Below are 144179 nucleotides of genomic sequence, written 5' to 3'. Positions count from 1 at the left end.
TAGATAATGTATAAGCCTTGGGTATTAAAGGACAGGATTCCATTATTTTTAAAGCTCATTACACTTGTTGGAGACTTCCAGTCATCTCTACAGACTTTACCTGTAAACTAAACAGAATGCCAATCATGTGTGGTCCATAACCTGTACAGTAATCCTTTAAGCAATGTATCTTGAGCTTGTTTCTTGTTTGCTTTTCATTTTTTACTTTTATCATGTTTTCCCCATGAAACAAGTTGTCAGGCAGCAGGTCTTTTTTGGATAAGAAACATTTTTACAAGTGGGGGCATCACATATATTTCTACTTTCAGCATGTTACTTGGTACTTTAATAAAGCTGAATATGTTATAATTAGAACTGCAGTGCAAGGAGAAGTGGTTTGAGTTGAGTGCTTCTGGTTTTTCTTATACTTGATTTTGACTGGCATTCCAGTAATGTATTTAAAAAGTAATTTATTTTTTCATGCCTCACAACCTTTTGTTTCCATCTAGATATTAAGTAAGCTGTCATGCAGCCAATGCATTGAAATATCTTTATTCTTCTACACTTATTTTTGTCTTGATTGGACTTTCATAATGATGGTTTGCTACCCAGGGCAGCATATGTAATTAAAGTTATTTTTTTGCGGTTTTGTGCATAGCTCCTCCCCTTTATGGTTGACCACACCCCTTCCCCTTGACCCCACCCATTCAGCTGTCTCCTGCAGCCCCCCTGTGATTTGAAGTCATAAGCCGCCACTGGATAGAACAGGAACCTGACCTGTGTGCAAAGCCAAAATAATACAGAGTTTGTTTTGAAGCCAAGTAAATAACTTATTGAAGTCATCCTGTAAGGATTTCTGAATTTCTTTTGGACATTTATCTCTCTTTAGGCAAGGTCATTTTTATTTGGCTGTAGGTATAGCTAATAATAAATGTGCAACCATGTGACTTCACTAGAGATAATACCCATTTCCTTTACAAATCTAAATGAGATTTAGTCTTCTCCAGGACAGAAAAGAACAAATTAAAATGTACACTCCATGCTTAGACTTAGACTTAGGGCCAGATTCACAAAGCCTCTGTGTAAGAGTTATAACTCTTACACGGAGGCTGCAGTTAAATGGTGTGATGTCAGCATGTCATGCATATGCATGAGGTGCATGAGGCATGCTGAATCACACTGTAACTCTTACACGGTCCGTGTAAGAGAGTAGGGGGTGTGTCCGTAGGCTAAGCCCTGCATGCGGACACGCCCCCGGAAGTGTAGAATGGCGGAAAGTAAACAGCCATGAGAGAGGCCATGGAAATGTAAATAAACACACTACACAACACATTCCCCCACAGACCATCAGTGTACAAAGTGAACAGAGGCTATAAAATGAAAATAAAAACTGTTTTATTTTTTTTTAAACCCCGTAAATGTGTGCTACTGTGTGCTTCGTGTCTTGCGGGTGTGCTAGTAGCGCAACTACAGTTAGCAATCAGTGGAAAAGGATATGAGAACTAAATATGCAAAGTAAGCCAAGAAGAAATAGCTTAGCGGTAGAGTTGCCGGCTTAAGAGTAGGCAGGCAGGGTTCAAGCCCACACAACAACCTTTTTTTTTTTTTTTGTAAATAAGCACTAAAAAAGCCCCTGACAGTATTGTACAAATGTAAAAGTATACCCTTTTGTAAAATGGAATGAAATGGAGCATATATATTGAAGTAACACAATAATAAAAATAATTAGAAATGTACTGATAGCTAAGCTGCTGTGAGACAGAGTGCCCGTAGCTGCGTAGTGTTTAAAAAGCTGCAAACTGTATGCCCCTTGCTAAGCACCGGTTTAACAGGCTGAAACTGTTTGCAACTAGCTGTGCTTAGCTTAACATGTGTATCACTAGCCAATTAAGGTATATCCTAGCGCACACTGTTTGCGCGCCGCTCCCACAAGCTAACTGGCAGTGCGCATGCGTGAGCTCCGTGCAAACGAGCGCAGACCTGGTTTTAAGTGCTTAAAAGTGCCTTTATGGCACTTTGATTGACAGGTCCTGTACTCATTTTGAAAGTCTGGAAAGAAAAATAAATTCCCACTGCCAGTCTCGAACCCAGGACCTTGGTAACATTATTCTGTATGACCTACCACTAAGCCATGACTGTCATACAAGAACATAGTGCTAAAATAAATATAACATGTAATAGTAGGAATCATTATAAAGGCAATATAAGAGGTGTACTACCCAATGCATTTCAGGTAGAGTTTTAATGGCCGAATTACTGGATTCCCACACTAGTTCAGTGTTAACAGAAACAGCCCTACTAATTGTTCGCTTGTACATAATAATGTAAGGTAATGTACACATAAGAAGGTATGTATATGTACACATACATATATATAAATATATAGTAATACATATGAAATATAGTCGTAGGTGTCAGTATCCATACACACTCACTACAGGAGACAGTGAAGATAAATGCAGCAGCCAGAATCTGCAACACAGCCTGACCCCTCTGAGACCCACTAACCCTTTTAACTGCTTAAAGGTGGCTTCAGTACTTTGATTGACAGGTCCTGTACTCATTTTGAAGGTTTGGAAAGAAAAATAAATTCCCACTGCCAGTCTCAAACCCAGGACCTTGGTAACATTAGTCTGTATGACCTACCACTAAGCCATGACTGCCACATGAGAACATCGTGCTAAAATAAATATAACATGTAATAGTAGGAATCAATATAAAGGCAATATAGGAGGTGTACTACCCAAAGCATTTCAGGTAGAGTTTTAATGGCCGAATTACTGGATTCCCACACTAGTTCAGTGTTAACAGAAACAGCCCTGCTAATTGTCAGCTTGTACATAATAATGTAAGGTAATGCACATATATGAAGGTATGTATATGTACACATACATACATATAAATATACATTAATACATATGAAATATAGTTGTAGGTGTCAGTATCCATACACACTCACTACAGGAAACAGTGAAGATAAATGCAGCAGCCAGAATCTGCAACACAGCCTGACTCCTGTGAGACCTACTAACCCCTTAACTGCTGGAAGGTGCCTCCAGCACTTTGATTGATAGACTCTGTACTCAATTTGAAAGCAAAATACAAGCATACTAGTAGGCCCTACCACAAGACCATTGTAACACTAGTCTGTATGACCTACCAGCAAGACATGACTCTCATACAGGAATATAGTGCTAAATAAGTGGAACATGTAATAGTAGGAATGAAGATAAAGGCAATATAGTATGTGTACTACCCTAAGCATGTCAGACAGACCTTCACTGTCCCAATTACTGGATTCCCATACTAGTGTGTGTTAACAAAAACAGCCCTGAAAATTGTTAGCTTGTACCCAATATTGTCAGCTAATGTACATATATGACAGTATGTATATGTACACATATGTATATATAGCAATACATAATAAATATAGTTGTGGGTGTCAGTATGCATACACACTCACTACAGGGAACAGGTGGGAGAAATGCAGCAACCTGAATTCACAACACAGCATGAAGCATGAGAGATGTACTAACCTTCACACTCACAGAACATTTTCCAACAGCATACCAGCATGGTCCACGCCCTTACAATCTGAAAGGGCAACGCCTATCTCACATACCTTTTTATAGCACTGTCCTGAAATCACAGTGAGACATGCAATCAGTACACAACTGGCTGTATGCAATTAGCCAATGCTGCCTTACAATTGGTGCAGAGGCCATCACATGGACCTATGCAGATACCTACAAAAGCATTCAGTACCCACACTCCACACATGCAATACAGTCATTGCACACACCTAATGAGAAAGAGAGAGAGAGAGAGACAGAAATAAGAAGATATACAGACTGCCAGCAGCAAAACCAGCAGCAGCAGCAGCAGAAAACAGCAAGCAGCAAGCAGCACCACTGACACAGCAACAGCTGCCACAAACACAGGTAATGCAAAGTAGCAGGTTAATACTGTGTTTACTGTGACACCTCCAAATGTATCATAGTTCACTATCTATAGGTATGTCCATGAGATAGGTTGTGTGTACATAGTCATGAAATATATACATATGTAATATTGCTGTACATGTTGCCCATACTTAAAACTTCCATAGCTTAGAACACAAGACCAGTTGTGCATATGATGCAGTAGTTACCAGGGCCAGTAGAAGTTACTCCTCATTGGTGTGGGACCACTGTGTATGTATGGCACTGTTCAGGTACATATCCTGTAGTATGGCCAGGGATTAATATCAGTCTGTCATGTGGTGCTATGTCCTCCAGGGGTGAACGTAGCACACATCCAGGGATACCATTTCGTAACAGTGATGCTATGTGTTCTGCAATGTTGAGGGTGGCCCTCACCTGGACATGTGAGAGGATAGGGAGATTACAGTCATCTGGGATAACTAATACCACATGTGTAGGAGAATGGGGGGGGTACCTGCACCTAAACTGTCTGCAACAATGTTGCCAATATCTGTGCATTTGGTGAATGTGAAGCATCTTAATATTGCTGACCACAGATGCCTTGCCTTCATGTGAATCTGCCCTGTGCTGCAGTAGCCTCCTGCTATTGTTATACAATGTGCCTGTATCTGTAGTCCACTGGACAGGATTAATAAGTGGTGTGCAGATGTTCTGGGTTAGATATGTGTGTGCACAGTACATGCAGTATGTGGGATGTCTGTGGTAAGCATATGCAAAGGGGCTGGCAGTGCGTGTTGTGGCTTCCACTGGCCCAATGGGCTGCATGGATAGCATCACAGTCATAACTAGTGAATAACTGTGTAATTACATGCATACATAGCAAGGTAGTGTACTGTGCTTGTGGTGTTGTTGGGATATGTATATCCAGGCTGAGTAATGTGTGTCCACATCACAGGGTTGGATGGCAACACACATCCAGTATGTAGGGATGAACACCCAGAGTGTGTCAGACGTGTCGCCTGTTCAGAAATATCTGGCCATTACCTGTGCATCCCCCACAACACACACACATGCAACATATGGCAGAAGTACTATAGCAGTACACACATGTTCATAGGTTCATACTAGGCTATTTGCCCTAGGGCATTGATAACCCTAGTAGAATGTGTTTGTCTTTCGCCACCCAATTGCAAGTTATGCTGCTATGCCCTTGTCTGACGTTAGTATACTGTGCCTCTGTCTAACAGTGACATAGAAGTGATACCTGGGGTACAACTATGATCTCCATCCACTCATCCAGATTCCTATGGAAGAGAGTCAATGAGGGACTCTGCCTAACCTGTAGTGTGAGCTCATTACAGAGTGAAGAGAGCCTCTTGGTTAGGAATATGCCCCTCCAGCATGTCCATGTATGTCAGTGCTGAGGTTCAGGTCTCCTGAGCATGTGGCTGTATGGGACTCTGATTACCTGAGGTGCAGCATGTTCATTACTGCTGGGTAGGACATGGCTGTATATGGCACGCACAGATTGCCTCTGAACAGGCAGTATGCCACTGAGTCCAGCTGGATTTCCTTTACCTGGGCAGCATATGACATCTGTTTGAGCCATTGCATCCTCTTGATGAGGTACTGTTGTCCTGTACCAGTTGCTGTAGGTGTCTGGTTAGGTACATCCCAAAAGGTGCATTGTACTCAATTATAGGCCTGATGATGGATGAGTAAAGAGGCACAATGACCTCCCCTGCCATACATGTGAATCCCTCATGATTAGCTGGGCTATATAACATGTCTTTCAATCCACGTTGGCCATGTGGTTGACAAATGACAGACTGCTATCATGTTTCTTCCCCACGTCCCCAACTACGTCTTCTGTACTCAATGGCCTAACACCTATGTTGTACTTTGCCACCAATGTGGAGGCGTGGGAATCTGCATTGAATATTGATACTCCCCCTCCCTTGTTCAAGTGTTGGGGCTGACAAGAATGGTAACAGCTATAACTTGGTAGTGCTGGTGTGCTCCTGTGAAACCTGAAACAGGTTTATGTTACTGCACAGATATCGATGTCCATAATGCTAAGTAGGGTTTTGAGTGCGTGCATCCTGTCAAATATGTGTTGAGACTGTAATCTGTGTTCCCTGTTTTTCTCCTGTAGGTTCTGGTGCTGCTCTGGTGACCTGCAGCAGGGAACCTGAATCTTGTGCCCCAGGTACTGATGATGATGAAATGTCTGTAATGGTGCAGGAAGGTGTGTCTGGGTCCACCATTGGTCAGCCAATTGACAGTACACAGCTGTCAACCCCGTCAATGCGCACAGTCATCCTGCCGTTACATCCTTTGTCACCATTGTCCCTAGGTGACGGACAGTCTGCAGTGGGCATAGATCAGGGTAATGTGGTACCTGTGGTACATGCATCACCACAAGGCAGCCATGAGCAGGGTCCTCCAATGGTACCACGCAGACAGTCGCCCATGGGTTCTCGTGGGGGCATCCGTGGCCGTACTGCCTCTGGCCGACGTGCCCAAGGAGGTATGTCAACCTCCACTATGTTTCGAACTGTCACGCAGGCACAGGCATGTATGGAAAGGTACACCAGACAGGGTCTGAGGGAGCTGAGAGCATGTCGCACAGCCATGACAGACGGCATGCGTGACGTTGCGAATGCTATCCGTAACTTCACAGATGTCGTTGACAGATGCTATGGGGGCATAGAACAGCTGCTCCACAACCAGATGTCCATGGGCCAGGGCGATGGTGTGCATTTGCGACGTCGACATGGCCATATGCCAGCAACAGCACCAGCTGGCAGTGGCCGCGGACGACAACAGGCCCACTCACGCACCTCAAGTGCCAGCACCAGCCCCAGCAATGCTGGGTCTGTGCTGTCATCAAGACGCCCCAGGAGACCACGTGCACGTGGCTCTGGACAGTCCCAACAGGGAACTGTGTCCAGTCAACACACCCCTGCTTCTGACGACAGTACCCAGTCTGGGTTAGTACCGGATACGGCCCGTAGCACCGCTGCCAGGCACAGGTACCGTGTCCATGCCCACAGACACTGATCTGGATGACCTGACAGGTGCAGTCTGTGGCTGTCCACAAAACCCTGTACATGGCAGCCATTATGTGGGACTGTGTGCATGCTTACACACATGCAGAAACCTAACACCTAGGGCAAACACATGCACACACACACTGCACCAACACTGGTCCACCCTGTACTGCTGCCCCTCACAAACACACATACACACACATGTCAATTGGTGTTACCAGTGGCTGGCTTGGGCATACCTAACCCACACCCTGTGCATATGAAAACACTGTGCCACCTCCTGCATACTACAACATTGGTGCAGGAAAAGGTAAACACATTGCTGATGCACAGGGTGACTACATAGATGTGTATAAGTAGTAACATGTTGGTAACTGTTCACTGTTCCACTATGATTGTGTGTATATCCCAGCAGTCCTGCTGCAGTAACTGTATGAATGTCCTCAATTGTTATCTGCACCCATACTACTTACCAAAGTGTACCAGCTGCACACCATCACATGCTAACATTGACTATGGGAATACGCATCATGTGCTGTTATGTAGATTCAGCTATATGTATCTGTTCTGTCACACATGCATTTATACACACCCTGCTACCCACACACATGCACACGCTCACCTGCCATTCCCATTATTTATTACCCTACATGAGTAGCTGTCGATACATGACAGGTACACATTTGAGAAGTGCACTATGTTGTTTACTACCAACTTCCTCTTCTCTACCTGTACTCACAGGGTGCAGGCAACCTCATCAGTTCAAAGGTGTAATGTGCATCAGGTACTGTGGTACCCTGATTGCCACATCAAACATGTTTCCCATACGGAAATGCACACACAGACACATCCCACATCCACACACTTGCCACATTCAGGCTTCAAAACACTATCTAGGTATATTCTGGTACATGTGCGTGTTACAGTAGCATGTAACACTATACTGAGTACTGGCAGTTGTCATGTTGTTTATATAGAATAAAAGAATTGTTTGATTATCCTACTTCGTTTTGTGGACATTACTTGAAGAAGTGTTACCTTACATGTGTTATTGGTACCACCACCTTCTCTTTTGTAGTTTTGTTTGTATAGGGTGCTGTCAACATCACTGCTTGTTAAGGGTAATGTGCACCCTGCAGTGCATAGCCCCATGTGGCAAAAGCCACATCCCACCCCATCATTGTGCACACACACTAACCCCACCCACAGTAAAACACATACTTTCCATTTGCAAGATTCAAACCCATACCTAACTGTGTTATGACAGTAGAAGCAGACACATTAGCAGAGTGTGCTATTTGCAGTAGTTGGAGAAATCCTTTCTAATGCTGTACTTAGAGGGTGCTGACATCATCTGTGTGTAGGAGGAGGGATGTGCACCCTGTAGTGTGTTCTCCCAGTTGGCAAAAGGCACTTATCCCTCCCAGCATAATGCACACACATAAACCCCACTCATACTAACACACATACATTCCCTTTGCAGAATTCAAACCCCTACCTAACTATGTTATGACATTGGAGAAAGACGCATTAGCAGAGTGCGCTGTACGAATTACTGGAGGACTGTAATACAGGTAATATAGTTATAGAGTCCTGACATCATCACTGTTTCAAAAGGAGGATCTGCATCCTGTACTGTACTGTCACAGTTGCTAATAGGGACATTTCCCACACACACATCGATGTGTTTGAGGTTTGCATATGTGGGGGATCCAGTACTCCAGTGTGATTAGTATATGGTTTGATTGCAACAATGAGGGATATACTCCCAGTGGTGAGCATTTTGTACTCATGTTTGTGATGATCAGGTCTAGTATATCTGCCCCTCTTGTGGGAAGGTTGATTACCTGTTCCATAGCTAAAAAATGTCTGATCTATGGGAACCCTAGAGCTTGGGTATTGTGGCTTGTGTAATGTTCACAGTCTATGTTTGGGTAGCTGATGTCACCCAGTATGATGGTGTTTGCAGAGCAATCTATACTCTCCTGTGTGAGCATGAAGGCTGTGTGGGAGTCCCGAGTTTGAGAGGGTGCTGTAAGAGCTCCTCTGTGTCTCTTTCCATGTGGTCCATGGAGGTACGTTTCAGGTTGTTTGCACCAGCATGGACAATGACTGCCTCATAGTTGTACTTGCTGTGGAGTGACCTGTGTGCCTGTGTTATGTGGCACATTCTATCACCCGACAGGTAGCTAAATGTGACCCTCACCTTGCTCAGTCTGGAGGGTGGCACGTCTGTCAACAGCTCATGTCAAGCAAGTTCACACCCCTCATAAATGATGTGGAAACCTTCAAAGGCCCCAGGCCTGTTGAAAATATGGACCAGACTGCAGATACCTGTATAAAGGCATTCTATGGACACATTCAGGAATGCATGGATCATGAAACCACATATGAAAGCATGACCCAATTCTCCAAAGGCAGACGTCCTGTGTGCCGGACACCAGCCATAAACACACTATGCAATAGAAGGATGACGCCACTACATGATACAACAAACTCCCAAAATGTGAAGGCATCACTGATGAGTATTGGAAGACAACTACAGGCACCCATACGATTGTCTAAGGCCATCTTTGAGAGAAGATTCCACAAGCCACTGAGGATAATCACAAGACTTTCTGTAGTTATGTTAGGAACCTGGGTGGTACTACCCAGATATGCTCAGAGGTAATCCAAGATGTCACACGAAATACAAAACACACAGACATTGCCATCATCCTAGTGGACAGGTTCACTGCTGCCTTCTCCCCCCCACCACACCAAAAGGGCAAATATGTCTCGCGGCAGAGTGCTTCCCCCCCTGACATCACAGATGCTCAGGTAAGAGATGCCCATCCCAAAGCAATAAACACTGCATCAATGGGACCAGACAGTGTCCCAGGCTGTGTCCTACATGAACCACAAGAAGAGCTACACCCAGACATAACACTACTGTTCAATCCCAGCCTTACTACACGATATGTGGCCAAAGAGTGGCGTACAGCAACAGTGGTCCCTCTACATTCAGCTGGTGCCTTCACGGATCCTGGACACTATTCGCCCCATATGTCTGACTAGCTTTGTCTGCAAAGCTATGGCAAGGATCATCATGAACCTCACATATCTAGATATTGTGGACCTACAGACATGTCACCAAACACAGTTTGGCTTTGTTAATGGCCGATCCTGCCTCTCAAACCTGTTTGATTTCTTTGAAACAGTCACCAAGGCCACTGTCAAGGGGAAGGAGGTCTACACAGCCTATCTGGACCTTGCATAAGCCTTTGATACAATACCCCACTTGTGCATTGTAGGGAAGCTCACCAGTGTACATATTAACCCCTATGTCACTATGGTTATTGCACAGTGGCTCAAGGGCAGAACACACATGGCTAGAATTGCTGGAGCCATGTCAGCCTCCAACCTGGTACAAGTGGTGTCCCACAAGGCTCAGCCCTGGGAGCTGTCATGTTCATTGTATATTTATCATAGGTACAGGCCAACATGGAAGTACTGTGGCTGAGCAAGTCGCAGGTGACTGCAAACCGGATGCCATAATCAACTCTCCAGCTAACACACGCATCCTCCAAAAGGGCCTCTTGCAAACACACGACTTGTGCCACAGCCATGGCCTCAAGGTGAATGACAGAAAGCGTATAGTCATCCCCTGTGTCAAACACAAAGTGACCACAAAGTACCGCATATGTGTTAATCCATTAAGTGCAGACGAAGGAATTATGGACCTTGGGGTACACAGGTAGATAGCATTCTACCATTTGACAACAACATGGACAAAGTGGTTAGGAAAACATGTTATATGGGCCACATCATCATGATGGGATCCACATGTAGATCATGGGAGGACATTGTGCCCCTTTACTCATCCCTCATCATGCCCATAATTGACTATGATGAACCTGTCGGCATGCACCTTACCAGACACCTGCAGCAACTGGAAATACCACATACGTACCTCAACAAGAGGATCAAAGGGCTCAAACAGATGCCACATACTGACTGGTTAAAGAAACAGCAGCTCTACTCAGTGGCATACTGCCTCTTCATAGGCAATCTGTGCCTGACATATAAAGCCATGTCAAACCCTCACTTAATGGCCATGCTGCACCTCAGAATATCCAGATCCCATCAGGATACACGCTGGAAAGACTTGAACCTCAGGAGTGATATACATAGGACATGCTGGAGGGGCACATTCACAACTCAGAGGCTCACTTCATTCTTGAATATTATCCCAATAGAGGTTAGGCAGAGTTACTCAGTGACTATCTTCAAGAGTGATATTAATGACTGGATGTGACATTGTAGGGCTACCCTGGGTATCACTTATGTGTCACTGTGAGACAGAGGCACAGTATACTAACCTTGGAAAAGGGCATAGCAAGACAGATTTACAATGCATGTTGAAAGCCACACACATTCTGGCTAGGTGGATACATGCCCTGGGCAGACATCCCTGTATGAAGCTATGGACCTATGTATCCTGTTCACCATTGGTCCTATGTGCTGTTAATCACCAATGCAATCTCAATACTATGGTAGCATGTGCAAAGGTCAGTTGTCAGTCACCTCTATGGTACAGTTGTGGAATATGTGTATCATGTAGTAATGTCACAGCTGCCACATGTACACAGTCAACCTTATCCCCTACCCATGGATGTACAGCACATGTATGAGATGGAAACACATGGCCAAACTGTGGACTAAGCACTCTGAACCCAGTACTGGCATAACCTGTCGGGTGGCATGAAATACTACAGTGACAGCAATACCAATCTGATGTGGACCTACACGGACAGCAATACAAGCATGGAAACACACCGAGCCAGTTGTGGAGCCTAAGGATAGCATCCTGCATGACTGGCAGACATCTCTGCAGCTGGTACACAGGCATACATTAGGCCTGCACACAGCACGTACAACACATAGCACACAAATCCTGTGTGCCAAACAAGCACAGTCTGTACAGCTATACAACACTACTGCCGCAGTTGTGTTAGGTACTTTTATTGTCCAGTACAGTGAGAACATGCTCACCAGGCTGGACAAGGTGTAGGTCACAGTGATATGCTCATGGGGCACTGTGGTCCACCACATAACACAAGCATACAGGTCAGTCAGATGCATGGACACATATGACTTAACCATTGTCCATGCCACCACAGCTGATGTGGGATGTCCCTCACTGGGATACATGATAGGGAACATGGAAGGGATCACTGAGCAAGTGACACAGGCTGGTAGAACTCTGACCTTGGTTGGCATCAGACCCTCACCAGGGATTCTGACATATTACTGAATGCTAATGAATTAGTGTAGCTACAACACCCTAACTGAACGGTTCTTAGCATGCAGTCACTGCATTGCTATGGAATAACGTCTTACCACTCCCACAACAGGTGGAAACATGCAGCACCTGTACATCAACAACAGGTAGACTATATGCCCCAGACCAGGTGTGTATCCCTTACTACTAGGCTGATAGCATCTACATCTCACACTGTATATACACATCCCACATGCAGCACCTGCACAGAAGACCACAGTCATAATGTTACCCTGTGCAAATACCATGTATTCACATGTGGCAGGCATCACACATGGTAACTATTGAAGGTCACAGGTACATATGTGTATTTGGCACACACATACATCATGTGTGCATTGCCATAACTGGTTTGATCAATGTCATGCATTATTGTGAGGGACAACCTGCACACATGGGCATTCTGTGTGGGCAAAACACACGTGGCATGTCTGTAATCAAAAGCCATACATAATTGTGATATCGTTTAGAAAGGGGTATGTGCATCCTGTAGTGTGTTTTCCCAGTTGCCAAAAGGGATATTTCACTCATACACACTTACCCCCCCTTTACACACACTTGCCACTTGCTGGATTCAAACCCCTACCTAACTATGTTATGACACTAGAGACAGACGCATTAGCAGAGCGCTATTCGCATTACTGGGAGATTTCCTTTCCCCTGATATACTTATAGGGTGCTGACATCATCATAGTTTGGAAAGTGGAATGAGCATCCTGTGGTGTGTTTTCCCAGTTGCCAAAAGGGATGTTCCTTCTATACACGCACACTTACCCCCCTTCACACACACTTGCCAGATTCAAACCCCTACCTAACTATGTTATGACACTAGAGACGGACGCATTAGCAGAGCGCGCTATTCGCATTACTGGGAGATTTCCTTTCTCCTGATATACTTATAGGGTGCTGACATCATCATAGTTTGGAAAGTGGAATGAGCATCCTGTGGTGTGTTTTCCCAGTTGCCAAAAGGGATGTTCCTTTCATACACACTTACACACACACTTACCCCCCTTCACACACACTTGCCACTTGCTGGATTCAAACCCCTACCTAACTATGTTATGACACTACAGACGGACGCATTAGCAGAGCGCGCTATTCAGATTACTGGGAGATTCCTTTTCTCCTGATATACTTATAGGGTGCTTACATGATCAGTGTCTAGAAAGGGGAATGAGCATCCTCTGGTGTGTTTTCACAGTTGCTAGGAGTAACATTTGGACTAAGTGTGTGAGCATGCCCAGTTCAGCCTTCCCATGGCATGTTGTGTGAAAGATGTCTCATTTATCTAAGTGTGTGAGCATGCCCAGTGTGGGCTTTCCATATGTTGAACTCTGCAGCTCATCACATTTGTGGATGAGTGTGACCTTCAACAAATACCTCCAGTTTATGGTTGTGTGTTCTGTGCCATGTTGTGTAGTTACTGTCCAAATGCTTTTGTGTGAACACAACAGGAAGTATACTGTGCCTGCAGGTTTTGCATGGGATACTTTGCACACAATTGTCAACATCCGTTCATACTGACCTAACACTGTAGTACTGTATAGTGTAGTGGTTCAGTACTTTCACTGTGGTGGTCAGTATCCTGGGCTTTAGTCCTATCACTGCTTTACATTTCCATAGTGTGCACAACAGCCTGGTTAGGGTCCAGTTGTGCACATCTGCACAAAGGCGTTGCCTCTACGGACCCTGGTAATTACTGCCCCATAAGCTTAACAAGTCTAGTCTGCAAAGCTATGGAGAGGATCATAATTGAGCTCATAAACAAAGATATAGGGGACATGCAGACATTGTACCCGTCCCAGTTTGGCTTGGTCAAGGGCAGATCATGCCTTTTGTACTCGGTTGACATCTTCAAAACGGTCACTTAGGCCATTGTTGAGGGAAAGGCAGTCCATACAGCCAACCTTGGCCTTGCAAACACTTTCAACACAATACCCCACTCAGGTATTGTGGAAAACCCTACCAACTGAAATGTAAACCCATATGTCACAAGATGGGTTGCAAACTGGCTTAAGGATGGGACCCACAGGGTTAGAGTTGCTGGCACTATGTTAGACTCTAGGCTGGTCACAGGTGGTGTCACACAGGGCTCAGTCCTTGGCCCCCTATTGTTTGTCATGTACTTCTCAGAAGTACAGGCCAACATGGGAGGACTTTGGCTGACAACGTTTGCAGATGACTGAACACTGGGCGCCATAGTGGACAGTGCATCAGACACGGATATCCTTCAGAAGGGACTCACGGTAACTGATAGCTGGTGCCAGAGCCATGGCCTGAAGTCAAAGTGCACAACATGTGTAGACATACCCTTCGGGAAAAGCAAGGTAACCCCAAGCTACCATATAGGTGGCAATCCTCTAAGCACAGAGGAGGTTATCATGGATCTGGGGACCCAGGTTGACAGTCGCCATTCTTCTGACACTCATGTTGCTAAAGTGGCTAGAAAGACCTTCTACATTGCCCACCTGATCAGGATGGGATTCACATCCAGATCTAGTGAGTCATTGTTCCCCTGTACTCTTCACTTATCAGACCGGTGATCGAGTAGAATGCCCTATTCTGGATGTATCTCACCCAACATCTGCAGCAATTGGAGACACCCTGAATGTCCCCCACCTAAAGGATCAAGGAACCCCAACATCTGTCATATGCTGCCAGATTGAAGACACTCCCGCTCTATTCACTCACATACCTTCTGCTTAGAGGTGACATGTGCCTGACATGCAAGGCCATGTCCAAACAGGGATTAATGGACATGCTCCACCTCAGAATCGGCAGATCCACCTGAACCACTAGTGCAAGTGACTTACACCTTAGCATGGATGTACGTTGGACATGTTGGAGGGATGGAGTTATCACTCGGAGACTCCCTATGCTGTTGAATACAATCCCAGTCCATGTGAGGCAGAGCACCTTGCTGGCTGTGTTCAAGAGGTATCTTGACCTGTGGATGGAAGGTCATACGTTTAACCCGGGGATCGTCGCTGTGTCACTGCTGGAGAGTGGCACGACAAAATAATGGGCACAGTACTGTTTCCATATAAGGGGTGGTGTACGCCAACAAACTCTGGGCTAGGCTTATACCTGCCTTAGGGAAGATAGCCTAGTATAAACCTATGTACCTATGAACCTATCTGACCATGTTGCATTATGTTCACATGTGAACTACTTACAACAGCCTCATCCAACATCAGTAGTGTATTCCACAACATGGGTGTACATTGGCAAACACTACCAATGCGCCCTAGGCCATTTCTAATGCTAGTCGGAGAGTGTGTTTGTCCGTCAACACATTGTAAGTGTAGTTTGCCATGACATATGTCTTGTTTAGTATACTGTGCCTCTGTCTACCTGTGACATAACATTGATACCCAGGGTAAACCTACCATCTCCCATCCACTCATTAGGATTCCTGTTGAGGGGAATCAACGAGTGACTCTACGGATAACCTGTACTGGTAGTTTACCCATGTGTGGGGGTGGCTTCTGTGTTATGGATAATGCAGTACAGCCTGTCCTATGTATGTCAGTGCTGGGGTTCAGGTCCCTCATGTGCATAGCTCCCTGCCATTCAGATTGTACAAGGTGCAGCATGTGCATTGATTCCAGCTTGGACATGGCTTTCTACATCAGGCACAGCTTGCATCTGGGTGGACAGCATGGCAGTGTGTGGAGCTGCACTCTGTTTAATCAGGCGACACATTACATGTGTTCCAGCTCTTTCATACTCCTGGTGAGGTACTGTTGTGGACTTTACAGTTGCTGGATGTGTCTGCATGAGGTACACCCCACAGGGGCTGTTGTGGTCATTTCTAATGCTGATGAAAGATAACTGCAGAACCACAATGACCTCCCCTTAGCTAGATGTCAGAAAGCATGGACCATGCAATCACAAATAAAAACAGGACCCTCTCCACAAAGGGAAAGTGACCTGTCTGGTGGAACCCAGCCATAAACAAACTGTATGACAGATGAGGGATACTAATGCAAGACAGAGCTACATCTCCAAAAGGGAAGACAGCTGTGATCGGCACTAGTAGAAAGCTACATTATCTCATAAAGACATGCAAGGTCAACTTGGGGACATAAATCAACAAAGACAATGAAAGTAACCACACTGCTTTCTTCAGTTATGTCAGACACCTGGTTGGAAACCCTCAGATATGCTCAGAGTTGGTACACAACAACATATATTCCAGTGACCTGACAGATATTGGCAACATTCCGGCGGACAGCTTCAGTGCGATTTACCCCCTCCCTCACCCCCAAAAGAAGATAGTTATCACAGCTGTATGTAACCTCACTGTCATCTTGGATGTCCATGTGAGAGCCGCACTCAGCAAAGACAAGTACACAGCATCAATGGGACCTGCTGGTATCCCCAGTTGCATGCTATGTGAACTCCAGAAGGAGCTGGACCCGTATATACGAATGCTATTTAACCTTAGCCTTGCTACAGGATATGTACCTGAACACTGGTGTACGGCAACAGTTGTCCCACTCCACAAATGAGATGCCTCCACAGACCATGGCAACTACCACCACACAAGCTTAACCAGCCTTGTCTGCAAAGCTATGGAAAGAGTCATTATGGAGCTCTTACACAGAGACATTGCTGACATACGGACCCTTGTTCCCACCCAGTTCAGCTTTGTACAGGGCAGATCCTGCCTTTTGCACCTAGTTGACTACTATGAAACTGTCAGTAGGGCCATTGATGAGGGCTACGTAGTCCACACAGCCTACCTGCACTTGGCTAAGGCCTGTGATACAATACCCCACTCAGGCATCATAGCCAAGTTCAACAGCTGACATATAACAGCATATGTCACAGGATAGGTTGCAAAATGGCTAAGAAACAGAACCCATAAAGTCAACATTGCAGGTGCCTTGTCAGATTCGAAGCCGGTCACAGGTGGTGTCCCACAAGGATGTGTCCTGGGACCCCTCTTAATTGGTATTTACTTTTCCGATGTGAAAGCAAACATAGGAGGGTTGTGGCTGACAAAGTTTGCAGATGACTGCAACCTAGGCACCATAGTGAATACATCAGCCGGCACACACATCCTACAGAATGCCGTCACAAAGGCGGATAGCTGGTACCAGACGCATGGCCTGAAACTGAATGCAACTGATGTGTATTTATCCCCTTTGGGAGGAACAAAGTACCCACAGATCAATACATAGACAGCAACCCACTGAGCACAGAAAACAAATCAGACACCTGGGGACACATGTAGATAGTGACATCTCGTTTGACACCCATGTTGCCAAAGTGGTTAGGAAGACTTTCTATCTTGCCCACCTTATTATGGAGGGTTTTCCATCCAGATCATAGGAGGTCATTGTACCACTATCCTTCTCCCTTATCAGGCCCATGATTGAATACAAAGCCCCATATGGTATGTACCTCACCCAGCACTTGCAACAGCTGGAGAGACCCCAAAAGTACCTTACCATGAAGATCAGGGGTCTTCAACACATGTCATATGCTTCCAGAATAGAGGAAATCCAGCTTTATTCAGTGTCATACCACATACTTACAGGTGACCTATGCCTGACATACAAGACCATGTCCAATCAGGATTTGGTGGACATGCTCCACTGCAAGCAATCCAAATCCACCAGAACCATGAGAGCTGAGGATTTGAACCTCAGCACATACATGTATAGGACATGCTGGAGGGACAGAGTCATAACTCAGAGGCATCTCACACTCTAGCAGAGTATCCCAGTTCATGTTAGACAGAGTCCCTCACTGACTCTCTTCAGGAGACATCTGGACAACTGCATATGAGACAGAGGCACAGACTAGTCAGAGGCACAGTCATGTTATTCAATTACGTGAGGGGGTCATAATGTGTCACTACTAAGTCAGAGGCACAATATTCGGAATCTATTCTGTACACTTATTACCACTATAAGGGGTGGCAATAGCCACATCACTATGGCTAGGCTTATACATGCACTAGGGCAGATAGCCTAGTAGTAAACTATGACACTATGAAACAATGGTGTATGTGTAGGTATTGTCAGTCAAGCACTATGATGTGGTTTGGGGGGCTTGATATCTCCCTGTATTCCAACATTGTTTTGTCTATTCCTTCTAGCATGTCTAGGGATCAGTTGCTAGTGTCCTCTCCTGCTCAGCTGGTGGACCTGGGAATATTGAGGCAATGTTACAATTGCCTCATGTACACTGACAACCCTCTCCTTCTGCCATAAAACACACATACATGTGAGAGATGCAACTATATAGCCAAAGTGGAGGCTGAGCTCTCTCAACATAGGACTAGCAAGACCAGAGAGAAGGTGAAGGTAACCACACACATCACAAACCCAGTCTCACATAGCACTATCACAACTTAAAATCATACACATAGACACACAAAGACATACTCGGAGGCTCTGATCAGAATTCTACCAAAACAGCAGTGGCCACCACAGCAGACACCCACACAACTGCCTCCACAGGGCACAGCACATGCAACACATAGACCACAGAGTCAGTGTGCCAAACAGTCACAGCCCTTAAGGCCAAACACAATGCCAGACACACTTGTCATAGGTGACTCCATAGTCAGACACACTGACGTCCCGCTCACCAGATTGAGTATGGAGGAGGTCACAGTAAGCTGCCTATCGGGCACTGGAATCCACCACATAATGCAAGCACTCAGGTCACTCAACTGCAAGTACAAGTCTGACCCAGTCATTATCCATGCTGGTGTGAACGACCTGAGATGTACCTCCCTGGTCTACATGGAAAGAGACATAGAGGATCCCTCTGATTATGTAGGCCAGGCAGGTATGACCCTGACCTTGAGCAGTATCCTACCTTCACCAAGTATGATGCCACATAAACAGAGACAAGATGATCAGCTGTAATAATTTGCTTAAACTATGGTGTCATTCAAAGGGGGTCCAATGTCTGTCTGCCTGGGATGACATGCTGGACAGGCCACACTGATTTGCAAGGGACGGCTTGCACCTGTCACCCCTGGGCTTCCGGATTTCGGCTGATGCTCTTGCCACCCCCATTGTGCCTTTTTTATGCAAGAATCAGATTCTACACCTACCACCCTAGAACACAGAAAAGGAAAGACAATAAGGGTAATGCTGCTCAATGCCAGAGGTCTTAACCTCAAGCTGCACACACTCGATGCCCTTCTCAGTATGTAGCACATTGATGTCTGTGCTGTGCCTGAAACCTGGTTCACGGCTTCTGACAGCACCCCGGCACTATCGGGTGTTACCTCATATCATGCGTTCCGGCACCAAAATCCGGACAACACCAAGAAAGGAGGGTGGGTGTCCATATTCATCAAGGACACCCTCACCTCAAGGTTGGTGGCAACACACGATGCATCGGAGACCATCCAGGTGTCAGTAACCGTAGGCAAGACTGCTCTGCAGTTTGTAGCATGTTACATGCCACCCTCTCAAACTCAGGTACCTCACACAGCTGTCCTGAAAACACTGGAGGGGATAAATGTATCTCCAAACACCATCATACTGGGTGATTCCAACTATCCAAATATAGACTGGGATCACTAATCAAGCCACAACACTCTAACCCAAAGGTTCCAAGAGTTCATACACTCAAATGCCATGGAACAACTGGTCACCATCCCCACAAGTGGAGACAACATACTAGAACTCATCATCATGAACATGGGGTCACACTGTTCAACACCAGAAGTATACAGGGACAGGGGTTGGAGGGAAGAGGTGTGAACTGGTCACATCTCCCAGGAGTGGGATGGGTTCACGTGCATACAGGAGCACACTAGATGGTGCAGTCTTACTACTAGAGCCCAGAACATAAAGATAAAAAAAAAAAAGGGCAACAAGCAGCAGTCTTCAATATAGGCAAGGAATGGACAGTGAACCATACAGATTACAGGTATCAGTGTTTCAAAATTACTGCAATAAGTGGAAACACTGCAGTAAACCAAAAAAAGCAATTTAATAGGCTGAAGAATGATGGAAACACAAAGAGGCACCCAAGTTAATATAAATCTGGCACAGAAATCAAAGATCACTGCAGCAAATCCATAATAGAAATAAGTCAGTGGAAGATAAGCAGATGTCGGATTCCTGGAGTGCAGAATGGAAGACATATATGAAACAATAACATTTAATAGTGGCACAGCAGATAGCACTGTCACCTCACAGCAAGAGGTTTCCTGGTTCGATTCTCGGCTGGGGTACCTTTTGTGTGGAGTCTGCATGTCTTCCCTGTGTTCACGTGGGTTTCCACCAGCTGCTCAGGTTTCCTCCCACATTCCAAAGACATGCAGTAAGTGAATCTGACACTCTAAATTGGCCATAGCTGCGAGTGTATGATGCGGGAGAACTACTACAGCTAGTGTAAACTTTGGCTCTAGATGATTGTCACTGGTGAAGTGACACCCCAACCCCATGTACAAAAATAGGAAAAAGGGGTTGTGGATGGATGGATAGATTACGAAGGCCTAAGCTAAAAGGTCACGCAGACCACAACAGTTCTATTATGTAGAAACACTATAGGAGGCCAGAGAAATAATGTAAATGGTTGGTCAAAGTCGGATACAATAACAGGTGGCCAAAAACTCAAAAATCTTAACAGCAAATCCATAATGAAAACATAAATTAGTAACCACCATAAAAAAAATAAAGCATTTAAAGTCCAGAAGCAACACACAATTCATGTTAAACTGACCAAAGAGATACAAGTGGTATAAATCTCCCCTGAAAAAATAATGAAACTAAGTAATGTTAGCTGAGCTTTGTGTGTAAAATTGTTCATCATTTAATCATGTTACTAAGTAGAGTTGAACTGTGATTTATGTTAATTGACATAACTTTCTGTGTATGTTCTGTTAAAAGGGTTACTATGGACAAAACATTAAATAAAAATATACATCTTTTAGCTTGTATTGAAGTTTTACACAAATAAAACATGTCTATCAGAGACGTAGCAAGGGCAGAGCAAGCTGGGCAGCTGTTAGGGGATTATCAGTCCTTGCAAGCAGTCTGTCTAATCAGTTAAACAGCTTTAATCTCAGTGATCCTATAAGCATGCTGCTAGGAGTTTTCTAATTATACCTACATTTAAAATCTAAAAATCTTGACATATGCAAGTTAGTGCTTAATGCTTGAATATGTATTTGTTATTCCCCATTTGTTTTGAATTGTACATCAGTTAAACAAGTGATAACATAAGAACTTAGTGTTTTGATATTATCTTTTTTTTTTGCCTAGAAACACTGCAGCTAGATATAAACAGTTACATCCTGAGGAAGGGTGAGGGAAATCTGCATACCTTCCATAAAAATGTAGCACAGAACTTCCTTGTTGAACCAGTCTTCTCTGTTCTTTCTCTACCATCAGTGAAGTCTTGTAACACTAGCTGTGCAGAAGCAGGTTTGGTCCTTTTCCTTCTTACAGGTCTCACCCCAGTGCATTAAAGGCCAAACACCGCCTTTGAGGTGACCAAGGACATTTGTGGTAGCATGGTTTGCAACTGTGTCACTGAGTTTGAGGATCAGTAATGGCAGTTGTGCTTAGGGGCTAAACTAAGGTTGTTGGTAACAATAAGTGTTGGGCATACACTGGACTGTGAAGTTGTAACCAGAGAAATAAAATATAAATACCTAATTTAAATTAACAATGTCAAACACATTGTGACACACCTTCTTTGGACCAATGATCAAGGAGCCTCAATCCTTACCACTGACATTGGTCGAGGAATGTTCACTTTATAAAAAATAGTCACACACAGTATTTTCAGATGTAGCTCTCTGCACCAAGCACAATTTCCCTTAAGTGCACACAGGGAATGCACTCCAGTCCTGGGGGTGGACGTTCTCTCTCTCCAGGTCCCAAATAAGAATCCACAATGACCACTAAGGAGCTCTGTGTCCCTGTTCCAAGCATCTGACACACACACTCTTTGAGATTTGATTTTAACACACACATAAACACACACACACACACACACACACACACACACACACACACACACACACACACACACACTTGGGAAAGGCTGGCACAGATTACCCAATCTACCACCTCTACCCAGGCTATAAGGTAGTTCCACTGCCACCAGCCAGCTACTCTAAGGCTGTTAACAGGGTATACAATTATACAGACTGAAATTAATACTACTACCAATGGTAATGTACACCGAACAGCAAGACTTTCAGGAGTGTGATGTCACAGCATCACTAAATAAATATAAGTACTCTTAAAGGTTAAATATTTCCTAAAAAGACCAGCCACAATGAAAAGTTTAAATATGTTTAATAACAAATAATAAAAGAACATGAAAATACTGAATATCTATTTGTAATAATCTCAAGAAATATTAAAAATAACAGAGATGGAAAGATTCACACAGATACAGAAAAACAATACTTAACTAATCTCACAATATTTTCCTGACTGATCTAAATAATTATTGCTTCCTACTTACTTAATAGAGTGAGGCAAGATAATGTGGGTGAGTGGTCTTTCTTGTCAGGTTTCACAAACCGACTGCCCTGAGACTTCTGTCTCATCTGCTATTAAAGCATCATTTCAGTGCTGGATTACAGAATGACATAACATCTAGTCACCTGACTCTGTGGTTCCCACTCTACCCCCTTTAATAGAAGCTATACCAGGATCTTACACATGTGTGTCACAATACACACAGAGAGAGCTTTGCTAAGATGTGTTACAGCATCTGGAAGCTATAAAACCATTTCAACACTTCCACCCTTCCAGGGTAGCAATTAGTTCGCCACTAAGGATAATACAGCAGGTTTCTTAATCCTTGTTTTCACAGATGTTGTGCCTCTTGCTGCATTCAAACCTGTGAAATACAATCTTTATGTCTTATACCAAATAATTTAATTTCAAACAATTTTTTCTAAGGTAAGCTGGGGTGAGCTTAACCCCTTCCCTTCCAGCATCCTCTGTTAAGATATATAATTTCAGCAGTTACCACAATACAGCCTGATATACATGTATATTTCTTTTCTGTCCAGCAGGACCCACTGTTGATACAGTCTTTAACACAAGCAGCTGTACAAATACATTCTTAACACAAGCATCTGTACAAATAAGTTTGACATACAAATGACATAAAATTGTTTACAAATCTACAGCTAGTTATGCTGCCATATGTTATACATGCACTGCCCTACTCTCTCTGGTATAGCTGGCAAAACCTTACATCATCACACACATTTGCACAAGTGACTTTTTCCAGAACTAACAAAAGCATTTAAAAATCTGTCGAACAACAGCTTGCAGAATGCCCCATCCCATCCTCATTTTATATTTTCCACTGTAATAATACGTTTTGAACTTAATCCTCATATCCTTTTCATTTGTAAACACTGGTCTATAGCATGAATATGTTTTGTTATGGTTTGATGATGCAGTTTATACTAAGTAGTACTACAAATCATTTTTTTCTATGCTCCAGTTTCCTTTCATTTCCAAAAGACACAGTGAAATATGCATGTAGTTTACATTGACAAGATGGCGAAGTTTATCTCTAGAATAGTACGTCATTTTAAAATCTGTGAATACATGTCAGACATAAAGTAGTCACTAACAGAACTGTTTAAACTTGAAAATAAGGACCACAGCTAGGAGATCTGAATCATTTAGATTAAAACTTTTTCAGTGATCAATAACAGCCACGTAAATGCATTTGGTTATGTAAAATATTACATAAAGTAATACTATCCTATTAGTAATAAACTGACAGTACTATAAAAATATTTTAACAATTGTCTGTGCATTTTTGACATTTTAGGAGGATTCAATGTGTTAGCATAGGAGATGATGGTTAACTGTCCTGGCTACTTTGTCAAAGGTGGCCTGCACCTCTCTCCTGAAGGATTATTTATATTGGCTAGGAAATTTTCTAGTCCAATAGTGTCTTTTTATGGACTATTCTTCCTTCCAACTTAGAATACTTTAATTTAGCTTGTGTCATCTTAGCACTGCTTATCAATAGGAATCAGTCCTTGAGGCTTTTCTGGCCATTAAAGACATACATCTTGTACAATTACTAAAACCTGGTTTCAGTGTAATGAGAACACTCACTGTTTATACTGGTTTAATGCCTGTCATTCATCAGATCCTCTGGTGTAGACGAGGACATATCCACATTTATCCACAGTCGTTATTACTTTACACATTCTGTGTAACAATAGTCTTGAACTCTTGAATATATTAGCATTAATAAACAAGTCCAGTTACCTTATTAGTACCAGCTATAGAGCCCCTTCTATGTCTCCCCAAATGCCACCTACCTCAACCAACTGCAATCCCTACCCTATTGATCCTAAGACAATATCCAAGGTGAACTTGACTACCTGACTATTAACTGGTAACACAACTAATAACAAATATGCACAACAGTGCATTGCTATTAATCCCAACCCCCTTGACCAAACTGAACCTTTTCCTACCAGAGGTTCTGATCTCCTTTACGTTGTTCATACAAATAAACCCTCTGCCTGCTCCAAGCCTAAAGTCTCTTTGTACATCCTTTATGAACTCAGCCCACCACTCTCTCAAGCTCAAATGAATTCAGAGGTTTCTCTAAGGCCAACCTTCTAGCACTATCTGATGACCTAATAAAATTAAAAGTTCCCCAGGGGCAATACAAGAAAAGCAGCAGCTTATAGCACTGACCTTTACTCCCACCTTAATTCTTGTACTGAAGTGTCTGTCCCTTTCCATCATAACTATGTTTGGAAATTTTAGAATAAGCCGCAGTGTTAGAATGCTATTTCAACAAATTTTGCAATTAAAGGATAACAACTTTGACACTATGGAATACGGTGAAATGCCCTCATGATAAAGTAACTTCAAACTGGTTTGAGAGAGCTCTGGCAAAAGATCAAAAGATGCATATCCAAATATGAAATGAATATTGCCATTTCTATAAAGGATAATCCAAAGGCTTGTTAGGAATTTCATAAATAATAGCTAATACTTCACAGCACTTTCCTGAAACAGCACAATCTAACGTGAACTAGAGGATATCAGTAGTACACTTCTGGACAAATTTAGCTGCAGTTTTTACCCACTTGTAACCTACGTTTCTCCCCATTCTACATGCCCCACTTCCTTATATAATTATTCACGAGCAGATCCAAAATGGTCTCCCTAAAGCCAAAACCACTACCTGTATTGGTCCTGTCAACATGCCAGGTTGTATCTGAGTCAACACTAAACATATTCTCATCAAATTTCCTTCTAAACATCTTCAGTCTCAGCCTTTCCATTGAGTACATACCCAAACGTTTAGAGAACAGCCATTGGGACGCCCCTTAACAAGGGTAACCCTGTCACTGACCCTGGGCACTACAGACTATGTAATTGTACCAGTATTATTTTTAAAGTTCCGGAGTATATTACAACAGAACTACTAAACAATGAGATCAGTGTTCGGCACTCCGCTGACTCAAGCACTTCAGTCTTGTAAAGGGGAGGTCCTGTCTACTGGCTTGGCTTGCTATAAAAGAGACCCTGAGGCAAACTTTAGATAAATTTGCAAACAACTGCAGATAGTTATTATTCTAGTTTATATATGTAGATTATTATCAAATCTTGCATCTAAGTCCCGAACATCTCACTGAAGAAATGCAGGATAAGCTCTCTCCTAACTATTATCTGATTATTTAAATAAAGAGTGCATTTCTTGCATTATACTTTAGTTTTATAGACACCCATTTACTACAGTTGTACCTGCATCATTTTAAGCCAATTCTTTAAAAAGATGACATGCATTCCTGATGGCAGTGAAGCAACCATGTGCAGTATATTTACTATTAGGTTATAAAGCCTTTCTACATAAATAGTCATTAAATTCAAGGCGCTATGTGTGGTAGCTAAACCCGTATCTGCCCTTCTTGTGTTTGTTCACTGCTTCTTAGTTTCAAACCTAATCCTTGACAAAAACACACTAAAGTGATTCACTGCTTGGGTGTTTTACTGCCTTAATTTAGTAATATATCTTCAGTTTTCTCATTATCATTTGTTTGATATGTACAATAATAATAAGGCCATTTGAAAGAGAATATAGCTTAACATACCTAAAAAAAAAACCTTTATTTTAAAAATTAACAATAAAAACTTTAACAATAAAAGTACCTCTTGGTTACTGAAGGGAAGGCAAGAAAAAAACAACGTAGCAAGATAAACATGCCACACCACCAGGGCTGTTCAGCTCATTTTAAAACAAATACGTCTTTAATCCAATAAGACAAATAAAACAGCAGTAAAAAAGTGTATAAAGCTCCAAAAACTATAGCAAACGATAAGCGCTTTCGGAAAATCCTTCTTCAGATCGTATATTTGGTTGGAGTTTTCTTTTTCTTTTAAATATGGAAAACACCAATAGGAGTCATAAAATCGGGCCACTACCCTCTTCTAGTTTCAATCAAAATCTTCCAGGAACAGGACACGCCTCTGTCCTCATTAATCATTAATCAAAACCTAGCTATGTTCCAAACCGATAGGTCAAGGCCACACTATGCTGTCCAATGGGCAATTAACCCTAAGATTTCCTATTTTAACTGTCAAATAAGTGTTCCTGTACACATGACACACCTTCCTGTGGTCCAATCTGGACTCTTCTATTCTTTAATACATAAGTGAGCTCCTGAAGATACACAAAAATTTATATGACCCTCCCCACTTTAATAAACCATTCAAACACCAAAAGACCTATGACGACCTTTATTGTTTAACATAATAAATGATAAATACATGAAACTTTATTATACATAACACAACTTTAATTCCTTGGAAGAGAAAACAGAATAGCTATCCATAAGGGCAGCATAACCACTCACCCTTGGAATAAGCAGTGTCCCCATTTGCTCGCTTAATCACCACTCACCTTCAACATTTCTTCACCAATCCAAAACACCTCCACCATCAATCTTTCGCCACATCAAACTCCTTCCACCAATTATCCGCCAGAGGGGGAACAGAAGAGGGGCAAGCCTGTCCCTCTTCTCTGCCCAAAATGCAATACCTAAATGGGACAGGCTGGGAGGGCAACAAGATCACACCAAATGTGACACCCAACAAACAATTCCAGGTCAAAAGCCTTCAAGACCCACCCCCCACCTTACCTCACTTACTTCGTTAGTGTCCAAACTGCTTAACCCTTTTATGCCTACTCCCTTCAAAACTTTCTTAACTACTCACCTTACCAACTTCTTCCCCTTAATTCCCAGCTCCCCCCTGCATTAAAGATATCCCGTGACAACTTTGTCTGTTCCAAACTTCATTTATGCCAAAGAGCGATTGTGCTGTACTTTAACAAATCAGTTAATGACCAGCAAAACATTAAAAGAGAAAAGCACAATGCCAGAAGACATCTGTATAGAAAAAAAGTTGGTAATGTTTGGCTGTAAAATTACAGAACAGCAAAGTAAGGAGAAAAAGAACACGACATTAGTTATAAAACAAATGCAACTAATAAAGATTTGCCTGCAATATTCAGCCCCCCCCCAAAAAAAAATCTTCCCACTTCAGGGACTGGCAAATAGAATAATGTACCAGTCTTTTAATTTCACTGTGGCATTATGAAGGAGTCAAGTTTGTATCAGAGTGATTTTCCTGTACTTTAACATATCACTGTATGAGCAGAATGACAATATAAGAAAGAAAATATAATGCTACAAGGCATCTGCACCTCAGAAAAAAATAGTTATGCAAAGATAAGGAATAGTAAGTTGGTCATATTTTGTTGACCTTGTTAAAGGGAAAAAAGAACATGACATTAGTTATAAAATAAATGAAAATAAAGCATTTTCTACAACAATCAGGTAAATAAATAAATAAAAATAAAATATTTCCACTGCAGGCACTAGGGAGCTGACTTATTCTCAAATCCCTTCTTTTCCATTAGCATCTGTGACACATGAAACTGCAAGGATCTCTAAGTGCAGTGACGGTTTTGACACCTCAGAAACAATGTGGAGGGAGGGGTATGTCAGTTCATCTTTGGCTATAAAAGTATACTCTGAACAAAGACCTGCAATTTAGTTACTTATTTAGGTGCAGCAGTATAACTCCTTAGTATAGTGCAAAATGGGCTCTGAGACAAATATGAATGAGGATCATTCCTCAAAAAAAAAAAATGCAGCAGTCCTGTTACAGAAGGTATAGAAGAAGATGACAGTGACCTACACTAATCCCATTATATGTCAATGGCTTGGGAATACATTATTTCCTTATGTGTAACAAGACTCATATAAAGAAGATCTGAAATGGATTATGGGAAAGAGAAAGTGTTGAAAAAAAGCTAAATCACATTGATTTGTTAAGCCCCATTGGCAGCCATTTGTGGAAAACATTAAAATTGTATAAGAAGTACTCAAAGTGATTTTGAGATGTTAAACTAGTTTAAAAAACAAAGATAGGGTGAAAAAATATATATTTTTACTTCTATGGTGGAGTTTTTTTTCCTACATTTGAGAGACAAAGCATGGCTTTCTTGGAACGTACTTTCTACCACCATAAATAGACAAAGCTACACTCAGTTATGCAGCCTCACTGCCAAGCAAGCAATACAACATCATCAAAGTCACTTAATTAAATCATACCAAACCTCACTAATAAAACCACTGAAAAACTTCTGGAAAGAGGTCAATCAGCTTACAGGAGGAAACAACCTTCCCTGCATGAATTTCATAACCTCTCGTCTTTCTGCCTCTGGTTTTCTTTCTCGCTTCAGCAACCTTCACATCCCTTTCTCTATCCAATTCCAAACTGCCTTTGATAATCCCAACTTTCCCCCATATATTCCTTCATTCTCCTTCAGAACTAACACATCCAAGGACATCCACCCTCTGCTCAAATAGATTAAATGTGATAGTCCTCCCCATACAGATAACCTTCACCCATGTTTTATTTATTACTGTAGACACAACATCATAATTTCCCTGAAACACACCTACAGCCTATGTATTACACGTAATATTATGCCGAATATCTGAAAAAAATGCCATTTTAAAACTTTTCTCTCTGAAACCCAATCCCTGCAATCCATCAGAATTTCAGCCCATTTCTATTCTCCATACCCTAGGAAAGATTCTGAAAAATTACTTTATTTGAAAGTTAGTCAGGATATTAACCAATATTACCTTCTCTCTCAAAAGCAGCATGGTTTTTGGTCTGGTTAGAGTACATGTGGACACCCAGTGACAACATTCTTTTTGAAATAGACAAAGGCTTAATTACAACAGCCATTCGTACTGACCTCACCAGAGCCTTTCATCTTATGGATTACTCAAGTCTCCTACATCATCTCACTGCTATAGACATTAACTATGAAACTGCCTTGGTTCAAAAACTACCTCTTTAACCATCACGTTTCAGTGAATTTCAACTCATCAAGCTCTCCATCGGTCCCTCTGAAGAAAGGTGCCCCCCAAGAATCTAATCAAGACCCTCTCCTCTCCTCTCTTCTATCTTCATTAACAAACTTTCTTTTGACTTATCCTATCTTCCTCTGATTATGCTGATAACATGATCCTATTCCTCGAAAACCATTCTGTCTTTTCTCTTGAACTTGAACTTCAGGTTGATTGTCATAACTTATTCAATGGGTCAATGATAACCAATTACCACTTAATGCCTCTAAAACTAAAACAATGCTTTTTTGGCACTAGGCAAAAGCCCACTTTCTTCTCCAGGCCTCTAAAACTCCTTCACATCTTAATAGCACTACTGAAACTGAAAATGTCATTTTATTCAAATACGTAAGGATTTGGTTGGACACCTTCCTAAATTTCCATCTCTACCTGGACTACATACACAAAAAAATCAAGTCTCTCCTGTTCCACGTAATATATAATAAATTGCTGTTATCTGCATTTAACACTTTCACAGCTGTTGGGCCTATGCATTTTAATTTCAGACTCAAAAGTAGTTTGTACTGAAATTGTTAAACCTTTGTATTGTGCAGTATACTCTGAATCCTGAATGCACATCCCTTTCTAAACAATAAAAAAATACTCCTTATCTTAACCATCTTTATGTACTTATGTAATACTATTAGTTCTATAATACACAAAGGGAAGAATGAGGATTCTCTTTTTTAACATTGTCAACCATCACCACCCTGAAGCCCATGACATTTTACCAGTTTCCATCTTGTGCAGTATATGCTAGATTCAGCACAGACCTCTCATGCAATACCAGTCTAATAAATAAAGTAAGGCATTTTTCAATAGTATTTTCTTCCAGCTAGTAGAAATACCACAATCATGGAAGAAAAGCAATTTAAGAATACTGACTGATCGTTAGATAGTTTTTATATACAACAGATGCCATTTTAACAATTCATACTGGCATTATTACTGGCTGGAAAACTGTGATATGCATTTCAGAAATAAAAAGTAGACATTCATCAAAAACTCTCCCCCACAAACCACTCAAGAAAATGTGGGACAATAATGGAAAACAAATGTCAGTGCAGAATACGATTACTGCTTCTTCACTGTCAGCTAAAATAGCTATCAGCTACTGTGATGCTGAAATGTATTAATTTAAGTAAACCTGATTCTGTCAAGAAAGTTATGGTCTACAAATTAGAAACCAAAGAAAATAATGAAGATTTTATTTATTCTATAAGCACATAATATACTAAGAGTTCTTAATGACAATTTCTTAGTGCAAAATATACAGATTAGTTTAATGTGACCAATTTACAGTGAGATCTGTAGCCAATCTACCCCAAGGTCACAAGCATGAGCAGTTAGCCGTGCTGTCACTCTGCCTCTCTGACAGTCTGCCTGGGTCCCCGCTTTGCCTCTAGATAACTTGCCTTATTATGTGCTTGTCGCATCCATTATCGCTAAAAGCAAAACTGCTATTTGTGTGAATTCTGTTATTCTTTTAAAAGTAAAAAAATATATTTATTCTACAGTTTGCAGTTAGGATTTTTTTAAGAAAATTACCACAATTCCCCTTAATCTAATAACTAAACTCTGTTTAATTGTGGACTATAATGTGGCATCTGTGTTTCATTTTTGTGGTGAGTAAAGAGAGGCAGCTATTAGAATTAAACACATACTTTACAATGATAGCAAATTCTCTGTGAAAGATAGCAAGTTCTCTTTAAAAGGCATCTGTGTGTGTGTGTGTGTGTGTGTGTGTGTGTGTGTGTGTGTGTGTGTGTGTGTGTGTGCTCAAATGCATGCATGCATGTGTATGCATAGGCTGAGTACGTGTGCTTGTGCATCTGTATGTGTCTGTGTAGGAGAGTGAGTGTTTGTGTGTGTGTGTGTGTGTGTGTGTGTGTGTGTGTGTGTGTGTGTGTGTGTGTGTGTCTAAAGGTGTTTGCATGGATTTCTGTACATAGGCATGTGCATGCATCTCTGCAGGCATGCACATGAATTTGTATGTGTGTGCATCTATGTTTGTGTGTGTGTGTGATTTTGTTTGTGTGTGCACATACTGTGTATCTGTGTGAGAGTCTGTGTGTGTTTCATATATGCATGCACGTCTGTGTGTGTGCGCATGTGTGTGTGTGTGTGTGTGTGTGTGTGTGTGTGTGTGTGTGTGTGTGTGTGTGTGTGTGTGTGTGCGCGCGTGTGTGTGTGAGTGTGTGTGTGTGTTTGTGTATGACTAATTGTGCACACATGGGTCAGTTGGGGAAATGTCTGCATGCTCCTGCTATCGGTACCATCACTACTATAACTCCTTCCATTTTCTGCATTAATTATTCATTCTGTTCCATATACTCTTAAGATGTTTTAGATCATTGTGTGTGTACAACTTTAAGAAGCTTTCGAGAGGCTTGCACAAGTGTATAAATACTGAACACGTGCGAGCCTGACTGCCATTTTGTAGCAAGCTGTTGAGATGTAAGCACATATGTTTGTGTAGTCTGTCTGTTAATCAGTTTGTTTATATTTTAGAAAGCTGCTATCCATCCTGATGTGTTTCTGTGTAATAAAGAATATGAATAAACTACCTTGCCTGTTTGTCATCTATATTAGAGAGAGACTACCGACATGGTGTCAGAAGAGGCATGTGTAAAAAGGACATGGGACCAGAAGGAAAGTCAGATTCTTCAGTTCGAGAATGAGAGGCACTCAGTTAACAGTGAAGGAATAGCAAGAGTGAATCATCCCTACTGCATGTATAACTTGCAAAACAGGTCAGAAATGCATTTCAGGTATTAAAACTTGCTCAAGCTATTTCTTATTCCCAAAATATGAAATGAGGCATTTGGGATGCTTTAAACACACTTCTAAGTAACAGATACATCCGATATTATGATATTTTATCAGAAATATTAGAAATAACTAAGGAAAATGTTTGAAATAAAGTCCAAATTGCATAAAATTAAAAAAATAAGGGAAATTATCGCATTTTTTCCACTAAGCACTACTTTTTCGCATTAATCAGTTTTTCAAGTTGTCTGTGTATGAAGTGTTTGCATGTTTATGCAGTATTACAGTACAGTTATTTTACAAAATACAGTATTTCAAAGAGTTTATTGTGCATTTGAATATTACAAGTGTTGGTTGTGTCAGCATATTCATACATAATTGGAAGAGCCATATTTTCAGTGTATGCTCAAACACACAATTTGTTGTTATGGCACATGGATTTTGAATACCAGCTCCACTTGTGTTTGACAAAAACATTGCAGAAAACTGGAGTCGCCAAAGAGTGGGACTTTACTCATGTCACAAGTAGCCCTGAGTATCTGTAGTCAAATGATTTGGCAGAACGTGCAGTTCAAAGTGAGAAACAGTTACTTGAGAAGTCGAAACGAGATAATAGTGATGTTTTCCTGAATCTGTTGAATCTCCGAAATGTTCCTCATGATAAACATCTTGATTCACCTGCCCAGAGACATCTGTCCCAGAAATACATTGCCAATCAGCAGTAGTTTATTGGCTCCAAGTGCTAAGAATAACAGATTTGTGAAAGCCCATCTGTTAAAGAAATGCCTAGTCCAGAAGTCGTTACAATAAGTCCAGCAAACTGCTCATTCCATTACATGAAGGAGAGACAGTCAGAATGCAAATGTGCAAAGGTTATGATCAGATTGGAGTCATGAAGAGTATTTGCCCAGGGACGAGATTGTACACTCTGGAATCACATGGAGCACAGTTTAGGTGGAATCGGAGATATTTGATGCCGATGTCCGGGCCTGTACCACAGCACATAGCCTGTGAGAAAGAATCTTTATCTCAGAGTGTGTTGTCCAGCATTCCAATTCCTGAGGACATTCCAGTGAATATCTCTGTTCCTGAGATGTATCCCAAAGTTCCTGATATGAGTTTTTCACCTATGACTGTCCCTGTTGCTAAACCTAATTCTGAATATTATGTTACTAGATCAGGTCGTATTTCCAGACTATGTTACAGATACATGGCAACTTGGACATGAACACTGTGTTTGTTTCTAATGTCTATATATTATTGCATGTCTTGTTCTAATGTCATTTCATTAAAGACAATTTATTTAAGAGGTAGGATGTAGATCAGTGTGTGTGTACAACTTTAAGAAGCTTTCTAGGGGCTTGCACAAGTGTATAAATGCTGAGCAAGTACAAGCCTGACTGCCATTTTGTAGTAAACTGTTGAGATGTAAGCATGCCTGTGTAGTCTGTCTGTTAATTAGTTTGTTTATATTTCAGAAAGCTGCTATCCATCCTGATGTGTTTCTGTGTAATAAAGCATATAAACGAACTACCCCGCCTGTTTGTCATTTATATTAGAGAGAGACGAGCAGCAATGCGATCTCCTGCCAGCTCCTGAAACCAGAAAATCATTTTAAACTGAGTCAGATGAATCAATAAGAAATCTTTTATTTATAAAATTAAAGGCTGCAAAATCATTATTATAGTAACATTAGTAAAATGTTCATTCATTCCATATTGTCTACTAGCTCAAATCTCACTGCACAGCTTGTATACAAAACTGCAGTGTCTGACCATCAGAGTGTAAGTGCAAGGCACCAAGACAATGCATAGGGCAGCAGTTTCCAAAGAGCATGAGGTCACATTCATTTTAAGAATAGAGTATCAGCAGTGACAAATATTTCCAAAAAACATGCAGTGAAGGAGAAATATGAGAGAACATATGTTCTCAGATTAATAGACAATGGTGTCTTGTTCAGCAGACTTACTAATGGAGGATATCTTAGATGGACTGTATGGCAGGATTGCTTCAAACAACTAAATGGAGCATGCTAAACCAAGATTTCTAATTTCCACCACATGGTTTACTTTTAACAGTTATATATGACATTGCCAATCTACTTCAGGGTGATCCAAAATACAATAAAACTACAACAGTGAAACTGTCCTTATTTATGTGTTAATAGGAGCTTCACCTGCTGACATCATTTTATAACAGAGGATAGGAACATAACAGTAAATTCTGTTGGTGGGATTATAGCCTAGTCCCACAGGGCAGTACTGCAAATGTTAACAAATACATTCAGGGAAGAAGTATGGCTGTTGTTACTTCACTTCACTGCACAGCCCATGCATTCTCAGTTCTTGGTCCCAAACTGTTGAAATTTCTCTCTGTTTTTTTTTAACATCATTCCTCTTAGTCCATCTTCTAGTCAGAAATAAAAAAGACCTTTCAGTAGAAAATGCAACTGCCATCTCTGTGGTCCTACAACTTAATCTGTTCATACCCTTCTTCCCTCTACATACCTTTGCTCTGACTCCACTTTTCATTGTGATTCTTTTAACATGCCATCTCTGATGTCCATTCTGTATACAATGCATGTATATATTGCATTTTTGTCAGCTATTCTGTATATAATGTTAATTATCTATTGCTTTTATACCTTCAAATGAGTTCTGATATTCACTCTGTATATAATGCATGTATATATTGTATTTTGTCATTCACTTTGTATATAAAGTCATGTATCTATTGCTTTTTGCAATAGGTTCAGACTGAAATAGGTCCAGTGAGATCAATCCTCTACCCAAATTAAATTCAAAATAAAATAAGAATAAAATGTCCTTAGCATTGCTCTCTTTCCAAGTTCACTGTTATACATTTGCTAATAACCTTAGAAAAGAAAAGCTATGGACTGTATTGCTTTTGTAAAAAAATTGCTTTTTTAAATATATTAAGTATTGCCTATGTGTTTCCTGATTAATTGAAATATATTAATGCAGTTCCTCAGACATAAATAATATTGCTACACATTTGAGAGTCTTCCATATGAATGGAATTATTGTCCTAAATCAAGAGAGTTCAGAACAGTCTAACAATTACTTTCTTTTCCTTGGATTTGCAGCAGGAAAGAATGGTCGTTAGTGTTCACGTTCTTGAACGAAAGTTCTTTTGGCTTCTCTTCTGTCCTTTCCTCTACGGGTGGATATTTGGACTTCTTCTTGCTCTTCTTTTTTCCTTTTGATTTTAGAGTCCAATACGGAAGTCAAAGTGGAATGCTACTCTACTCTTTGTTCCTTTCTTCTGCAAGTTGATATGTTTATCTCAGTGGAAGCAGTAACTTGGACCATTTGGTTTTTGAAAGTTCCTTCCTTTATGGAGGTTATAGATGACTGGCTGTTTTTGTAGTCAGCCACTTCTCCTCTTCTGGTTGGAGGAAGGTAACACGGCTGGTCTTCTGTCTGCCTTTCTACTACTACTGCTCTCTTGTCTTGTCTCTTCTGTTTAAAGTGTGTGTGTGCGTGTGTGCATGTGCGCGTGTGCACGTGTGCGTGTGTGCGTGTGTGTGTGCATGCTTCTTATCTTTCATGCTTTAGTAATACATGTCTCGAGGAAGGAAGAAACGATAAAACATGTGCATTTTTCTTGTTGACGATTAAGCCTACCTGCAAGCAAAAGAGCTAATATTTTTTCTGGAGCATAGCTACTATTTTTAATACAGTTATTCCTATTGGTGGTGAGTACTTTCATTCATTCAAGCAGACTTCATCAGACTTTCTCCCAAACAAAATGTCTTAAGGTGTGCATTTATATTATTTTTGCCATTTATATTACAAAAGACGTAATTCAAAACATTTCAAATAAGTCTGTATATGCAAAAAGAATGGATCCATTAGTAAGAATTAACTGATAAAAGGAAAGCAACTGCTAAAACTTTTAGACAGAAACATCAATAGCCAACCAATAAAACAAAGCACTGGAAGATAAACAACCAATCAGGTGGAAGGCAGTAGTCACACATTCTATCAGTGGGACCCATTTGTTGCATATATTTTACTTTCACTGTCCTCATTGATGCTTGCTAGATTTTAGTTAGAGCAAGTTTGGACACAAATTCAAATTTCTGAATGGCTAAACCACCCTTTAGCCAAGGTCCCATTGGTTACCTTTGCCAGATGGGGATGCAAAAATATAAATATAAGTTACATAACTATGATTCATTACATACCACTTTGTCTTTAATTTATGATATTGCCTGACAGATACATAATAATGCTTAAATTCATATGGCAACTAAGAAACCTTTGCATCCATTTCTCAAGACAGTTGAGAAATAAATAAATAAATCTGTCTAAATCAATATATCTGTGTAGAAGTGTGCTTCCAATAACTAAATAGCAAAGCCATTTTCTTCATGGGTATGCCAAGTAATTGTGAAGGGCATGAGTGAATTGCAGATTCCATTTTGTGTACTATCAGGACACCTTGGAGTGCTTTTGCAAGTGTTCTCAGATCACCTTATTGATTTAATACATAATTCCCCTAGGTGGTTAATGCAATGTTTTTTTATGCTTGTGTTGATGACAAGATTTGCAAACTTGCAAGGCAGTACTAGGTTTAATGGAGAGCTTTGGCCTCACCTGGGTTGTTTGTACTGTGACCAACAGAGTTGCACATTCATTGGACTGGCTCTCCAAGTTTAGTCATGAGATAGGAGATTTGCTAGAATCTATCTCTTGGCTATATCATTACCTAGCTTATTTAAAGCTTAGCCTCCTCCATTCCTAGTCCCTTTATATGAAGAGGCCTAACACTAGGCCATTAGATCTGTAAATTCAGAAAATTTTGTGTCCTGTCCTTTGACAAGGTCCTTGAAGGGGTCAGTGCATATGATCTAAAAGCATTAATGGTAGATTATAATAATGTAATTACTAATGCAGAATGCAATGGATTTAGTTTCCTCAGTTAGTGGATTCACTGAAGCCATCATATGACACAAGCCATGATTTCACCATAACCTGAAGTTATCATAAAAACTCAGTTGAAGACTGGAACATAGCAGATGTCCCTTCATGAGAATAGACTGAACTGGACAAACATTATTCTTCATACTAAATACCAGTCTCTCAGAAAAACCCTGCCTTTGTGTTCATAGAGATCTCTGCGGCATCTAATCACCCAGACACACTCTTTCAGGTGATTTGCAGGTTGTGTGACTCAGCCTTTCTATGTGGATAGTCATTTTCTCAGAGGACTGTAAGGAGTCTATGTGATGCTGTGCAGCAAGGCTGCCAATATGAGGCATTCATTTTCCCATGGTAAGCATGGCTGCTCATTGGGGATGGGGAGTCAGACTTATGCTGTGTATTGTTTGACTACGCTTATTGTTACAAGTTTATGGATACTGTTTCAGCTTTGTGACTGACCATGGCCCTGTGTGGCCAACATCATACCAAGGAACACTTAAATGAACTGCTCATTCTTCAGTGAGGACTGGAATTTTTCCATTTATAATAAAAGAAGTTTTGCTTACTTGCATACTCAAGAAATTATCTTTGGAACCAAGTATTTATGATAATTATCACCAATTACTGAACTTTCCATTTGCTGGTAAGTTGGTCAAGAAAGTAGTCTGTATGCATTTGTACTCACACCTGACATCACACAACTTGTTAGATCCTTGTCAGCATAATCACAGAGCAAGGCAAAGTGCATAGACAGCTCTATTCAGAGTGGTTAGTGGCCTCCTGATGGGGAGAAATCATTTGGGTCCTTGATCTCCTGGCGGCTTTTAACAGAGTCGATCATAGGATCCTTATGAAATGCTTGAAAGTACCTTGCATATTAGTTCCTCTCAATGTTTTACTTTATTTTGTTTTATTTACATGTATATATGTATGTATGTATGTATTTACTTACTTATTTCAATATTGTTCCTTCAGGTATGAATCAATCTTTCTAAAGTGTTATTGAGGTTGACAGTGTTGCTTTCTGGTGGTTGTGTATATGTATTTTTTTTTTTGTGTGGTGTGGAGAGCTCCTTTAGTTTTCATATTGAAATGAATGAGAAGTATGGGTCCTGCTTTATTTTATAATTGTATTTCACTTTGTTAAAATAAACATATATTTCAGTTTGGGGTTGGGTTAAGTTGGATTAGGGTGTTTTGAATTTTTGTATGTCTTCTTTTTGCAAATGTTCTTCACTTTTAAAATAGTAGTGCAAATATGGCAGATTTAGGTATAATTTCAGACGCTTTGATGAAATTATAGGGATGTTAATAAACTGGTGATGATGTGCAAAGAGTATAGATAAAGTATTGCTGACACACCAGGAGTGCAAATAAACATTCTCACACAGTGTAGCAAATAATCAACATACCTGGTGTATGACCAAACACACACACCCACACATAAACATACACATATACGTACATATATAAACACATATATATATATATATATATATATATATATATATATATATATATATATGGGTCTATGTCAAATGATCACATGACAGTGAGGAAAAGGGTACATTTCCTGATTCTCACTGTACCACAATCTCCATTCAAAAACTTAGTGTTTAAAAAACTCAGTCGTATGGTCTTGATCATATGGAGTTTGAGTTTCTGAAAACTCAGTCAACTGATAGGGACACGCGCACACACACACACACACACACACACACACACACACACACACACACACACACACACTCAACATGCTAAATAGTTGACACACAAAAAATCTACCACAATATGCCAAAAATTCATATCAGTGACAACACCAATACCCAAAAAACAATAGAATGAAAAAGGAAAAGAAATTCCTGTTCTAATCTACAAACCACAAACCTAATAAACTATCCAGACCAAATTTATCTGAATACTGATAGTGTTATGTAAAGCTTTTTTCTAAAGTAAGGTATATGGTTAAGGTTAAGGGCAGGGTTAGTTTACCATGCATTACTAAGGTGGAGCAGGGTCTTTTTCTTAGAAAAGCTCTTGCCATAACAGTGCCACCACACAAGACAGCTCAGGTTGTCGCCATCAACACATACACATGCACAGACAACACTAACTCTATCCCCTTGCCTAACCCTTACTCTAACCCTAATATACATGCGTACATATACATTAAACGTATCTCCTTTCCTAACCCTACTCTAACCCTAATATACATGCATACATATACATTAAACGTATCTCCTTTCCTAACCCCACTCTAACCCTAATATACATACATACATATACATTAAACGTATCTCCTTTCCTAACCCTACTCTAACCCTAATATACATGCATACATATACATTAAACGTATCTCCTTTCCTAACCCTACTCTAACCCTAATATACATGCATACATATACATTAAACGTATCTCCTTTCCTAACCCCACTCTAACCCTAATATACATACATACATATACATTAAACGTATCTCCTTTCCTAACCCTACTCTAACCCTAATATACATGCATACATATACATTAAACGTATCTCCTTTCCTAACCCTACTCTAACCCTAATATACATGCATACATATACATTAAACGTATCTCCTTTCCTAACCCTACTCTAACCCTAATATACATGCATACATATACATTAAACATATCTCCTTTCCTAACCCTACTCTAACCCTAATATACATGCATACATATACATTAAATGTATCTCCTTTCCTAACCCTACTCTAACCCTAATATACATGCATACATATACATTAAACGATCTCCTTTCCTAACCCTACTCTAACCCTAATATACATGCATACATATACATTAAACGTATCTCCTTTCCTAACCCTACTCTAACCCTAATATACATGCATACATATACATTAAACGTATCTCCTTTCCTAACCCTACTCTAACCCTAATATACATGCATACATATACATTAAACGTATCTCCTTTCCTAACCCTACTCTAACCCTAATATACATGCATACATATACATTAAACGTATCTCCTTTCCTAACCCTACTCTAACCCTAATATACATGCATACATATACATTAAACGTATCTCCTTTCCTAACCCTACTCTAACCTTAATATACATGCATACATATACATTAAACGTATCTCCTTTCCTAACCCTACTCTAACCCTAATATACATGCATACATATACATTAAACGTATCTCCTTTCCTAACCCTACTCTAACCCTAATATACATGCATACATATACATTAAACGTATCTCCTTTCCTAACCCTACTCTAACCCTAATATACATGCATACATATACATTAAACGATCTCCTTTCCTAACCCTACTCTAACCCTAATATACATGCATACATATACATTAAACGTATCTCCTTTCCTAACCCTACTCTAACCTTAATATACATGCATACATATACATTAAACGTATCTCCTTTCCTAACCCTACTCTAACCCTAATATACATGCATACATATACATTAAACGTATCTCCTTTCCTAACCCTACTCTAACCCTAATATACATGCATACATATACATTAAACGATCTCCTTTCCTAACCCCACTCTAACCCTAATATACATGCATACATATACATTAAACGTATCTCCTTTCCTAACCCTACTCTAACCCTAATATACATGCATACATATACATTAAACGTATCTCCTTTCCTAACCCTACTCTAACCCTAATATACATGCATACATATACATTAAACGTATCTCTTTTCCTAACCTTACTCTAACCCTAATATACATGCATACATATACATTAAACGTATCTCCTTTCCTAACCCTTACTCTAACCCTAATATACATGCATACATATACATTAAACGTATCTCCTTTCCTAACCCTACTCTAACCCTAATATACATGCATACATATACATTAAACGTATCTCCTTTCCTAACCCTACTCTAACCCTAATATACATGCATACATATACATTAAACGTATCTCCTTTCCTAACCCTACTCTAACCCTAATATACATGCATACAAATACATTAAACGTATCTCTTTTCCTAACCCTACTCTAACAGTAAATCACACACACACACCCACCCCAAATACACAGCCACTTACCTTTCTTGACAAAACACATAGTTGACTAAAATGACATTTGTTCAATATGCCATTCATACAAAACATTCTGTACTATACTTTGTTGACCAAAGATGTATCTGACAAAATGTAGTGCAAGATTGAGAGAGAGAGAGAGAGAGAGAGAGAGAGAAAGAGATGACTATAGATACAAGAACAGATAATAACTTGGTTGCTTTGCTGTTACAAGGCAGGTGTGTTATGGATAGTAGGCTTTTTTTCTCAAGCAAGGAGGGTTCCATGGAAACCAGGGAGAAGAAGGCTGAATTCAGAGTACAATATAGTTAGTACTTCTAGAGAGTGGCAGATTCCTAAGAGAGAATGTTAGCAGTCTGCAGGGATTGAAAAGGAGCCCTATGAATTGGAAGCCATTTCTATAGGCTGTTTTGAAGGAATTGATAACCTGTGTTTAAGAAGTTGTTCTCCTTTATGGCCCTTCTGTAAGTAATGAACTGTTCTTTTGAAAATCAGTATGAGAGTCTCTCAGAACATGGTGACTTGAACTGTGAAAGCTCCTGCATCCAGTATTTGGAGTGCTTGCTTCCTAGAAGTATAGGTCACTATATATGTGTATCTTGTTTTATGCTGTTGTCCAAGATGAAGATAAGTGTATTTCATTTTGTTTTTCTGAATAAATCTGACTTTCAGATTGTTTTTCTACTGCATGCTGAACAAGTCACTACACATAAGAATGGAATGTATTATTGCGCTACTGTTTAATGGGGTAACTACTGACTGGAAACTGAAGTCTGTTTCTTGCATTTGTTTCTTGATTTCTGTATGTTAACTCCTCTACCCCTGGGCAGGGAAATAAGTCAATTGGTTGTGTTACCCATCTGCCAATATGGGAAAGCAGACTGGGAACAGGATTATTGTGGCAGTAAAAAAGGTTTCTTTTAGAGAACGGTCTCTAGCTCTATGTGCAGTGCAGCTGCTTCTGCTGGTGCCCAGATGGAAAAGATACTTAAGACTTTGGTAAATGCCATGATAGCTGACCAGAAGAAATGTGCAGTAATTAAACAACACATATGAAACCTATCACAACAGCTTAACATCTTAGTAAATCAACAAACGACCGCATTGGGAGTTCCAAACCTGCCACACCACTGAAGAAGCTTGGACTGGGAGATAATGCTGAGGCTTTTCTAGTGTCATTCAAAAGTTATGTGTTGACAGAAAGCTAGCCTCAAGTAAAGTGGGCCAGCATTCTGTTTTCATATCTTACTGGGGACCCTCTAAAAGCCTACATAGACTTGAAAGGTGCTAATACACATAATTATCAAAAACCAAACAAAAAAAAAATGTTAGCTAGAGCTAGATTTATTTATTTATTTAAATTTGTTAACCAAGGCAGAGCACTGATCACTAATGACCAATTTCAGTCTCAATCCAGGAAATGTTTAATATATGATGATTATATAGATGTATTGCAAGATATGACCTATATCTACCCTAGAATTCTTGAGATTACACAGGAATTATATACATTTTTCTATATATATATTTATGCAATTATTCTAGAATCATACAGACAGGTGAGTAGGTTTATAAAACATGCATTGCATTAATATCTAGTTACACACAAAATAATACCCATTTTAGCATAGGATTATATAGATGGTTGAATACTTAACATATAGACCTAGAGTTTGAAATATTTTAGCAGTGCATTAGTATGGCAAGGGTTTTCAGTACAGAGGGGATAAGGCAAGAGGGAATAGAGAATGTGTCAGTAAATGTAAATTTATCTTGATTAGATTATATGATTTGAGATATTACATTGACATTTATCATTTTCAAGAGGACAGTTTCAGATGAGAACAAAATTTTGGTTAAGATGGTGTGCCTTTAAGTGAGGTTGGTATGGATTGCAACATTTTGGGACATAGTACAGTGAATCGGTGATTTGTACAAAGGACAAAGCTTAAGGGGCCTACACTGAAGGTGCAGAATGGTCAAGGTTTCTAAGGTTGTAGGTTATACAGGCTTGTATTAGTCTGGAAGCAAGTGGATAGAGAGTTTGGTTTTGTAGTAGTTGTTTGACCAGTTGTGATCTGAGAAGAAAATCTACCCTTTGTTTGACAGGAAGCTATTATTTTCACCAGGGGCAAAAGCTTTGAAGTTTTACAACTGGGCATTCATTATGGGCAGATTAGAAAGGTCACACATGGTTGATATAATGGATATTTTGAAATTCTGGTTAGATTTTGATTTTAATGGTGCAAGTAGAATTTTATAAATACTCGCTATGGATAAATTTAAAAGTGCACTTCCTTACAACTTAAGAAAGTCGGTGTCTCAGAGTGACCCAAAATCTTTTGAAATGCTAATTGTTTTATAGAATGCTTGTTATTAACAAAAGCAGCAACATGTATATCTAACTTGCATGCACAATAGGCTAGTAGTAAGCCCTCACTTAAAAGTGTGTCTCTGCCTACAAGCAAGCAAAAAGCATTACTTTCCGAACTCGTTTATTTTAAATGTTCCTTACCAGGACACATTGCAATGTACTGCCCTATTAATGGGATCAGTTTTATACCTATAAAAAAGTCATGTCAGCCCACAGGCTGGTAAACAATCTATATCTGAAAGTATGCATATGGGATGTAACAGTGTTGAATTATAAGTCGATATGAGAACTACTGAATCTGCCTTTTGTAATCAAAGTATTTTAAGCTATTCTTTAGTAAAATGAAAAGAGCTGCAATGTTTAGTAGATTTGGGAAGGATGATTATGTTAGTTAAATCATAATATGTGTGCAGGCACAAAGTACCCTGTAACTCAAGAAGACATGCAAATCTTTTTAAGTTTTCCATACATTAGATTTAATAACTAAATGAATGCATAATGTGATAATTGATAAAGATGTTGCCCAGTTCAAAGACTTTTGGAAAATCTGGTGGAGGAGATATGCAACCAGATATGTCATTAGAAATACATCTTCTTCTTATTCTTTTGGCTGCTCCCGTTAGGGGTCGCCACAGCAGATCAACTATTTCCATTTCTTCCTGTCCTCTGTATCTTGCTCATTCACACCAACCACTTACATGTCCTCTCTCACCACATCCATAAACCTTATCTTAGGCTTTCCTCTTTTCCTGTTACCTGGCAGCTTCATCCTTAGCATCTTTTTCCCAATATACTCTGCATCCCTCCTCAGCACATGTCCAAACCAACATAATCTTGCCTCTCTGGCTTTGTCTCCAAACCTTCCAACCTGGGCTGACCCTCTAATATACTTATTCCTAATCCTGTTCATCCTCGTCACACCCAGTGCAAATCTTAACATCTTCAACTCTGCCATGTCAAGCTCTGACTCCTGCCTTTTTGTCAATGCCACTGTCTCCAACCCATATAACATAGCTGGTCTCACTACCCTCTTGTAGACCTTCCCTTTCACTCTTATTGGCACTTGTCTGTCACAAATCACTCCTGACACTCTTCTCCACCCACTCCATCCTGCCTGTACTCTCTTCTTCACCTCTCTTCCACACTCACCATTACTCTGAACTGTTGACCCCAAGTACTTAAACTCATTCACCTTCGCCACCTCTACTCCCTGCATCCTCACCATTCCTGTATCCTCCCTTTCATTCACACACATATATTCTGTCTTAGTCCTGCTGACCTTCATTCCTCTTCTCTCTAGAGCATATCTCCACCTCTCCAGGGTCTCCTCCACCTGTTCCCTACTCTCACTACAGATCACAATGTCATCTGCAAACATCATAGTCCACGGGGACTCCTGTCTGATCTCGTCTGTCAACCTGTCCATCAATATTGCAAATAAGAAAGGGCTCAGAGCTGATCCTTGATGTAATCCACCTCCACCTTAAATGCATCTGTCACTCCCACCGCAGACCTCACCACTGTCACACTACCCTCGTACATATCCTGTACCACTCTTACATACTTCTCTGACACTCCCGACTTCCTCATACAATACCACACCTCCTCTCTAGGCACCCTGTCATATGCTTTCTCTAAATCCTCAAAGACACAATGCAACTCCTTCTGACCTTCTCTGTACTTCTCCATCAACACTCTCAGAGCAAACATCGCATCTGTAGTGCTCTTTCCTGGCATGAAACCATACTGCTGATCACTAATCATCACCTCCCTTCTTAACCTAGCTTCCACTACTATTTCCCATAATTTCATGCTGAGACTGATCAGTTTAATCCCTCTGTAGTTACTACAGCTCTGCACATCACCCTTATTCTTAAAAACTGGTACCAAAACACTTTTTCTCCATTCCTCAGGCATCCTCTCACTTTCCAAGATTTCATTAAACAATCTAGTTAAAAACTCCACTGCCATTTCACCTAAACACCTCCATGCTTCCACAGGTATGTCATCGGGACCAACAGCCTTTCTGTTCTTCATCCTCTTCATAGCTATCCTTACTTCCTCCTTGCTAATACACTGCACTTCATGATTCACTATCCGCACATCATCCAACCTTCTCTCCCTCTCATTCTCTTCATTCATCAACCCCTCAAAGTACTCTTTCCATCTGCTCAATGCACTCTCCTTGCTTGTGAGTATGTTTCCCTCATTATCCTTTATCATCCTTACCTACTGCACATCTTTACTAGCTCGGTCCCTCTGTCTAGCCAATCGGTACAGGTCCTTTTCTCCCTCCTTAGTGTCCAACCTTTTATACAACTCTTCATACGCCTTATCCTTAGCCTTTGCTACCTCTCTCTTTGCCATGCACCTCATCTCCTTATACTCTTGTCTACTTTCTTCATCTCTTTGACAATCCCACTTCTTCTTCGCCAACCTCTTCCTCTGTATACTGTCCTCTATTTCTTCATTCCACACCAGGTCTCCTTGTCTTCCTTCCTCTTTCCAGATGTCACACCAAGCACTTTTCTATCCATCTCACTTACTAGCTCTACTGTAGTTACCCAGCTATTCAGTAACTCTTCACTGCCACCCAGTGCCTGCCTTAACTCTTCCCTGAACATCACCTCACAATTACCCTTTTTCAATTTCCACCATTTGATCCTTGGTGTGACCCTCACACTCATGCTCCTCTTCTTGATCACCAATGTCATCCTACAAACCACCATCCTATGCTGCCTGACTACACTTTCCCCTGCCACCACTTTACAGTTTCCAATCTCCTTCAGACTGGCCCTTCTACATAAGATATAACCAACCTGTGTGCATCTTCCTCCACTCTTATATGTCACCCTGTGCTCCTCCCTCTTGTTAAAATACGTATTCATCACAGCCATGTCCATCCTTTTCGCAAAATCCACTACAATCTGACCTTCTGCATTCCTTTGCTTAACAACATACCTACCCATCACTTCCTCATCCCCTCTGTTCCCTTCACCAACATGCCCATTGAAATCTACTCCAGTCACCAGTTTCTCACCCTTGGGTACAGTCGTCACCACTTCATGAAACTCACTCCAAAAATTTTCTTTCTCATCCATCGCACACCCAACTTGTGGAGCATATGCACTAACAACATTCATCGTTATACCATCAATTTCTAGCTTCATAAACATCACTCTATCTGACACTCTTTTCACCTCCAAAACAATCTTAGCATACTATTCCTTCAGGATAATGCCTACGCCATTTATCCTCCCATCCACACCATGATAAAACAATTTGAAACCGCCTCCGATACACCTAGCCTTGCTCCCCTTCCATCTGGTCTCTTACACACACAATATACCAACCGTCCTTCGGTCCATCATATCAGCTAGCTCTCTCTCCCTATACCAGTCATACTGCCAACATTCAAAGTTCCGACCCTCACTATCACAGTCCTAGCCTTTACCTGCCTTCAGACATGCCTTCTGCGTCTTTTCCTCCTTCGGCCAACAGTAGCCCAATTTCCACCAGCACCCTGTTGGCCAACAGTACTGGTGGCAGTCATTGTTAACCCGGACCTCGACCAATCCGGTATGCATTTCTGTACTGTTTTCCGCATGTATGGTTTGGCAAAATTTTACACCGGATGCCCTTCCTGACCCAACCCTCCCCATTTATCTGGGCTTGGGACCGGCACAAAGAAATGCACTGGCTTGTGCATCCCCAGTGGCTGGGTTGTCATTAGAAATACATAGGCCCACCAAAAAAAATAAAGTGAAATTAGAAATCTCAAACAAAACTAAGATATAGGTCTACGAGAATGAATTAGATAAACTTAGTCCTATCAAATGACTCCAGTAAGTGAGCTAAAAAGAGAAAGTACAGAAACTGATATGGAAGGGCCTTCAGTTAGAAGTACCCTAATAGAAAAGGGTACTGAAACTAGGACAGAGTCAGCATAATCTTATTTTGAAGAAACAGAGAAAAAGGAACTGCAAAAAATTATAAGCTTGCTAGACCAAAACAGAGAACCAGACTGAAACAGAAGTAAGACTCTAGGAAACAGAACAAGTAAGAGAACTACTGAAGTAAATACAGAGAAACGTCCAGTACCATGGGTAGAAGAAAAGTACTTTCATGAATTACCCTTTTAGAGGATGAATAAAATGAAAGGGAAAATGGCTTCCTGTCTTTGCAGTTCATGAAGTTACACCTTCTACCTTATATCAAACTACTGATGAAGGTAATATTGACCTGGCTGACTAATAAATAAGTCATCTAAACTTTAAGTTACTGTGGGAGACAATACATTAAGCTGAGCTAGGGAGAAATATGCAGAGTTGAAGGTATATAGATGAACAGAGCCACACTTCATATTCATACTTTGAACTATGAAATTATTTGTTCTACAGGATGACAAAAGAATAAGAACAGATAGTGAGCTAGCTATTGGTGTTAAATGATTTTACAACACAAGTAGTGAAGCTGACATGTAGCCACATTTTGTGTGATCATCTAGGGAGAAATAAGAAAAAAGGAAGGATTTTAGCCAGAGTTTTTTGGAATGATACCATGAAAGAAATAGGGACCTTTTCTAGAACTCATCCAAAATGACAAAGCAACTACTCCTTGGTTTAGGAACTTGTTGATACCCTTTCTTATAGAAGAAATCTCACTCAAGTGAAATGCAATGGATATTGTAAGTCCACTGGGGAAGCTCGGTAAGGGATATAAGAATATACTGGTAACACTAGATCATGCAACAAAATTTATTTTGGTAAGAGGTATGCCAAGTCTATAGATAATTATTTTACCATAATAGAAATTCTCTGATAAATTCTTATGGACCAAGGTACCCCATTCATGCTCAGAGCAATGCATGAAGCCTGTCCATTCTTTAAGGAGGAGCAGCTAGATGGGATAGTTGAACACCTTAATAAAACGTAAAGTCTGTGTTAAGAAAAATCATATAACAAGAGGGAAATATCTGGGTCAAAATGCTTTTATCTCTCTTCATTGCCAAGAGGGAAGTATCCCAAGTCTCAGATGGATTCATGCCATTTGAACTGCTATGTGTCAATCAGTCCCAAGGCTTAATAGATATAGCTAGGTAAACCTGGTTAAAAGGAAACACCCCCTTCAAGAGGGTGACACAGAATTTTATAGACTTACAGGACAAGTTAAAAAGAATAATGCCAAGAACATACAGGTATAACAGAAATACTTATAGAGTTCAAAATAGAAGACAATGTAATTATGTTTGGAACCACTACCAAGAACCACTTCCTTACAAAGTGGCAAGGACCTCTGAAGGTACAGAAAAATAAGTGAAGTAAATTACAAAGTGAGACAACCTGGAAGAAGAATCCAGAACTGAAGCCTTATAAATAAAATAAGTATGTATGTAGAGGAAGTTAAGGCTCTGACAATATGCCCTAAAGTCAAGATAGGTGAGCCATTATCAGTGAACCAGAAACAAAAGTTTAGGCAGCTTATACTAATGAAAAGGGATATATTTTCAGAGCTGCCTGACAGGAGAATTTAATTCAGCATAACATTAAAACTGGACCTAGTGAAAAGGCTACTCTAAAATCATACAAAATAATAGAAGCTCAACATCTAGTAGCTAAGGAAGAGGTGCAGAAATGCTTAAGAGGAATTCCAGACTGAGTGAAGTAATGGAATCATACCGGTTCCCAAGCTTAATGGAGATATAAGATTTTGCAATAACTTCAGAAAATGTGGCATCTTCCTCAGATTTGTCAATATCCTATGTCCTGAGTATATAATCTAGTGGAAAATGTAGGCAAGGTTAGGTTTCTCTCCACTTTAGACCTAAGTAAAGGATATCAGTAAATTCCACAAGTCATTTGGCAGGTTATCTGGATGACATGGTATCCGCAGTGGTGGTGCTGCGGTAGCGTTGTCACCTCAAAGTAAGATGCTGTCCGGTTCGATACTCAGCTACAGCGTCTTCTGCGTGGAGACATGCGTGAATGGGCATACCTTTGTTGAAGGTTGTGCGTCAGGGCTGGCAACTCGGCACGTAAAAATCAACTGCCAATCATTAGCGGACCGGAGTTCCGCTGTGGCGACCCCTAACTGGGAAAAGCCGAAAGACACAACAACATCTGGATGACATGGTCATTTGCTTTGAGGAATGGGAAACTTGTCTCCCTAACATGCAGGCTATTTTTGGACTCCACACACCAAAGCGGACTAACAGCGGACCCAGATATGTGTGAACTAGGCATGACAGAAGCCTGCTATTTGTGATTGGCAATAGACATGGAAACAGTTGGACCTCAGACTAAAAACAGGAGCAGAACACAACTGTCCCAGACCCAGTACAAAAAAAGGTTAAGTCATTCCTGGACTTGGAAAACTATTACCATAAGGTTACAGCCCTGCTAAATATCAAATGGACAGATGCCAAGGAGCAACCATTTTGAATATTAAAGGGCATACTGTACTCAGAGACAATCTTAGTAGCTCCAGACTCCTATAAACAATTTCTTGTTTTTTACTGATAGCTCTGAGTAGGAGATCAATTCATTTCTGTCAGAAAATGTAGAAGGTGATGAAGTCCCCATTTATCACATTAGCCATAAGTTCTGTAATGTTAAAAGGTATTAGTCGGTGATTGAAAGATAATATTTTGTGATCAAGCAGGCCCTCGGTACAATAAAATATCTTTTGGGCAGAGAATGTATATTAATTAGAGACCACAATCCACTTCATGGTTTTATGGACAATTGGATCGAAACTCTATACTTACTGTTTGAGTGTTGTTTCTACAACTCTTTAATTTTAGGATTCTCCAAGGATGATGCAGCCATCTGAATGTGAACTGGTTGCCCCAGGCCTACACCCCATTCACTGAAACTAGGACCAGTGTTTCTGTGCTGGGGGCATGTAACATGATGGCTACACCTGAAGCACATATGGAATAGCTTTACAGTAAAACTGGTCTTACCTTAACTCATTCACTCCAATGGAGCTCAGGAGGTTTGCACTGTAACTTCCAATGGGTGGAGCCTAAGCCTTTTGACAGAATCAAATTATGTCTTCACATTTCAAACAAATGTTCATATCTATGGAACTATAGGGGTTATGAAAGAAGTATAAACAGCAAACTCTTCAGCACAGTCTATTTTTATAATGGTGATATTCTTTAGGTTCTAGGTTTTAAACTGAATTTTATAAGTCACAGTAAACGCAGTAACTATTACATTTGTAATATTTTGTAAACAACTTACCATATCTCAGCAACCACTCATTACCACATAGTATTAGCAGATTTTATTCAGCTAGCTGAGAGCTTTCATATGAGGCTAAGGAGTTCTGTCTGTGTTACTTGGGTGTTGAGATATTTAGAAAAATGTGAAAATGATATCTATATCTTCTTTCGGCTTTTCCCGGTTAGGGGTCGCCACAGCGGATCACCTGTCCGCTCATGATTGGCAGTGGAGTTTTACAGTGTTGAGTTGCCAGCCTGACGCCCAACCTTCCACAGAAGGCATACACACACGCACTCACACCTAGGGCCAATTTCGAGTGTCCAATCCACCTGCAGCATGTCTTTGGGATGTGGGAGGAAACCGGAGCACCCGGAGGAAACCCACGCAACCACAGGGAGGACATGCAGACTCCGCACAGAAGGCACCCCAGCTGAGGATCGAACTGGAGAACCTCTTGCTGTGAGGCGACAATGCTAACCACCGCACCACCGTGGCCAATAAATATCATAAAAACAACAGATAATATCTATTTACCTGAACTAGACAGAGGTCAAATATTAATGCAGTTGAGTTTGCTATTGTGTCAGCTTTGAGATGAAATATTTTAAAATCTTGTACATAGCAATGGTTTGGAATTATTGATGCAAACATGAGCAAGCTATATTTGATGCCTAGAGGTATCAGTAGGAATTAACTGCAGATGTACCTAGAGGTGTTATTTGGATGTAATGAGTTAAACAGAGGGCAAATCTCTGAGGAAAAAATGTAGACGTTTTTCCCCAAGCAGGCAGTGAAGACTTCATGGAAACCAGGGATAGAACTAGCTAATAGTATAGATTTGTTGCTTTTAGACAATGGCAGATTCATGCTGGAGAGGTTTAGAAGAAGTATCAAGGGATTGAGAAGGAACCATATTAATTTTCAAAATATTTCTACAGTGTTAGAGGACTTGTTATCCTGTGTTTGAGAAGTTCTTTCCCTGTGTGAGGAAGATAAATTATCTGTATTAAAAATTCTGATGTGTTGAAAGGTCTAAAATGAGCAATCCCTCCTGCAAGTGCTGAATTCTTTTGTTTGTTTGTTTTTATTGATTTATTTTAAAAAGCAGCATTAGACTATGTGACAAAGCAGTAACAAAAACTGTAAAAGCTTTTGTGTGTAATACTTTGGCTGTTTGTTTCCTGGAAGAATCGTTTACACGATATGTGCATCCTGATTTATGTTCCTCCCCGAGTTTATTTTGTCCCTGTAAATAAACCTGAGATTTGTAATCTATACAGTTGGCTTTCAGACTGGTGTTCAACAGCATGCCAAACAAAGTTACTAAAAGCATAGAGCACAGCGACTATGCCCCAAAAATCTGAAAAAAGACAAGTTTGCTAAGCTTCTTCTTGACATCAGAAAGGTGCTTAAACAGCCCTAAGCACTATTAAAATTGGATCTCATACTGGAGATTAACACGGGACAATGTCAGTTGGCAGGAAATATTGGCAGAAAGTAAAAGCTTTAGAAGCTGCAAGAACTTCATCCTGACACACTTATAAACAAAACGCACCCCAGCACTAACAGGTTTCACCTCATATCATGCGTTCCGGCCCCAAAATCCGGACAACACCAAGAAAGGAGGGGGGGTGTCCATATTCATAAAGGACACCCACACCTCAAGGTTGGTGGCAATGCACGATGCATCGGAGACCATCCAGGTGCAATTAACCATAGGCAAGACTGCTCTGCAATTTGTAGCATGTTACAGGCCACCCTCTCAAACTCAGGAACCTCATATGGCCTTCCTGAAAACATTGGAGGGGATAAATGTATCTCCAAACACCATCATACTAGGTGACTTCAACTACCCTAATATAGACTGGGAACACTACTCAAGCCCAAACACTCTAACCCAAAGATTCCTGGAGTTCATAAACTCAAATGCCATGGAACAACTAGTCACCATCCCTGCAAGAGGAGAACACATACTTGATCTCATCATCACGAACATGGGATCAAAATGTTCAACACCGGAAGTGTACCCCTCACTGGTGAGATCAGATCATAAACTAATCTCGCTGGAGGTCCTCATCCCGCCCCCACCTGAAACAAAAAAGACCACAGTGAAAAACTTCTCAAAAGCCGACTTCACACTTCTAAAAACTAGTGTGGTCTCCTTTAAGGCCCCTGAACCAGTGGTAAACATTACTCAAACCGCTGAATCACTTACAAATGCCTTCTACCAGCACCTACAGGACTGCATGAATCAGGCTATCCCAAACAAAACTAAGACTCTCTGTACCAAAGGCAAGCGTCCAGTCTGGTGGACCCCAGCCATAAGCAAGCTCTACAACAAAAGGAGGAAGCTACTACAAGATAGAGCAAAATCCTTGAAAGGTAAGACACCTTTGATCATCATAAGTAAAAAACTAAGAGCTCTCATAAAATCATCCAAGGCAAATTTTGAGAGAAAAATCACCAAGGACTCAAAAGACAATCATAAGGCCTTCTTTAGCTATGTTAGAAACCTAGGAGGAAACTCCCAGATATGCTCAGAATTAGTTTAGAATGATGTGAAAATTACTGAACCTTTACACATTGCCAACATACTGGCTGACAGGTTCAGTGCAAACTTCTCCCCCCCCCAAAAGGAGAGATATCTATACCAGAGGATTGTAGCCCCCCAAACATCTCCAACACCCAGGTGAGAACTGCCCTCACTAAGGCAAAAAAACACAACATCCATGGGACCGGATGGTGTCCCCGGCTGTGTGCTTCATGAACTCAACGAGGAATTAAACCCACAATTAGGACAGCTGTTTAATCTTAGCCTCACCTCAGGATACGTACCGAAGGAGTGGCGCACGGCGACTGTGGTCCCACTTCACAAGGGCGGTGCCTCCACCGACCCTGGAAATTACTGCCCCATTAGCTTGACAAGCCTTATCTGCAAAGTCATGGAGAGGATCATAATGGAACTCATAAATAAAGACATAGGGAACTTGCAGACTTTGGATCCAACCCAGTTTGGCTTTGTCAAAGGCAGATCCTGCCTCTTAAACTTGGTTGACTTTTTCGAGACAGTCACCAAGGCCATTGATGAGGGAAAGGCAGTCCATGCAGCCTACCTCGACCTGGCAAAGGCCTTCGACACAATACCCCACTCAGGTATCATCGAAAAACTCATCAGCTTGAATGTAAACCCATACATCACAAGATGGGTTGCAAACTGGCTAAGTGACAGAACCCACAGGGTCAGAGTTGCTGGAGCCATATCAGACTCAAAGCCTGTCACTAGTGGTGTCCCACAGGGCTCAGTCCTGGGTCCACTCTTGTTTGGCATCTACTTTTCTGAAGTACAAGCAAACACAGGAGGGTTATGGCTGACAAAGTTTGCAGATGACTGCAAACTGGGCCATAGTCGAAAACACATCTGACACAGATATCCTTCAGAAGGGCCTCACAGAAACGGATAACTGGTGCCAGAGCCATGGCCTAAAGTTAAACGCCAAGAAATGCATAGTCATACCTTTCGGGAAAAACAAGGTTACCCCTAGCTACCATATAGGTGGCAATCCACTGAGCACAGAAGATGTCATCAGGGATCTGGGGACCCAGGTTGACAGTAGCCTTTCGTTTGACACTCATGTTGCTAAAGTAGTTAGGAAAACCTTCTATATTGCCCACCTGATCATGAAGGGATTCACATCTAGATCAAGGGAGGTCATCGTCCCCCTGTACTCATCATTCATTAGACCTATGATTGAGTACAATGCCCCGTTCGGAATGTATCTGGCCCGACACCTGCTGCAGCTTGAAAGGCGCCAAAAGTTCCTCACCAAAAGGATAAAGGGTCTCAAAAATATGTCTTATGCTGCCCGACTGAAAGAACTCCAGCTCTATTCAGTCTCATACCGCTTGCTCAGAGGTGACCTGTGCCTGACATATAAGGCCATGTCAAACCCAGATTTGATGAATATGCTTCACCTCAAAAAATCTAGATCCCTCAGAACCACAAGGGCAGGAGACTTAAACCTTGACATGGTTATAAATAGAACGTGCTGGAGGGACAGATTCATCACCCAGAGACTCCCTATGCTGTGGAACAAAATCCCGGTACATGTGAGGCAGAGCACCTCGCTGGCCTTGTTCAAGAGGAATCTTAACCAATGGATGGGAGATCGCAGATATACCCCAGGGATTACTTCAGTGTCACTGCTTGACAGAGGCACAGCAAAATAATAGGCATAGTTTTTATTCAAACTAAAGGGGTGGCAAAAGCCACATAACTATGGGCTAGGCTTATAAATGCCCTTGGGCAGATAGCCTAGTATAAACCTATGAACCTATGAACCTATGAACAGCTTTTAATTCTTCAAAGGGATACTGAGCTTCTGCCTGATGCTTGCTTTGGCAGCCAATAAAACACTTAGTGTTCTTACACTTTTTTTTCACTTTTTTTCTGTAAGTGGTGGAGCATGAACAGGTAAAGTTCCACGGACAACAAAGAATTATGACAGGGTCTCAGAAGTCATAACCCCTATTACGTATTCTCAACATGGATTCCAAGAGTCATATCTCAAGCCACTCTCATGAGATGAACTTCTTGGCATCCAAGTAATGAGCATATAATGAGTAGGTTATGATCAGATATATATATAAATGTGCGTGTGTGTGTGTGTGTGTGTGTGTGTGTGTGTGTGTGTGTGTGTGTGTGTGTGTGTGTATGTGTGTGTGTGTTACTCAAAATAAAATTTAAATCACTATGAGACTTCTGTTTTTACAGGTCATTATAATTTAAAACATTATCAGCCTTTTGTTTTCTTTATCCTATGTCAACTTGAATATCTGAGAATTTTTTTATGAGCCTTCCATGTGTTGAGCACTGTTAACAATAATGTAACTGCTGATGTTTGCATCCACTGTTTTAAACATGCTCCTACTCTTAATCTTCCCTAGACTTAATAACTCATTGAGGATTTCATTCCTTTAGTTGTAACTTGAATTTCAGGGTGGCCACGGTGGTGCAGTGGTTAGCATTGCCACCTCACAGCAAGAGGTTCTCCGGTTCGATCCTCGGCTGGGGTGCCTTCTGTGTGGAGTCTGCATGTCCTCCCTGTGGTCGCGTGGGTTTCCTCCGGGTGCTCCGGTTTCCTCCCACATCCCAAAGACATGCTGCAGGTGGATTGGACACTCTAAATTGGCCCTAGGTGTGCGTGTGAGTGTGCCTTCTGTGGAAGGTTGGGCGCCGGGCTGGCAACTCGACACCGTAAAACTCCACTGCCATTCAATGTGCGGACAAGGTGATCCGCTGTGGCGACCCCTAACCGGGAAAAAGCCGAAAGAAGAAGAAGAAGTTGTAACTTGAATTTCAGTACTTTCAGACTCTTTCCATTTCTGCACATCAGGTAATACCCTGACTGTTCATTCAGTGAAAAGGTGGTAATAATTGAAACTGCTCTACACTTCCTGTTTCATTCTATAAGAAGGCATCCTGATGCTTCTCACTCTGCCTTGAAGAGAAGGCTATAATTCCTTCTGTATAAGTGCAAATCTCAGCCCGTCACATAGCCTTGTCTGTTCTGCTTGACAAATGAAAGTTTTCTCCATCTAGCCAGGGTGGACATTTTTCAGAACTTTTATTTTTATCTTACCTCTTTCCTAGTGTTAATTCATTTTTGTGCAGTGATGAATATAAATTAATCAGCAAACAATCACAGTCTACAGAAAAATGAAAGAATATTAATCTTTATAGAATCCCTCTCTCTCTATGTCATGCAGAATTTATTAAAAATTATCAAACTGAAATCTGAAAGACTTTATTGTAGTTAAACTACTTTATTGTAGTTAAACCCTGTAAGTCTTCATAAAATAGAGCCTTTTCATCTGCATAGTGGTTCCAGAAATGCATTATTACATAACTAGTCATTAAAGATCATGATGTCAAGTATAACATGCTTATCTGAAGAAAATTCAATGTTCACAGAAAAAATGTCATAATTTAACTGATCTAAGAGATTAGATATTGACTGAAACAAATCAGAAATGACTTTCCATCAGTGTTGCAATCTACAGAATCCTTACCATATATGATACCATGAGCTAACATCTTCACAGCTGTGCCAGCATGACATATTAGCACATCTCTTTCATTCAGGAATCCACTATGACCTATATACTATATTTTGATGCATTATTCTATTACACGGGGATATAAGAAATGTTTTAGCTTCTGTTGAGATATAATTGTTCATGGTAAATATGATCTTCAAGCTATTAATTACATTTAGAAATAATTAGTGTAATTTGCTGATACGTTTGTGCATAATCACATCAATTAACCAAAAAGTCATTTTTTCTTCATGTTCGACTCATGACTTGTAATGGGTGCTGAAAAAGACTAATTTATATACTCTATTCCATTTGTTATCTTAAATATTGATGAAAAAACTTGTACAGGATTCTTTTCTAGCGCTATGTTAAAATGTTATGCGACTAATAACAAATAATAAGCAGGAAGAGATGTGTTTTTATTATATTTTATATAAAAAGCCAAGCAGGTAGTGGGAGATTACTATAGCAGGGTGCCAAGATTAAACATGTAACTGACTACTCATAGAAAAAAATGTACATAATCTGAAAAAGAAACCCTGAGTTTTTTTCAACCAAAATGTTTCCCAAACGGTAGAAAGGTGAAGATGATTAAAGTAAGCTTTTCCATTTCAAACCATTATTAGTATGCCATTTCTTATGATTAAAGATAACCTGTCATAAGGAATACTGTTCTGGGTCGATGGGGATAAAGCCTCCTTGTTTTTTTGCAGGGCTTTATATCTGCCACAGCATAGTGAACTACCATGCCACAAGACTTTTTCCATACCTTTCCAAATTTTGAGAACCAAAACTGAGTTATTTATTAAAAAAAAAATCAAACATTAACTTCATTTAACTTAATTTTTAGAAAAAAATTAAGCCTGCCTATGGGGAATAGGATTAAAGATTCTATTTGTTTTGTCACTTCTGTTGTCATTATTGCAAATCTTTAATTTTTGTAATTCTACAGAACTATGCAATTTAGAAATGTATTGCCAGCCTAAGTGTTTCAAAGTTTTATTCTGTTGTAAGATATTCTTAATATAGCGTCCTTATGTCAACAACAGAACTATAGGTTTCTGGGGATTGACTTTATATACTATAATGCTTTGAATAAGTGGTACTACTTTAAAAAGGGCTGCAATTTCTAAACAGCTTGACAGAAAATCAACTAAAAAATCTGTATATACAACACATATTGTTTTAATTTCCTTTATAGTAATCAGGTGAATATGAGAAGAAGTGTGTGTAAGTTCCAAATGAGGATTTAGTGGCAGCAAAAATAAGGAAAGGGATAAAGAAAAGCCTGATGAACTCACCTGGACTGTGTTTTGGTACTGAATGAAAAAAAAAAAAAAACATTTATATGAAAGAAGCACTGAGTAGATGTGAATAAAACTTGAATGAGATTAAAGTAATGCTGTATAAAATTATATTTTATAAGTAACATAAATATGTATTGGCTATCTACAGCATTGAAAGCTTTAAATATATGTACTATACCAAGCACCATTTTTTTTTAATTCTTTTTAGGCAGATTTTATTTGCAGTTAAATATAGTATTATGTCTTGTGGTGTTGGATAACTGTCATATTTTCATTGAGTAAAGATAACATTTATATCTAATAGTGCTATAGTCTGGTAGTTCTCCAGAAAAGTTATATATTTTTTCTGATTTGCAAATAAGAGAAAGAGAGATAATAAATTAGTACAGGTCAATTATAAATCTGTGTTTTCTGTCTGTATTATTTTGCAGTTAACTGGTTCCCCCAATTGTTATTGGCTGTATAAATGTTGCTTTTGACCATCCAAGTAACAGTTCTTAAAAATAGGTATCACTTTAATCTGCATAAATGAATATCTTCTTCCTATAAGCATAGACAGTAAATTTGTACCATGACAGTATAAGTTCAACTAGCAGAGCCTATGATTTTTTTTCCTGCTATATGTTGATCATAATTTACAGACAAGAATGCTTCCAGCAATTCAAGTTGTTCTATCAGTTGCCTTAGATGCCTTAGATGTCTGTATTGTCATATTTTTAAAGTACCAGCTAGTTGAAATAACAAAGCATGCCTGCTAATTTTAAAAGTTGCCCATCTCATAGAAAAAGAGTGTTAGCGGATGAAAAGTATGTGGTTAAATATTTTAACATAAAAATAAAAATGTGACTATCTGTTCAAACAACATTACTCCCATGCATTCTTAATTCTTAATTCTTTAAATGTTGCAGCATTTAGTGACTCATCAGTGAATCATCAGAGATAATCCTGAAGTCAGTTTTCATCCCTAGACATTGATGTTTTAATCTGATATGATATAAATAAATGCAGAAATAAGAGTCAAGCTGATTTTTTAAATTTTAAATCAAATGTGTGTACCTTGAGCTTTGAGTATATAGCAGCTTCCATACATCAATTAAACCATTCTTGCGTAAAACAAAATGCAACAGAAAAGCTCTGATATATATATTTCCATTTTTATAAATAAGAAATTTAAAATGATCAAGTATAAAAAGTTCTCTGCTGTGGACTGTCACACTTTGGCCCATAGAAAACAAAATAGTGCATTCCATTATAGGTGTATATGTTTATCCATAGATAATGACCATTCCTTGAAAAGGCAACTGACCCATTAAGATTCTACCCACATTATCCTAAGCTCAGTCTTGAACAGTAAAAGTCTGATTATGACTCATAATATCGACTCTCCTTAACTTTATTTATTTATTTATTTATTTGTTTCTTTATGTATCTATTTATTTTTGTTGACCAGGAAAGTCCAACTGGATAAAGCCCTTTTTCAGCAGAGGCCCAGACAGAAAAATTCCAATAGATACATTCAAGATCTCATGACAAAACACATTTTAAGCAACACAGATTACATAAATAGTTCTTAAGACATCTAGATACAAACAGTTGCTTTTTCTGCAGTGACACTATACAAAAACAAAACAGGTATTTCTTCTGTGGTGACATTATCAATGATATTAAATGCCAAGTATAAAATATTTGGTATACAAACAGTTTATGTGCAATATATGTGAAAAGCAGACAGTACATATGACTTATATGACTTGGGTATGGAGGGTTACAATCTATATGTTATGAATAAATAAAATGGAGGTAAGGGGTATGAAACATTAGGAGACTGGTAAATAATAGAAAAAGGTGGAAGTGGGAGAGAGATATTATAGTCCTTTCGGTTAACTAGTTCCATTCAAAATGTTTGACCTGTGATAGAAGATGTTTATCAGATGTCAGATGAAGTTTCTCTAAACAAGAATTATGAAGGCTAATAAATGTGAAGTACTTTATCAATTTTTTTCTCTTAGTAAGGTGGTTAATTTAATTTAGGTAGAGAGGTACCACTTTTATGAACATTCTAAATGACCCTTTAAATGTACATAAAGAAACCACTCAAATTATTTCCCATGATTAAAATATTGCATCAATATTAATGTAGTTATTTGAAGAAAAAGAAAAAATACCTTCAAAAAGAAAAAAAAGAATGTAAAAAAGTAACCCCCCCCCCAGAAGAGTGAATGTTAAGGCTAGGTAAGGACTTTCTTTTACAATATCCCTCTGAGAGCTGAACGAGGCCCTTATGGGATACTTTCGATGTTGCTGGGTCCTGAAACTATATCTTTATTTGTTTCTATGACAGACTTGTCCATACACCCGTGAATGACTTTGTCCTTTAAAATTTTATTTTGAGTGATCCTGAAAAATAGTTATATGCTACTAGTCAAACATGAACTTTTTAAATAGATAAACTGAGCATTCTGCTCCTTTCCAAAAGCATTACAAATTTAATAATACCTGGCTACTGTGACCTTGCTTGTGGAAATCAAACCTGTGAGACAAATTAAAATCAAGTTTTTGAGGGAAATTGCCTTCTGTTATAATAAAAAGAAAAGAAAAAAAACTTTTCTACTGAAATAGTTGACAAATAATGGAATATAACTCTTCTGAGATAAGAAACTTATGCAGTTTCAATCTCCGAGCTTAACATTTCAGCTACAGTTTTTTTTAACACAAAATACAATTATAAACCAACAATTTGATTTGGTTCTTTAGTGTTTCACTTTCTGCATTTACCAAATCAACAGAATCTTGTTACAATGCATGTTTATATTGTAAAATTTGCATCTGTTGAATTTCAACTAGTACTTATTTTAATAGCTTCTATTTTACTTGCCACATCATTTAATTATTAAACGGCAGTGGCCAAAAAGTTTAATTGTTTACAATTTTGCTGACCCAAACTAGTGGTGTCTCAGAGCCTACTGCATTTAAGTTTTTTGAAGAAAAAGATGTTGGCCAGTGGCTGAGGGTATTTTTCCAATCCTTGAAATCAATCCATAGAGTCCTTGTGATTTTCTACTGAAAAAATTGTAGGTTCCAATGAGCACTGCTTGTGGTGTTCTAGCAAAGCCAGTAATTGTCCAGTTAGGAAGATTGCTTCTTGCTTCTATTTGCTTTCTGCTGGAAAGATATCAGGATCATCTGACAAATTGTGGCTTTCTCCTCCCATTTCTAAACAAAATTGGTGGCATGAACTTGACAATTTGTCCATGAAATAAATTCAGTGTCATCATCTCCAAAGACAGGAGGATAACAGTTTCATGTGATTTGTTTGATGATTTGTTGGTTAGTTTCAAGGCTGATATCCTTGATAAGGTTGTTCCACTTAATCCTTTCACTCTAGAAGATGTTTTACTGATATATTTAAAATTTTTTTTTGGAAAGAAATCTTGGTAAGCATACCAATTTTAATCAGATGAAGATGCCAACTATCATGTTTATTCACCTTCTAAACATGTCAGTCATGTAATCTCCTAAACTCGCTTTCTATGTATCCCAAACACTGCAGATGATAAGTAAGTCAACTAGTCAGTTTGTTTTTGGCTGTGCACAAAACTAATATACGAATCTCAAAAATTTCCCAAATTGCCACATGCCATTGAGTTGTGTTAACAGAGTAACAAGCAATGGCAAAAAATTGTAATTATCTAAACTGTGACAGAACACTAAACCATGCAGGACTTCAAGAAGCCCTAGCAGTTTTACACTATGATCAGGTATGTTGTACCCAAAATGATTCTTCAAAGTTCCAGTAAAAACAGGAACCAAAGGGAACCCAAGCAGGCAAAGTCAGGTACACAGGTAAAATACAATCCAAAGAAAACTTCTGGCTGATGACCACAGTAGTAATAACTTTATTAAATTAATACTAGCTAAAGTTTCATACAACAGTGTTTCACCAGGCATAAAAGCAGAACAATGCCAAACACAACTTTAAAGGCTCTCCAAAACCAAGCATCTGTTTCCTATTAGCCAATCATCATCTTGTCTACTGCCTAAGCTTTAATGCTGGTTTTATAGAGACACTCCCATTTAATCCCAATAATTTATCAGGTCTAAAGTTACAAATCCAAATATATTCAATAAATTCTGTCCTTCACTTCAGATCACCTCCTTTCTTATTAAAATAAACATTTTGTAAAACAGCAAACTTAAAAAATGTGTGCCATCAGTTTCTCTAATATATTTAAATAGTCCATTTGTTTCTACTCCTCTTCCAACATCTGATAAGTGTTCACAGAGCATTTCCTTTAGTTTTATATTTGTCTTCCCTATACAAAATGCTTCACAATTATCATAAATAGCAATATAAATAATGTTTTCTGAGTCCCAGTTAGCAAATGTTGTAAAATAAAAGTTCTCTTTAGTAATTGGGTGGACTAAAGTCTTAGCTAAGTAAATATATTTACACAAAGTGTATATTTTAATCATTTAAAGGTATCAGATTTCTGGCTGCATTTAGTTTTCACTACATTCTTCTCTTCTTTATAACAGAGAATTTGCTTCAACTTCCTCTTCTTTTTATATTCACACTAGTGAGAAAAGACTTCAGAGTCGAGTGCTGCTCAAAACATAAATTTATTACTTAAAAAACTCATAAAACAACAATGGAGGTTAAGCTCTTTCGTCCTCTAGTAACTGGATTTCATCAGAACAATTACCCATAAGTCAAGAAGCCTTTTTATACACCATACTAAATTAATTGATTACATAATATTCAAATTAGTAAAATTTCATCAGAGTGCCAGCATAAACAGCTACTATGTTGTAAAACCTACTGGTAAAAACATGTATCATCCCACATTCATGGATACAGTAGTGTTTACAGATGTATAAGATACACCCTACATTGATCAGTTATATTGCAGTGACCAGGAAAGAGTGGCAAACCACTTTGCAGCTAAGCCATGATAGAGGACAAATTATTATCCCAGAGATAAAAATTCAGCGGAGGATATTACAGGGTATTTCTTTGTTACTGCTTCTCTTTTGTCTTGCCCTTAACCCATTCAACTGTCTACTTAATAAATTAGGTCATGGTTGCAATTTGGTTCCCAGAAAACAAACCAGTGTAAAGACTTCTAATCTTTTCTTTATAGATGATTTAAAACTGTATAGTTCATCAGCTGGAGAACTGATAACACAACTGCAAGTGGTTAAAAACTTTATCAGATGATATAAGAATGTCATTTGGTCTTGATAAATCTGCAAAATCAACACTAAAAGTAGGAAAATGGCAACAACAACAAGATATCATTTTGGGACCAGAATGCGATACAAAGGAACCTGAGCAGCAGGGAGTTTATATATATTTGGGAATTGAAGTTTTGAAAATAAAACATAAGCAAATACAAACAAAACTCAGTAAGGAATACATTAGAAGACTAAAATTAATAGTGAAAACAACTCAGACATCTAAGAACAAAGTCCAAACTATAAACTGATTTGCTCTACTTGTTCTAACTTACAGTTTTGGGGCGACTGACTGGCCTTAAAAGGCAATGGATCAGTTGGACAGGAAAACAAAAAAATGCTTCATGCTTATCAAATTATATATAAAAATCTGTGTTTATATATTCCTCATTCTGAAGGAGTTATGGGCCACCTCAAAATTGATTGCATGTATAGATTTGCAATCATAGGACTGCATAAATATCTGCTGACTTCATCAGATCCAGAAATAGTGAAAGTTTTAAAACATGAAGAGAACAAGTCTAAGATGGCTTCCCTGCTTAGTTTAGTAGAAGCATATCAGTGTAAAATGGGAATGGAAATCAAACCAGGAATAAACAAAAATCAGGCAGCAGCTGAATGTACCAAAAAAACAAAAGAAGGAATATAAGGAAAAGGATCAGATGAGATGGCATGAAATGTGGAAAAGGCATAAATATAGTTGCAAGTACAGAAAACTCCATCAGGATCTAATGCAGGAATGATTAAGGTGAGGTGAATTTAAACCAGAATATGAAAGGTTAATATTGGTGGACCCGGGTGGTGGCCTACATTATCTGTTGATTTACAAAGTCCATTGAATATGTAGAAGAAAAAGACAAATGCTGGTTCTGTAAAACAGAAGTGGAAACTGTTGCATATCTTGTTGCTGGGTGTTATACAATAATGGCAAAAAGTTTGCATACTGAAAGGCATAAAATTTTGACAAGTCAGTTGCATTGGGGATTGTGCAAACATTACAATATTGATGTAGATGAGAAGCATCTCAAACATGATCCACAGAATACTACAGAGAATGATGAAGTTTATATCACATAGTATCACCCATTACCAACAGTTCAGAAAATAGATGCAAGAAATTTAGATAGAGGAGTCCATAAAAAGAAGACAAAATTAGCACTGATCAGTGAACTCACTTCATCCAGTCATTACAATGTTTTATGTTATCACTGATCAGTGAACTCACCTCATCCAGTCATTACAGTGTTTTATGTTATCACTGATCAGTGAACTCACCTCATCCAGTCATTACAGTGTTTTATGTTATCACTGATCAGTGAACTCACCTCATCCAGTCATTACAGTGTTTTATGTTATCACTGATCAGTGAACTCACCTCATCCAGTCATTACAGTGTTTTATGTTATCACTGATCAGTGAACTCACCTCATCCAGTCATTACAGTGTTTTATGTTATCACTGATCAGTGAACTCACCTCATCCAGTCATTACAGTGTTTTATGTACAGAGAAAGACACACTTATAAAATACCAGAATTTGCAAGTAGAAACAAGGTCAGTGAGGAAGAAGAATACCCAGACAGTTACAACAGTAGTAGGAGCAAAGGAGCTCATAAAAAAGAATTTACAGTCATATTTAGATATGCTACTGACACATGTAACACCACATGAATTACAGGACTCAATTTTGGTCGCATTGCAAGTGCTAAGAAGAGTACTTTTGGCTAACATAAAAAATTGAAACAATACTAATGTTATGAACTTTAATCATACTTTGACTTAGGAATGGAGTCCATACCTGTCATGGTACTAGAGGTCCAAATGATTTGGAGAAATTAAACAGTTAAAAAAATGATGATATGGTTTTAAAGACATTGATGACACCTTTTAAAACTTCAAAAATCAATAAAGTTATTCAGTTGTAATAATATACCACCCATAATATAAACACATTAACAAATCTTTTATAAAATGATATATTCATAAAACATATTATTTCTACTAAAAATGAACTCCTCTTTCCACATACCAATAATTACATTAGCATAGATTTTTGCTACAAGGGGTGCCCGTGGCAACCCTTTGCTTTTGAAGCTAGTAATTATCCAGAATATAGATTATTTTCTAAAACAATTGTTAGAACCTCACATAAAATGTTTATATGAACATTTCTTTTATCAGTGAACTTCACTAAAAATGTCCTTATTGCTTCTGCTCCATATGTATTAGGTATTACCCTGAAGAGAGTGCACTTTAGCAAATATATAATTCTCATTTTTATTTTCCTTATAGCAATGATGTAACTTTTCTAAAAAGCTATTAGTATCATGTATATATATTCTCACTGACAGAAACATTCCCTTTAATTGCTGTTGCAAATATATGGAAATGGTCTCCATTATCCAACTTCATGATTTGATTGTTGGTCTCAGTGGTGGACTTTCTAGATTATTTTGAATCGTTGATAAACCATAAAACATAGGTGCTACAGGATAAGGAGGATGAAAATAATTCAACAATTCAATTGTTAAATTACACATATATATATATATATATATATATATATATATATATATATATATATATATATATATATATATATATATATTAGAAAAAATGATAATACAACCTTTTATCTTGGAAATAATTTCATTTTATCACTGTTAGTAATGTTTACATATGTACTTTTATCATTTAATATATGTCCAATACAACATATCTCCAATACAGTCATTGTAAAATTCCAAGTCCAGTCTGCTGTTCTTACCCTTATCATCATTTTTGAATAACAATTTATTTATTTATTATTTTTAAGTTTATGTAGTACTTCTCTTTCTACTGACGACATTTTACCATATATATATATATATATATATATATATATATATATATATATATTTGAAAAAAATATGATAAATATAATCTTCACATGCCCTTTGAAAGACATAAATAAATGGATTAGGAATAGGAGCTGACATAATTGATTTATTAATTAGAGAAGGTATATCTGGTAAAGTCTTTGAAAATAATAATAATACAAGGTTCATCTGGCATGTAAATAGTCATAATTCTGTCAAGAAGTCAGCAGAATAGGCATTACAGTGATTATAATAGGTAAACCATATATATATATATATATATATATATATGTATATATATATATATATATATATATATATGGGTCTAAGAATTATGCTCAAAAACAAAATAATTTGAATTTCTCAGAGTTAGTTTGTATAGCTTCAGCTATGGGGAGATGAGAACAAATCAAACCTGGCGACATCCTGGCTTTCAGTAATGCCAGATTCCATGTTTATGCTTTCTTGCCAATACACATGAATTCATCTATGTACAGTTGTTAGGAAAGGCATGGTTGGTGACAAGTAGGGAAGTAGGTGTTTCTTTGCACATGTGCAGTTATTGGAAGGGGTTATTTATTTATTTATTTATTTATTTAAGTTAAAGGAAAGTGGGGGCCAGACAGTGAGAATTGTAGGGGTCTGAGGAGGGAGCTCCTTATAGTTGGTATTAATGATCTGAAAGCAGAAGACCCAATGCCGGCACCAGGTAGTTGTAGTATAGAGTCTGCTACCCTATGAGCTTCTACAGGTTGCTTGTAAGAAAGATTATGGCAGAGTTTTCCCTGTGCCTTTTCTTACACCATAAAGGGATGATCAGGCAGCTTTGTATGAGACATGATGTGATTAGAGCTGAAACTAAAGTGCCAGAATTTTGCTTTAAATGGATGAAGTGACCAGTAGCCTGGTCCTACTTATGTTTATTTCTCAGAAAATCATATAATTCTACTAGCGATTCTCTTTACTCTTATCATGTTACAAAAATTTGAAACCCCATCCCTTAGAGCTAAGACAAATAGACAAACTTCTGAAAAAACACTTATCAGATAACTGGCGGTGCTCCTGCACAGCTCCAGGATACTATATAAATACTACTCATAAACACTTTTCTCCTCTCATATACAGTTAACCTCCTTCTAACCTATATACATCTAGCCTTTCCCCATCCCAATCTGTCCTCACATCTCTGTCTGTGTAAATCTGTCTCATGTTACACTGCATACTAATATTCTTTATAAAGCAAACATACTAACACCCAAAACTACAAGCTCTTCAAACTCTAACCTACTTATTTTACTACTGAAACCTCCCTTTCTACAATAATTAAACAACTAACATCCTAACATATTTTTAACATATGTCTAAACAGGTCCCTATTAAAATGTTGAGTGTTCAGAACAACAAGTTTATAACAGCAAGCCCAAAACAGCAAACAGTAAAATATCAAAGTGCCGTAACACCAAAGATGAAAAGATCTCACAGTGCAGGTGGGTAATTATGTGAGATCAAGGTACCGCTGGGTTTGGGGTTTTCCCATTCAAAACTGTAGTGTAATGTCAGAGTTGCTAATTGACAAGGGATGTTGGTGACGCAGCCCCCCCCCCCCCCACATGTGGCATGCAAGGAGGGTTTGTCACCTGAAAAAACATAAATATTCAGTGTTTTGTGTCTTGGTGAGCACCCACATCATTCTAAAGACTAATGGATAAGACCCTGAGACCCCATACAGATATGCCACAACCTACCTGGAGACACTGCAACATTCTCTAAAGATTGGAAAAGCCACCTGCTTAAAGTCCAAGCCATTCTGAATTCCTACCATGAAATTAGAGTGACTTTTAATTTGACTAAATGCAAGTTAGGCATGGCAGAAGCCCACTATTTGGGCTATATAATAGGCTGAAGGATAGTGAAGCCACTGGCTGAAAATACTGAAAGTTTATTGGACAGTTGAATCTGAACAAACCTTCAGAAAATGGAAAAATAAGCTAACAGATCCCTATCTCACCAAACAGTTCCAGTCATCAGCATCATTATCATCATCAACCCTCTTTTCCCATTTTCTACATGGAGTCAGGGTGTCATGTCAGCTGACAGAATCTCTCTTGGTTCAATGCCACTCTCTGGCCTTCTTCGACACTCATGCCTGATTGTTTCAAGTATTCTGTCACACAATCCAACCACCTTATTGCTGGACACCCTCGTTTCCTCTTGCCTTCTTCCTGTCTGTGTCAAATCTTCTTCACTAAAGTGTCTTCTGCCTTTCTGCACATGTGCTCAAGCCACCACAATCTGTTTCCTTTGACCTTTCTTGCAATTGGAGCTACTTTGACTTCTGTTCTGAAGTCCTCATTTCTTTGTCTGTACCATACTACGCATCTTACCAGTTCATCTCCATCACCTCTACCTTTCTCAATTGCTCTGCCTTCACTGCTCAAATTTCTGTACCATACAGTAATAATGGCATTCATCTGTAATACACTATCCCTAACACACTGTGCCATTTGACTGCAGCCCCTCTGATTCTTTCATTCATCTCTTATCCTTTGTTGAAGTTCTTGTTCAGAGCCTGTCTGTAATGCCACATCATCTGCATACAGCAACTGTGTGTTTATCTGTCCCATCTGACCTGTTTGCTAATGTGGTCCATCAACAGTATAAACAGCACTGGGCTGAAAGCTGAACCCTGATACACACCAGCTCCCACTGGGAACCCATCTGTGAGACTGAACACTGCTCATCCTTCTGTCACTGGGTCTTGTACATAGCCTGCATTAATCCTACCAATGTTTCAGGCATTTTCAACCACTGCAGGACTACCTAAATCAGCTTTCTTGGGACCTTGTCAAATGCTTTCTCCAGTTATGCCCACTTGAACCCTTTGTTCATCAGTAGTTTCTTCTCAACTATACGTCTCACTGCAAACATCATGCTGCATCCTCATCTGAATCCAAACTGCTCATCTCCCATCTTTCTTTATATTGATCTGTATATGATTTATCAATCACCGTCTCCAGAACATTCATGCAATGTGACATTTTGATACTGCCCACAGTTGTGAATGCCCCTTTGTTCTTGTCCACTGGCACTAGTATGCTTATTATCCAGTTATCTGGGATACACCTTTCTCTCTATACTGCTATAAATGCTCTCAGGAGTCATTTCTCCCCTCTCTTGTGCAACATCTTGATCATATCTGCTGTGACCTCATCTGAGGTTGCTGCTTTCCCTGACTTCATTTTCCTTAGTGCTGTTCTTACTTTTTCTAGGGTGGGCCCCTCCTCTTCTTTCATGGCAAGTTGTGTCTGAGGCAGTATAGCTTCTGTTGGGTTTTCTTCAGTCAGAAGCTACTGAAAGTACTCCTTCCGTCTGTTTTTGATTTTCTGTGGACTGGTGAGCAAGTTGTTGCTGGCATCACTTATGAATGGTGTCTGACTACCATTCTGCCTTTGCCTTGCAGCCTAATAGAGCTTCTCTGTGCCATCTACCAAGTCACTTTCCAGAAGCTGGTAAAGTGCTGCAATGCCTTGTTCTTTGCTATTGCAACTCCTCTCTTAGCTTCTTTTTTAGCCAATCAGTATTCCTTCTTAGCTTGGTCCATCTTGTCTAGCTCCCATTTTTTCCTACAAGCCTTTCTTTTGATGACTTCCTGGACTTCTGCATTCCACCACCAGCATTCCTCATGTAACTTATTTCCATACCTGGCTCTGCCACATATCTGTTCTGTAGTCCTCACACATACTGTTTTGAAGCACTGCCATTCTTCTTCAACTCCACCTATTTCCTCCTCTTCCTGAGGTGCTAAAGTTCAAAGTAATTCCTCAAACTCTTGTGTTTTCTCTGGAGTCAACTTCCTGGTCTTCAGCCTATTCACTGCTGACCTTAAAGCCTTCTCTAACCACTGCTCGCAGATGATTATAAGAACCAGTGGTTTATGCTGATGGCCGACTGTTTCACAGGGGATAACTTTCCAATCCCTGATTCTAACCAGTGCCCTTTACTTACTACCTGGATTGCCCGTTGGTCACTCTTGTATGCGATCTTGTGACTGTCTTTCTTGCTGAACCATGTGTTGGCCAATATCAAGACATTTTCCAGACAGAGGTATTGAATGGCCTCACCTTCTTTATTCCTGTTGCCCCTGCCATTTGGACTGAGGCAGTCTTCATATCCTTATCTGTCTTTCCTGATATGTGCATTCAGGTCACCCAGTATCAATACCATTTCATGCTGACCTGCTGTATCTAGTAAGTCTTGCAAATGTCATCTGAATACACTCTTTTCTTCATTATCCCTGACTTGCTGTGGGGCACAGGCTGAGATTATGAATAGTGCCCTAGTCTTACACTGGAGTTTGATTACCATAAGTCTGTCACTAATTCTGATGATGTTCCTCACTGTCTTCTGAAGCCTCTCCCTCACCACAATTCCCGCACCTTTTCTACTCTGTCCTCCTGAGTAGTAGACTCTGGATCCCTAACAAAGTGGCTTTGCTGTACTGCCCTTCCATCTTGTCTTCTAAATACATAAGATATTCAGTCTCCTCCTTCCCATAATGTCATCCTGTCAGTGAACCTACAGTGAGTGTAGCAATCCTTAGTTCATGCTTGGCAAGTTGATTGGTTTTATGTCCAGCTTTCACTCAACAGAGCTATCTCATGTAACCCAAGCTGGGCAACTGGGCACTTGCCGGCCAACAGCTGAGCTTTATTGTGGGCACACACTGGTTAATAGTTGTACATACAGCCCTCCCACCAATAGCATAGGTCCCTGGCATAGGTTGGAGTAGATTGAGTCCTCAACCCACTTATCATCAGCAAATGCCCATGCCCATTTGATGACATTAGTCAAAATTACTTAATCACCTAGGGACAATTTTATGCAAAGTGGCTACCCCTGGCAAGGTGCACAACCTGTGATCTGTGTTCTCCTAGTTGTAGTACACACCAATATCTCAGAAGTGGACAGTGATACACTATGGCCTCAGATGATGGCAGAGTTGGAATATCCTATATGTCACAGCAGCAGAAAGAGCACTAAGAAACACTAATCAATAATTGAAAGGAAGTGTCTAGTAATCCAGTGGGTCGGGTCTATATCACTTCAGCAAATGGCCACTTTACCGAATGGCACTGCATCAAAAATGCAATCTGTTGAACCAATTGCATTACAGTGGAATCAGGAAATCTGCCGTTTTCCCCACTGTAGGGTGATCTTCAAGTTGGTATATATAGTTAGCGAGGGATGTGGGTGGCTATGGCTAGGTTCAAATGATTGTATTTTCAATGTAGTTCCATTCGGCGATGGGGCCATTCACTGAAATTATATAGACCCCAATGGATCCTCTCATCTGTCAAATAATATTTTCTAGGAAGAGAGTTTGCACTTGCTAGACACCAGACCCCTTTTCAGTGGCTTTACAAATAGAATGTCAGTAACTCTTAGCAATCTTGCTGGGTACTGGCCCTCTAGCCCTACAACTTCAGAATTAAACTTCATCCAGAATACAGCCACATTAACATAGATGGAATATCTTGGACATACATACACTCCATGCACTGGGGCTTGAACTGGTGGGTCTATTGTGGTGGCTCATGTGGCACAATGGTGGCAGCTGAGCCTACAGAGTACTGTGCCTTTAAGGCTAAGACAGGCAAGCAAACAAGAGTAAGACAGGAAAGCGATGAGAATCGGCTTTAGGAAGAAGGAAACTAGAAGAGGTTTTGGATGGTGTCCATGAAGGGTAACATCCCAAAGGATATCCCTGAAGCTAAGGCAGGTGAGAAATTCTGCTCTGAATGTTAGGTCTTGTGGGACTGTTTCTGTTGAAGTGTTGATAATACCAGTTGGAATGAATAAAAAACTGGATGTTTTGCAGGTGATATTATGCCTTAAATTGGAAGCAATATTTTTCCTTTTTTTCTGTGGTTAATGGCTGTATACTCCAAATATTTTTCTTTCATATGATTAATGACTGTATACTGCATCAGCAGCAGAAATTGACATTTTCATGTCATAAATGTATGCATGTTAAATGACAGTTTCCAAGATGTAGTCTACAACGTGCAGGATAATCACATCATTAAAATTCAAGGAATAGGCCAACATGTGATTCAAAGAGAACCAAATACTGTGACTACATGACAGCACTGATCTGTACAGGTATTATGCATTATTACCAGTCTGTCCCAGTACATGCTGCAAACATAGTAGGACACAGCAGTATACGAAGACAGCCAAGGAGTATGACGGCCAGATGAGACACAGATAAAAAGGTGCTTCACAGACAAAAGTAATGAGAACAACAGCAGTGCTGCACATGTCTGAGCTGCTGTCCACATTTCAGAGAACTAGTCTTGATTCAGTGGTCGAACTGTGAATTGCCATAGCCTGTTAACTTCGTGGTGGTGCTGTGCAGCCATAATTTGGTCTGTATTGGTGTGATAAGTATTATTAGGGTATAAGAAGCACAGACCTGCTGGACAGTGTTCTCTACATTCAGGTAGATACTCACACCTTGAGTACTGTAAACCTGTATGGGTTACACTGCTGATCTGCTACAGTCCATATCTTTAAGACGTCTTAATACCTTCAAGCACCTGATGTGCTGTCATTCATAAGAAACATTGTGTTACTGTGTACCCCAAGTAATGTCATTCACCTAGTGAGAGACTTGTGCTTCTTTGTAAGGTTGTTGTGCAGTCTAACTAGGTATGAATGGTATCCAGCTCAACCCACACATTGCGCTGCATTTACATATGGGATATGCACTGCAGCACTGGTGTACATCTTTGACACAGAACGCCCTCCCAACCACCTGCTCTTCTATTTACATATAAGGTGCAGAATGATCCAATGTTGAATGCTCTATACTTCATATACAATTTATAGGTTCATAGGCAATTACTGGTTAGCTGCCCCTGCATGCCATTTTAAGCCTAACCAGTTTCCTTTTTTGTGATCAAAATAACCTATCCCATTTGGTTATAGATTGACCTTAACCATCCCATGGTCGATGATTATATATTAACCCTAATGAGAATAAATGGGATCATGCCATAGATAATTTTAGGGGACCCATGCACGGGATAAAGCATTTAGGAGCTGCCTCTGTCTATTACTAGTACAGGGTGCAGTCCTGGATTAAATTTTGTTTCCTATCCATAGTTCTAACATGCTGTTCCTTTGCATGCTATTTGCTTTATCACTTTCTTTGTATTTTGCTCTTTGTGCACAGAGCACTGTACCACTGTACTCCTTACAGTCACTTCTAAAGTGCTGGTGTGCTATTGTAATATATTGGTCAAGCTGCTTCACTGCTATTTATCATAAGAGTACTGCTGAACCATGAGCACATTTTGCAGTGTGGAAATGTGCAGGGCTCAGTACTACATGTCTGTGCTCCCTATCTGTGCTACATACCACTACTATTACTTCTATACACATACGCATGCACATGCACCCACACACATATATACATATGCATGCACACATACATACAAACACACACACAGAACACCATACATGTGAGTTCACACACACAAACATAAACACATAAACACAGAAACATACACGTGAGTGTGCACACATACATACATACACACACACACACACACACAAAATACACCATCACTATGCCAAGGTCGCAGTCTCCTTTTACAGTGAACAGCACAGAGTGAGGTTGTGCCATGTTTTGTTCATTCCACTGCCTAGTGCACATGGAGGACAAACTAAGAAAAGCATGATTAAGTAATGAAGGTTTATATGTTTCTGACTATACATCTTTGAGTTTGGTTGGGGAGGGCCTATCTATATTTTACTTCATCAGCCTTGGGACAAAATTATGAATACATCCCAAGGCTGTGCTATCAAACTGAGTGCAAATATTTTAAAGGCTCTTCAGAAAAAAAGACATGCATTAAGAGACTTAGAACAAAAGAGGCTCCAGCAAGGTATACTTTGATTTCTGAAGAAACCAGATCACTTGAGACTGTGTAGCAAATAAATGCATTAGTGCAGAATCATGTCATGGATATCTGAATTAAATTATTCATAGGTGGTAGAGTTGCTTGAAGTACAGGGTACAAATGATAAAGTAGTGCACAATATAATTCATAGTTCTTTGCATATGTTGCCATAAAATAGAGTAATACTTTTCATCAAAGCAGTACAAACACTTTTAGACAAATTAGAAACCAGTTTCGGGTAAAAGATATTAAAGCCTGACCTGTATAGATGTAATCAACTACATCTTGCACAACTTGTCTAATAAGTTTTCAATGGAAATGACAAAAAACGGAACTGGGTAATATACTCGGTGTAGTGATTCTGATCTTGGTACCTACAAAACAAAATCTAATGAGTTATAAATAGTTAAATCAATATACTAGTAACTGCTGGAATTGTGCAATCTGGAGTATTATAAATTGGGATGCAGCCCACCAGTTCATCTCCTGCCAACTTTGTTTTTTGGGGTTTTTTTTGTTTTTTTTTTTTTAATAAAAATTTGCTGTTTTGATATTTACTAGGTACAATAAGTGCATGCTCAATAACTAATTAGGACACCATATAAAACATCAAATTGCAGTTCAGCAATATAAATGGGGTAGGGCAGTAGATCAAAACCAAATGTGCAAGATGTGTGCATGCCTGGAAATAGCCCACTAAGTGAGTTTGTGCTGTTTTAGAGGAATAGCATTTCCCAAAAGCGTAGAAGTGTCAGAGCTGATACAGAGCACATTGGGTGAAGCTCTCTGCATGGGGAGCTGGGAGGTTACAACACAGTGAAAAAGCAAGTATTAACCCTTGAGCAAATGCCATTTCAGACTATTATGTTTTTTTCAGAGAAACTATATTTCTACTAAATTTAATCAAACTGATACCCTAAATCGTAATATTAATTACATGAAGCTCTCTGACTACAAGCATGGTGATATTAGAAATGCAAAAAGGAAAAAGGATTTCTGCAGAAAAGTTGAGGCAATGGGAAAGGGAGCATACTGACATAATAACAGAATGATAGTAAGTAAAATGCAAATCCTGAAGATTAAATGTATCACAAAGCCACAGAGGTGCATTCGGTAACATGTTAAACTACACACAGTAGGTGCATGCAATTCGGAATCCTTATGACTTTTAAGTGCAAAACTGCTGCGCAGTGACATTATCGTTATGGAACTTTTATCAGCCATGTCAATCTTGCATAATATGCTAGTCACACATGAATACAATATGATGCAAGGCATACAAGTATACCATGGCAAGAAAATGTTCAAAAGACCACATACATACACATACAAAGCAAACAGGGCTGTGTGCTTGAAAAGTACTCAAGGCACCTCAGTTTAAAAAGTCAAATAGCTCAAAAACAACATGCTTGCTGTCTTACCTGCTTCATACATGTTTAGAAATGACAGCTTTTGTATGTCCTTTTCAGAGATTTAATGATTAGACACTTATAACAGTTGTTTTAATGAGTGAAACAGGCATAATGTTTGAATAAAACACTGATAAACAAACTGTTATTTATTCTGTTGCTTTGTTTTATTCATCTAAAAGACAAGTCTTTGGTGTGTTAGCTCACTGTTTCAAAGGGAATATTGTAATCCCTAAAGAGTCACTTAAATAGTAAAAAAAATAGGCAATTATTTAATTATCCCATTATTCTTAAGAATGTGCAATAAATATGAAAATGCAGGCCTTACAGCTACTTAAAAGCATTCTAAATAAAACAATAATATTTAAAGGATCATGATTTAACTGTTTTGTTACACTTCTTACATTTTTTATTTAATACCTTACTTAAATTATGAATTAAAGGGATGAGGTAATTATTTCTTACTGTATTATATTTATTTATTTATTTTATTTCTTTTATTGACATTTTTAAGCGGGTTAGTCCAGCTGAGACAGGGGCCCATTTTCAGTGGAGACTTGAGGAGAACAGATCCAGAAATATTACAAATTGTGACAGTAGTTGCAAAAAAATAAATAAATAAAATCAACAGATATCATAGTACAAGTCAACAATTTGAAGCATGCCAGTACATAGAATAGGTCAAATAACAATTGGCAGGTCTAGAGAATATCACATATGAAGTACATTCACATAGAATAAACATTTGGATATATACAAAAATGGATGTTATAAATGTATATAAATATATATATATATATATATATATATATATATATATATATATATATATGCATTTACTTCACTTACCCGAACACCAACATAATCAACTTTCACTTTACCGAGACAAATACACCGACATACCAGAAGACCAACATCCGAAACACCGACATTCCGACCCGAGGTAAGTAACCACTTGGCTATCCAAAAACAAAACAAAACTAAACCCACCCATTTGGGTTCCCCCCACACCCCCTAACTAAATATACCAACTCCGTGATCACACTACCATGGGGGTAAGGGGCAAAGTTCAACAGGATGGCCAAGCAGTTACTTACCTTGGATTGGAATGTCATTGTTCCGAATGTCAGTCGTCTGGTGAGTGGGCATTCGAGTAAGTGAAGTAGACCCATATATATATATATATATATGTATATATATATATATATATATATATATATATATATACATATATATATATATATATATATATATATATATATATATATATATACATACAATGCAAGTGAGGAAAGGGAGGAAAAAAGGCTTATAAAACAAGTACAGGGAGGTAATGAGCTAATAGGGAAAATCAGTTAAGTTGAAAAGAGAGGGGACTAGGTCAAGTGAAGGTGTTACATGGGCAGGACCATATCTTTTGAAGAAGAAGTTTAAGTTATTTTTTAAACAGGTATTTTTGATGAATGCTTCTTAAGTTGTGAGGGAGGGAATTTCAAACATGGGCTATAGAGTATTTGTAGAGGGACTTTCCAATATTTTTATTGGGTTTGTATATGTCGAGGATGTGTTTGCTGGTAGTACAGAGGTGATGATGGGGTATTATTAGGAGCCTAGATTGGAGATAGAGGGGCAGGAGGAAGGATCATTCAGGATAGAGTGTGTAATGTGTAGTTGGGGTAGAAGTAGTTGTTTAAAGAATTCTGGCCATTGGAATGGCTTAAGGGCAAGACAGTGGTGAGATTTATATCGGAGACTGGCGGCAAATTTGGCTATTTTATTATATGTTTGCTCTAGTTTGGTGATGTGTTGTTTAAACATTAGTAAGGTCAGGGACCACATAAACAAGCAGGGTAGAAGAAGAGACTGAGCAAGGGAGGGTTTGGAGGAAGGTGATAGAAATTTCTGGTTGCGATAAAGAAATCCAAGGTTCTGGTGGATCTTTTTTATACATTGTTGAATATGACTATCAAATTTTAATTCAGCATCAATAATTACTCCAAGTACTTTGGTATGGGGTTTGGGTTTAATAATGGTGTTATTTAGAGAGGTCATAAAGAAATAGGGTTTGTGCTGTGAGTGTTTTATGGAAGAAGAGAAATAGTTTGGTTTTGTTTGGATTAAGTATTAGTTGGTTTTCAGAGAGACAGGTTTTGACAGAAGTGAGGGTTTGTTGAGTGAGAGTTAGGAGTTCAGGGATGTTGTGGGCAGATGTGATAAGGGTGGAGTCGTCACCATATTGTAGAAGTGTAGAGAGGTTAGTAGCAGAGTGAAAATTGTTAGGGAATATATTAAACAGGAGGGGGCCCAGAATTGATCCTTGGGGAACTCCAGTATTAAAAGGGAATGGAGAGAGGACAGTTTGCCAGAAGATAGTTTAGCCAATAGATTGGATTTTGATGGCTTGCTGAATATGTATGTCAAACTTTATTTGGTCATCTATGATTACACCCATATGTTTAGTATATGGTTCAACATAGATAAGTGTATTATTAAGAGAAGATACTGTGAAGGAATTTTTGTGTTGCTGTAGTGATTTGGGGAGGAAGAGTAGAAGTTTTTTTTAGGATTAAGAAGTAGTTGATCATTGGTCAGTGATTTCTAGACTGAAAGGAAGGGATCTTGAGTAAGAGCAGGGAGGTGGGGAAGGTTATCAGAGCATGAGATAATAGTGGAGTCATCTGCATATTGTATTAGTGAGGAGTTTGGACAGGAAGTGTGTAGGTTATTTGTAAAGATATTAAAAAGGAGAGGTCCAAGGACTGACCTTTGGGGACACATCTTTGGAAGGGGGAGGAGGCAGAAGGCCATTTGATGGACTGAAATCTGTTGGAGATGCAACTGGAGAACCATAGCATAGTAAAAGAGGAGAGGTTAAGGGAAGAATGTTTTGAGAGCAGTAGGGTATGGGAAATGGTGTCAAAGGCTTTAGCCAGGTCAAGGAAGAGGCATGAGACTTGTTTGTTAGTGTCCCCTGCTTTAGTAATATTTGTTGTAAATGAAATGACAGATGTAGAGGGGCTGGGGACAGAAGGTTTGCCTGGATGTAAGAGTTTGTTGATACTTTTCCAAAACTTTTTCATGCTGGAGTTGGGGTTGTCTAGTGGTTTATGAAAGTATTGTTTATTGTCCAGATTGACTTGTTTCATGGTTAGGTTCCTAAGTTCTGTACAGGTTTGGAGATGGTGAAAGGAGTTTATTTTTTGCCAGGTTTTCCAGGTACTGTCTCATTTAAGCATTAGTTAATGGGTGGATTGAGTTACCCATGGAGCAAAGTTTGTTTTTGTTCTTATTTTTCTAGTGGGGGCTAAGGAGTTTAGGATATTCAGGAAGGTTTTGTTAAATTTGGAGACAGCCTCATTGAGAGGGAGTGTATACAGAAAGGACCATTTAATAGAGAAGAGAATATTATTGAAGGTACCTGGGCAGAAATTAGAGAGCTTATGGCTGTCTTTGTATTGGTGGCATTGTGATCCAGATTTGAGTTAGAGGTGAGGGTCCAGTCAAGGGTAGTGATGTTATTTGTGTGTTTACTGATACGGGTGGGAGAGGTGATGAGTTGAGAAAATCCAAAGAGATTGATGCTAGTAATGGGAGAGTAGAAATTAAGGGAGTTCCAGTCAATATTGACATCACCTAGGATGATAGCCTCATAAGAAATGTTTTGAGATACCCAGGAAAACAAGTGTTCAAGGGTAGGGATGCTGTCACCAGGTGGGATATAAATTGCTACTATGGCTAGGTTTTTCTGATTATTTAATTTACAGTTAGCAATAAGAATTTCAACTGAATGGAAAATGGTAGGAGATGTAGGTAGAGGATAGAGAGAAAGTTTGTCAGAGTATACGATAGCTACACCACTACCTCGTTTCATGTGTCGATCGAGATGGAGGATGTTTTAATCAGGGAGGAGGATTTCAGAGTCTGTAATATGAGGTTCTAACCATGTTTCTGAGAGGGTGAGAATGTCAGGATTGTAGTGAAAGATAAGGGCATGAAAAGAAGTACCTTTGTTAGCAATGCTGTAAATATTGAGGGAGAGTATTTTCAAGGTTTTGGGATGTGAGATTGAGGAGTTTGGATAAGGGGTATAGGAAGGCAAGGAGGGAGAATTGTCAGGTAATGTAGTGGAGGTGTTAGAGGGATGAGTATGGGTACCTGTGGTTGGGTTGGAGGGTGGCCCAGGGTTGGAGTGAGTATTGCCGGCCAGCAGAAGGCTTGGAAAGGAGGGTTTGTATGCTGTGGTAAGGGGGCTGTAAAAGAGAAGTTTGGGTTTAGGTTTTGTGGGGGGAGAGGGAGGGAGAAGTATTTTAAATTTATGTGAGAGAGTTTGAAAGTGAGCAAACAGTGAGGAAGCTATTGAGAAGTTTATAGAGGTTACTGGATTTTAGTGATTGAGGGAGATAGTAGGAGAAGAGTGAGAGTGGTGGTAGTGATAGGAGGTGGAGTAGGAAAGAGTGAGTAGAAGGAGGGAGTTAAGTAGGATGAGTAACATATTGTATGTTGATTGAAAGACATGAGGGTGGTTAAGAGTTAATTAGAGTAATAGGGTGGAGGAGGTAGTTTCTGAGTGAATGGATAGCTAGGATTGGCTGAAAGAAGTAAATTGAGTGGTTGTGGGGGTGTGGTTAATTAAAGTGAGTGCATAAGTGTGAAAAAAGAGGGGGGATGGGAATGGGGGTAAGGTAGGGGAGCGGAGTAAGCCTGAGCAAAGCGAGAGTGATCGGAGTGGGTTGAATCAGGACTTGGAGAAAGCTGTGAGATGAGAAAACAATCAACCAGCTAGCCCAGGTCAGTACCTAAAAGCATCTTTTTATCTATGTGAACTCAAAAGCAGATTTAGTAGAGCATCAAGGAGGTAGAATATAAAATAAATGCAAAGCTTTGGAAAAATGTATATTTTTGTTACAATAAATGGGAGGAAAAGGGGACTTTTGAATGTGGTTAAGGGACTGTATGGAAAAAGATAGATGTCAACATGAAGCCAGAAAAAAAATAATAAAGGGAGAATAAGAGACAGACAAGAAAATACCACAATTTAAGTAGTTTAGCTAAGCAGTCCTTAATCAAATAAATTAGTTAAGGAACAAGCATTGATAATTCATAAGTAAGTTATTCTGTTCAGTAATATAAAATTCAGTCTATCACCATCTTAATTATACAGAATACAGAGTAATTCATTGACAGTAAACTTTTCCAGTTATTTGTTGCTACTTAGCTATGTATGCCAACAGAACTGAGCAGCATTGTGGCAGGGCAAAAAATTACAGTAAAATCATTAGTTTCCACACAATACAGTAATAGAACAGGTGCTCAAATAAGCTAAGCAGTAATATCTAACTAACACAGGTTGAAACAGCACGCCGATAGAATAAACAACATGCAACATGGTGGCCGAACACAGATGAGAGCACTCAGTTCCAATTTAAAAGCAGTAACAGCAATATGTTCTAGTAAGCTGTTTAACAAAATCAGGCTAAGTCAAGTTGAAACAGAGCATTCCCAAACTGTAAACAGTAAACTACAGCAAGTTTAACAGTAAAAGGTCATTACTTCCTTAATGTAATTAAACCTACAGCTGCACATTAAATAGGAAATGACCGAGACAGCATAGATATTTTACAGGTGGAGTTACACACTTAAGCCAGGTGCATAACAGAAGTACTAACACACCAGTACAGGGCTTCTTAAATTAAGTTAAACAGAAACAGATGCCATTGAATCTGCTACAGCAGAAATGGTACTTACAGCCATGCACACTACTGAGGGATGCCCATGGGGCAGAGATAAACAGAGTATGTATAATATATATATATATATATATATATATATATATATATATATATATATATGGAAAATTGTATATCACTGCGCAAAAGGTCTAGAAAACAAGTCAACAACTCAACATTGGTACAGTAATGTGGATGCTCCAAGAAATAACTTTAGAGCACGCAGTACAAAAAACATGTTTTTGGCAGCGGGCAAACCTGTCAGCACCCCCCACATTCTCTGCTACTTAAATATTCCATTACCCATACTGGGGAAAGGGCATGTGTTGATTAGCTTCCCTGTTGCCCAAATTAATGATCATCTGAGCAACGTATGTGATCCAGTATATATGCACATACACTCACACACACAAATAAATATGTAAGTATATTTTCATACCCATATAGAATAATATACATGATTAATATACATTTGTTAAAATGATTTTCCTAAACATCTTTTCAACAAATCATAACCCCCAGGAAGCTTGCAGTGGGCTATTAATAAGTTCTAGACAGGGAATACATCAACCACAGAGCCCAATTGCCAAAACAATTTGGAGGATAAGTACAAATAAAAAATGGATGAGAGGCTTATGTAACTATTTGAATGGATGAGAGACTTATGTAATTATTTGAATCATTAACATTAACTGTGAACTGCGTTTTCCTCATGCAGCATAGGCAAGTATATCAGAACTTGAGAAATCACTAATACAAAAACAATTGTCCATTTTACTAATCTCACTTTAAAAATATTTAGAACAAAAAAATGGCACCTAGATGTTTGATTGTTTTAAGAATTACTAGCACAAAATGTTGATAACGTAAATGATGGTGATAAATGTTTTGAAAAATGCAGGATTTTGAAATACGTCAGTTTGCAATAGAGTAGTTAAACATCTTGATTTAATGGGGTGTGTTACAATTAAATAAAGTATCAGCAAACTTTAAAATACGATGCACAGCTTTAAAATAAATGTAGCTGAACTGAACAGAGTACTGAAATAATCAAATAATAACACAGAAGGGGAAAATTAGTTGCTCTAACATAAAAAAATCAAGACGTTAAAGTTTGAAATATGAATACTGCATTACTAGGGAAATACAGGGGTCCCTGCAATCGGAGTAGTGGAAACACATAGAAGGAAACAAATCAATGCCGAATCATGACTGCACAGGCAGAGGAAGTGGAACTTGAAACTTAAACTGCAGCTGTAATTTTGTTTCAGGTAGTCTGAGTACATAATCTGATAATGAAGCCACAAGAACAAATGGAACTCATGCCAGAATTGATATACAACATGAGAATAAATTCAGAGTTTAGAAAAGATCACAAACTAGGTTATCAGCCAAATGGATAAAGTTACAATCATTCACAACTTAAAAGTTACCACAAGTAAAAAGGTAACTTTCGCTGAAAATGTGATTATTCATACCGTGTTTCCTTGTGATTTGACAGGGTGCTTATTTGAAGAATCTAATAACAGCTCTGAAAATATTAGTTACAGAATTTATCTGACTGATATGGAGTTACATATTTTAACAAATGTATTTGAATTATATGGCTTTATGTGTTTTAAAGTATGTACTCAGTTTCATTACATCTGTAGTTCCTCAATGGCACAAAATTAAAATTCAGTGTTTTACCTCAGTTGGGAAATTACATTTATTAATTTATCAATTTATTAATTTACTATAACTACATATAGCTGCTACATGTATTGATTCCCTCACCATGCTTTTACTGGGTATTACTAGCTATGACTTTGGGGCGGCCGTGGTGGTGCAGCGGTTAGCATTGCCGCCTCACAGCAAGAGGTTCTCTGGTTCAATCCTCAGCTGGGGTGCCTTCTGTGCGGAGTCTGCGTGTCCTCTCTGTGGTCACGTGGATTTCCTCCAGGTGCACCAGTTTCCTCCCACATCCCAAAAACATGCTGTAAGTGGATTGAACACTCTAAACTGGCCCTAAGCGTGAGTGCATGTGTGTGCCTTCTGTGGAAGGTTGGGTACCAGGCTGGCAACTCGACACCGTAAAATCCACTGCCAATCATGAGTGGACAGGTGATCCTCTGTGGCAACCCCTAACTGGGAAAACACTAAAGAAGAAGAAGATTAGCTTTGACATTGAGATAATGATGATGATGATGATGATGATGGTGGTGATGATGGTGGTGACAATTTTATTATAAAAAGCTTTCCAGAGCTGGTTATGCACAATATTTAATTATTATATGATACATTTTACAAGATAATTTTTAGTACTTTTAACTTGAGTAAGGAAGAATGTGCTGCTTTAAAATGTTTTGCAGAAATGCAAATTAATATTTAAACTAGCAGACAAACTAGAAATATAGTTATAACAAATGTGAAGCAATCTTTGAAAATGTATATGGACCACTTAACTGATGAAAGGACATAAAAGATATGGCCTTTTGTGTGGTTATTATGCTTCATATTCTGCTTTAAACAGTTATTACATAATGGTAGCAGTTCTGTAGAGACATAAAGGAAGATGGCCACCTTGTCTACTGTCTCTGTATGTATCCAAAGCCAGATTGGAGTGAGAAAGGAGAAGACAGTGGCTATTAGAATAGTGGGTGTAAGAAGGAATATTGTGTATGGTTGTTTGGTCTAATAATCAAACAACTCTTCTACTCAGTATGGAAGAGAACATGGATAATGTTATAGATTATAAGCACAGCATTATAGCTGGCATGGATGAATCCAGATAGAAAACAGGGAAGTGAGATGAGAGACAGCATGCTCACAAGAAAAAGTGGTGATAGTGAGTGAACTCCAGATTTCTAAGAAACAATATTGCATACAAACATTTTATTGATGATATTTTTTTTTATTTGGAGAGGGGACATTGAAACATTACACAATTTTTTAAATTACTTCAATAATGCTTGTGTATATTTAAAAGTTATTTTACTTAACTGGGATACATATAGACTGCACTTCTTGGATGTAATAGTGTATAAAGAGTCTAGAAAATTGTTAACAAAGATTTATAAAAAAGAAATACAAAACAACACATATGCACCCTAAGAGAACTAACGTTAATATAATAAGAAGTCAGCTTAATAGACTTGATATGCTGACAGACAATGATTCAGATTTCATCACTGAAAGTAACGTACTGTGCAAAAAATTTCTAAGAAGAGGATATCCAAGAGAAATAGTTAATGAAAAACTGAACAAAATAATAGCAGAAAGAAATAGGGGGGAGAGGAACCCCAAAAGAAATAAAAGTAACAAACAGTATAATATTTCCATTCAAGTGATCAGCAGTATAGATGAGAAGGCTATTAAAAAACATCATTTATGAAAACTGGAAAGTAGTAAGTAGTTTTCCAGATGTTAAAGAAGTTGTAGGTGAGAGACACTTGTTTGTGAGAAAAGTTTCAAAATTTTCTTTCAGTCCAAATTGAGCCTTCCCCAAATAAGATATGAAAAGACAGGAATGTATAGATGTCATGATTGTAACTTCGCAGGAATCACTGAGATAAAAGTCAATAATATCAATATTAAAATTAATGGAAGATAGTCATGCAAGTCAAAATATGCTCTATATTTGATATTATCTCTTGTGATACATTCTATGTTGGAAGGACTACCAGGGATCTTTGCCGTAGAATTTATGAACATTTATATCAATTAAAACAAAGGACGAAAAAATGCCCTTAGCAATCTTTACAGTAATAGCAAAAGTAAAACTTTTTAAGGTTGTTGTTTTAGACCAAATTGTTAACTATGAAATTTTATTTAATGCAGAAGAGTTGAGCTGGAGGGAATATGCATGGCAAGTGAAAATGGATGCATGTTAACCTCCAGGTTTAAATAACATGGAGAATTTTAAAGTGTTTTTAAGGAAGAAAAGAATAAAACATTAATTGCAATTATGTAATTAAGTTAATTGCATAAATATGATGTCAAATTGCAGTTCAGTCAGTCTGAAGAAGTCTCGCAAAGAGACAAAAGTGCTTACTGGATGGTGAAATAAAGTTTCTTGTATTTTATTACAAGCTGTTTTTTATTTGAACTCCAGATTTCTTGCACAATTCATCAGTGATGGCAAGAAAAACATCAGTACAATTTAAAATAATCAAAGACTACAAGTGCAGGCGTGCTTGGCATAATGTACTTGTTGTTACAGTGCATCCTCAATCCGCTTCTGCAAGAAAGACGAAAATGAGTTTCTTGCATTGCCGTTGTTACCTAGACCTGCCTAAGGCATTCAACACAATACCTCACTCAGGTACTGTGGACAAACTCAACAAACTAGGTGTAAATCCCTACACAACTCACTGGATTGGCAGCTGGCTCACAAATAGGACCCAAGAATTCAGGATTGGTGAGTCCACCTCCACCAAGAGGATGGTCACCAGTGGAGTACCACGGGGCTCAATGCTGAGCCTACTCCTTTTTGGCATCTACTTCTCAGAGGTCAAGGCTAATGTCAAAAGCTGAATTCAGAGGCAACTGCAAATTAAGAGGTATTACCCCATGACACTAACGTCCTGCAAGAGGGTCTAACACAGACAAGTGACTAGTGCCAAAGCCATGGATCAAAACTCAATGCAAAGAAGTGCATTAGAGTATCTTATGGGAAAATATCTACCTAAGCAAATTATTCCATTGATAAGACACCCCCAAGAGTTAAAGATCTGGTAACTTGTAGACAGTAATCTGACCTTTGACCAATGCATAGCCAAGGCAGTAAGAAAATCATTCTGTGTTACCCAACTTGTAAGTAAAGGTATGATATCCAGGTCCAAGGAAGTTATAGTGCTACTCTACTTGTCCCTTATAAGACCCATCATGGAATATAATGACCCCTTCCACATGTGCCTGACTAGGGATATGCAACAGATGGAGTGCCACAGAGGTTCCTCAACAAGAGAATCCAGGGTATTAGCACACTGTCCTAGAAAGATCACATTAGAGCCCTGTCTCTATACTTGGCCTCTACAGGTTGTTGACAGACGATCTGTGCTTGGCATTATAATGCTTCCTTAAATCCAGCTCTGATGGAGCTTCTGCACATGTGCAAAATGAGCAGCACCAGAAACACTAGATCCAGGAATTTGAACTTTGCTTGTGACATAAATAGAATATGCTGGTGAGACATATGTATGACTCAAAGGATCCCCATGCTCTGGAATAGGTTCCCCATCAATGTGAAGAAGAGTCCATCCCTAACCCTATTTAAACATAACCTCAACCATTAGATGGGAAATTACAAGTTCATTCCTGGGCTGGCCACCAAGCCTCTTATGAACAGAGGTCAATAATAAACATTCCCTAGCTAACACTGGATTGAGTAATCATAAATTCATCTTTGGGCTGCCCTCATGTGTCTTATAGACAGAGGCTGACAGTAAACATTCCCTAACTAACTAGCATAACACCTCTACATAACTTTTTAGCAACCTCCTAACTAACAGACCCTTCCTAACAAATATACCCCCCATTAAAATGCATGTTACCAGGGGAAGCATCTAGGTTGGATTGCATGGCTAGGCTTATAAAGGCCTGGTGGTCATTAACCTAATATATAACTAAGAACCTATGATCTGGAGCCATGGCCTCTGTGAGTTGTAGGTATGTTGTTTGCAAACTTTCAGACTGCAGGATTACATTCCACAGGAAAGAGGATGTCTGACAAGAGATAAGAGAAATTATTATAAGCAGGTAAAAAAAGAAACTGACAAGCAGTGATTAAGTATACTGGTTATGTAGTGCCAAGGCTAGATTTCATGAAGTTACCACTATCTAGCATGGTGAAGGGGCCAAGTGGCTAGAATGGAGCTGTTAATAGAATCAGTTGAAATAATTACAAATAGTCAAGGTGAGAGATGGAACAAAGAGTCTAGAAGAAGGGTCTATATCAGTTTGTTGCAATGCAATTGCAGCGAACACTGGATCATCAACCCTCATTCAGCGAAAATCGTTTCAGCAATTAACTGAATTTACTGAGGGCAAGTAAATACTTGCCCTACAGCACAACTTTGCCCTTTTCTCCACTGTACTGCAATCTCAGAGTTGGTATATATACTTAGGGGGGTGTAGGGGGCTAAGCCCCCCACTTGGGTGAGTTTGATTTGCGTAAATGTTGGTCCATTGTGCTGTAGGGCAAGTATAGTATTTACTTGCCCTCAGTAAATTCAGCAAATCGCTGCAATGATTTTCACTGAATGAGAGTCGACAATCCGGTGTTCACTGCAATTGCATTGTGGTGAACTACTATAGACCCTATAAGAAGGAGGTCAGTTTTTCAAAATATAGGGGAAATGGAGGAAGAATATGGGGCTTCTTAGGGCATATTCTTAGGATTTACTAGTGTGACGCAGAGAGTACATACAGAAATGAGTAAGCAAGGTTTAATTAAAACAGCAGAGGTAACAGTGGGAGTGAACTCCTTGTGTGGATTGGGAAGCAGAGAAATAGAGAGAGAGAGAGAGAGAGAAAGCAGATTCACAGTGTTAGGACACAATCGTACTGAAAACTCTACGACACTTGGCCTCCTATGTTTTTGTGAAAAGTTGTTGTCAAGGTGTTTTTTCCCCACCCCTCTTCAAAAAAAGATTTTTTTTGCTGTTTTGTCAGGGGGGGGATGCCAAATAATGGCCTTGCCCTGGCCTCCAAATGGCCTAGCTACTCCACTGGTTTGGGCTACAACAGTTTATCTACCACTTGGTGCAGATGAGTAAGGCTATGAGCTGTTAAAGAGTTGCTTTCTGTAGTACGTGATTTAATTCCCTCAGTTTTCATTTGTCTTCTATGTGAGTCTGCTAAGTTACTTCACCAGATAGTACTCCTAGGCTACTCCAGAAAAGGAACACTTGTATCTATTTGGCTTTCGGGCTGTTAGCAAATGCATTACACATTTGTGTTTTGAATTTCTACACCTTTCACATATATGATAATTAGTACTTCACTATACTGATATAACTTTCAAGGGAAGAGAAGTTTAATGTTCTTATAAAAGTCTATTTTTAATGTGAATGCCTTGTTTTATTTAGAAAGTGTCTCTTGGTGTTTTTGTTAAGTAAAGTTTGAAATAAGTTTTAAATGAAATGCAAGCTTCTGTGAAAACTGTAAAAGTAAAGACGAAAATATTATGTACACTGACAGGTTTGAATGGTATTTATAGCAAATGGTGAGGAAAAGCCAAACAATGAAATATAGGTTGGCAGGGGCCTGATTCAGAGTTGCAGTAAAATCAATAATAATGTAGAATTATTCAGATGACTGTTACTTCTGCAGAGACTGTGCATATTGACTTAGCATATGTTATCAGGTGGTTAATATTTGTTATGATCTCATAAATATTTTTGTATTTAAACTGTGCTACTCATGCCTGGAACTTATGGCATGATGCTAGTGACTGTTATACAGTTTCATGTAGTTCATCCAAAGCTACTGCTAAAGTACATTTCATTTATTTCTTCCTAACAGTAAGGAGTATACATAGTTAAAAAGTAGCTACAACTGCTGGTGCTGATAGGAGGCTGTCTGTGAATGAAAGCACTTTATGTTTTTATCACAGTCATTTTAAATCATTTTATTCTGGCTTTGTAGGTGTGTGTGTGTGTGTGTGTGTGTGTGTGTGTGTGTGTGTGTGTGTGTGTGTGTGTGTGTGTGTGTGTGTGTGTGCGCACGCATGCATGCCCAAGTGTGAATTAAGTTGCAATACTTTGTCTACTATGTGTTTGTGTGAAACAAATTTGAAATATGTGATTTTGGTCACTATTATTAACTTTTTGATGCAGTCTTCTAAGAATGATGCAGTAAACAGGATAGCTGTAACTGCTGGGTTTGGGGATGTCTGTGGACACAAATGACTTTGCGGAGGAGATAAAGTTAAAAAATTATTAGTCTAGCTTTGCAGCACTAGTGTGCATTTTGCGTAAAGAAAATTGGAAAACTTTATTGTGGTTATTTTTACCTGAATCAGACATGTAATATGTATACTGTTGATAAAAAGGAAGTAACTGTAATATTGAAAGATTACAATGACAGCAGCTTAAGTGTTTTTATGGAGGAAATATTCTAAAATGGGTACTTACGTCACTATTGCTTCATAGATTTAATTTCACTGCATACTGGAAAAATGTTCAAAGCTACACATTTTATTTATTCATTTGGCTTTTGTTTACTGGGTTTGTCCAACTGGGTTTACAAAAAAAAAAAACATTTTCAGTGGAGGGAGAGGGAAAAAAGCTCCAACATATTACAAATATTTTTAAAAAGACATTTGGTAATATACATGAATAGAAATTAAATAATATATGTTCACAATTACACTTACATTTGCTAATTAGATTACATTCATATAGAAATAAGAGTCAGCTAGTACAGTATAAAATATTTATGTATTACTAGATGTTGAATATACTGAGCATGTGAATGGGTGTATTAGTAAGTTTTTAAATTGTAAACATACTCTAACAAATGTTGCTGTATTAAACAAGAAATATAATTTAAAACAATCAGGAAGGTGAATCCAAGAACACATGCAGTTATGCATGGTCCTAAAAATGTTGAGTAGAGAGCCCATGCTTTCAAAACAGCTTGGGATCCCATAATACACATAATCTGCCACTGAGCAGATGATTTTCAAAGAATGTGAGGTTCAATGCATTTTAAATGAATGTGAGTTTCAAATGAAAAGAAGTTTACTGTAGCTCATGCTAGTCTGTTTTCAATGTGAGACACTTTTGTTTTGCTTAGCAAATGGCCATCAGTGTTTGTGCTATACAATTTGAAAGAAAAAGTGTTAAGTTCAATCCAAATTTCTATAATCATTGTAAAAGTTATGAAGGAAATTCTTAGTATGCACACTGACAGATTTGAATAGAATTATGGTAATTGGAGAGAGAATGCCACATAATAAGACAATGGAATGTCTGGGGGGGGGGGGGCTGGTCCATTATCCTGCCTAGGGCCGTATTCGACCATGATCTGACTATTATGAGCATAGCTGTACCTAGCTCTCATACCAGCAGATAGCACTGTCATAATGTGTAATCTCTTAATTATTTTTGGATTGTAGCATTAATTCAAAGTAAACAGAGCTTTGTGCATTTTTCTACATAACACGTTTAAACTCATAATAGAGTATCGCTGTTTGGTAATTTGATATCTAAAGTAATGAATAATGAGCTTTACAAAAAAAAAACACTACCAGAAAATGTAGTTGAGTATGTTTAGTAGCATATTATACATTTTCCAAAATAAATGTATAGCTTACTAAATGCAGGTGGTCCTTTTTGTTCAAAAAGAAAATGTTATACAGTAATTTTATTTATTTATTTAACATGTGTTAACCAGGTATGTGGACTGGTAAGGACCTTTTTCAGCCATGACCCAGATGAAAAAGTCAAATACAAAATACAGACAAATAAAATTCATATGAACAAATCATAACAACATACAAGAGTTTGCAAATTCATTACAATATACATAGAATAAAACAAGCTAATGCCAATTAAGATTTGCAAAAGGGTATCTGAAATATGCAAATATACCAAATGGAGCAGCTAGTAGCTATGACTTCTAGAAAGGAAAATGAAAAAAACAAGATATATAGACAGATAGACACACAGACAGACAGCCGGATGGACGGACGGATGGATGGATGGATGGATGGATGGATGGATAGATGGATAAATGGATGGATGGATGGATGGATGGATGGATGGATGGATGGATAGATAGATGGATGGATGGATGGATGGATAGATAGATAGATAGATAGATAGATAGATAGATAGATAGATAGATGGATAGATTACACTGGTGAAAAGAGAGAAGCTTAATAGCAATATTAACCTGTATCTCTTCAACACCTTTATTGGTTTTCTTTGCTTAAATGGCAATGAAGGGATATTGTGAACATTTTAATTCTATTGGTTTGTCAGATAGCATCAGGTAGAGAGCTCCAACAAGTACAGACAATTCTGGGGAAGGATATTTCACAAGTAACAAAAGTGGGAATGTTTTTTGGATAGCATCAAAGCTGTGGAGGAAGTAGTTAGGGCATTTGATGGACAATTTGTTGAGAAGAAGAATTTTGAAAGTAATTATGTTTAGGAGAAGAGTAGCTCTATCACCTAGTGCTGACCATTCGCCTTTCATTGCCATGGAATAATGGGGTTCATTCTGATTCAAGAGTTGAATAAATCTAAATATTTGGGTTTCTGCAGATTGTAGCTGAGAGGCATTCTGTGAAAAGAAGACAGTTATATTTGGAAGTCAACATTTTAGTTTTGGAAGTAACATATTGATAGAAATGGAATGCCTGGCTTTATCAGTTAGCAGATTAGCGAATCTATAAGATATTCTTAATTATGAAGTACTTTCAGATTTGGCCTCAGTATGTTTTTTAAGGTGACATGGTCAAAAAGTAGATACTTCTGTTTCTTAGCACGGGGTAGGTGAATATCTGAAAGCTCATTAATAGTAACATGTTATATATGTTGGACTTTATGGTGAGTTCTAAATATAATTACTGAGCTTTTCTGTGTGTTCACAGTGAATTTATCATTATGAATTCAATTCAAGATGGTTGAGAAGTCATTCTGATGTTTATTTTGCAGATAGACAGGATTTGTATTACCTCTTGTTAGAACAATATCATCTGCATACATAATACAGTTAGTTTGTGGGAGATCCAAGGGAAAATCATTATGAAAAGATAGAAAAGGAGTAGACCAAGTACAGAACCTTGAGGAATAACTATGGTGGTTCATCCTGAGATATGTAAGTATTATTACATTCTAGGAGTGAGAAGGTATGATTACAGGGATACCTTTTAAACCACCAAGCTACCTCATAGGAAAAAAACATTTTCACTAAGTTTCTGAAGTGGTTGTGAGTGATCAACGTTGTCAAAGGTTTTATTAAAGTTCAAGAAGATATTCCTTGTAATTTTACGTAAAAGTATTATTATTGTTTTCCTTTTTTTCCCCACAGTCATTATACAAGTTCTCAGAATATACAATTAGCATGATATATAAGCCACAGGCATGCATACTGTTGTGGCAATACTTCAGTGTGTTGTAACATTGTATGGGAATACTTGTGGTAGAGGTAAGTCCAGCAAGTCCTAAGGATGGCGAGTGTCAATGTGTATGAGCAAACATGTGGGAGTGTGCATACTTTTGTGTGTGTGTGTGTGTGTGTGTGTGTGTGTGTGTGTGTGTGTGTGTGTGTGTGTGCGTGCACGCGCATGGATGTCTGGATGTGTTTGCATGTAGATGGGTACCTTTGCCAGCATGATGCATAGGCTGTAGGAAGACCACTAGTGTGGTCAGGTCTGACACTGCAGTGTTTGATATGGAAATGTAGTGATGAGCTGCTAATGACCAGCTTCTTTATGCAGTCGTACCATATCTCTGAGTCTCATTTTTTCTCCAATGTGCTAATTGCCCACTTACTGTAGGCAGAGGGACATCCTCTGAATCCTGCCCATTTTTCCTATGACATGGTTTAGCACTACAGTAACTAACTTTAACTGATATAATCTATATAGAAGGGCATAAGCCCTTGAGACTGCTGCTAGTGAGCATGGTTTGCCATGTAAATTAGTGACATCACTGTAGTAACTCTGTATAAGGTTTTAACTAACACTCAGTCTTCCCCTCATGCATACCACTCAAATGTACTTTTTTAACAGTGATCACTGATATTTAGCCATAAATGTAGTCCCCTTCAGACTTCTTTTCACATCTTCTTCACCAAGTTTATTAAAATAAAAGCCTTTTAATAAATTGAGTTAAAGGAAGATGGGAGACATGAATGATTTTAAAGATCTTTATTTTAACTAAAATAGTGCCTTAGGCACTTTGTAACAAACTGCAGTAATATGAGAGTGGGAACATAGCTTAAATTATGCTTTTTCATGAACTATAAAGCCAGAAAGCCAATTGGCTCTACATTAATAGAAGCCAAAAGGATAATAAGAAGCTATACAGGGAGAGGAGAGTGGATACAGGCAACGTACCTATGATGTACTGATCGATCTTAAACCAGTCATTGATGGCACTTGTCAGTGATGTAGTATATATGCGTGATATCAACAAGCTGAAATACCATACTGTTGCCATCATGTTTTGTTCTTTTATCTGGCTTAGTACTGTAGGCTTAGTGTCTCTTTGAGTGAAACAATTTGAAATACTTCACTGTGACTATTATTGAATTACTTTTAATCACAACTAGGCATCTAAAGTGATAGTATTCTATTTTATGAAGCAAGTTGAAATATATAACTGTAGCTTACCTCTCAACTTTTTATCACAAGAAATCTGGACAAAGCCAGACATAATGGGGGACAAAGGTTACAAAAATAGGGACAGATTTTAAATATTGTTCTTATAAGCTTAGAAAGTTGTTAGAATAACAGGATTTGTGTTAGCATGCATTTTTCTGAAGGATATAAAGTCAGAAACTCAAATGTATGTCATTATTTAGTGACTTCAGTCAAAAGATCCTCCCAGTGATTTGCCAGAAAACCACAAATTTGTTGACAAAGAGACCAAAAGTATAAGGAAAAAAAAATATGGACAGTTGAGAACTATATTGTAGCCACTTTTTATTTGATCACAGTCAGACAGAGGCTTACACATTCAATACTGAGACTATATTTGAAAGGTACAGGGAAATCTGTGGATCAAAGTGGTCGACCTCTGATGTCATTTAATCACAGCTAAACAGTCATTCATCTGGCATCATAGGACTGCTATGTTACTATTATATTTTATTTGATTACAATCAGAAATCTGAGATCCATGCAGATAACAAAGTGAATATAATTTCTTTGGTACAGAGACAGTGTAAGGGTGAAAGTAACATAGCCTTGCTGTACTACTGTTTTGTTAGTTGTATGCTGCAGGACTGCATGCCTACGGGAGTAGAAAACGTTTGCCACTAGATGAACAAATGTCCTATCATATATTTCTCTACTGAGTGTGTAGTTTAAGTAAAAAAGCATCTGATATTGCCTTCCTGACTAAGTCTTTATATACAGAGAGGCTTCACTTCATGGCAGTGAAACCTGAAATTCATGTATTTTGCCACAAAGCAATTTGGATGTGACATCTGGCTGTGTTTCTTATATCTGTGTCTGTGATTTCAAATAAGTGACTTACCAGCTCCAGCCAGCCAGCTGCAACTAAGGAACTTTTTTTTATTTCTTAATACTTTTTAATCATGCGATTTAAATATGACTGGTTTGGATACAAAACTTCACAGTTTGTGAGCAAAATATCTATACTTTTCACATAAATGATGAGCAGTTTACATACAGCGTTCAAATATGTGGACTGGTCATGTGACAGAACACTATCAGCATACATTAAGCATTAGAAGTACTGGGCCCGTACTTGCTAAGTAGCAAAACTAGAACTGTGATAAACATATATCAGAACTGTGGTGTCCTGCCTTCAGCCCAGGGAAATACACAAAACATAATTAAGAAGTTTTTTTTCTGATTTTAATTTTTTCCTCTCAACTCTCTGATCTAAATATGTCTGATTTGGATTATGTGAGTTAACACCTTGGACACAAAACCTCTACACTTTCTGCACTTTCTCTGTAAAACTAATAAGCAATGTACAACCTGTCAAATTTATCAGTTGGTTATTACACAAAACAATCTTTATTGCAACTGTGTCAAATATTAAAAAAAATTAAATTTCTAAGCTTGTTTCCTGCCTTTCCTATCTAGTCCAGATACAGATTTGCTGTAACCAGGACTGTTTGAAAGCTTCTGAGCCCCCAAAGCCTTTCTGTGTTGGAGGGAAGCCTTCTAGCTTATCAGTGGGAGTGGTAAGTACTAGGTAGCCTATCTACCACAAGAGTGGTTTCTGGCCCAGATATTGTAGTTTATTGTCTGTCTGGGCAGTTTTTCCATCTCTTTCAACTTTCTGGTTTAAAAGCCTGCATTTGCACTTGTTTCCCACCTTTCCTGTAACTAGTCTAGTCCAGATAAAGATTTGCTGTATCCAGGACTGTCTGTAAGCTTCTGAGCCCCCCCCCCCCACAAGCCTTTCTGTGTTGGAGGGAAGCTTTCTAGCTTATCAGTGGGAGTGGTAAGCACTAAGTAGCCTATCTACCACAAGAGTGGTTTCTGGCACAGAAATTGTAGTTTATTGGCTGTTTGGGCAGTTTTCCATCTCTTTCAGTCTTCTGGTTTAAAAACCTGCATTTGCACTTGTTTCCCACCTTTCCTGTTACTAGTCTAGAAATGAACCAAAACACATCGACCACTGCGTAGAGCAACAAAGGCACAGAAACTGGAACATACAGAAGTAAAAAACTTTAATCCAAAGCTACTAGTCTAGTCCAGATATAGATTTACAGTATCCAGGACTGCTTGTAAGCTTCTGAGCCTCCCAAGCCTTTCTGTGTTGGAAGGAAGTTTCTAGCTTATCAGTGGAAGTGCTAAGCACTAGGTAGCCTATCTACCACAAGACTGGTTTATGGCCCAGAAATTGTAGTTTATTGGCCATTTGGGCAATTTTTCCACCTCTTTCAACTTTCTGGTTTAAAAGCCCGCATTTGCGCTTGTTTTCCACCTTTCCTGTAACTAGTCTAGTTCAGATACAGATTTGCTGTATCCAGGACTGTTTGTAAGCTTCTGACCCCCCAAGCCTTTCTGTGTTGGAGGGAAGCATTCTAGCTTATCAGTGGGAGTGGTAAGCACTAGGTAGCCTATCTACCACAAGATCCAGGTACAGATTCTTAGTTTTAGCACTTCAGTTTGCTTATTCGTGCTCACCAATTATTCAGAACTTGTTATTAGCACTAAATAAGCTACAAATTACAACAGCACTCAACCTTCCTCTTTACCTAGAGGAAAACAGTTTTTGTAATTACTTTCCTCACTTGCTTAAAGAAAAATAGCTCTTATACTCACTTTCCTCACTTGTCTAGGGGAAAGCAGTTTTTTTATCCAGGCATGTCTAAGGGTCAGCTCCCAGTGTTCTCTCCTGTCTACCTGATGAATCTGGGCATCTTGGGGCAATACAGCAATTGCCTCATGTACACAGACAACCCTCACCTCCTACCACCCAACACCACAACCTGTGAGAGATGCACTTATCTAGCCAAACTGGAGGTAAAGCTCTCTCCAACCAAGACTGAACTTGACAGTCAAGAGGAGAAGTTAAAGACTTGCACCACACCACACTCATCAGATAGTCCCACTAAACCTACACAACCAAAATCTACACATAGAAACACAAAGACATTCACAGAGGCTCTCAGTAATAATCTGCTCAAGCAACAAAGACCTCCAAAGCAGAAATGCAAGCAACCTCCACCCGCCAACACAACCCAAATGACACATAGATCACAGACTCAGTGTGCCAATAAACCACAGCTCATGAGACAAAACAACATACTCAACACACTAGTCATAGGTGACTCTATAGTCAGGCACACTGATATCCCACTCACCAGGCTAAACAAGGAGAAGGTTACTGTCAGCTGCCTGTCAGATGCCAGCATCCACCACATAACCCACTCACTCAGGTCACTCCACAACAAGTACAAATATGACTCTGTCGTTGTCCATGTTGGTGAGAATGACCTGAGCTGTACCTCCCTGGACTACATGAAAAGAGACATGGAAGAGCTCTCCGAATTTGTAGCCCAGGCAGGTATGACCCTAGCCCTGAGCAGCGTCCTGCCATTGGCCCAGAATGATACTGCAGTACAAGGACAAAATGATTGACTTCAACAATTGGCTAAGCTTCTGGTGTCATTCTAAGGGGATCCAGTATCTGTCTGCCTGGGACGACATGGTCAACAGACCACGATGCTTTGCCAGAGATGGCCTGCACCTGTCACCACTGGGATTCCGGATACTGGCTAAGGGTCTTGCAAGGTTCAAATGACAAATTCACCACCGTAACAGGAACAGGCAAGCAAAAATTGAGGGTAATGCTACTCAATGCTAGAAGTCTAAATCTCAAAATGCACTCACTCGAGGCACTCCCTAAAATGGAAAACATCAATATCTGTGCAGTGACTGAGACCTGATTCAAGGCTCTAGAGAGCACCACTGCATTACCAGGCTATAACTCATACCACACGTTTCGACCATCTAACCTGGACTAGAACACCAAAGGCAGAGGTGTGTCCATATTCATTAAAGATATCCACACCTCCATGCTAGTTGTGCAGCATAATGCATCCAAGGTTATCCAAGTGCAACTAACTCTGGGCAAAACTGCAATCCAAATTGTAGCTTGCTACAGATCCCCCACCATGCCCAGGATTCCCACAACTCTTTTACTGATATACTGAAAAATATTAGGGCTCAACTAAACAGCCTAATAATGGGCAATTTCAACTACCCCACCATTAACTGGAAAAACTACTCATGTACCAACTCCTTTGCTCAACGCTTTCTGGAATTCATAAATTCCAATGCCCTAAATAAAATTATCCACACCCCCATCAAGGGCAACAATATCCTAGACCTAGTCATTACCAACATGAGTGAGCGGTGTTCCACACCTGAAGTCAACTCCTCATTGCTCAGATCCGACCATAAGCTAATCACCCTAGATATCCACATCCCTCCCCCACCCACCATTAAGGAAATCAGAATAAAAAATTTCTCCAAAGCCAACTTCATACTTCTTAAGACAGAAGTGGTGAACTTCATGACACCCATGCAGATGGACAATACAGTTACAACTGCTGAATCCTACTCAAATGCATTCTATAAGCACTTACACAAGTGCATGGATCATGCTAACCCAGAAAGAACCAAGATGCTATCCTCCAAAAAAGGAAGCCAATCTGGTGGTCCCCTGACATAAACAAACTCTACAACAGAAGGAAGAAACTGTTGCAAAGTAGAGTAAAATCCCATGAGTGGAGAAGCTCCCTGGTCAGACTCAGTAAAAAGCTGAGATCCCTTATAAGATGCTCCAAAGCTAGCTACGAAAACAAAATCGCCACTGATTCTAAGGGCAACCAAAAAGCATTCTATAGCTATGTCAATAATCTCAATGGCAACACCCAGATCTGCTCTGAGTTACAGCACAATGGCATGAAAATTACAGAACCAACTGATATTGCCAACATCCTGGCAAATAGGTTCAGTGCTAACTTTATCCCCCCTCACCCCCTAAAGGGCCCATATCTATACAAGAGGAATTCAGAGTCCCTGTAATCACATCTATGCAGGTAAAAGCTACACTCTCTAAAACCAAAAACACAGCATCCATGGGACCAGACAACATCCCAGGTTGTGTTTTACATGAACTTCAGAATGAACTGGCTCCCCACCTAAGCACCATGTTCAATCATAGTCTCACATCAGGCTTTTTGCCCACTGAATGGGACACAGCAACAGTTATCCCACTCCACAAAGGAGGAGCCACCACTGATCCTGGGAACTATCGCCCTATTAGCCTGATGAGCCTGGTCTTCAAGGCCATGGAACGTATCATCATGGAACTCATAAACAAAGACATTGGTAACCTCCAAACTCTGGACCCCCACCCAGTTCGGGTTTGTGAAAGGCAGATCATGCCTTCTGAACCTGATCGACTTCTTTGAGGCAGTCACCAAAGCTGTAGACGAGGGTAAGGTGGTTCACACAGCCTATCTTGACCTCACCAAGGCTTTCAACACCATCCCCCGTCCTGGAATTATAGCTAAACTCACTAAACTAGGTATAAATCCCTATGTCAGAAGATGGGTTGCCAACTGGCACACTTACAGAACCCACACTGTAAAAGTTGCAGACTCCAAATCTGACTTCAAACCAGTGACAAGTGGAGTACCACAGGGTTCAGTTCTGGGACCTCTCCTGTTTGGTATCTACTTCTCTGAAGTACAGGCTAACACAGAAGGCCTCTGGCTAATGAAGTTTGCAAATGACTGCAAACTATGAGCCATAGTTGAGTCCCCAAATGATGTGGACAGCCTACAGAAGGGCCTCACTGAGACAGATGCCTGGTGTCAGAGGCATGGCCTCAAGTTCAATGCCAAAAAGTGCATTGTCATCCCCTTTGGATTAAAACTCTGTACCCATGAACTACCACATAAATGGCAGTCTACTTAATGCTGAATGTGTGATAAGAGACCTTGGGACCCAGGTGGATAGTAGTCTCTACTTTGATAATCACATCGTCACAGTAGTCAGGAAATCCTTCTATGTGGCACACCTCATCACAAAAGGGTTCTCATCCAGGAAAAAAGAAGTCATTGTTCCCCTCTACTCGGCACTCATTAGACCCATTATAGAGTACAATGCACAGGTTCTAACTATGTTTTTAAACACTGTAATGTTGCTGTCTCCTTTCCAAGATATGTTGACTGCCACAGTGAGAATGTGGTTTACGCAGCTATTTGCAGAACCTGTGAAACTTTTTATGTTGGAAAGTTGTTCTGTAAACTGTCTAAAAGGATTAAAGAACATAATGCCGCAAAACGCTCACATGACTGTAGCAATGTCTTAGGAAAACACAGCTTAACCTGTATGCATTTCATGTGTTTTGACTGCATCTATATTACATAATCGAACTTTTAAAAGTTCAAATGTCATATGGTCGATACCATATGATTGAACTTTTAAAAGTTTGAAAATGTAATAAAAAAAATAAACCAAAGAAAAAACCTAACTGAATGGTTTAAGCAGAGGGGAATCAGTCTCCAGAGCCATGGATGAGGGTAAGGCAGTCCACACAGCTTATCTGGTCCTTGCCAAAGCCTTCAACAACATTCCCCACTCTGGAATCATAGATAAACTTATTAAGCTGGGCATTAATCCTTACTTCACTCGATGGGTTTCCAAGTGGCTTACTGACAGAACCCACACTGTAAAAGTAGCCGACTCAAAATCCAGCTCCAGAAGACAAGTGGAGTACCTCAGGGTTCAGTCCTGGGACCGCTCTTATTTGGCATCTACTTCTCTGAAGTACAGGCCAGCAGTAAGGGACTCTGGTTAACAAAATTCGCAGATGACTGCAAACTGGGAGCCATTACTGAATCCCCAAATGATGTGGATATTCTACAAAAGGGCCTTACAGAAACAGATGCTTGGTGCTAAAGCCATGGACTCAAGCTCAATGCCAAGAAATGTATAGTTATCTCCTTTGGGAAAAAACATGTACCCATGAATTACCACATAAGTGGCAGTACACTAAGTGTGATTAGGGACTTAGGGACACAGGTGGACAGTGGTCTCATCTTCAATAACCACATCGCCACAACAATCAGGAAATCCTTCTATGTGTCACAACTCATCACTAAGGGCTTTTCATTCAGAAAAAAGGAGGTCATTGTCTCACTGTACTCATCCCTCATTAGACCCATTATTGAGTACAATGCCCCGTTTGGTATGTACCTCACAAGACACCTGCAACAGCTGGAAAGGCCACAGAAATACCTCACTAAAAGAATCACAGGCCTAAAGCAGATGCCCTATGCTGACCATTTAAAAAAACTCCAGCTATACTCTGTCGCATATTGCCTACTCAGAGGTGATCTCTGCTTAACATACAAGGCCATATCAAACCTAGAGCTGCTGGATCTACTACACTTAAAGAAATCCCAATCCCTCAGAGCCACACGCTCCAGGGATCTAATACTGGTCATCACTATGAACAAAACATGCTGGAGGGATAGGTTCCTGACCCAGAGACTCCCCATACTCTGGAAAAGACTGCCCATACATTTCAAGCAGTGCGGTTCTTTGGCCCTCTTCAAAAGGAACCTTGATGATTGGATGGGAGATAGGAAATTTACCCCGGGGATCACGTCAGTCACCCTGCTAGACAGGGGCCCAGGGAAGTAAATATTCTGGGAAGAAATAGCCAGGGAATTGTAATGGCTAGGCTTGTATAGGCCCTAGGGCCAATAGCCTATTACCAACCTATGAACCCCCCACACCCCTCACTCTTTAAATATACCAACTCCGAGATCCCACTACAATGCAGAAAAGGTAAATCTTTAAAAGTCTGATCATATGGTGTTGACCATATGATGGTAGAAATTGTAAGAGTTCGACAACGTGATATAGACCCTTTTGACTTTATTATACCGGAACAGGTTAATTTCTTTTATGATTCCAGTTGTTTACTTGAACTGAAAGAACTTAGGTGGCAGCTATTACTTAATGCTGATGTACCACCTGCTATTAACGAAAATTTGAAATGTGCAATTACGGTGGATGTCCTGAACTGGGGTAACCACTCGCATGGCTCTTTTGATATGTTTCTATTGGTTGAATTTGTTGTACTCTAGTTGGCTAACTTACCAGTTTCAATGCCTACCATTTAGTTTATTTTCTACTATTCAATTGCATTGCCTTTTGCTGACAGGTTGTCTGCATTCTTACTGTATAAACAAATGTATGTGTATATTTATTGTACATATTGATATTCATTTATTCTAATGAAGTTCTGTACATAATAAATTAACAAAAGTGCTTAATTCACAATGAATCTGCCTATTAGTCATTTCTTTCTTTGTTGGTTCGGAAGTGTTATATTAAAAAAAAAAAATATATATATATATATATATATATATGTGTGTGTGTGTGTGTGTGTGTATGTTAAACATTACAAGTACTAACCCTGGATGTGTCCCTGTTTAGTGGGACTATGGGAAGGGGGCTTCAGAAGTATGATACCACACTTTTTCAGTGAGATTCACAAGATTATCATCTACCAGGGGAAAAACATTCTAGAATAGAGGAGCTAGACATTCTAGAGCAAAGGAGATAATGAAAATGATAAAAACTAACAATATAACAAACTGGAAGAAAATGGAGCTACAGCTTTAGTAGGAAATACTTTTAGCACTGCAAATAATATATCAGGTATACTAAGAAATATACCAAGCACACCATTCCTACCACCCAGCTACATTCTACTATCTCTATTTCCCCAATGTTTCAATTCTCTGATAGCAGGCATAAACCTCTTCTTATAGGAGTGTGATAATGTGAGGTATTGCCAGTTATGACAGGAGCAGTAAGGCAATGAATGTGTAACATATTCCAGCATAGCTATCTAGAGTTTTGTAAAGAATTATATGCATATCAAACTGATTTGTACAGATGTTTGGGTTGAAAAATGTATTTGTCAAGCTGCTTGTGTTAAAAATGTACTAACAGTGTGTTCTGCTGGAGAAAAAATAAATATGCATGCATGTCAGACTGTACTAAAATAACTGAGTAAATGTATATATTGTAACAGAGAATACTGGAAGAGAAGAGGTTACGATCAGTCCCAGGCAACTTTTAGAAAAATATCCTGAAATTAAATTACTTAATTTAGGCTATAACGATTATATCTTACAGTTCTGATTGCAACCACAGACAAAATGTCTGTGAAAACAAGGACTAGGAATCCAACTGTATTGTCCTTAGCAGTAAATGAATTGCTATCCTGGAAGGTTGGAAGTGTTGAAATGGTTTTATGGCTTCCAGATGCTATAACACATCTTAGCAAAGGTCTGTTTGTGTGTATGGTAACACATATGTGCGAGATTCTGGTTCAGTTTTTAATAAACGGGGGTACTATGGGAACCAGAAGTCAGATGACCAAATGTGCATGACGTCATTCTGTAGTCCAGCTCTGAAATTATTTTTTTAATAATAGATGAAACAGAAGTTTCAAAGCAGTCTGTTTTTGAAACCTGACATAGAAGGATCACTCGCCTACATTGTCTTGCCTTGCATTAGTAAGTAACCATGGAATAGTAATTCTTTAGATCAGTCAGGAAAATATAGTTAGATTAGTTAAGTACTGCTTTTCTGTAAATGTGTGTATCTATTCTTCTGTGTTATTTTAATATTTCCTGTGCTGAAACTCTGGTGTTTATTGTAAATAGATATTTAGTATGTTCATGTACTTTTATTATTTATTATTAAATATATTTAAACTGCTAACTGTGGCTAGTCTTTTAGAGAATATTTTAACCTTTGGGAGTACTTATATTTATTTGGTGACACTGTGACCACTCCTGAAAGCCTTACTGCATTGGTCAAACACTATAATTTTTATTAGTCTTAATTTCACTTAGTATAATTGGGTACCCTTGTAAGAGCCTTAGAGTAGCTGACTTTGGAGTGCCCTGGTGGCAGTATCTACCTTATAGTGTGGGCAGAGGAGCATGGCTAGTAAATCTGTGCCAGACTTTCCCAGGTGTGTGTGTGTTTGTGTGTGTGTGTTTGTGCATGTGTGTATGAAAATCAATTCTCAAAGAGTGTGTGTGTCAGCTACTTGAAGCAGGGGCACATAGCACTGGTTTCACAGAGAGGGTGGTGGAAGATTTGGCCTGGGACACTTTGCTGAGGGCTCAACTCTATAGCTGTGTCAGTAGGAAGTATTACTGGGAGCCTAGAGAGAGAGGAGACCCTGGACTGAGTGTGTCCCCTGTGTGTTCTTAAGGGATATTGTGCTTGGTGCAGAGACCTGCATCTGGATATACTGTGTGTACCTATCTTTATTCCACGTGAACATTCCTCACTGGTGTCAGTGGTAGGGATTGAGGCTCCCTGACTAGTGGCCCAGAGGGGGGATGTCACAAGGTGACCCAGTTATATGACAATAGACCTGTATATCTGTGGAGAAGATAACCTAAGTTGGACAGAACCTTGCCTTCCAAAGGAAAATATATAAGATGTGGGAAACAGTTTAGATGGAATGCAAAATAAGAAAAAAATACTGACAGGAGGTAGCCATGGTTTAAATAATAATCTTGATTTATATTGTGAAAGGATTTTAGTTAAAAACTTGAGAAATGTGTCAGATCTTTAGATTAAATGTAAAGTCCAAATCATAGTTCTAAACTTGCTCCACAGAGTTCATAAAAGAAAAAGATATGTACATGAAGTTAAAAATAAATAACTCACTGATTTCAGCTGTAGAAATATGTGATTTAATGTGTTAGCATGATAAATGGTCAATATAGCATGATAAATATGAAACTTTCTTAATGATGTGATCTGTATAAACCTATTTAGAAAAGGGTTTCATAGGCAATACATTATAGCAAACATTTAATATTTTTCCTAAATTGTGGGACACAACACAGGCTTCTATTACATAGAGCTGAAAATGGCATCTCAATACTATGCACAAATGCATGTAGCTAAAAATATATAAAACCTACAATTGGAGCAACATTTTAAATAGGACAGATTTAATATTGGGTGGTTAGAGCACAGATTTAGACATTTGTATTGATAGTTTTGTGACTTTGTCGAACAACAGATGAGAACTGGCAAGAAGTGGAGGGGTAGCTATGTACACACATGTGTAGTAATAATTCTATCTCTGCCTCTAGATTTTAAGCATACTTTTGTTTAGACATCAGTTAGATCCAGAAAGAAAGACAGAAATATAGAGACGACCTTACACTTTTTTTCTACTGGTTGTATACTGTTACCTTCAGGTTGATATAAATGCCATGACAATGTGTGGGATCCTGAATCTTCCACAAAGATCTTGCAATGTCTTACAGGATAAATAGTTTATAACTTGTCTACTGGATGATTTGAAGTTAAAACAAATTATACCGGGGCCTCACAGATACAGTACCATTGAAAGCAAGAAAACAGAATATCAGTTACACATTATCCAAACATTACTTAATAGTTTTAACCTTTGCATAGATATCAGGTTACTGAATTACTATATATATAAAGTATGTGCAATAAATTCAATCATAGACTCAGAAGATTAGTGTAACTGGGACAAGGGAAACCTTTCCAGTGATGAACAAATTACTAATAGACTTGGACTGGTACTAATTCCCTAATATCCTTAATATCCTTAACAACTGCATGTTGTTCAAATGCAAACCACGGACCTGACAGGTTTGTTGCAAAGGTTACCTAAGCAAACAGCAAAAGTGTAAAATTATGATTGAAGAATTAGACAGGAAACTTAAGGTTCTTATAAAAAACATGTATAAGAAATGGAAAAGGAATGGTGACAGTAAAAGCCTGTGAACTATGATGTTTTTGCTTGACAGGTTATAGCGAAGATTATATTATACAAGGAGATGTAGAAAAAGTAAAGTTTTTAGTGGATGCCATAGAAGTTAATAAGGGACTCTCAACTTACTAAGAAAATGGATGACATGCAAGAGCATGAAAGAAAACTTGCCTGAACAAAAAAAAATACAGTTAGAAATAATAGTATAGAACCACAGAGCAGATGGGTGTCTCAAATTCTATTGAGACCTAAGCTGCAGAAAGCTAGTGTCCTAACAGTATGGAAAATGTGAGTTGAAGCAGTTAGGAGATGTCACCTATATTTTGGTATATTTCAACAGAGCTCTCCAGGAGCACTGTGTAATTTCTTAATGGAAAACAGCAATAATCATTCCAGTCTGTACAAATAGGAGATCCAAAATTAAGGGCAGTTCTTGTACACCAATAATGTGTTGTATGAGATGTCAAAAGAGTTGGAAACTTAATCTATGGTCTAGAAATAAAACAGATTAAGAATGATTAAAATGGTGATATGACATATTTTGCCTCCAGAAAGAGTCTATCAGCTTCATCAATCATTTTAATTTCAGGGACCACAGCCAAAGACCTTGGTCTACAGTTGCTTGTGATCTACATTGCTGTAAGCTGAGTTTATGATACTTTTAACCTAGAAATGAAACAAAAGACCTGGATGCAAAAATAAGATAGTGTGTCTGTAATAGAGCATTTAGCTCATAGAAAACGGAGGGGTGAATTATGTAACCAATGGGTTAGTCTCTTGAGTATGGGTGTCTGTGAAGGTTCAAAAACAGTATTGCCTCTTTTTATTATGTAAATGAATGATTTAAAATTACCTGAGTTTGTTATAATTTGTACTCATGGTGATGATAATTGGCCATGAATACTATACACAGCATAGATCAAGCTACCCTACAAAGCACAGAATTGGGAAACAATTTTTCTAGCCTATAACATGGATAATAAATTATCCCACATGACAGATGTGCCTTTTGAAGTGAAGTACTATATGTTTAACAACTTTACATTAAGTAGCTCTATCTTTTATTCAGTTCTATAGGTCACCTTCATTTGCATTTAATTCTGCATAGCCATAATCAATTATTTAAAATCACAAATACTACAGGTACAATATTTACAGTAGATCCCCAGTTTTAATGATTCCATTGTCGGTTATGTGATCAGACTAAAACTGAAGTAGTCTGCCTTTCTCTAGTTACCCTGCAGAAGAACTCTAGTTAACCAACTGGAAAGAATCCAAAGAAGAATGAAAAGAAAAGTTGATTTTAGGACAGAGGGTTATAAAAACATGCTAAAGACACTGGGTCCTTTCTTGCACTCACATGGGAGAACTAGGGAGGGCCAGATCATGATTTGCAGTGCATTAAGAAAAAAATGAATGTTTTTGACATTCTTGGACACTTTATGGGGAGTTCTGGTAGAGACCTCCAGAACTCTTGATGGAATTTAAGGCATACTCCTTCAATTCTTGGTATTTGGCCTGGTATAGGAACTGACTCACTCTTCAATGCTTTACCTATTGAGGTAAAAAAAAAAATTGCATTTCATGAAAGCATCTAAAATGTATTAAGCAATACTGTTTGTGTCTTTACTGTTTGTTTCTGTGAAGTTTAACTGACCATATCTTTTCCACTCAACAAGATTGAGTTAGAAAACATTTAATTCATACAGAGGGCTTTACACCTGTGTCCTTTATTTACTATAACATATCCAAATGTTACAGATCCTTGGGGTAGGCTGAAGAATATCCCACTCTGAACTCATTCATTGTAATAGGCATCATTGCTCCAGTATCACTGGCACAATTAGTGATCACATAAATAGAAATCCTTTTGTGGACAGGTAATACTTAACATGGTTAAAGAGCAGACGTATTAGAACATATATATATATATATATATATATATATATATATATATATATATGTCTGTAAACTTATACACCAGCTTAAACTCACCACACTCTCTGCAGATCACCTACCTGCAGAATACCTGCAAAAATCAGCTAAAGAAATTGCTTACCCCATATCCATCCTCATTAATAGAACAATAACTGAAGGATACATCCCATCCATCTGGAAAGTCTCCCACATTATCCCCCTGCACAAAGGCAGGACTTCCAAGGACCTTTCCAACTACAGGCCCATAGCCATATTATCCCCTGTTGCAAAGATAACGTAGAAATGTATTCACAGGCAACTTTTAACCCATCTACTAGAAAAAATCTACTAGCCAACTGCCAACATGGTTTTAGACCATTTCATAGCACCACCTCTGCTCATTTATCCTTTTCTGACCATATTAATAGAAATCGTAATAATGACACCCTGTCCTCAGCCCTCTTTATTGATCTGTTGAAAGCTTTTGACATGGTCAACCATCACCTCCTCATAAACACTCTTAGAAACCTGTCATTGGATGATCTTGTTATTCAGTGGTTCCAGTCCTACTTAAATAATAGAAAACAAGCTGTACTATGGGCAAAAACCTTATCTTCCCACCTTCCAGTTACCCTAGGAGTCCCACAAGGATCCATACTGGGACCTTTACTTTTCTCCATCTTTACTAATGACCTCCATTCTGTTATCCCACAAGCCGACTCTACACTTATATGCTCTGCCACTTCCCCATCAGAACTTCAATCCCTAACCCAAAAGACCTTTAATACAGTTGAAAATTGGCTCCTTCAAAGATATCTTATCTTAAACCCAAAGAAAACAAAAATGCTACTATTCACACCCACCCGTAGAACCTCCCCACTTAACTTTACCGTAACCTCTAGTAATGGAACCATTATATCTCCTTATACTACCACTAAACTACTTGGGGTTCTAATTGATAATAATCTCTCTTATGAGCCTCACATCAATAACACTGTAAAAACAGTTAATAAGAAATTAGGTTCCCTCTATAGGATCAAACCCTTTCTGACTCCATTAGCCAGAATTACCATTGCCCGCACCCACCTTATATCTACTCTGCTTTATACCTCTCCCATCTATACCAAATTATGTAAAAGTGCTCTGAATAAGCTGACTACCTCGTACAACAATATTGCCAGATTTGCTGCAGGGTCCTCCTATAGAACCCATCATTGTATCAATTTGAAACAACTAGACTGGCTTGAATTGCCAAACCTAATATTATTCAATCAAATAATTGTAACCCACAAGATCCTGTACCACCCACAAAATACTCCTATACTTACTTCCTTGGTCACCCCCTATAATAATCTCAAAATTCTTCGCTCTCTAACAAACTACTAGTACAAATATCTAAATCCAATAACTCAGCAGGGGACACTCTGTTCTCTAATACAGTGGGTAAAACCTGGAACAGTCTCCCCAATCACCTAACCTCACTATCCTCAGTTAACCTATTTAAAAGTAAACTTAAACCTTACCTCAAATCACACTGGCTATGCCCCTGTGCTAACCCAGATTAAACAACTTCCCCTTCCCATTATAACATGATTTTTATCACTTATCTTAATGAGGGCATATACTTATGTATATAGTGTCTGTCTTATCAACTAAACCAGCCTTATTTTTTTAGGACTTGTGTGTAAATTTTATAGTATGAGTGTGTTCAAGTATTGTTTATAAAGTGCATTCTCTACATTTCTCATTTTTGACATGTTTTGTGTGACTTTATAATTAATAGTTCAAATGTCTTTTGTAAATATCATTGTCCTTATGTATTGGTGTTTAACTTGTGGAGCTTTTCTCCGTGGGCCACTACTGAAAATGGACATATATCCAGTTGGACTAGCCCGGTCAATAAATGTAAAATAAATAAAAAAAAAAAAATATATATATATATATATATATATATATATATATATATATATATATATATATATGCATTATATGGTATCTTTATACTATATATATATATATATATATATATATATGAAATCATTCATATAATAAAGAGAAACTATAACTTCTCTTAATGCAGCAAGTCTTAATAAAAAAAATTCTCCATACTGGTTTCAAAGTCACCAGCTTAACATTGTGACTTTTATTGAAGTCTGAAAAAAAGTTTGCTGATCACAGATTCCACAAGTTATCACCAATACTTATGATGCATATCATAACATGTGACCTGGTAAAAAACAGAAAATGGCTTATGCTTCTAACCTTTCAAAACAAAATGCCCCACCTAGTCACTTGTTTACCTAATCTAAATAACCAATAACCAGTCTGGCTCAGCTGTATATGTTTATCAGGGAACTATTTAAAACTGAATACATCTGTTTTTTTACAATCCTCCACTCACAAACGCTTATACTGCTGATATCCTCTTAGTATCAGTGTTGCCTCAGTTAGAAATTTATTTTATGATATTCAGTGATTTTAATTTACAATGGAACACAACCCTTATTCCCATCTTAGGTCCTGCCTTCAATAACCTTCAGCGAGCAGAAACCAAACCTTCTCTGATAAGAAATCACCTTCTCACAAATCTTCTTCTTCTTCTTCTTCTTTTGGCTTTCCCTGGTTAGGGGTCACCACAACGGATCACCTGTCCGCTCATGATTGACAGTGGACCTTCTCACTAATAACAACACAATTATACAACGACCCCCCATTAATATTCCAAAACGTGCACGCTGATTGGTCAGGGTGTACGTTGTAAATCAGACTTATACTAATGGAAAAAGGTCTGGTTGCCCAGGCTTTTTCCATTAGTATAAGTCTTTTTTTTTATAGCAACGTAGAATGCAAGATCTCAGTTGCTTTTTAGAAACTGTCTCGCTATGTTATAGGAGTTTAACATAGCGAGACAGCTTGAAAAAAAGTAACGGAGATCTTCCTTTCTCCCATGCTTTTTTTAAAGCTGTCTTCCTATGTTAAACTCCTTTAACATAGCAAGACACTTTGTGAAAAGCAATGGAGATCTTGCTTTCTCCGATGCTTCCGCCCACAGCGCTGATGTACTGCGTAAGCGTATGCATGCGCAGTACATCAGAACTGCCGCAGAATACCAGACAGCTGCGGAAGGGCAGCACGGAGGTATTATACAATGCCATTATTTAAGAAAAATAAGTATTTTTTTTTCTTAAATAATGTCATTGCACAATAGCAATAATGCTGGATTTACTCACGGTTGTCTTTGTTTGGCCACTCGGGCTTCGTCCTCGTGACCAAACCCCACCAACCATGGGTAAATCCAGCATTACCCACACCCAGGCATAGGTTATTGCTTAATTATTGACTGGTCACTTACACATTCCCCATTCTTTACCCTTCTTCCATTCCTAAGCGAGTGTAACTAGATCACAAATATATTTCTGCCATACACTAATATTTCTCCAGAAAATATAATTATAATTTGTCAGTATTCCTTTATATATATATATATATATATATATATATATATATATATATATATATATATATATATATATAAATAAATATGTATATATTTATATATCTCATATATCCAAACTTAACAAAGTATCTCAAACTGATTTGGGTAAAAGAAGTAACACAAATTATTGTGGCACATCTAACATCTCTACAATATTACCTAAAGCTTCACTTCCCCATAGAAATAAAATATTACCCACTAACTACAAAATGTGTGAATTCTACATGAGCCTCATGGTTCAAATGATATACTAAAATAGCTTTACAATGTAGCGATGAAGCCTGGGTTGAGTATGAAAATCTAATATCGTCTTCTCTTTGAAAGTCTATCACTATAATTTGATTATAATTTGTACACAAAAATGTAATGTAGAACATCTTGGTTAATAACTGGAAAGTTTCATTCATGACTACTGATATTAAAATATATTTTAATGTTGGTACAATGAGAAAGTATATGTAATGACAGAAAACTCTGTGGGGCATTAGGGCTTTTAACATTCCAAGTATTCCCTTAGTGACACTGAGGGCACCAATGTTATATTAAAAATATATGGCAGCATAGGTTTATGCTATAGAATAAATGAATATATGAAAATTTGTATGGAATGTGATACTACTATAAGAAAAAAAACACCAAGGAAATAGATGAATTGGGTAACAAGATTAGAGTTTAGTTTTCTCAGGCTAAACAACTGTCCATGACTTGTTCCACCTATAACAAAATTAAATATACAGATAAAGATCTCTTAAAAATACAAGCAATAAAAGCTGGAACAGGATTTACTGGACCATTAGAAAACTGTGTGTTTCTGGGGAATAAAGATAAAAGTCAAAACAGGAATAAGGTTGACGGCTGATATATCCTACTCTAGGACTCCCTCAATCTGTCTTTATACACTCACATGTCCACAGTTATGGGGTGTATTCCTGGCGGCAATTTTTCATTGTCCACTTTGAACTACAGGAATAACCACCCATTTACCAAGAAATGGAGCAATCAACTCTCTTTACCAACTTTATAAGAGGGAAATAATATTTGGAAAATAACCACTTAGTCTACTAAAGATGTCATCAAAAAAGTAAAAAGAAATGGTCAGGTTAAGGTGAGTTCTCCTGACTTATCTGTGTTTTTTTCTTTTACTGTCTTAATAAAAACAGTTTCTTACTTGAAATAATGATTTTTTTAAATCATTAACCTGGGTGCTGTACACATTGTAAATGAGCTTTTTCAGTCCTGCAATTAGGACTTACATTAATTCTTGTCTATATTCATCATGGCATAATACTGAATTTAACTTACTGAAGGTTGTTAGAAAATTACATTTAACTGAGTTCTTTTCATATAGAAACAGAATCATGAATGCATCAATTGACAAAATCAGCACAGTATGTAATGATAATTAATAAATGTATTTATTTTTTTATTTATTTTACCTGTACTAGTGACGAAATATTTCACTCAAATGTTTATAATTGTGTAGGTAAATGTCTCCATCTTTTATGTACAGGACTGGATTCATGGACACCTAAACTAAGTGTACATTAAGTGTACACCATTCTGAGTGAATAGATAACATAAGCATAACTCGCATCTTCTTCCTCCTAATTTTAGTTTTTCTACTCATTTTCTTGCAGCCTTAAATATCAAGGCAGGTTCATAAAGGTTATGACAGAGTATAGACATTGTGTACACTTAGTATAATCTTTCTGAGTGAATAGACAACACTTAAAATGTGGTAGAGATGTTCTTGAATACAGATCATGTACACTTACAGTAGGCATTCATGAATCTGACCCATAATTTTGTTCTTTTATTTTTATATTTTGGAGCATCATGTTATAAATGTTTTTAGCAATTATTTGCATTTTTTTAGTGTGACACCCGTGCACTGGCCCAGTAATCAAGGATCCTCAATCCTCACCACTGAGGGACATGCGCAATATGAGGATAACAAGTACACACACAGTAAAGTACAATTTCCCTTAAGAGCATACAGAAATCACAGCAAGTCGGGGGCTGATTTTTCCCTTCCTCTCCATATCCCCAATAAGACTCCCTGCTGACACAGCTATAGAGTCCAGATCTCAGTCTAGTGGTCAAGCTAAAACCTCCAGCACCCTCTCTGTCCAACCAGTGCTTCGTGTCCCTGCCCAAGTAGCTGACACACACACACTTTAAGATCTGATTTATATACAAACACACAGACACTCCTGGGGAAGGCTGGCACAGGTTCTCCAGCTCTGCCTCCTTTCTGCCCAGGTTATAAGGTAATACCAACTGCCACCAACCACTAGTATCAGCTACTATAAGGCCTTTCCCAAAGGGTGACCAATTTCACTGTGTAATGTTACTGCTATCCAAATAGTAAGTGTGACTGAGCAGCAAGACTATTAGACTGGCTTGAACAGAATCACCAAATACATGCAGGTACTCTAGAGCTTAAATTATCTCTACACAAAACAGCCACAGTTGAAAGGTTTAAAAATATTTAATAATAAATAATAAAAACACAAGACAAATCTCATCATTTCAACATAGTGCTAATCAAGAGTTCAGAAATTGCAGGAACTTTAAAACAATATTGTAGGATAGTCTAACATAAATATGGAAAACAGCTAGACTAATCTGGCTAAATTCCTATCTAACTCTAAGAGAAATACTAAGTTCTAAATAACTTTACTTACAGAGCAAAGCAAGTGCCTGGTGAGTTGTTGTCAGATCTAGATCAAGATACAAAATGCTCAATCTTTCTTTCTGAGAAAGACTTACATTGATGATACCCAGTATTGCTGAGTCATTCCACATTACTTAATTTTTATCACTCCTCCTTTAGTTCCCAGGCTAACAGAAACTCAGCATTTATATTTCTTTGTAAGCTGCAACAGGCCATGAAGGCACAGCAATAAAAGACACTTTTATATGTAAAATCTAGCAATTATCTCTGTCTCAAAACAATAAAATTTGCTGGCCCAGATATCCGGTCTCCAAGCTTGAGATCAAACACAGTGGTAATTCTTTACTTAACAGCTTTCTTCCAGCAGGGTGCATTGTGGTTACATTTTTGAAGTTCAGGATATAACACAGTTTTCTTACATTTAGTTTTTTTACATTTGTAGAAACACACCTGTGGATTATATAATATTTACAATGACATAGAATTATCTACAAAAATCTATCTAGCTAGGCTGGCAGCCTTCACGTTTAGTATGGAAGTTATACTTTAATTAAGACTTGATGGATTACTCTTTAAAAGTTGCAACATTAATGGAAATTGTGGTGCTAAACCTTTACATAAAGGACAAATATGAGTCAGTTACAATTCTGTATAATTTACATGGAACATCTTCACTAAATTCATGTCTACCAATGAAGTAGTAAAAAGGATTATCTTAATGTTTTAAAGGAATTTCAGAATGTGATTAATAAATGGGTGCACTTGGAATGCTTGTCTATGGAGGAGAGCCAGTAAGCTAATTCTGAAAAATGCCCAGATTCGTAGTTTATGCTGCAAACTGAGAATCTATAAAGACCCATAATTCAAGGAATTCATTAACAGCTGTAGAGTAGGTTATATAGCCATTGCTAAAATGACCAGGTTTACACAATGCACACATATACATATTATAAACGCAGATTATGTCTTACAGTTTGTTTGTTTTTTTCGATTTGGTGGTGGTTTTTACTTCCTAGAACTATGAAAAACAATGGAGGCACTAACATGTGCAAATCTGTTTGTTTGCTATTTTGAAATATCTTATGTATTTACTCATATTTTAAATCAAGTTATAGCCTATTGTAATTACATAGTTGATCATCTGCTGGTGCTTAAGGGAAAGCTTGTTCATTTTTAGGACTTCATAAATATAAAAATAATAACTGGAATCTTAATTTTTATCTTCTGTTTGAGTACTTAAGGAGTATAAATTTTTTGGATGCACAAATGTCTGTACAGTATCAGAAGATACTCAACAGTAAAGAGGCATTTGCTAATAATTTCTTAGAAACTAGGAATTTTCACCTTCTTCATATTCCTGTCTTGCCAAAATATATTTATGAAGTCTAGAATTTTCTCAGAAAAAAAAGCAGGTTTGTAATATATACTAGAAATATTATATCCAAGTATGTATCTAGGAGTTATGAAAAAAGTAATATCCCAGGCATTCTGGAAGGCTAGTAACAATGAAAGAGAAAATTTGCTACACAGTGATTCTAGTGTTATTTTACCATGCATGCATATCATTAATTAAGGAATGGATATGTTAATGATTATTCCCATTTATTGGTGCATTATATGTTTCATTGCTGGTTCATTTTTGCAGGAGCAGACATCTCTATTAAGATGCATTTCTTATATTGCAGACATTTTATTTTAAAAAGCAAGTCAGTTTATCACCATATTTCATCTTGCAACATTTGACTTAAGTCTTTGGCAATAAAAATACATGTCTTTCATCGTGTATATCATAAATATATAAATGGCAAAAAGTGTGCATGTAATGGTACTTTCACATGACAGTCAGGTGTGATAATATATGCAGTATTATGTCTGAGAACAGCCATTACATAGGAAAAAACAAAGAGAATGTTGAGGTTAAGAATACAGGGACATGTATGTAAAAGATGTTAAGAACAGTAAATGGAATAGCTCCATTGCTGCAAATATATGGACATTTCACAAATGGGATGCTAATAAACTGAAGTTTTAAGTACTGGAAAAAAAGGTTATTACGTGTCAGAGATGGTGAAACTATTGCTAAATTACTTTTAAAAGAGAATGCATTTTATATTTTTACATTTGACATGCTTAAAGCATGAGGATTAGTAATGAAGTTGGATCTCAGGTTGCTTATTTGCTGAATTTTAATTACTGTCTTAATTAATTGTCAACTCTATTTAATGTCACATTTTTGTATTATGTGTTTTTAGGCCTTTTAAGGCTTTCTGGCAGTACTATAAAAACAAACAAAAAAGAAAGAAAGAAAAAACAATTCCTTGAAAGTTTAAAAAAATGAAAAGAAAAGAGATAGATATATATGCACAACAAGACAAAGACCTTTATAGAAAGATTTCTGTCTAAGGCTTGCAGCTGATAAGAATAAAATAATACAGGGAAGAAAAAAGAATATTTTTAGGTTAAGAGAATTTTTATAGAAGAGCTGAAAAAGATTGACAGTGTATTTAGTAGGATGAGAACACTAGAGAGTGATAGTCTAAAATGTTTTTTTAGTAAAAAAAAATAGATGATAAAAGACTTTTGGTAAAAGCAGAAGTATTTAATTACTATTTTTTTCTCTACAGGATAATGACAACAACAAGTTGTGTATTTAATTACTGAAAAAGATGTGATGCTGTAAAGATATTAATATTAAATACAGAGTTCCTTAACTACTATAGATTATAGATATTTAGCTAGACTAATACACAGTATGGAATATTCTGTTGAAAAGGCAGAAACTGTAGAGTTGGAGAAAGATAAAAGGTATATTTTGTAGTGGATGAGAGAAATAGTCAATAAAATTGTTAACGGGAAGTACTTTTATGATATGAGTTGATATGGAAAATGGTTATGATACAGTATATCATTGTGGACTAATTACTTAACTAGACTTCATGAGAATGCAAGGTTGTTTATGCATAATTTATTAAGAAGCACAAGTTTTTCGCTTTAAGACCATTAGTATATTTCCCGACTAGATAAAGTCACATAATAATAAAATTAATTAATTAAAGATTCCCTCATAGTCCATTGTTATTGGTGAGTTTTATCAATACATTTGTTAAACAGATTATAAGATAAAATGTATGAGGAAGGCTAGAGGTTATATGAGTCAAATGAAGTGTCTATTCTATTAAAATATGCTAATAATATATTGTTAATTGCAAAGGAAGAAATATCAATGGGAAAATTCATATGGCAGTAAAGGCTGGATATAATATCGGGCTTACATTTGAGCACACACAAAAGTGAGTATTTTGAGAAGTAGAGAAAAATATGTGGGACTGAAATCATTTCTGATAGTGAAACTGTAGGTATTGTATTTGTGAATAATGTTAAGTACGAGGCATATAGAGAGAGTAATTTGATATAAACTGTGAAGTGCAGTAGAAATGTGGGATATTCGAAAGATTTTACAACAAAAGGGCATTTTGGTTATGACATTTTGGCAAGAGATTGCCGTCAATGTAGCTGGAGTATATCTGAGTCCAGAACACTTACAGTAAAGTGTCTTGGTGGCATGTTTCACAACTATTTGGAAGCTTAAGATCATTGAAATTAACAGAAGTATTTTATATAGGTAGAATAAGGTAGAGGAAAGCATATAAATAATACCTGCTAGTAGTGAACTACGTTTCATTGTGGAAAGGCATTTTAAATCAGACTTACAGTCTAGATTAAAGGTTGCAGTCTGAATTCAAATCTTAAAGAGATCGGGGGAAATGAAGAGGATGGAAGAAATGGAAGGATGTTGGTTTTAAGTGGGATAGAGATATTGTACAAGGAAATTATTCAAAATGGGTGGAATATCTTGAGTGTGGTTGCTCAGATGACATGATGTAGTTGAATAAAAGTCAGCAAAGCAAGTTAAAACACTTCTTTAAAAAGTGACATTAAAAAGAATACATATAAAGAGAGCTATGAAATACAAATGCTATAAGGACAGAATGTATGTTTATGCAGAAATTAATAATATGGGATAAACTACATTTTTCTCTACAGTGTGAGAGAACAAATAAAATTTAACACAATTTAGAGAAGGCTTTGGGGATAAAAGGGTTAAATGGAATAAATGAAGACATTCTTACTTTAGTTATGGGTTATATGAAGGAAGATGAGAATGGATAGGGGCAATAGATGAAAAAGTTGTATTATTTAGAAATTATGGTTGGAAAGATGTAGAATATCATGTAATAAAAAAGCAAGAGGTGCAATATTCTGAGAGATCTGAAAAGCAATATCATTTTATATAAAGATGTTTGGTTAAAAGGAGAGGCTGCATAAGGAAATTGACATAACTATGAATTACTGTTACAGAAACAGTGAAAAGTGAAATGATATATGAGTTTTACATACCTTGTGGGTTTTATATAGTAGGGAAATGTTAACTGTTTTGAATGTTTACTCAAGAATCTCAACTATGTAGATGTTTAGATGGTATTTATACTGATGGTGGCTAATTTTGTCCAGGACAAGGGCAAATTACCCTGAAGGGATATAGTTTTTTCGGTATAAACGAGTGCTGGTGACATCTAGAGAAGTAGATGGCATGTCTGTCAGTGGAGATCTTAGACCCATAACAGTGGTTAGACTCAGTTTTGGTATACCTGGATGCTAGCAGTTAGTGACTTACAGACTACAGCAATGTGATAAGCTATCTCAGGTAAAGTGGTGGCGTCATCTGTTCACCTGAGGTGTTTCCACCACTGTATGAGAAGTTGTGGCATCTCTGGAGTGACTTACTGGGCCTGGTGTTGCTTCTGACACTTGGTATAATTTGTGGAGGACAACCAACTTCCCAAGACTACCATGTTTTACATTATCTGCAGCAGCATTTTCCAGTTTAGGGTTATAAATTTCCTCAACAAAAGTGTCTTCCTTTTTGTCTTTGAAGGAACTCTTCATTTTCTTGTATGCCGGCAGATGCTTGAGGATAAGATGTTGTGTCTCACTCCCCTCTGTCTGACCTGTTTAGGTGTGAGTTATTATCCACACTGGCTTTGAGGGAGTGTGTGATGTGTGCCCACTCAGATATAACAGATTGTTTCCAGACTGATGCAGTAGGTTCCTCAGGGCAGTCTAAGAATATATATATATATATATATATATATATATATATATATATATATATATAAACTACACTCAAAAGATTGATGCTGTAATATATCAAACATTCGATATTTCATCATTTGACTACATAAGGTCAACTACATATATTGCTGAATGTGGAAACATTAAACATAGGAATTGTCAACTACAGTATAATTAGACCACTTCAATTTCATGTTCTGAAGATCAGGAAATCTATTAACATCATGGTGGCTTGCAGCAAAATGTCTGGTGGTCCAGGCTGTGTAGGAAATTTGTATGAGCACCGCACTAAAGGGAAACTCACACTAATAATAGATGGATATGTCTACTTGTGTGAAAAGGTAAACAGAAATAAGATGCTATTGGGCCTGTAGGTGTAAGTCAAAGGAAAAGTGCAGAGGTAGAGTAGTTACATCACCCAGTGTAGCTGTAGAGGAGCTAATTAAGCAGAAGACATTTTGGTCTGATTTAGATGGATTGTGGTACAGGTGTATGAGGTTCCAGGAAAAGTTTACAGGTAAGAGAGAAGCTTCCAGATTAATTAGATATCTATACCTCTCACATACAGAATTATTACTGTTGAATATAAGTTCATTATCAGGGAGCATGAAGCAGTTTGTACACTGGTTCAGGAGACCTTGTGCTAAAAGCCTGACAACAGAGGTGAAACTAGAAGGCTGACCTTCCATCTTATTCAATGCTTATATATTTAGATGCAGAAAGTAATTTCTCTGTAAATTTCTACTAAATAATTGTATTTAAAGGTAAGATCACAACTTAATGGTTCATGCTGCAAAATCATTTAAACAAGTCAGCATTCGTGCGCATGCAGCTACCGCTTTTCTTTGTCAGCTCTTCTGACATAACCTTCAAGGAGTTACTTTCCCTTTTATGCTTTTACTTAAGGTATGTAAGTTGTCTGAGACAGTACATTTTTCTTCATTCATAAGGACAGCAACTAATGATGAATAATGTATTAGAAAGTATAGAAATTTTATGTCCCTCTTGGTACTGCAGCTCCTGTAGCAAAATGAACTGCCACTGCCTCCTGTAGTGAAATGCATACTATTGTCCAGGATTTGAATTTAACTATACAAATTCATTTTTTGTGAACCTGCAGTCTGCTTAACAGCTACCTTTCCCATCTATAGTCTCAGTTATAAGCTGTGTACAGTAATTTGTGTGACAAAAAATAGTGAATCTGAGTGATGTAATCCTTATCTTCATTAAGTGCTGATTAACATGGGCACCATATATATAGGTTCATAGGTGTGTACTAGGCTAATGGCCCTGGAGCCTTTACAAGCCTAGCCCAAAAAAATTGCCCAGTGTTACCGTGCCACCCAATGTTAGTTCAAAGTGCCCCTATCCAGTAGGGCAACTGGAGTGATCCCTGGGGTGAACTTTCTGTTACCCATCCACTCATCAAAATGTCTCTTAAAGAGGGCCATCAAGGTGCTCTGCTTGACATGAATGGGAAACTTATTCCAGAGTATGGGCAGTCTTTGAGAGATGAACCTGTCCCTCCAGCATGTTCTGTTAATTGTGGTAATGAGGTCATGATCTCTGGAGTGTGTGGTGTGGGGGGATTGGGATTTCTTTAGGTGTAGCATTTCAAGTAGGGCTGGGTCGGACATGGCTTTGTAAGTCAAGCAAAGATCACCTCTAAGTAGACGATAAGTGACTGAGAACACCTGAAGTTTCTTGAGTCTGTTCATGTAGGATATGTATTTAAGGCCTAGGATCCATTTTGTGAGGCACTTTTGAGGCCTCTCCAGCTGTTGTAGGTGTCTGGTCAGGTACATGCCAAATGGGGCGTTATACTCGATGACTGGTCTAATGAGGGATGCGTAGGAAGGGATGATGACCTCTTTCTTCCTGGATCTGAAACCTTTGGTTATAAGATGTGCCACATAGAAGGACTTTCTGACCACAGTGTCAATGTGGTGGTCGAAGGTGAGGTGGCTGTCGACCTGGATGCCCAACTCTCTTATGGCCCCTTCAGTGTTCAATGAGCTCCCATCAATGTGGTAATTTGTGGGAATTGAAGTTTTTCCAAAGGGGATGATAACACATGTTTTCGTGTTAAGCTTCAGGCCATGGTTCGGACACCAGTCACTGGTCTCAGAGAGGGTCTTTTGTAGGATGTCTGCATCAGTTGGGGAGTTGATAATGACTCTTACCTTGCAGTCATCAGTGAACTTGGTCAGCCAGAGTCCTTCTGTGTTGGCCTGGAAGTCTAAGACATAGATGTCAAACAAGAGAGGGCCCAGGACTGAGCCCCGTGGGACTCCACTTGTGACTAGTCGACAGTCTGACTTGGAATCCACAACTTTCACTCTGTGGGTCCTGTCTGTTAGCCAGTTTGCAACCCACCTAATGATGTAAGGATTGGGAATGGTATCAAAGGCCTTGGTCAGGTCGAGGTAGGCTGTATGCAGTGCCTTACCCTCATCCACAGCCTTGTTGACTGACTCAAAGAAGTCAACCAGGTTCAGCAGGTAAGATCTCCCCTTGACAAAGCCAAACTGTGTGAGGTCAAGAGTTTGGATTTTGCCTATATCTTTGATAAGCAGGTCCATGATGATGCGTTAAATAGCTTTGCATACCAGACTCATCAGGCTAATGTGGCGATAGTTCCCAGGGTCTGTAGTTGCTTCCCCTTTATGGAGCGGGATGACTGTAGCAATGCGCCATTCATTAGGGACATAGCCTGAGGTAAGGCTGTGATTGAACAGGGCACACAGATGTGGTTCCAGTTCATTTTGTAGCTCATGTAGGACAAACCAGGGATATTATCAGGTCCCATGGACGCTGTATTCTTGGCTTTAGACAATGCAGCTTTTACCTGTGCTGCAAAAATGGTGGTTACCAGGCTTTCTTCTGATATTGTGATAGGGCCCTGGGGGGGGTGGAGAGAGGGATAAAGTTGGCACTGAATCTGTCGGCCAGTATGTTAGCTATATCTGTTGGCTCAGTATAGGAGGTGCCATTGTGCAATACCTCAGAGCAGATCTGAGTATTGCCTTGGAGGTTTTTGATATAGCTATAGAAGGCTTTGTGGTTGTTTTTGGTGTCAGATGCAATTCTGCCTTCATGCTGGCTTTAGAGGATTTGATAAGGGATCTCAGCTTTTTGTTGAGACTGATAAGGGAAGTGTTCCAGTCATATGACTTCATTATTTTCTGCAACAGTTTCTTCCTTCTGTTGTAGAGTTTATTGATGGCTGGGGACCACCACATTGGCTTCGTTTTTTTTGGAAGAGAGCATCCTAGTTCTGTTTGGTATGGCAAGGTCCATGAATTTATGTATGTGCTCGTACAGTGCATTGGTGCATGATTCAGCAGTCATGCAGCATTTTCCATTAGCATGGATGCTGAGAAGTTAGCCACCTCTAATTTTAAGAGCCCAAAGTTGGCTTTAGAGAAGTTTTTCAGGGTGATCACCTTAGCAGGGGTTTTAGGTGAGATGGAGATTTCCATGGTGATCAGTCTGTGGTTGGATTTAACCAGGGAGGAATTGACTATAGGTGTGGCGCAATGGTCTCTCATGAGGTGATAACCAGGTTGAGGATGTTGCTTCCTCTAGTGGGGGTCAGAATGAGCTGGTCCAGGGCACTTGGAACTGATAAATTCCAGAAAGCATTGGGCCTGTACATTGGTACTTGAATAGTTGATGGAAGGGTAGTTGAAGTCACCCAGTATAAGAGTATTGGGGTTGGACCTCGGATGATTCCAGGGCACTTAGGAACTTGGAGTGAGAGTCTAGGGACATGTTCAGAGTTCTGTAGCAGGCTATGACTTGTAGCACCATCTTACCCAGTGTTAGTTGTACCTGAAGTATCTTGAATGCATTATGCTGGGCTACCAGTCTAGAAGTGTGCGTATCCCTTAAGAATATGGAGACACCACCACCTTTGGAGCTTCCAGCCGTATTCTGGGGCTGAAAGACATGGAATGAGTTGTAGCCTGGGAGCACAGGGGTGCTTTCTGCCTCTTTGAACCAGGTCTCCATTACAGCACAGATGTCAACAATCTCCATTTTGAGGAGAGCTTTGAGTGAGTGCATCTTCAGATTTAGACTTCAAGCAATGAGCAGAATGACCCTCAGATTGCATTTGCTTGTAGCTGTTACAGTGGAATTTTGGTCTTTGGAACACTGCCTAAAAAAGGCACTATAGGGGTGGCAAGAGCCTTAGCCAGTACCCAGAATCCCAGGGGTGGCAGATGCAGGCCATCTCTGGCAAAGTATCAAGGTCTGCCAATCATGTCATCCCAGGCAGACAGATACTGAATCCCCTTAGAATGACACCAGAAACCTAGCCAATTGTTGAAGTCAATCATTTTCTGCTCATACTGTGGTATCATTCTGGGTGACGGCAGAATACTGCTCAGGGCTAGGGTCATACCTGCCTGGACCAGATAATCTGAGAGTTCCTTCACATCTCTTTTCATGTAGTCCAGGGAGGTACATCTCAGGTCATTCACACCAACATGGACAATGACTGATTCATATTTGTACTTGTTGTGTAGTGACCTGAATGCAAGTGTTATGTGGCAGATCCTGGCACCTGATAGACAACTGACTGTCACCTTCTCCTTGTTCAACCTAGTGATGGGACATCAGTGTGCCTCACAATTCAGTCTCCTATGATTAGTACATTGGTCAAAGTGTTTTGTCTTAAGGGCTTAGGTTGAGGGGCACACTGTGGTGGTGAGCTATGTGCTCTGGGGTTGGTGTTGTATTGTAGTGGTCAAGTGCATTTCTGTCTTGGGGGTCTCTGTTGTTCCGGTAAATATTTATTGAGAGCCTCCACGAAGGCGGGTGTATGGTTTGTGTTTCTATGTGTGGGTTGTGATGGTTGGTGGTTTGGAGGGCTGTGTGTTCTATGTTGTGAATTGCAGGTGTTGACCTTCTCCTCTTGACCAGCTAGTTCAGTCTTGGTTGGAGCATGCACTGCTTCCATTTTGGTGATATAAGTGCATCTCTCACATGTATGAGTGTTCGGAGGTAAGAGGAGAGGGTTGTCTGTGTACATTAGACAGTTGCCACAAGTGCACCAGGTTAGCAGGAGAAAGCACAGGAAATAGCCCTACAATCATACCAGGGGGAGTGGTAATAACTAATAAGTACTGGTGCTGTTACTGCATAGGAACAGCTAATGCTAATAGCACCTAAGTGTGCTACAATAAATGCTACAAAAGCCTGTTAAAGTGTTAGCCGATTAAGCTAATTGAAGTGCAAGAAGTAAAAGAACAAGCAGGTTCTAAGGGAAAAAAATTGAAGTGCAGACTTTCTGGCACTGGGATGGCTGCTGTGGTGCAGCCGTCAGCACTGTCCCCTTCCAGCAAGTGGTTCTGCGTATATCAATGACAGCCACTGTGAAAAGTAATGGTATCAATGCATTTACATATCATTCCATCCATCTAACCTCAACCCCTTTTCCCATTTTGCACCTGGGGTTGGGGTGTCACTTCAGCAATGACAATCATCTTCAGCCAAGGTTTACACTGCTGCGTGGCTAGCCCTGCTGCTGTAGTTAATTTGTACCACTCAGTCACACACACACAATCTCACCTATGGCCACTTTGGAGTGTCCAATCCACCTACTGCATGTCTTTGGAATGCGGAAGGAAATTGGAGCACTCAGAGAAAACCCACATGACCACAGGGAGGACATGCAGACTCTGCACAGAAGGCACACAGCTGAGAATCGATCTGGAGAACCTCTTGCTGTGAGGGCACAATGCTAACTACTGCACCATAATGGCCATCCGAGTGCATTTATATATAATCTCTTGGGAAGGAGAAGGGACATGTTAGGAGCCTTCTTAAAATGTCACAGCATGTGAAGATGACCAGATGATGTGTGCAGCAGCAAAAAAGTTAGGTTGGTAGATGTAAGTTTTGTCAATGTGTACACAGTTGCATCCCTCAGCATGTCAATAGGGAATTAGGATACATAAATAAATATCTTCCTCATGAGCAGTATGATGCGACAAGTGGCTGTATTCCTCACAACCTCCTGATATGTGATTACAACTACACTATCTTTCTGTACTTATCCTTGAGGTTAGTGACTCAAAAACAAGGTGATATACCAGACAAGGACATATAGAGAATTATGAGGTATACCAGACAGCAGAGAGTCAAGCTGCAGCAAAAATGGGGTCACATTGTTTTTCCTGATAATGCATATTCACTCTAATAGTAGTTAGTATTGCAATAGCAACTTAAGAAAATGTGAGTATTAAGAATAATACTAATACTATGAAACCATACAGAATTAGTGATTGTCAGTACTGCACATAGTACCAGATATGATGTACATGAGAAAGCTACACTGATGCAATGCTAATTAACCAAGTTGTGATGCTACATGTTTTACATGTGTAACAGCTGCATGAAACACTATAATAAACACAGGCAGTGTGCTCATGAGCTACACACTTAGATCCAGCTTACACCATGGTAGTTCTAAGATCCAGTACATATGTCTGTTTTGCATGTCAGAAGTAGCACATCACAGTGGTGATATACTAATAGTAGACCATAAATGAGAGACAGGTGTAGCTAGGTGTATTTCACCTGATGCCTTTCTCTGATCTGCTTTCTTGACCCTTCTCAACTTTAAGTTGAGGAGGAAAACAACAAAAAAGCTCAATTCCTCAGACGTAAGGAGCAAAAAAAAGTTCTTCTGTTCTTGCAAACTCTAGCAAACTGCTTACTACATTTTATGTTACACATTTTGTTGTTTTCCTCCAGGTTAGTGGTGCAGCATGATACGTCTGAAATTATCCATGTGCAACTAACATCGGGCAAATCTGCAATGCAAATTGTGGCCTGCTACAGATCACCCTCCATGACCCAGGACCATACCTCCACCTTTCTGGAGACACTGGAAAACATGAAGGTCCTACCAAACACCCTAATATTGGGTGATTTCAATCACCCTACCTTTCACCGGGAAAACTACTCGAGTACAAATTCCCAGGCCCAGCGCTTCCTGGAATTCATCAACTCAAATGCCCTGGATCAGCTGGTAAACTCCCCTACCAGAGATGAAAACATATTGGACTTGGTCATCACCAACATGGGTGACAGGTGTTCCACACTGGAGGTCAACCTGTCACTGGTTAGATCAGACCATAATCTAATCACTCTGGATGTCCACACCCCACCACCACCCGCAACTAAGGAAACCACAGTAAAAAAATTTTCTAAAGCAAACTTCACCTTACTTAAGACAGAGGTGGTAAGTTTCACAGCCCCCACGCTAAAGGATAATGCTGCCCAAGATGCAGAAACCTTTACAAATGCACTCTATGAGCACCTACAAGGATGCATGGATCGTGCCATCCCTAGCAAAACCAAGACTCACTCCTCCTAACAGTTTGGTGGACCCCTGCAATAAACAGGCTATACAATAGAAGGAGGAAACTAGTTCAGAAAAAAAGCAAATCCCAAGTAGGAAAGACATCCCCGATCAGTATCAGTAAGAAACTGAGGTCCCTTATGAAATCATCCAAGGCTAACTTCAAAAGAAAAATAGCCAAGGATTCAAAAGATAACCACAAAGCCTTCTTTAGCTATGTTAAGAATCTAAGTGGCAACTCACAGATATCCACTGAACTAGGGCAAAATAGCACAAAATATACTGAACCTACTGATATTGCCAACATCCTAGCAGATAGATTCAGTACAAACTTCACCCCCTCTCACCTCAAAAAGGGCCCACAACAATACCGGAAAAGTGTAGTGTCCCAAAAATCATAGACGCACAGGTGAAAACAGCCCTTTCAAAAGCCAAAAACACAGTGTCAATGGGACCAGATGGTGTCCCAGGCTGCGTCTTGCACAAACTACAGATCGAACTAACCCCCCATCTAAGAACACGCTGTTCAACATCAGCCTCTCCACAGGCTACATGCCCATAGAATGGCGCACAGCAACGGTTATTCATCTCCACAAAGGAGGGGCCACAACTGACCCTGGTAACTATCGCCCCATAAGCCTGACTAGCCTGGTCTGCAAGGCTATGGAGCGCATCATCATGGAACTCATTAACAAAGACATTTGGAACCTCCAAACACTTGACCCGACCCAGTTCGGCTTTGTTAAGGGCAGATCATGCCTACTAAACCTGGTTGACTTCTTCAAGACAGTCACCAAGGCCATAGATGAGGGAAAGGTGGTTCACGCAGCCTACCTTGACCTCACCAAGGCTTTCGACACCATTTCCCACTCGGGTATTACAGAAAAACTCACCAGCCTAAACATAAACCCCTACATCATGAGATGGGTTGCCAACTGGCTTACAGACAGAACTCACACGGTAAGAATAGCAGGCTCCAGGTCTGACTCTAAACCAGTCACAAGTGTTGTCCTGCAAGGCTTGGTCTTGGGACCCCTATTGTTTGGCATATACTTCTCAGAAGTGCAGGCAAACACAGGAGGACTATGGCTAACCAAGTTCACCAATGACTGCAAACTGGGAGCCATAATTGACTCTCCGGTTGACACGGACATCCTCCAAAAGGGCCTTACAGAGACGAACACCTGGTGTCAAAGTCCATGGCCTCAAGCTAAATGCCAAAAAATGCATAGTTATCCCATTTGGGAAAAACAAAACACCCATAAATTACCACATAGGTGGCAGCCCCCCTTAATACAGAAGAGGTAATAAGAGATCTGGGGACCCAGGTAGATAGTAATCTCTCCTTTGACAATCATATTGCCAAAGTAGTTAGGAAATCCTTCTATGTGGCCCATCTAATTACTAAAGGGTTCACATCTAGAAATAAAGAGGTTATAGTGCCCCTCTACTCATCACTCACTAGACCCATTATAGAGTACAATGCCCCATTTTGGATGTACCTCACAAGATACTTCCAACAGCTGGAAAGACCACAAAAGTACCTCACCAAGAGGATTACTGGTCTCAAACATATGTCCTATGCAGCCTGACTGAAAAAACTCAGGCTGTACTCAGTGGCATATCGCTTACTCAGAGGTGATCTCTGCCTGACTTACAAAGCCATGTCCAACTCAGAATTGATGGACATGCTCCACCTAAAGAAATCCAAGTCACTGTGAGCCACACACTCTAGTGAGCCAAACCTTGCAACAACAATAAATAGAACATGCTGGAGGGATAGACTCCTGTCACAGAGACTCCCCATGCTTTGGAACAAAATTCCAAATTACATCAGGCACAGCCCCTCACTAACACTCTTCAAGAGAAACCTTGACGAGTGGATGGGTAACAAAAAATACACCCCTAGGATCACTTCATTGGCTCTGCTTGACAGAGGATGAGTTAATTAATCAAAGGGGCAGCAAATGCTGACACAGTCTGGCTAGGCTTATTAATGCCCTCGGGCAGATAGCCTAGTACCTACCTATGAACCTATGAACATGCAGTGCTGCAGTGTTTCAGTCCTTACTGAGAATGTAATATTGGCATTCATTTCGGAATGCTGGTAATGTACTGATAACCTAACTCTTTGTGTCCAGGGTGGCTTCTCCCTTTGCCCCACCTTAGCTATACCTCTGGCTTGAAGTTCACCTGGAATACAGTGATGTCTTACTGCTATGCAATTCGGCACGGAAGCCATCATGGCACAGACTATATGTGAATGCCTATAGCTGTTAGTTTTCATATCTCAGATTGACTGACATGCCAGTAAGTACATATCACCACATACATAGGAGAATGAATGGGAATAAAGCTGGGGTAGAGAAGATGGTGTTAAACAAAGGAAAACTATTAGCAAAGCCATTCGCAAAAAGAAAACTGTCATGTAAATTGAATATATTTTGCAGCTCCTACATGAATGTCACTTTCCATAGTCTACTATATTAATTCAATGTGTTATAATATTGGCTTTGTTGGCACTATTATGTCCACAGCAATGATTGTTTTTATCACCCATTTTTATGTGGTAATTCTCAGCTGTATCTTTTTTAGTGTTTTGTGGCAACCTTTTATTCTGACTGTCTCCCCTTTTGCCGTGGCAGTGTCCTGTGACTCCTCTAATAATTTATTTTACATGGTAGCATTAGGCTTTGTTTATTGGAACATTAGAACCATGATAACTGTCTGCAGCTGTGGTGTGACCTCTCAATCAATATTACAAATGGTATGTGAGATGTACTCATTACCCTACATTAACTGTAGACGACTGTCTTATATTACCATATCTGCACAGAGCACACGTAGTAATCTGGAGATTCAGTCTTCTGCAGTACAGAATATCAATCCAGATATTTTTTTAGCACAAAATACCTCCTGACCTTACAAAGAAAATGACTGCCTATGGTCCGTGAAGCTGAAAAAATGCTGGCATTGTACCCTTGTGCAGTTTTGGACCGTGATATCCAAGTACTGTAAGCTTCACTTGAACCTGTTCATAACTGGCATGGCCCATATAAATAGAGTATACTCCATTATAAAGTGAAGGAATAAAATTCTTCATTTAGCAAAACTTCACTTAAGCTTTTTCTGATCAAAGTATATAAGGGGAAATTACAAAATGCAAACCAGGCTCCCTTTTACCTTGGTTAGCACACCCACAGAGAACACAGTGTGACACAGCGATGTGCTAGGATAGAACTAAGAGATCTACAAGACAATTAAGGCACTCAGTATATTTGTAATGCAAATAAGTACAACTGGAAGTGGATAATAAACTAGTTAGAAAAGTGCATATTTTGACGCAAGTCTGCAGTGGAGAAATGTTTTCCCTCCACATGGCACAATTGCAAAACCGAACATACTGTATTACTTATGTGCATACAGCTAGATAAAATCCACTCCTAGAGCCAATAACCTACGACCACAGTTGAAAATACCAGTTTATTAGTCCACAGGTCACAATTCGCAAATGTAATCCATAAAAATCACAATGTAAAATCCTTTTGAAACACAACAGGTCAAGAGCTTTCGTCAATAGACTTCATCAGAACAGTTCAGTGCTAATACAATTAACCTTTTTATATAAAAACTCCCATCAATTAAGTGAAATAACCCTAGGTTAAAGTGACAGTGTTATTCAAAGCTAAAAGATGCTAAAACAGTTAAGAGTTTCACTTAAAAAATTACAAATCATAATATATATAATATGTATATTAAAACAAACTATGATTGTGTTGGAATGGTGAGAAATGTTATTACATACATTTGCGTACAGCACAACAGAACTCTGGGTACAATGCAATGTCAGACAAGGTCAAGTATGTACAGTGTTAAAATGATTTACTTAATGCAAAACAGTAGGAAAGCATACAAAATTCTAGTATAGAACATATAAATATATATTTGCAAATCACTAAAAAATAATATATCGCCGCCCACTGATATTTGTACTGAGCATATGGACAGCAGTCAGTAATGCCTAGCAATGTGTCATGCTGGCCTGTGTGTGTTTAACAGTAAGGAGGATGCAAAGCAACATGAAAAAATTCACTGTGCAATGCCCTTTGTAATGCTTGCAGCTGATTATGACATAGAAGGGATTACTTAAAACAGCAACAAGCAAAAACTCTTCCATAAACCATTTTTTTTTTTTTTTTTTTTTAATAAACATATTCTGAAATTCAGAAGACGTTTCTTGGCAGAGTACTGAAATGTATGTGATAGAATGTTGATAGAAAAGACACACAACTACAAAAATACAAATGTACCACTGGGTATTTGACCCATGTATTTCATCTTGACTCACTTAGCTGACTTCACGTAGTTGTTGGCATATTCATTCAAATCACACAAAATAAAAGAAAAATTATTCCCAAGCCATGCAGTCTATTTATTCGAAGCAGAGCTCACATGTACTTCAGGGAAATAGGATATCACCAAAATGTGTAAGCAATACTCAACAGTAAAAGTAAGCAGCACTATTTTAAATTAATTCAGAAGTCCTTTAACTGCACAGAGATCATTTTTTTATTGTATTATAAACATGCCTCTCATTTCTTCTTTGGCATAGACCAACAATCTCGTAATGCAGTTCGGTAAACTGAGTGCCATGTAATAAGTGAGCGAGCATTCATTTATAAAATTACACAGGCTGTTACTTTAAGTCACTTTAATTCCCAGGAGTGTCTGTTACTTTAAGTTACTTTAATTCTCAGCAGTGGCTTTAACTTTGTTACTTTAATTCCCAATGGTGTTTTAACTCTTACCTTTCACAAACCAATACGTTTTTGGGAGATGGGCTCAGAAGGTTAATTTCAATGTGTGTGCAAACAGCATTTTGCTAACACTATTTCATCATGTATTTGTATTTTAATGCTGAATGCTTTAATTATTTTTTATTTGTCTTTCTTTTCTCTTGCAGTTTGTTTTGCCTTAAGGTTATAACAGTATACATTACAAATATCTCCATGTCTGATAAAATTCTGAAGTCACGAAGTGTGTTCCTTTTCCATCACATATTCTTAGGTTTCAGACTTCATTGGAAGCTCTGCTTGTGTTTACTGAGATAATTTTATTGCAGTCTTCACTGTTATCATGTGCTTTCCTCAACTCCCATGAATATTAAAAGTCCCTTAACTCCCATGAATATTAAAAGTCCCTCTAATGTATCCTTCCTTCCAACTGAGGTCCTCACATGGAATGTAACAGACCTAATACATCAAGTCAAGAGAAGAAATATCCTCTCAGCTATTAAACAATCAAATGTAAAGCTAGTAATATTACAATAAATTATGTTTCAGGCATCTGAAAGACAGTAATTCAGAGAAGGACAGAGTGGGGTTATTCTCATTCTTACACTAAGGGCCAGATTCAGGAAGGCTTACACGGAGTTCAAGAGTAGTGTAAGCCTCCGTGTAAGCCTCCCAATTCAGGAACAGCCCAAATCTCCGTGTAAGAGACAGCTAACACGTCTCTTACACGGACTGGGCGTGGAAATGCTCAATACCTCATTTGCAGCTCAAAGATATGCAAATGAGGTATCTGAGCGATCCACGAAGCAGAAACCAGTCCGTGTAACGGACGTGTTGCAGAAATGTACTCAGCTGACAACTGAGTACATTTCTGCAAATAAAACGGAGCTATGTCAGCTCCAAATAAAGGGTGCATTTGTTTCATTAAGCATGCCAATGGCCAAATATGTGGCCATTGGCATGAAAAAGTGTTGCAAAAATATGTTATATAACTTTTTTTTTTCCACGGGATTTTGAGGTTTAACTGCAGCGCACACCCGCGCAAACGGGGTGCGCTACCTAAAACTGAAAACCGAAGCCTATAAGCCCACAATTGTGGGATTTATGTATTACATGGAATGTCAATGGAGGGACTTGCAGACCAAAAACAATATGGCCTCCATTTAGTGGTTGTCAAGGGGGGGAAGCTCCGTGTAAGACATGTAACTAGTCATTACTAGGCAAGCCTATGTAAATGAGGGTTACAATACTGAATCACACTGCCACATAGGTAATGAGCACTTTCTGAGTAGTGTAAGAGTTATAGAAGGGGGAGGAACAGAGTAAGAGGTAGGTGACATCACGGGGGGGAAGGATAGATACAAATGTACCAGATTGGAGGGCAATGTAAGGTGAAAGATGACAGACAGACTTCAGGGAGGGAGGTGTGTCCCAACAGAACACTAGGAAAGTCAAGAAATTGAAGGTTTACGCTATCCCTACACTCAAAGTTTCTTGAAATATGTGCATGCGTGCGTGTGCGCGCGTGTAAGGCAGGTTCAACATGTGGGAGCGTGTTGCAAACTGTTTACAATGGTTTGCGCGGGCGTGCACATGTGTAAGGCAGTGTGCGCACGTTTTAACATGAATCAGCCTAGTTCACACCGTGTAAGGATGTGTGCGCGCGTGTAACACCGTGTAGGGATGTGTGCGCGCATTTAAGTGACTGTGAGCGTGTTTAAGCTGGTGTGCACATTGCTCCCCTGCAGGAAACAGAGAGGAAACAGGAAACAACCAACATACACGGAAACTGCCAGAGGATACTGCTGGAGTTAATTGGTGGAAACAATTGGAAGCAGGCAATTACGCAGGCAGACTAGAAGCCCAACCCAGCACTTAAAACACTGCAAAGAGCAGTGCAGGGTGTTTCTCACAAGAGATACTGCAAGAAAGTAAGCTATCAGAATTGAAAACTGAAAAAGCTGAACTCAGAGCAGAAATGCTAGGGGCTGCCATAGCTGTTATAATCAGGCAAAGGCGAATTGCTGAGGGTGGTGACAATGCAGATGCTGACAGACAACCCAGAGTAAGGAGAAGGAGAAGAGTATACAGGCCCAGGGTCACCTACCATGGGTTACATGAGCTGGAGATAGTAGAGCACTACAGAGTGGACAGAGACCTTCTGCAGCAGATTGTTGAGCTGTGCAGGCCACATCTCACACACAGAACCAACAGAGGGGAACCCATCCCAGTGGAAACCAAAGTATGTGTTGGCCTAAGAATACTAGCAACAGGTACCTTCCAGAGACCAACTGGTGATATGATGGGGATATCACAGGCATCAGCCTCCAGGGTACTGCACCAGTTCCTGGATGCCATGTCAGCACATGTCAGTGATCATATATATGTCCCTAATGACCGTGAGGTTGTGGCCAGCAATATGCGTCTCTTCCAGCAAATAGCGGGAAACCCTGAGGTGCTGGGTGCAATAGACTGCACGCACGTATGCATCAAAGCACCAGCTGGTGAGCGGGGTAGAGTCTACATTAACCACAAGGGATACCCCTCCATCAACTGTCAGGTCGTGTGTGATGCCCAGGGCATAATAATGAATGTGTGTGCTGGCTGCCCTGGGAGCTACCACAATTTCCACATCTGGCATCTGACGCAGCTGTACCAATCATTTGCCAGTGGGGACTTCCCACACGGACACCTAGTGGGGGATGCAGGTTATGCACTTGAGCCGTGGCTGATGACACCCATCAGAAATGCACACACACCTGAACAGGAACGCCATAATGAGGCACACGCACAAACACGTAATGTCATAGAGCATGTGTTTGGGCTGCTCAAGTCACAGTTCCGGTGTCTGGACACATCTGGTGGAGCCTTGCAGTACACACCAACTACATGTACCCAAATGGTCATGATATGTGCTATGCTACATAATATGATCCTGCGGAAACAGCTGCAGCAGGACCAGCACAGGGCTGGGCCTAACATCCCCCCACCATTGCCAAGGCCACCACAGGCAGGGGGTGACTCGGAGGAGGAACAACCTGACCTTGTCCCAGTAGGCAGAGGGAGGCATGCCCAGTATGCCCTGGCCTTGGCAAAGAGGCAACGCATAGCACATACACTTGGTCAGTAGGAACACTGGGACTGATACCCGCTCTGACTCACTCATATAGTAACAGGGATGCCTAACATGACACAACCTGCTTCCAAACATGTACAGGGAGTGTAGTATGTGCATCCGACAGAGGCAGCCCTGCAGCACCACCTGAGGCATGAATGCCATGTGTTAAGTAATGTAATACCATGTACCATATGCACACCTGAGGACCCGACTAACATCCACCCTCACCAATCATAAACCACAAAAACACAAACCTACCTCATAGGTACCACAAGGGATAGGAACCTAGATGTAATGCTACCCAATGCCAGAAGTATTAATGCGTGCAGTGTAAACGCACACAGTATAGAGAATGTAGATATCAGTGCTGTAATAGAAAACAGGGTCAAAGCCCACATCAGCACCCTGACACTACCAGGTCACACCTCTGTCCTAATAGCAGGAACTGCCCCAGGCCTACTCTGGCAACGTGAGTGTCAAACGAAATATTACTGTCAACCTGGGTGCCCAGGTCCCTGATAACCTCTTCTGTGCTTAGAGGATTGCCACCTAGATGGGAACTAGGGGTAACCCTGTTGTTCCTGAAGGGTATGACTATGCATTGTTTAGCGTTTAACGTAAGGCCATGGCTCTGGCACCAGTTATCTGTGTCTATGAGACCCTTCTGAAGGATGTCTGTGTCAGATGGGTTTCCAACTATGGTTCCCAGTTTGCAGTCATCTTCAAACTTTGTCAGCCATAATCCTCCTGTGTCTGCTTGTACTTCTGAAAAGTAGATGCTGAACAAAAGTGGGCCCAGGACTGAGCCCTGTGGGACAACACTTGTGACAGCTCTGGAGTGTGACATGGCACCAGCAACTTTGACCCTGTGTGTTTTGTCACTTAGCCAGTTTGCAACCCATCCTATGATGTATGGGTTCACATTTAAGCTGGTGATGTTTTCAATGATACCTGAGTGGGGTATTGTGTCGAACGCCTTTGCCAGTCAAGGTAGGCTGTGTGGACCACCTTGCCCACGTCAATGGCCTGGGTGACTGTCTTGAAAAAGTCAACCAAGTTTAAAAGGCATGATCTGCCCTTGACAAAGCCAAACTGGATTGGATCCAACGTCTGCAAGTCCCCTATGTCTTCATTTATTATTCCCATTATGATCCTCTCCATAGCTTAGCAGACCAGGCTTGTCAAGCTGATGGGATGGTAGTTTCCGGGGTTGGTGGAGGCACCTCCTTTGTGAAGTGGGTCCACCATTGCCGTATGCCACTCCTTGGGCACATATCCTGAGGTGAGGCTAAGATTAAACAGCTGCCCTAACTGCGGGTGTAATTCCTCATTGAGTTCATGGAGCACACAACTGGGGACACCATCTGGTCCCATGGATAAAGTGTTTTCTGCCTTGGATAGAGCAGTTCTCACCCCAGCATTGGAGATGTTTGGGGGGCTACAATCCTCCGGTGTAGATACCCCTCCAGCTGGGGGGAGGGGGGGGGAGAAATCTGCACTGAACCTGTCAGCCAGTATGTTGGCAATGTCTGTAGGTTCAGTGATATTTACATCATTCCGAAATAATTCTGAGCATATCTGGGAGTTCCCTCCCAGGTGTCAAACATAGGTAAAAAAGGCCTCATGATCGTCCCTTGAGTCCTGAGTGGGTTTACTCTCAAAACTTGTCTTGGATGATTGTATGGGGGAACCCAGTGTTTTACTCATAATGAGCAGGGGTGTCTTCCCTTCTACGGATTTCGCTTTATCTTGTAGTAGCTCCTTCCTTTTGTTGTAGAGCTTGTTTATGGCTAGGGTCCACCAGACTGGATGCTTGCCTGTGGTACAAAGAGTCTTTGTTTTGTTTGGGATTGCCTGATCCATGCAGTCCTGGAGGTGCTGGTAGAAGGCATTTGTAAGTGATACAGCGGCTTGCATAATGGTGTCCGCTGGCTTGGGGGCCTTGAAAGAGACCACACCAGTCCTTAGAAATGTGAAGTCGGCATTTGAGAAGGTCTTCACTGTTTGTTTTTCTATCTGGGGTGTGGGTGGGATGTGGACTCCCACTGAGATTAGTCCATGATCAGCAGTGCCAAGGCTGCTAATCAAATTCTGATTGCCTGGCTTACATTAAGGGCACCACTCATCTGTCCCACAAACCCAAGCTAATAAGTACTATAACAAAACTGGAGCTGAAGTCCTGGTTTTGGGACTGTATCTAACACCTTGAAACTGTAAATATACTAACTCTGGGGTTGTGCTACCTTAGTTGAAAAGGAAGAGTCTACGTTTGTCCATTGAATGGGCTAGCCATCAAATGGCTGAACAGCAAACAGTAAGCAGCGAAAAGTTAAGTCACCGAACTTTCATTACATCAACAAGGTAAGTAAGTAGTTGTCCAACACTTCCCTCTCTTATACATGGAAGTCTTTCAAGCCTACCCAGATAGGAGACTTTGCCCCCCACATCCCCCTTATTATATATACCAACTCTGAGTCCACACTACAGTGGAGAAAAGGGATTGGAAACACTTCCATGCATAAGATGGGGAAGTGTTGGACAACTAGTTACTTACCCTATTGATGAAATGAAAGTTCAGTGACTGAGCTTTTGGTGCTTATTGTTCACTGTCCAGCCATTCCATGGCTAGTCCATTTGATGACTGAACATAGACCCAAAAAGGAATACTTTGTTTTCCTATGAACCCAGGTTTCTGTGGAAGCACAACCTCAGACTTAGCATATTTAGTGTGTGGAGTGCAATGGCATAACTTCTCATTTTGTGAGTGCAAGGAGGCACACATTTCTTTCAAAAACATTTAAAGGCTGATATTAAACTTTATTTTTCATTTTCTTTCAAGCATTTTGAAAGTTCAACATTGTTTGCAAGCAGATTCAAATATATGCATTCATAGTTAAATAATTTTTTTATCCAGTTGTACTTATAATCAGTATTTGATATCTGTCAGCACTAAAACTTGTAGAAGCTTAAAGATCTTTTCTTGTGAGGCTCAACACAACCCTGAAAGCAGTCCCCCAGAATGATGACTTTAAAGATCTTACATAGCATCTGTTGGGGCTCAAACAGGTGGTTTTTTCTTAGGGGCGGTCATGTGGCTTAGTAGTGGCTATAACACCTAGGAAACATTAATGCTATGAGTCAGGCAAGCAGTTAGATGTAACAAGGAAGGCAATCAGTTGAAGGTAGATCTACTTCAGACCTATTTTCATTCTAAGACATCGATTTCTGTTTTACTGTGTTGAGTTGAGGAAGCCAAAAGGAGTCCCAGGAGAGGAACAAGGGTAGTTGAGAGGTGCCCTTGAAAGATGAAGTTTGTAGGATATTCCACTCTGTAAGAGTTGTTTTGTTCTGGGCCTGTCAGAACAATTAGGCTGGAGTATAACATTTTTTCTTATCAGCCATGAATTTATCTGTAGCTGAAAATAAGCTGGATCAACACTTAATTTCCCCTTTATAAACCTATTTTTCTAGGTACAAGTCAAGCTAAAAATTCAAACAGCTAGCATGCACCAAGTTGGATTTGTATAAAAACACAATTTATTACAACATTAAAAAAGTTAATAACGTAATGTTAATAACGTATGATAGAGTAGGCATTAATAAATAAAAACTAATTTACTGCACAGAAGTAAGACGTCAGATTACTTACATCAGTTTAACACATATCAGTCAGGCATCTCAAGTGCCACTGGTCAATTCAGACAAAAAAATCTTGTTACTGTCCAGATTCTCCGTGATTAAGATCTTTAGTCCTCGATGACGACTTGGAAATAGTTATGCATTCTGTATCCACTTTCTCTCTCTGTGAAAACAAAAAATAAAAAATATATAAAAATTAAGATAATTCCTTGCCCATCCATGACCCCCCACCCCCTGCAGACAAGTCTAACTCATTTACAGGTAGACTTCACTCTCCCTCACTGCAAATGGATCTAACTTTGGGGATCATCAAGGCTCTGAATTCACAAAATGCAATATCACAGTTTTGGTGCCTTTGTACAGCAGTACTCCAGCAAAGCTCTTCCAGAGTATGTCAGTAGCTATTAGCTGGCAGCTAACAGGAGACCTAAAAAAGCAGAAGGAATAAAACTGAATATCTGACTCTCTACAAGTCTCACCAGTATATAACTCATGTCAGAAAGAGAGAAAGCTTTATAATATTCTTTGTTTTGTTTCTCTGCAGTGAGTAGACCATGGCTATGGATTCAGCTTTTCAAACCATTTGTTTTTATTTCCACAGCTTATTACTTTGACTAAAATATGGGCTATGGTACAAAAGGGAACAGTTGGCCCTGCACACATTAAACTTTCATTTCATTGAGTTTTATCACCCTTTCTGACCCTTTGTTTAACAGAACAGGATGATATTCAGTTTATATGTGTAACTTTGATGTCATGTCAGGTGGGCATGGATGCCTTTTGCTTGTGCTGAAAGTAGATGTTTGGCCATTGCAGAGGAGATGAGGCCTTTCTTTTCTGCTGGGGAATAAGTTTCAGACAGCATGCTTTATGCACTCTGCTTTTCAGTGTCTCTGGTGCACACACACTTTTATATCAGGAAATTAGTGAGATTAATACACAGCAATACATGAAGGTAGAAGGTAGAATTAATAAATGTATTCAATATACAGTAGCTTTGGCACTATGCAAGCAATAAACAGTAACATACACAATAGCAAATATATTAGTAAAAAGAATGCAATTGATAACCATGACTATCAATATTAGTAATACATTTTCTATACATATTTTTCCGCCAAATTTTTTTCTCTATAGGCCACTGTGGGGTGCTGCACCTTATAGTTAGCAAGAAAAGAAAGAAAGAAAAAAATGCAAAATTTCTGTTTTTTTCTGTTAATTTTGTTTATTCATTTTCTGTTGACTGGGTTTCTCCCAATTTTTGCAACAAGCTGAATTTTTTAAAAATTTTCCTTATAAATACATGTTTTTTTATATATAAAGAATCTAAAGAACTGTTAAAATTCGCACAGCACACACACACACACACACACACACACACACACACACACACACACACACACACACACACACACACTAAATTTAATCAAAGTACCCAAATGTCAATGTTGTTAACGATGTCAACAAAAGGTTGACAACAAAAACGTTGACACATTGCTATCTGTGCCCTGAGGAATAACATTTGTGGATGCACACCAAAAACAAACAAACAAATTTAACTAATTAATTAATTAATTAATTAATTAATTAATTAAAAAGTTAAACAAACATTATTTTGCAGGGAGAAAACCTCCTGCATCTCCCCACCAGGGGCGCATACCTGTCAACCATCTCTTTAGTTGACCAAATTGCTTCAGCTAAACATATATTGACTTTAATGACAATCAACTAATTTACTGGCTATAAATAATATATACATGTGTGTGTGTGTGTGTGTGTGTGTGTGTGTGTGTGTGTGTGTGTATGCATGTGTTTTCTTGTGTATTGACTGGTTAATACATTGAGCTTCTAATGTTTACAAATTATAGAAATATTTAAGGGTTGACAAGGCAGTAATTGTATTATTCATATGTTATAGATCTTAAATATTAAAAAATCAGTAATGAACAGTTTTGATAACATCACAAAGCAAATATACCATATCATATGTAGTCCTAAAAATTCAGTAGTATAATCATGAATGGTGCCCACATAAAACAAAACAAAGTTACATCTGTTGCATCAAATAATCAAACTTTCACCGTAGAATCAAGTTTGCAAGATTAAGTAACTTTGGCATATCCCTATAAACCCTGAGAATTACAGGGCTTCCTATTGAAATGTTCAGCTGAAAAAAAAGACCAAAAACATAGAGAAGAGCAAATCTTGAAAATTACTCTTAGCCTTAAAACTTCTATTTTGCAGGTGTGCAAGCCCTTTACACCTCCAAACTAGTATATACCAACTCTAAAGTTGCCATACCTCTGAGAAAAGGGAATATTCCAGGGAATGGCTTTGTGGACTTAGTATATGTAAGTTCATTCTTTCAGCCAGTCATTGTACCAGAGTGAGTTTTGACATTTCAAATGGCCTACATGTCTGTAAGGCCTTGTTCTGTATGTGATCAAATTTATATGCCTGATATTCACTATGTTCTGCATACAAGATCCAGGGAAACAAAACATGCAAATATATTCCAGAAAGGTTCTTGTGCACAGTCTCATTGAAATGCATAATGCACTAGTAATGATGGTCGATATTTTTAAAACCCTAAATATATTAGGCATGCATTTATTTGCCAGCACAAACATTTGATGTTAAAGCTGTATTGTGCACAATTATTGAACAATTGTGTTGTGGAGTGTTTGGATTTTTTTTTTGTGTTGGTGGGTGTAAAGAAAAAGTAAAATATATCATTTTATTCCAGCTGTAAAGTTGTTTCCAACTCTGTCTCAAGTGATTTCTGAGAATCATCTGTCATAGTCTCACAGTTTTTTAGGAGTATCTAAAAATCTAAAAATGTTATTGCGATATCAGCTTCACATTTATTCCACTCATCTTGATATTTTAAAGGATTTCTGAAAAAAAAAATCATGTTTCTTCTGACCAGTATTCCTGCAGTGCACAAGCTTCTAGTTACCAAGAGACACACTGGATAGCCCCATCAAAAACTTCTACCAAATTTCATAATGCACCATTAAATAGTACTGACCACTATGGAAAACTAGTTAGGCAATTATAATGACATTCTGGAAAAACTGTGAAACTCTGGAACAGTATACTATTATATGTAGTAAAAATGATGCAGCTTCCAGCTACTCTCAAATAGTATTTCCCACATTTGAAGTAAAAATCTTACATTCTTCAGGTAACAAAAACAGCATTTTTTAACATATTTTCTCATTTTTTGCATAAAGTCAGTATTATGACAGGCACTTAACTAATTCATAATTTTATGAGTAAAGTGAGTAATTAAGCTGTTTAACTTTTGAAGTGGTACCACTACAGACTTATACTACAGGGCTCCACGTGGTCTAATAAATTATGAATGTATACTTGAGGGTGGAGTTTTCTTGAAGCAAGTGCCCTACAATATTTTCAGAAGGCTCAAATAGCATGCCAGAATTTAAATACGAACTGGTGAAGTTTTAGATACAGCTCTAGGAAGTAGTTAATGGAGACCGATCAAGCGAATTTGCATTTTTATTTCCAGAATATGGAGTTTATGCTTGTTGCAAGCCCTTGGATTCCACAACAATTTCTGCTTGGGCAGGGCAATATGTAAAAGTTGTGGACACTGCTGACTGCTGGAGTTTCCAAAGAAACATCCTCAGATGTTGAATGCAAATGAATAAGTAAGCAGTCAAGTGACATTGATGTGTGACTATTATGTGATTCCAAAAGCCATCTGGGAGTTGTAGTACCTTTATAAAGTGTAAAATTATTTTAAACTCTTAACCAACCACAGTGTTGTAGACTGCTCTCCATGTCATAACACAAAAGTGCTACATTTCCTAATGGCAGCACCCTATAGTTGAATCTACTGATAGTTGATGTGTTGAAACCAGCCTCCTACACACCTTGCAAGGAAGAAGCAATTAACCAGGTTTTAACCAATGTCTCTACTTGGATGAACTCCTTGTCTAGGAGGTTATAGGTAAGTAATGAATAGATAAAGAGCTGGTGCTTGCCTGTTTGTGATGTGTGCAACACACATGAGCCCACACAGCACTGTAGAACCCCCAACCCTCTAGCCTTCTAGCTCTGGTTATCACTAGGTATACTTGCATCTGTGGCGTTGCAGTACCACATGTACAATACAGTATGGGTCTCACGGACAGCTTCTTCTCAAATCCTGAACAAGTGCCTGGCTATTGTATGTTGTGTCATGAGGCTAAGAACTAAATAAAGTTCCCATCAACAGAGTTAAGCTCCATGCAACCGTGGAGTTATTCTGTGAAACAGCACACCACCCATGTATTGTTGGAGCCTTTCGCTGTGCAGACATCACAGTAAAGATTCGTTTTTCTGGTATTATGGCCCACACTACATCAACTGGACAGGATGGCATTCAGTCTGCTGCCAAGCTCTGTGCTCAGTAGATGACAAGATCCTTCAGATCATAGCTTCATACTGCATATATCTGGTGCGTCTGTGTGGCCAGGCACAGGTTCATTGTGAAGGACACTCCAGAAGACCATCCACTGGGTGAGTAAATGTCAATATACACATATCTACAGTATGTAAATATACACCATAAATGTATATTAATGAACAAACACCTGACAACAATATGCCTCTATGTATTTCTAGATATGGTGAATGTACACTGGAGTCAAGGCTGATAACTTCTGTATGCAGTCCTCAATCACCTTCAAAGGATATTTGCAGTTAAGCACATGGGCTGAGTGGGAATGTGGCAGCTTTTGGGTTTCTAATGTTCTGAGACAGGTGTTTGTATGCATATGTGGATGGTCTGCAATGTACATATTACAAAAATGTCTAGATAGTCACAGTGTTTATAGTCTGGCACAATATGATTGCATCAAAACACTATGGTTATCTGGTACAAGGTGTGTGTGATCTACCTCATCAATCTCTTTGTTACAAATAGGAGTAATTTACGAGTCACCCCCTAAGGTTCAGTAGCTGTACTACAGAGCTTTTACAGTTGTAATACATATGTGCCAGTATATTATATTATATAGTAAAAGTTCATGAAACTGTTTGATATTTTGAGACTGAGCTGTCAGAGTGGCATGTGTGTCTATGTTTGTTGTGTTAATGTATTGTGTCTACTGTGCTTATTGGAAGTGTCTTGGATCTTATACAGTTATACTTTTACCTTGATGTTTTACCTTGAATGCTGGCTTTGAATTACTTTCTTATGACCGTAACATTTCTGGATCACTACCCTTTATACCCTGTCATTTATCAAATTCAGTCTTTCAGGTTTGTAGGTGCTTATGAATTTTGTGCAGACAAGAGGTGGTCAATAGAAGCATATCTTCATAAGCACTCCTGGGTGTATACTTGTGGCAGCTTTCAACTGAATAACTCCTGTTCTGGGGTATAGCACATTAAGAATCTCCCTTAATCCTTCCTTCAGGTAGTATCCAGGGTGCCATCTTATCACACCCAACAGATGATTGGTACTCATCCTCTTTTAGCCCTGATTTTGCAAAGTGTATGTGCAACAAACCATGAATCATCTCCAAACAGTTCCTTGATGCTGACATTGCCTTCATTGTTAGCTGTATACAATATTTTTTGTTCTCTTTGCTCCTCTTGCCTACCTGTCATCAGTCCACTCTCAGTCAATCAGCTGATTTTTTCACCAGTCATTGAGTGTGAAACTCAGCCAGAAGAGGCCATCTGTAGGAAGTCCTCAACTGTGGTTTAAGATCCTTATGTTTTTGCCATATTCCTTTGCATGTGCCCTGTGATAGCCCATGGGTGGGATGTGCAATTGGTGTCTGCGCTGTACCACCTTTCAATTCTGCAAGGGGTTGAGGTCAGCAGAGCTACCCTGCTCACACACAAGACATACCTCATGGTTGTTCCTCCTGGTCTTCACCAGGGAACTCAACTAGCATAACTGTACCTATGAGCATTTGTGCCCTGATACCCCCAACGATGGGTGCACCCATCCTCCCTGCCTATGCTGTCAAGGTCCTGAGTCAGTGCTCCAGGTTGGGTCACATAGGTTCATATGTTCATAGGTGTGTACTAGGCCAATGGCCCTGGAGCCTTTACAAGCCTAGCCCATAAAAGTGCCCTGGCATCATGTTGCTGTTAGTTCCCGGTGCCTTTATCAAGTAGAGCCACTGGAGTGATCCCCGGGGTGAACTTTCTATTTCCCATCCACTCATCAAGATTTCTCTTGAAAACGGCCAGTGAAGTGCTCTGCTTGACATGTATGGGAAGTCTGTTCCAGAGCATGGGCAGTCTCTGGGTTATGAACCTGTCCCTCCAGCATGTTCTGTTGATTGT

The sequence above is a fragment of the Protopterus annectens genome, chromosome 16.part0 (genome assembly GCF_019279795.1).
Source record: "Protopterus annectens isolate FY-2018-M chromosome 16.part0, PAN1.0, whole genome shotgun sequence".
NCBI lineage: Eukaryota > Metazoa > Chordata > Ceratodontiformes > Protopteridae > Protopterus > Protopterus annectens.
This window is presented reverse-complemented; position numbering follows the sequence as displayed.